Below are 144,179 nucleotides of genomic sequence, written 5' to 3' on the forward strand. Positions count from 1 at the left end.
ACTGAGAGGGCAAGTTGCCCTTAATTCAGTAATTGCAGGTAGCCAAGTACAATACAGCGCAGTGCTTTGGAATTGTACCATTTGGTTGAATTTGTAAAAAGAACTGTTTTCTGTATCCATTTTGGTTGCTCAGCTGTTGCTGATCATGTGGAGCTGGCATTTTCGGGAACCAATAGAAAGACAGACAAGGACCAAAACAAGGAGGGCCACGGAGAGAATTTCAATGGTCATCTCAGTGACAAATCATTTGATTACAGTAATCTTTACTGTGGGCGTGCCCTGCTTTAAAGAATACAAATTAACAACACAGATAAATGAAAGGGTGATTATCCACTTGAAAAGGCATAATGAATTTACAGAAGGATTCACTATAAGAGTCCCTTGAACATCAATGAAATGCATTTAAAAGGCAATTCATTATATATAATACTCAATGTTTTTTCAAGAGTATAACCATTGGGCTAAGGGCTATTTGCATACATATGTTTTGCAGAAATACATTCAGATAGCTTCAGCAAAATCAAATTTCAACACATTTTTATGTATCCATACATTCAAGAAATATTCATTAAGGTCCTACTCTGTGCAAGGCACCATACTATACTTTAATACTCGGTAAGTCTGGGGGGAGGTTCAGATTCTGCTTTCCCAGCATGTTTCTAGACTACATTTTGAGTAGCAAGGGCTTCTAGAAAATCAGGTTGGGACAGCAGGCAAAAACTAGGAGAGATGTGAGGCCTGGGGACTCCCAGCCCCACACCACTGAAGGGTGAGCCTGGGGAGGCCACTGCCAGCCCGCGGGCAGGTCTCTGGTAGCATGGCGGCCACCAGCACGAGCAGCTGCATGCCCTCCTCTCCTCCTGTTGCTGCTGGACACTGGCTGTCGTCGTCCCTGCAGCTGGAGCGAATTCCTATTTGCAGAAATTGCGTGAGGCTCCATGATCTGACTGGGAGCACCTGGTCGGCCAAGCCTGGGTTGCACCTTCACTCTATTCCTGGAAGGGGAAAAGCTGCTATCTGCTCCTTCTGCTCCTGCAGCGGAAGGCAGGCCCTGCTTCCCGCCATGACTCATAGTAAAAGAAATTCCCCAAACCTGGGAAAGAGGTTCAGATGCTGGGCAGCCAAAAAAATGATGAATATCCCCTATGAACTATATGAGTTTATACGTAAAAAAAACTAAGTCAGTTATGCAGCTCACCTTTACATGATTCAGGGCGCAGAGCTGAAATTCCCAGGAGCCACGTGGTGTAGCCTTGGGCCCGCCTCTCTTCTCCCCAGCCTTGAATGGAAGCAACGGGCCCTCCTGTGTTCTGTGCCATGTTCGTATGGCCCCTTTTCTTATTGGGAGTACAGAACGTTCCACGTTCCAATTCTCGTTTGCTTTATTCCACTTCTCATTTAACTGCAAATTTGTCTTGTGTCAGGAATTTTTTTTCTGGATTAGGTTTGTGACGGTTGATGAACTCCCAAGATATCTAGTTTATCTTCCTGATGGGATTTGCAGGGTAATTTCTCCAATATTAAAAAACAAAGGTAAATCTTATGCTGTGGCTAAGAAGAATGAGAAATGTCAAAGCGTGCGCCTGTTTGCACCCCTTTTAGGTTCACTATCCCCATCCACACCATACGCTGGTTTTCATTAAAATGTGACATTTATCTTCCCAAAGTGAATTTGTCTTGCTATGATAGGAACAGAAAAATGTCACAATTTACTGCAACAAAAGTAAATACAGGAAAAGATAAATGATAATTTTTAATGAAAACCATAATTTTAAAGTAATGTATTTCTTAAGTATACAAAACTCTAATGGGGCAAAAAAATTGTCTTGAGAATTCGAATAAAATAAATTCTAATGTCTGGTGAGGGGAATATATTGGACAAAGATGCTTGTTGTCAAAACACTGCAAGGGAGATTTTTATTGCCACATGTGTTCTCTTATTACTAGTCATGAAGGGCAAGAATCACAAATCTTTCTTGTCTTGGAAGCGAAGATGGTAGCTTTAGACTTTTGGGTGAGACAGGGAAAAGGGTGCTCAGGACAATCAGCCACCTGATTGAATTCCCCCACTTTTTAATCAGATGTGGACACAGCCGTCAATAAAAGGGTCCAGGTGCTGGAGAGGCACCACTCCCTGAGGCTGGACAGACCACGGGAGACATAGTGGAGCTCTTCGCTCTTTTCTTCCCTGGAGAAAAGAAGAATATTGAGCTCACCTAATTTAAAAACTGACTAGGGGTAACTTAAACAGTTACTTAGTAGCTGTAGCAAATTTAAAAAGTGTTCTGGAAGGGCGCCTGGGTGGCTCAGTGGGTCAAATGTCTGCCTTCGGGTCAGGTCATGATCCCAAGGTCCTAGGATCAAGGCCAGCCCGCCCCTGCTCCCTGCTCAGTGGGGAGTCTGCTTCTCCCTCTGCGCCTCCCTCACCGTTTGTGTGTGTGTGTATGTGTGTGTGTGCGTGTGCGCGCGCTTGCTCTCAAATAAATAAAATCTTAAAAAGAAAAGTGTTCTGGAGGTCCCAGGACCTGCTTTTCATTCTTATTCTGACACTCTCTCCTCATCTGAAGAACGAGAGGACCGGAGTAAAAGATCACAAAGATTCACAAAGATTTTTTCCCCCTTTAAGACTGTGTGGTTCTACAGATGAGAAGAATTTATCTCTATAACATGTTCTGTTGGAACGAGAGGGGCTATGTTAGGAAAGGACTTCATCCACAAATGGGGGAGACATAAATAAACTTAAATAGTCAGAAAGAACTGGAGAAACAGGGAAATTAAGGCGAGGTCTTTGGTGGGTGGATAATAAGAGGACTCCCGGTCAACTGCTGTTGCTTTTCCCATTCCCTGAGGCTGTGGAATGGGACCCAGTGACACTGGCTGGGTCACTAGCTGACTGTCCTCGGCAGCTTTAATATCTGCTTCTGACTGAGATAGTCATACCAACTCACCACTAGGTGAACCGATTTTCTGATTATGTGTGGGGACAAGATAAAATCATGTTTCATGTTACAGTTTCTCTTCCATTGATCTTTAAGGTGCTCCTTTTGAACAAAGGACCAGCAATTAGTATACTTAGAGCTTGAAACCCAATTCAGAACCCGGGTAGAGATAAGAATCAGGAACCAAACCGTAGCCACCACCTTAAGTATTTAAGTAAAGGCGACTGGCTTTTGTTTTCAAGATTTTTTTTTTTTCAATATGCTTAATCTGTTGAGAAAAAGAAAAAAAGGAGCCTGGCTTTTAACTAAAAAAGTAACTTTTAATTCTTTGTTAGTTTACACAGATTAGGATAGATTTACATACTGGTTTTGGTTTTTCTTATTTTGACTTGAGTCATGAAGGGGACCAAATAGAAAAAAAATTTTTTCTACTTTGACACTGAATATTGTAGCTCGAAATAGTGCTTTTTAAAGGCTTACGGTATGCCAGAGTCTTTCATATGATTTGGCATTTGCAAAAACTGAGATTGGCCCAATATTCCCTCATGTTGGATGTGAAGGTGACAACTCTGAGGTGTACATGAGCCTCAGGTTTACACAGGGGTCCGACTCTGGTGTCCTCACTTCAAGTTAGGTGTGCATAGAGCTGCCACTCAGCTTCTGGACTTAGCTGGAAGGAGCTTGGCGGTAAAAGGGGAATACACTTGGCTCAACTGTAGGTTGAGACACCAGCAAAGGCCTAGAAACATACTTGCCCAGCCCTGAGCCATCAATGTGTTGGGACCGCGTGCATGCAATAATGCACATCATAGCTTAGTGGTTGAATAAATGATTGTGCATACATAGTATTTTCCAAAAGAATGAATCTTCCTAAACATAAGATGTTAAAATGCTAATATTCTGAATTGGTCTTTTTGTCTTACTTTCTGGAAATGAATTTTGATCTGACTAGTCAGCTCTGTCCCATAACTTAGGTAAACTTCTTAACCTTTTCCAGTTTACTGGAGCCCACTGACTTATGAAAAGCAGATTTCCTACGGGGATGAAACTGCATATTCTTGCGTAATTTGTCAGAACTACCATAAGCAAAAACTGACACATGAACCAGCAATTTTCTGTTAGCAAGTAAATCTCGAATTGTTTGCTATGCAGGAAAGCCAGTTAAAAACAATTCTTCATATTCTAATAAAGCTTTTCTTTTACATAGGTTACTTTACATGTTATCGAGAAAGAGGAGACTGACTTTAAAAAAATAAATCACAGGCATCCAACAAAGCATTCAGAATTGAACAGAACTAATATTGTCATAATTTTTCTCAACTATAAGATATTTCAGACAAGAGTCAGGCTTAACATAAAGCGGTATCTACAAATAGGTTTTAAAAAAATAAAGTTGTGGGGGTTAGGAGCTCAATAAATTTATAATTGTGAAATAGTGGAAGCAAACATCAATCACGAAGGGATAAGGTGAAAAGCTATAGTCTGTCAGTACAGTGGATACTATGTCATCATCAACTATGATGATGGAGACTAATGTCTCTCCCTCCACCCTTTACCTGTTTCTACACCATCCCACTTATGCACCATACTCTTATCTGGAAGGGAAAGGAGGACATAATGAGAAACACAAATGCAGAGCTATATTTATGGCCATGGGAAAATGTCCAAACATATTGCTGACTGGAAAAGCCAGGTTCTAGGACATTATGGAGAATTCCATCTTCATGTACATATTCATAGAGAAATACCGCTAAGGATATTCAGCAAAATGTAAATGGTGGCTATCTTCAGAGAGTGGAGTTTCAAGTGATCTCTACTATCACATTTGTACATTTCTATACTGTTTGAATTCTTATAATGAGCATATATCATATTCACACTGAAGAAAGAAAGAAAGCAGGGAAACATTTTTTTTTCAAAAGAGTTATAATCATTAAGGAGCAGTAATCTGCAACTGGTTTTATAAACATTTTTTTCTCAGTAGAATATAAAATTTGACAGAATGTAACACATTTTTAAAGGCCCCACAACTTGGTAGTCGTGTGTTTAATCAATCAGTTTTCTACCATTTGAGTGGTATATATAAATACATGCTCTAAACAGAATTCACCAAGATAGATTAAAAAAAAAAAAGTGAGATCTGAAGATGTGATTTGGGCCCAACATCTGAAACTTTAGTCTGAAATAACACCAAATGGCTAGCTGTTTTCTATCATTGACTAGAGGTATGTAAATAATGCAGTTTTCATTTGGCATGCAGACATCGTTAGAATTATTGAGATGCAGCCTCGAAAGCAGGGGAGGAAGCAAGGGCTTTTGGTTTTACACCTGCCTTCTAGGGGATATTTGTATGCGAGAGAAACAACAGCATCAGTAACATCTCAAACACAAAGGACATCTAGATGTACGGGACACACCAGATGTATGTTTCAGACATAGCGACAGATTTCAAATAGCACTCCACTGTTAGATTATGCCATGTTCCCCTAGTTTGGTAATCAAGAGCTAAGATTTATTAAATCATTATCATTCACTATCTGTATTCAGAAATGTGGCGTGGCAGAGTTTAGTATTAGAGAGTGCAGCAGGCGACTGAGATAAGAGAGGACTAGATTGTGGGTGGAGCAGGAACGACTCCCCTCCCTGCAGACTTGACGGAGTGTGGGCATTAGAAAGCCAGACCACATCACATACAGAGAAGAATTAGCATTCGGTAAACAGTCACCACTGCGGTCGCCCAGCGCTGACAGTCTGCAGTGTGAGTGGGCCCAGCCTCCTTTAAAAGTCGTGCAAGTTGTTACCCTAATGGATGAGAATCGAGGGTAATATCGAGGAAGAGAAGCTGTTCGGTTTGATTAGTTCTAGGGGATGTCATCTTCAAAATGGACTAATTTGATAATAGCGGAGCATTTCTGAGGGAAGGATGAAAATAAGGTTAATGTTATGTAAATAGAGACATTATTATTTTCACCTCTTGTGACATAAACTATTCTAGAAGCAGAATGAGGGAAATGAGGAGGCAAGAAAGGAGGGAAGCGGCCTCTTCCATCTGTGGATAATCGCTTGGGGCGGCGGGGGGCGGGGGCTGACAGCTGTGGGCCAGAGCACTGAGAGGGAGCCGCGAACAGGCCGCCTTCTCCCTGATTGTGACAGTCGCTCACACTCATGCGTCGCAGACCTTTTGCTAGCCGCTTCACGTGGAATAGATGGTTGAATCTTCGCCACCACCCTGCAGAGTAAGGCAGGACTATTATCACTGTCATTTTGCAGATGTGAAAATTGAAGCCTAGGAAAAGTTAGGTAACTTCTGAAGGTCACACAATACGGCAGTGGAGCTGCGTCTGGACTGAGAGGCTGATGCCCCCCCGCCCTTCACCATTCGCTTGCTTCCCAGTGCCTGTGAGCGAAGTAACCAGCCAGGGCCCTTGTCCTCAGTCCCAAATCAACTTTCTCCTTCGGAAATTGGGAATTTAAAAAGATTTTATGGGGCACCTGGGTGCTCAGTCGATTGAGCGTCTGACTCTTGGTTTCAGCTCAGGTCATGATCTCAGGGTGGTGAGATTGAGCCCTGGGGTTGGGCTCCCCACTCAGGGAGGGGAGTCTGCTTGAGATTCTCTGCCTCTCCCTCTGCCCCTCCCCCTGCTCTTGCATGCAACATGCATGTTCTCTTTCTATAAAATAAATAAATCTTAAAAAAAATTATGCCTTGGAAATGCCTTCCGTCCAGCCGCATCAAGACCATTTTTATGCTATTATCTTTGAAATGCCCTCTCTCTGCCTGCCTCCTCCCCACCATCTCCAGCCCATCAATAGTTCTTTAATGGGTCTATCGAAGAGTTAAATACATACGTAATTAGAAAGCAAGAGGTAAAAGATGGGCCTGGAAGTGCACAGAACTAAAATGTGGGTGTTGAACTGTCTAGTAATGTTCTTTCTTACTCTGTCTAGTGACTTGAATAATGGTCAGCAGACGTTAAATGTTCCTGGAGATTTGAATCACTATTAGAGTTCAACTTCTCCTTAGTTCTTTTTAAAAATTAGACCAAAGCTTACTCAAGGTGGTAAATTAATGGTAATGCATTTTTAGCATTCAGGTCAGGCAGGCTTTGTTATCCCTAGTAACCTAGAGGAAGGTTGCTGGGAGTGTGTGTATCCAATTTGCTTGCTCCCATTTCCCCCTTAGAGGGAAAATCAGGTGTTTTGTCTACAGACATTTTACTCTCAACTCTTTCTATTTTTAAATAAAGGATTTAATTATTCACTGTCATTCTTTGAAAGATGAATTCACCTTGAAATGCAATATTGACCGCTTTTATTACTATTGGTTATGTACTGGGACCAGGACATTACATTATTCATTACCAGTAACAATAATAACCATCAGAAATACTAGAATTCACTTGTAGAGAACATTTCAGATGTCATCAAGACATCTTCAAAGTGGTCACAATCCTCTTAATGAATTAATAATCAAAATCCATGCTAGATCACTGAGATTTTAGATAAGAAATCCTTCTAAAAAATGTGGTTACTGAACATGGTACAATCATTTTCAAAGATAATAGAGACTTAATGACATAGTGCTGAGCAATGGAACTCTTGAAACTTGCATGTATGATTACCAGATTAGACCTAGAATGCGCTGAAAAACTTACAGTTTGAATGGTTAAACACAATTGTGATTTTTGTTATTAAAACGGAAAAAGTGACCAAAACATCTTTGCACAACTGAAGAGATCTTCCTTCCTTTATCTTTCTCAGCTTCCATAATGAAACTTATATTATCACTTTAGTGTTTATATCTTATCTAGATTCTTACTCAAAATATTAGCCTAGTCATGCATTATCAGTGCTTCTCTCTATTTAATTAGATTCAAAATCTAACCATTGTATTCAGTACAGACAAATTCAAAGGCTGAGAATCATCAGTACGTCTGCATAAAAGACTCCTGGGAGATAATGAGCAAGGGGAGATTTCTATTAGGAAGAAGGAAGGATTGAATTTGTGAGCTGGATCTATATCTCTATTGCTAAGTTTAAAGGCTGCCTGGTTCTCCATGTTTATATTAGAAGTCACTCAAATAAATGACAGATTTTTGTGAGCATAAAATATTCTGGGCAAGGCGATATACTAAGTATATTGCAATGTACACGTACTCTAAGAATTCAGGAGATTAGAAATATGTATGTAAATGTTATTAAAACTCTATGGTAAGTGTGAAATGTCAGTGTGAGTCACAAGTTCTGAAGAATTCAGAGAGAGAGTTTGCTTCTGGTTAGAGTAATAGGGGAGGGGAGGCTTCATGGAGGAAGTAAGATCCAGTTTGCACTTGAAATGATGCTGTGGTGGGCAACATTGGTTGCCTAACCAGCGTCCATTCACCCATATCATATTTTTCAGAAACCCTCCCCGCCATAGCGCATATAAATCAGGGGAAGCAAATTCCATCTTTAGCTCCAAGGGAGAATTCTGATTCGTCTAATGCTAAACCATTATGGTAATCTCACCCTCTCTTCCTTCCCCTCCCCCAGGGTTTGTTCAGGGAATTAGGCTTAAGCCAACCAGTGGATGGCATTTCCACAGCAATTAATATTGGTCTAGGGGTAAGCATGTGAGCTAAATGGGTCCAATCAGTCTAAAAGGAAGGACTTCTGTTTCATCATTGGGAATAAGATTTTTATTAGGTTCCTTTCCTAGGATTTATTTTTATCTCCCACTGCACAGAAAAAGGATTTGGTTGCCCTGGTTGCTTCTGGCAGTCATTTTAAGATCATGAGAGACCCTGGCATGAAGACAAAGCTGGCACATGGAGGAAGGGGAAGGCTAGAGAATAAGGGAGATCCAGAGCGGGAGCCCTATTGGTACTATGCCCACAGCTTGATCTGCCTCTAGATCTCTTATTATGTGAGAGAATACATTTCTTCAATGTTTAAGCCAGTTAGAGGCAGGTTTTCTGTAACTTCTAGCCAAAACCATCTAAATTGCTACCAAATAGTAGAGTTGGTTCCTTTCCTAGGATTTACTTCTCTCTTTTCATGACAAAGGAAGTAAGTGCTGTTTTTTTCCGAGGGGTCAGGGAGGGGACAGGAATCTCTTGTCCCCCATTTTGCCTTGTGGTTTAGATGGGAGAGACAATCTCTTAGTTCCAAGTAGAACTGGATGCAGTGATTGACTCAGACATGGGCACAGGAAACATGAGGAAAAGTTGCTGAGGCTTCTGAAGAGAAGTTTCTCTTTCCCACAGGAACTACCAGGTATATCTTTCTCTACTCTCCCTACATGGCAGGGAAGGAGAGGGGGCCTGTGTTAATTTCCCAGGGCTGCTAACAGAAATCACAAGCTGTGTGGCTTGAAACAACAGAAATTTATTCTCTCACAATTCAATAGGCCAGAAGTCCAAAATCAAGGTGTTGACAGGGCCATGCTCCTTCTGAAGGTTCTAGAGAAGCACCCTTCCTCGCACGTTCCTAGCTTCCAGGGGTTGGCGGCCGTCTCTGGCTTTCCCTGGCTTGTGGCCCCATCCATCCAATCTCTGCTGCCGTCTTGTCTTCATGTCTTCACAGAGAGCCTTCTTCCACTTCTCTCTGTGTCCAAATTTCTTCCTTCTTCTAAGGACACCAGTCACTGGATTAGGGCCCACCTGAAACCCAGTACAACCTCACTGTAACTTGATTATATCTGCAAAGACTGTATTTCCAAATAAGGCCACATTCACAGGTTCCAGGTGGACATATGTGACTTTTGGGGAAACACTATTCAACCCTGCGCAGGCCCTAGAACTTCTGGAGCCGGTTTTGCCATCCTGAAGGAAGCCAGCCTGAGAAGGAAGCCAGCACGTGGAGCCATGCAGAGTCAAGATAATCTCAAAGTAAACAACATTGGCCTCTGGATAAAAGTCTGCCTAAAGTTTGTTTTACTTTCGACATTTAATTTACTTGAGCTAGAAAGTTCCTCTTTTTATGTAAGCCACTTTGTACTGGGTTTTCTTTTGCTAGTTATAAAAAGACTTCTGACTGATAGAAATTGATAGAACTTTGTTGAGAGGAGGGAGTGGGTCATGCTGGATGATAGGGAATAGCAGGAGAAAAAAATTGAGGTTAAAATAAAAGGAGTGTTGGAGTACAGGTCTGGCTAAAGGAGAGTATTTATGAGAGGAGTAGAGGGACATGAAGTTGTAGAGACTGATTAGTGCCAGTTTTTGGAGGTCTGTAAATGTCAAGCTAAATAATTTCAACTTTTTTTTCTGTAGGCAGATGATATATAAGATGATTTTTGGACATGAAAGTTCAATTAACATACTATTTTAGGTTCATTAACAGTGAAGTGCAGTTACTATTGGAAGGGGACAGAACTCAGATCAGAATTTACTGCCTTGATGTTTACCAATTAAATCAAGGGTACAGCAATAGCTGCTAATTTCTGGACGGGGATTATTCCATGTCTACTCTGAACTCATTCCCACCCATTTACCTGGTCTGGCCTTCTTCCTGTACCTAGAACAGACCACACACATTCTGCTTTAAGACCTTTGCATTGGCTCTTCCCTCTGCCCCAAATGCTTTTCCTTCCTGATTTTTGCATCACTGGTTTCTTCTTGTCACTCGATACTCAGCTCTACTCTTACCTCTTCAGAGAGGACTTCCTTGACCAGTCGATCTAGAATAGCCACTTGTCCCTCTCTATCAGAATGCCCTATTTTGATTCTCAGGAAACATAACATCTGCTATATATATTTTTTGTTTATTCATTTATTCCCTTTTGGAAACCTCTCCACCTCTCCCAACTTCAAAGTAAGCTTCCTAAGAGTAGGGAGCTTGTTGGTCTTTTCATGGTTGTATCTCCAGTGCCCAGTAGGGGCTCAATAAATACATGTGGTATAAAAAATGATTAATAAATAAATTTGGCTATGAAGTTTTAAAATCCCTGAAATCTTGAATCATTAAATAGTTTTGAGATTAACAACATTAAATAATTTAGCTAATCTGGAGATAAAATATTTCAAAAATAAATTTTGTTTGAAGAGCAGGCAGGAGTGGAAGAACTGAAATACCGAAGTATTTTTCTCAATGTTCCAAAGAGACAAGATTAATTTTCAAAACAACACTCTCATCTCATAAGGCCGTTTCCACCAGAAATGCCTTGGGCATGAAGAAAAGCTCTGGGGAACTTCGAGGGAATATGTTTCAGCTTTTCTGTTTCCATTTTCCCTAGTGGCACTTTCATTTTGAGACCAGCGTTCCGTAACTACCTCTAGGTTTCTAGAGCAATTTATGTTTCTGAGATGATCCGGAATGAGACTCGTTCTCTACTTTAACTAGAGCCAAGCCCTCTGATTCTATAGTAAGTAGAAACCTCTGTGTTGTTTGCCTCCACCAAAATGCCTTTGACTTCAGCATGAAGCTCTCCCACTGTTAACAGTTATCATCTTTTCCTGAAACATGCCTCAGTGCATGATGAGAAATCTTTGTCCTGTGGAATGAAGACCAAACATGCCTCAGCCAAGTAATGAAGGAGCACATTCCATGTTGCTGAGAACTTTCTAAGCCAGCCCTTCTCCATTAATCTCCCAGGGTGCTATTAGTTATATCATACCCTCGTGACTTTTTCTCAGATTACAGTGAATGAGTCTGTGGACATTACCGATCTGCTTCTTCTGACTGAATTAGCTGGTAAATTATTTGAAGTTGTCTATGAAGCCACGTGAGAAAAAGAGTAGTGTTCACTTGAAGGAGCTGGCCAGTCTGGGTAAATGGGCTGCTAACTTCAAACTGCAAATATAATAACAGCTCAAAAGACAGGCACATCTTAACTTACTGTCAATTGAGGCTGGGAATGAAACTCTAAGGGCGCGATAAATACTAACATTTTTGTAGTAAATGTTAATTAATTGAAATTACTGGGGTATTTGCTGGAATTTGGAAATCTTTGTCACTCAGAAATGTTTGTTTTTTTTCCCTTTCCTCTTCCTCCTCCTTCCTTTCTTCTCCGTTCCGCCTCCTTCTTGATAATGGTTTTATTACTTATGGCATTTAATCAGGAATGTCTTTTGAGTAAGTACCCTTTTAAGGAGGGCCTCTCTGTAAAGTAGGAACCTCAATGAAATTAATGGAGTAAGAGAATAGTAAAGTGATTTTTATAACTATTTGCATAGTTTAAAATGTGTCACCAGCACCATGCATTTTCAAATTAGGTAATCTTTTTTTTTCTTGGAGAATATATGGTTCTCTCATAAACAATTTCTAAAAACTGTAGCGAAACATTTTTTGATTAACCAAGATGCATACTGGAAAACTTAATATAAACTGAGTATGTATACATTTGTTTTTTAAAAAGATTTTATTTATTCATTTATTTTAGAGAGAGAGAGAGAGAGAGCCCTCGCAAGCGCAGGGTTTGGGGGCAGGGTGCGGGGAGGGACAGAGGCAGAGTGAGAAGGAGAGAGAATCTCAAGAAGACTCCCCACTGAGTGTGGAGCTGGACGCAGGGCTCCATCTCACGCCCCTAAGATGGTGACCTGAGCCGAAATCAAGACTCAGCCGCTCAACCAACTGAGCCACCCAGGCACCCCAATATGTATAAATTTATTATAAGGTATGCCTGAATTTATAATTATCTCAGCAAAATTTGTGCACTTAATTGAGTGGTCACATTGGGAAGCTATTCATTTATTTCAGTGATGATGCCTTTTCTAAAACATTTTTGGACTGTCTCTTTGGAATTAATTTAAGGACTTACAGCACATTCTTTTGAATATATATCGTTAGCAGTGGCAGCCTTTCTTCTATTAAAGACTGATGCAAATTTTGGAAATAGTCAAAAGTCTTTTCTTTTTAAATCAGTTTCATAAGGTACATGATCAACTCATGTTATACTCTCTGTGACTATGAAACAAAGCAATACAAGAAGATAGGATTCTAAAGCAATTTGATTGATTTTCTTGTGTGGTTCGGTGCATCTGAAGTCACATTATGTACTGCAATAAATATTCCTGTTTCTAATTTGGTTTCTGTCTAATTTACTTCTATTCTTCAGAGGGAAATGTTTCAGATTCTTAGTAATTGTTTGACTTGATTGCTCTCTTGGAGCTGAGGAAGCCCCCCCCTCACCACTGCAGGACAGAGAAGAGGACATCTGTAAGCATTCTGGGGTTCATCATAAAGGCATCTCACCTCCCATCCCTGAAGAACCCAGATTTATATAACTGCAAGTAGATGAAGAATACAAAATGAGATGGAAACATAGCTGTTAACTCCATGTCCCCGAGATAAAAATCTGTGCTTTAAATATGTATCGCTGAGTGTTCAACAATGAACATAGACCAATTTATAGGGCACCAAGATGGTTGGTTCATTGGTGAAACAAAGAAATAGTGGGACATTTGTGGATTGCAGACACAATCGAAAAGAGAGAAGATCATACTTGAATGAGGATAGGGACACCTGGTTTCATCAGCACCCTTGATTCATTTATTCAGCAAACATATTGAACATCTACTAGGTGTCAGGCGCTGTTCTGGGGGCTGTGACTCTGGTAATGGACATACTAGAACATACATTTCCCTTTCCTAACAGAGCTAACATTCTGGTGACAAAGACAGATGTGTGTGTGTGTGTGCACGCGCGTCTCTGTAATAAGTCTAAATAGTTATAAAAACTAAGAGGAAAAGTTCAGTGAAGAAGAAGACAGAAATTGATGAGGGCATTATTCTGAGAGGTATGAGAAGTGAAGCCGGTATGACATTAGGGACCATAGCTGGCAGACAAGCGTTCCACGCAGAAGCAATAAACACAAAGAGGCTCTGAGTTGGGGGGCATGCTTGGGGCACTTGGGGACAACAAGGAGACCAGTGTAGATAGAGTGGGAGGAACAGGCAGGGGCTGGTCTCCGGTGGGAGACAAGGTCGGAGATCACAGGGGACTCAGATCCTATGAGATTTGTGGACCTCATAAAGACTTGCAATTTCTCAGAGTTTGAAGATGGGGGGGCATTGGAAGGATTTCAGCCAGTTCAGTGACATAATCAAATTCCATTTTTTATAACCCCATTCTGTTAACTTTTTGCATTTTTAAGAAATTCTCTGCATAATAATATTTGCTACCATTCATTGTTTGCCATGTGCCAAGCATTTCACATCGGTGCTTAAAAATAATATCTAAACTTTCTGTGTCCTACTGTTATGGGTTGAATTGTGTATCCCCCAAAAGATCTGTTGGAGTCCTAAACCCGCCATACCTCAGACTGGGATCTTATTTGGAAATAGAGTCTCTACAGAGGTAATCAAGTTAAAATGAGGTCATGAGGTAAGTCCTAATCCAGTAAGATTGGTGTCCTCATAACAAGGGGATAAAGAGACCCAGGGACAGTGCCATGTGAGGGTAGAGGACTGGGTGATAAACCTATAAGCCAAGGAGTGCCCAAGACTGTCAGCAAACCATCAGAAGTCAAGAGAGGGGACAGATTCCCCTTCACAGCCCTCAGAAGAAATCAACCCTGATGACACCTTGAGTTTGGACTTCTAGCCTCCAAGACCTGTGAAAAAATAAGTCTGCTATTTTAAGTCAGTTTGTGATATTTTGTTGTGGCAAAGCTCTAGGAAATCAATGCAGCATCTTACTCCCTGGTCTATTATAGTCAGTCTCACCTCTCTTTGCTTTTCTGCTTGTAGCCTTGTTCTTGCCAAACTCTGCTTGGAGTGAATGCCCCAGGATTTACACACAGCTGACTCCTTCCTGCTCCTCAGGTCCTGGTTGAATAGTCCCTCCTTATGAAGCCCTCCCTGATCTGCTGAACTAAATTAGCTTTCATTCCTCCCCTCACCTCTGTCTTGAAGGACTCATAACACATATCCTTTGAAAACTGTTTTTCCACAATCCTTTCTCTATCTGAAAAAATCTTATTCATTTCTTTCTTTGCTTGTTTATTGTCTGTCTCCCTAGTCTGCTTTTGCTCTGTGCCCCCGAAAGAAGGTAGGGGCAAGGGGCGCCTGGTTGGCTCAGCCGGTAGAGTACATGGCTCTGGATCTTGGAATCGTGAGTTCGAGTCCTATGCTGGGCATAGAGATTACTTGAAAAAAGAGAAGAGAGAGAGAGAGGGAGAGAGAAAGAGAAAAAGAAAAAGAGAGAGAGAGAGAAAGAAAGGAAGAAAGAAAGAAAGGGAGGGAGAGAAGGAGGGAGGGAAGAAGGACAAACTAGAAAGTAAGGTCAAGAGCAGGAAACCTCCCTTATTCAACACTGTATCCCCAGTGCTGTTAAAATATCCTGGTACATAGTAGGTGCTTAATAAATGTTAACTGAATAATCGAGATACTAGTTACTCTTTGACAAGCACCGGAATAAACCTAATCAAAGAGGTAAAGGATCTATACTCTAGGAACTACAGAACACTCATGAAATAAATTGAAGAAGACACAAAAAGATGGAAAAACATTCCATGCTCATGGATTGGAAGAATAAACATTGTTAAAATGTCTATTCTACCCAGAGCAAGCTATACCTTCAATGCCATCCCAATCAAAATTCCAATGACATTTTTCAAAGTGCTGGAACAAACAATCCTAAAATTTGTATGGAACCAGAAAAGACCCCGAATAGCCAGAGGAATGTTGAAAAAGAAAAGCAAAGCTGGGGGCATCACGTTGCCCGATTTCAAGCTATATTACAAAGCTGTGATCACCAAGACAGCTTGGTACTGGCACAAAAACAGACATATAGACCATTGGAACAGACTAGAGAACCCAGATATGGACCCTCAACTCTATGGTCAAATAATCTTTGACAAAGCAGGAAAAAACATGCAATGGAAAAAAGACAGTCTCTTCAATAAATGGTGCTGGGAAAATTGGACAGCCACATGCAGAAGAATGAAACTCAACCATTCTCTAACACCATTCACAAAGATAAACTCAAAGTGGATGAAAGACCTCAATGTGAGACAGGAATCCATCAAAATCCTAGAGAAGAACATAGGCAGTAACCTTTTTGACATCGACCACAGCATCTTCTTTCAAGATACATCTCCAAAGGCTAGTGAAACAAAAGCAAAAATGAACTTTTGGGACTTCATCAAGATAAAAAGCTTCTGCACGGCAAAGGAAACAGTCAACAAAACAAAGAGGCAACTCACAGAATGGGAGAAGATATTTGCAAATGACACTACAGATAAAGGGCTGGTATCCAAAATCTATAAAGAACTCAAACTCAACACCCAAAAAACAAATAATCAAGTCAAAAAATGGGTAGAAGACATGAACAGACACTTCTCCAAAGAAGACATACAAATGGCTAACAGACACATGAAAACATGTTCATCATCATTAGCCATCAGGGAAATTCAAATCAAAACCACACTGAGATATTCTTTTTCTAGGTGGTTCTGTCTCTTAGTAGAACTCTGGTGTCAGCTGTTACAAGTATTCTTTATTTTCTCTTGCTTTAGAAGATGATCTCATTTTAATTGTCACAGAATCAACCCTATGGAATATTCTTATTATTATCTCCATCACAGTTGAAGAAAATGAGAATGGTTAGAAATGTTAAGTAATTTATTAAGGACAAGCATCAGATGACAGTGTTAATACGTGAACCCAAGTCCTGGGCTTATAATGTGATAATGCATGTCCTATACACATAAATACATATGTGTTATATATAACTGTCCAAATATGTGCACAATTCATCTCAAAATATATGTTCAGTTTGTCTCACTAGTTATTTCTTCTGTCTTATGAAGTCTTAAGTTAAAAGAACACCTCCAGGGGTGCCTGGGTGGCTCAGTCGGTTAAACGTCTGCCTTCGGCTTAGGTCATGATCCCAGAGTCCTGGGATTGAGCCCCACATCGGGCTCCCTGCTCAGCAGGGAGTCTGCTTCTCCCTCTATCTTTCCACACTGCTCATGCTCTCTCTCTTTCTCACGCTCTCTCTCTCAAATAAATAAAATCTTAAAATAATAAAAAAAGAGAACACCTTCAGGTATTTAGGAACCTGGAGAATCTAATGACACACACAGTTATTACCCTCGTGGTGAGACTGAGGGGACCCTGATGGCTGTAAAGAACATAGGCTCTGAAGTGGATATTGCTGGGCTCAAATATACCTCTGGCCCTGGCATGACAGGTATGTGAACTTGGGCAAATCTCTTAACCCTTCTCAACCTCTGTTTCTGCATCTGGAAAATGCAAGTAATTGCAGTACCTATCCCATGGTGTTGCTGAGGGGATTAAATAAGAGGGCATGTGAAGTGCTATAAAGTATTCCGTAACATTGATGAAATGGCGCCTTGCACATATAACATGGACGACCTTCCCTGGACACTCTGAAATACAAAATTAAAAAACCTTATTCGGTGTCAATATATCTTTAAGAGAAGCAAGCCAAAATCAGATTACTGGAAGCATATTCTGCAGATGGGGCGAATGGGGTGGAAGATCAACTTTCCTCTCCCCAAGCCATTCACTCTTCCTATGGGCTCCGGCGTCGCCATGTTGCTCAGCAACATCATCCCACCTCATGACCCTCGGTCACAGGCCATGTGTCACTTGGGAATACAAGTCTTACTGAAAAGCTGGTATGTTTTTGTAGTTAGGGACTGAAGTCATCCTCGGTGGAAGATGCTGAATAAACTATGGGCTGTTTCAGGAGCAAATCCTTGCTTATTGTTTGTATCTACAAACAAACTGTGATGGAGAACTGCTTCCATATTCCAATTCAGATTTCAGTTACTTACGAAGGGATGGGCGTGAAATTTGTATACAGTCAATCCTTCCTGCATAAAAAACTCTTCATAAATATCTCCATTATAGGATTATTATAAATTTTACTTCTAAGTATGATATCCTAGACTAGAAACAACTATTTTAAAATTTGTGCTTCCTGGGAAACATAAGAGATACTCGGGAAACGATTTGATAAAAGAGAAGTGACATCTGAGAATTAGTTAACAAATTCAGACATATCCAGAATACAATTGGATTTAAGCCCAATTACCAAAAAGCTGCAGTTTTTTATGTTAATGGGTATGAACGTAGATATTCCCTAGATTATCTACAAACCTAAACTTAACCATCACTTAAAATCAGGATTTACTAAAATGACTGATGAATGTCCCCTTTTGTTTCTCCTGTGCCTACCTTGGAGGAAGCACCAATGAGCAGGAAAGAGAAGGACAATGAGAGACTGGAGACCCACCCCTGACGACCGCTGGGGAGGTTACATTGTTAATTCAGTCAGTGGGAAAGCCAGGAACAAGTCCTTTATCAATCAGAAGGATTCAGCTGTTACTGTTACAGTGATGGTGTCCTATTATGTCCAGTGGCTCTCTATTTCTGAGAGCAGACTGAAAAGAATCAGGCTTAAACTCTAGTGGTGTAAGTTAGGAGAAAACTGAGCAGGGATTTTTGTAAAAATATGAGGTTGTTTAAATTAATGGCAGCCTCAGAAATGTAGTCAAAGTCTGGGTCTTGCGGGGATGGCTGAGCTGCAGGCCGGACTGAAGGAGGGAGGCCAGCTTTTCAGGGTGTGATCACCTTGGTATGCTTAAAATCATCCATTGAATTCAGAATCAAGATACACGCCTAGCATGTTCCAATATTAAAACGAAGCATCATTTTACATGTTTTATAGAAGAATAAACAATTTTGAAGGACTCTTATAAAACGTGAATCACTGGACTGATGCCGCCACCCAGGAGACCCTCTGGGGCTGTCACTTGCGCCCCGCACCAAGGGAGGTGAGGGAGGACCTCCGGTACGGAGAAGCACACATACTGTCCACATATACCCGGACACTACTGTAAAGCAGTGTTGTGTGTCATCCCTTAGGACTGCGCATTTTCTCCAAAACTTACTGTTCCGTTAAGTCAACAAATATTTATTTAGCACTGACCATATGCCAGACTGAGTTAGGAACTGTAGGAAACACAAAGGAATGGGTGATGAAGCCCTTTCTACAAGAACTCAGAACTAGCCCAGGGTTTCCCAACCTCACACTATTGGCATTTCTTTGTTGGGGGTGGGGGTTGTTCTGTGTGATGTGCGACGCTTGGCAGCGTCTCTGGCCTCTACCCAGGGCATGCCGGCCGTATCCTTCCCCATCCCCCAACTGTGACGGTCAAAACCATTTCCCGACACTGCCTCCCAGCACATGTCACCTGGGGGGCAGAGTCACCTCTGTTTGAGAATCACTGGTCTAGTAAAATAAACACGTATATGAATAACACAAAGAGAGTGATGACTGACAAGAAAGAAGTACAGAGAAATGCTATCAGACATTCACAGGAAGTAAAGATGACTTTAAGTTGAAGGCTTCCTGGAGAAGGAAACATTGATAAGAAAGCTTTGATGAATTCGGCATCCCAGGAGGAGGGAAAAGTGGACACCAAGGAACGGAGGCACAGATGGAGTGGTTAGCTTTATAGGAAATCACATCAAGACAGGCTATCAGGACAGATGCTGGAAGGTCACTCAGCTCTTATCGAGGAGGGTTTGTTCTGTAGTGTTGGGCACACGTCACGAGGTTTCAGTTCTGCCTGGTGCAGTCCTCTGTGGATAAACTGGGCGGCTGGATTGGAGGGGGGACTGGGATATTGAAAGCTGGATGGGGGGCTGGCATGGGCCGTGGGCTGTCAAGAGCCTAGAAAAGTGTGTCAGCAATATGGACCTTAGGAAATTATGAAAGGTAAACCAACAAGACTTACGAATAAAAAAAAGTGAGAGGACTTGGAGCACCTGGATGGCACAGTCGGTGGCTGAGCGTCCAACTCTTGGCTCTGGTCTGATCTCGGGGTCATGGGATTGAGCCCCGCATCGGGCTCTGCACTCAGTGAGGAGTCTGCTTGGGTTTCTCTCTCCCTCTCCATCTGCTCCTCTCCTCTGTTTGCTCTCTCTCTTACTGAAATAAATAAATAACTCTTAAAAAAAAAAGTGAGAGGAATCAGATCTGATCTAGATGTTTGGAGCTTGGTGATGTTATTAATAGAAATGGAAAATGTTGGAGCAAAGCAGAGTTAAGCTTAGAGGAAGAGAGGGGCACCTCGGTGGCTCAGTTGGTTAAGGACCTGACTTGATTTCGGCTCAGGTCATGATCTCAGGGTCATGAGATCGAGCCCCCTGACCAGCTGAGCCTGGAGTCAGCTTAAGAGTCTGTCCCTTTGCCCCTCCCCCACCACTTGCACCTACGTGCATGCGTGCTCTCTCTTTAATGAAAAAAAAAAGTACTTTATTTGTATTCCTTCTCACTTAATCCTTACCTCACCATGCAAGAGCAAAATTATTACTCCCACTTTCAGGTAAGAAAATAGAGGCCGGAAGAAACTAAATTAGTAGTTACGGCTCCCAGCTGGTAAGTGACATGGACAATGTTCATAGACTGATCCTACACTGAGATGATTGTCTGCTACAATAGGAGTGAACAAATGACTGTCTGCAGGCCAAATCCAGCCCCCCCTGTTTTGCTATAGCCTGTGAGCTCACAATGGTTTTTACATTTTTAAGTGGTTGGATAAAGAATCAAAGAATAATATTTTATGGCATGGGAAACTTATACGAAATTCAAATCTCGGTGTCCATGAATATAGTTTTCCTGTGACTCAGTCATGCTCATGTGTTCTCTGAATTGTCTATGGCTGCTTTTGTCCTACTGTGGGGCATGTGACCGCTCGCGACAGAGACCATATAGCCTGCGAAGCCAAGAATATTTACTATCTGGTCTTTACAGAAACAGTTTGCCATCCTGTGTACCGCACACTGCTCTGGCCACGTCATCTGATCTATGCACCCAGCTCTCTGTGCACCAGCTCTCATGCTGGAATGAGAAAGACAGAAGGGGTAAGGGCACCCATCTCCACTCCCTGTTACAACAGTCCCACAACCCAGGTCGGAAACACATTGCTCCTGTCAAAAAAGTGACAGAACATCAAACATGAGAGTAAGTGAAATCAGCTATAGTGTTAAACATGGTTCACCAGGGTGTCTGCATTTTTCCGGAGAAAACATCAGAGAAGTCTTCTCAAGATGCAAAATAAAAACCTACAGGGGCGCCTGGGTGGCTCAGTCGTTAAGCGTCTGCCTTCAGCTCAGGTCATGGTCCCAGGGTCCTGGGATTGAGCCCCACATCGGGCTCCCTGCTCAGCGGGAAGCCTGCTTCTCTCTCTCCCACTCCCCCTGATTGTGTTCCCTCTCTCGCTGTGTCTCTATCAAATAAATAAATAAAATCTTAAAAAGAAAAAAATAAAATAAAAAAAAGAAATAAATAAAAACCTACAAAATCTGTGATTACTGGGAAGGGAAGAGAACTCTCATTTCAACAAAGTTTGAAGGGGGAGCAGATCCTTTGAGTGCCCCACACCTACACAGCCCTACACACCTACACGGGTCTGGAGTAGGAACTCGATCAATATTTGGTAAAGAATGAGTAAAGGAATGAATGAGTGCGCACATGCAAAAAGGAGGGGCTAACCCAAGACAAAACCCGGCATAAGGGAGGAGAGCATTTAGGAGGTGAATCTCTATGTCTGGGACCTTCGTTTTCTAAGGGCTGAGGGAGGCCGGCAGGCTGGAGACAATATGGCAGGACAGATAGGTGGGGAGGAGGCAGGACAGGCAGGAGGCAGTAATGAGCTCCAATATTCCAAGAACGACATTAATATTTCAGAGTTTCTGAAACTTGCCTCCCAGATGCCGAGCTTGCCTCTGAATGAAGCTTTTAATTTTCCCCTTTTGTTTTCCCATCTTCCTTCACTGAAGACAATTTGTTGACAATTTTTTTGCAAATGAAATGACAGAATGGGATGCATATTCTAAAGGCACACTTGAAAAACTGCCTCCTCTCTAGTTTTAGGTTTATTCTTCTGCTCTTTCAGAGCCTAGTCCTTCATATTTGCTGTAGAGATGCTCCATAAATATTCATTGATACCGTTGCATTTCATTATTGCCCTTAGCTAATTTGTTGCCTACTTTAAAGACTGAATTTTTCTAATATATGTATTCATTGTTCATTTTCTCCCCTAAACAAAATTTTAATCTTTTGGCAGAATTCACTTAAAAAAAGACGTAATTAATTATTTTGCTGGGCATCGCCGTGTACTTAAAGATAGGTTACTTAGGCAGCTTGTGTGAAGCAGGAAAGACTGGAATCTGCCACCTGGAAATCTTAACAAGGTTTTTCTCAAACATGTCTTCTTTCCCTTTCTAATCTATTTTATTTCTTTTCTTACTTTTTCTGTTTCCTCTGTTTTCCTTTATTTCTTTAACAAGGGACAACATTATTCATATTTGCTTCACATGATATTCTCATTTTTCTCCTAGTAGTTGTTCAGTAAATGCTCGAACTAGTGATAAGTGGCTTTCCTCTTCCTTTTTGCTGCCTTTCATTCTTCTGCTTCCATATATTTCTCCCTCTCTGCCCAGAGGGAATAATAAACACCTATCATGTCACAACTCTAGACCCTTCTAGAACTTTGCAGAAGAATTTTGCCCCAGTATCCCTTCTGGTTTGTGTCATCGTTTTGGTCACACCAACCTTCTTCTTGGTGCTCCCCAGTTTTCCTAGCTTCTGTCCCTAAACCAAAATTTCCCAATGCATGTTCTATAGAGCACAAAAGTGAGATGTTAATTTGTCTAATGTAAAAAAGAATCCATAGTCTAATTGATTTGAGAAATACCTGGTAAAACAATTAAATAAGTTCTTTGGGATGAGATTTTTCAAAGCCTTTAATATGCCAACAAACAACGGGGATCTTCAAGAGCAGGTAAAGAATAGAGTGCTTTTCAGATGTTTCACCAAAGAATTTCTTTCCCTCTTCCCTCAACCCAGAACTACTCAAGTGACATCTTTGCAAAATGTTTCCCACCCAGTTTGGAAAATATTCAGGAGAGAGTACTCTTGACTTAGAATTTAGGCATCTTCTGGACTGGGTTCATCCCCTGCAGAGAAACTGGAGACAGGTTGATATAGAAATTTGAGAAGAAAATTAATATTTATTGAGGATCTTCTCTGTTGCAGACACCATGCTAAGGACTTTGATAGTATTAATAATAAGAATAATTATAACAACAAAAATAAACATTGACATGTTTGATCCTGTTTAATACATATCATTCCATTAATACCATGAGGTCGATACTATCCATTTCATCTTATAGATGGTGAAACAGTGGTTCAGTTGGTTGACTTGGCCACGGCCAACTAGCTAGTCAGTAGCAGACCCGAAATTCCAGCCCACATTTTGTTTGAAACCAAAACCAGAACATTTTGCCTTACGCTGGCTACTTGAGCAACTATGGCAAAATCCGCTGATCTATCTCATATATAATAGTGAAAACAGGCACAGACACAATTAAGAAAATGTCTTAGACAAATAGTGGACAATGAGTTAGAGAACCAGGCAGGACACTGGGGTATGGTTGTTCAGGCTGTGCACTGTACCATTTGAAAGGAGCCCTGTAAATGGCACTCCCTAAAACAGTGTAGTATTCAAGGTCAGAAGACATATATGCCAGCTCTGGAACAGGTAGAGATTGGGAAAGGTAGCCAGGTACCCCTGTACTTTGAGTTTTCAGATGCAAACTTCTGAGCAAGCACTTAGGATAGAACAGTTACCAGTTTTAGAAAAATAATATGTTATACATGAAAATACACTACAAACAGATATTAGAAACTTGCATATAGTGCAGCATTGACCAGAGAGAGCAGATACATCCCGATAAACCAACAATCTGGCAGGGAGTCACTTTGTCACTTACATAATGACCATGTTCCTAATATCTATGGATTCCCTCCCCTTCCCTTTTTCTTTCTTTCTTTTTTTTTTTTAACACTTGAGGTGCCATGCCTCCATTGGGGGTTGAGCCAGTCCTGACTAGGGCAGGAAGGGTTATCAGTAGCCTCACACACACCATCTGGTAGAGTCTAAAAGTGATGCTTTGGTCTTCCACCCAGCATTCAGTGTGTCAGGGATTAGCCTCTTTACATTCATTACAGCCCCTCCCTTCTCCTGCCACACTGGCCCAGCCATACAAGGGGCTCCCCACGCCAGCACACAAGTTCCTTGCTGACTGGCATTCTGCAGTGAAAAATTTCTTGTTAGGCTTCATCCTCGGCACGTCCTTCCTAACTTCTGTACGGGACTGGAATATGATTGCATACCTTTCATTATTGACCAAGATTTTCATCGTGCTTATTGGAAAGCACATTTTGGTGTCAGACCCTCCTAGGTACATATTCCAGCCTTGTCACTTACTAGCTAAGAGGTCCAACATGGTCACTTAACCATGTTGGACTTCACCCTTCTCATGTATGAACAGAGCACATTATGGATGCCTTCACATGAGTAAGATCATCCATGAGTGGACACTTCCCTTTCTTCTCTGAGAAAGACTCATGGGGTAGGTATTAGGATGTTTTCAGTTGTAGAGAATGGTTACTCAACTCAAAGTTATTTAAACAGTAAGGACATTTATTGGCTCATAAAATGAAATCCAGAGGTAGGGAAGCCTCAATATTTGTTGATCCCTGCCATTTAATTATGTCATCAACAACCCGGATTCCTTCTATTTGTCCATACAGCCATCTACGAAGAAGACCTCATCCTAAGGTGAATTCTCTACCTGGTAGTGTGGTGGCTTCATGTAACAGTTGGTGCCATATGCTTTTCTATTCTCTTTGGGAGAGAGGGAAAAGGGAAGGGGGAGAAAGAGAGAGCGAGAGCAAGAGCATTTCTCCTCATTCCTTGGAATCCAAGTCCTTCTCATTCATTTGCTTAGACTGATTTCAGTCGTATGCTTTTTTTGGATCAATAATTATTCATGGGAAATGTTAGAGGCTGACTGGTCCAAGTCTGAGGTCCTGAACCATCACTGGTCAATGAATTACCATGATCAATTAACCAATAAGGGCCATTCCTACTCTAGTGGAGGTATCCAGGGAGGAAAGTGTCAGGTGAATATTGGAGAATCAGACGCCACAGGATGGAACACCCTGTGTGGTTCAGATCCCTACTCTGGCAATTACCAGTGGGGTTACCATTCCTGAACTTCAATTTCTCCCTCTAAAAATAGGAGATAAAAGTAGTACTTGTCTTACTGGCTTGTTTTAAGGATTCAGTGAAATAAAACATGTGAAACTCTTAGCACAGAGACTGGCAGGTGTGTTACTGTTAACAGGAATGCCTACAACTTCTAGATGTTATTGTAACTCTGTGTGCATAGAAATGTGGTACCACTTCCTGCAAGATTTGATTGTTATCTGATTCCTGAATCCCCACCACAGACCCCTCTGCACTGGGTTGCGTGATCACATCTGAATGCGTCATATTCTCTCTACAGTGTACATCTGACTGTTCAGCTGCTCATGAGGTTGGCAGGATTAGTCTCTTCCTTCTCTCTCCCATCACTGTCTCATCCAATCTAGATTTAGATCTCCTCCCCGGTGACATAGAATATTGAGATCCCAGCTTGCTTTGTTTTCCAGAGCCCGCTCATATTTTGATAATTTTCTTGGTAACCAAGAAATGATGACTAACAGGTATGGGCAACTGACTGGGCCAGCATGGGCTTCTACCTTATGCCAGCACTGGATAAGAAATGTCTCATATAGTTCCGATTGCTAAGACTACTACCAGAACTGAGTGTTTGATACCTGCTTTTTTTTTTTTTTAAGATTTTATTTATTTATTTGAGAGAGAGAGAGAGAGAGAGAGAACAAGCTGGAAGGGGCAGAGGGAGAGGGAGAAGCAGACTCCCTGCTGAGCAGGGAGCCCGATGCGGGACTCCATCCCAGGACCCTGGGATTATGATCTGAGCTAAAGGCAGACGCTTGACCGGCTGAGCCACCCAGGTGCCCTAACACCTGCTTTTAAGCTAAACTGCTTTATTAATATCCTGACCCATATAATTACTATGTTTCTTAGCATCTCATTTCTCCTTAGAGCTACAGCATTGTTAAATATTACACATCCTCAGATGTTTTAAAATTCCCATGGGTTTTACCCCTTTTTAAGTAGGATTCTTCCTCTTCTGGCATGCTATCATTATCCAAAAATATTTTTAAAATCCTGTTGTATTTTTTCATTTGTTTTCTTTCATAACATGAACAATTTCTTTTTCAATCTACCCAGTTGCTTTCTGAAAGGTATAATGAACTCTGTGGGTTTGCACAATTTTCATATTTTAATTTCTGATCCTTACCTTCTCTTTCATGGTCCTCACCATGGGGGCCTGGAAGTGACACACGACGTGCAGCCCTTTAAAAAAGCAGACTATGCTTGGAGTGACAAACAGCTCATGAGACTAGCTCTTGGTTATTCAAAAAATTCCAAGAGGAAGTGGGAGGTTAGTCTGTCGGGAAAGTCCAAGAGAGACCCGAGGGCTGTAGTGGTGGTTTCAGGCTGGCATATGGGTAGGAGTAAAGGTTACAAACAGACGGTGACTGCAGTTAGAAGCAAATATTTTCATTTTTAATACAGCAGACACAGCGCCAGGCCCCTAATGGCAGCATATCCCATTACAGTGGGAGAAACTGGAGCTCCGTGGCAGGCTTTGGCCTCACCGGAGGAGAGGAACAGGGAGCTCCGGGAAGGGAGCACTTGGGAGGGCGGCCCTCCCCTCCCCTCCCCTCCCCCTCCCGCCTGCCTTCCCTTCCCTCCGCGTTCCCCTCCCTTCCCCTCCCAGGCCCGGGAGCTCAGATGTGCGCTGCCAGCCGAGCCCTTGCTGGCTGAGACGCACGTCTGGGAGGGAACCGGCCTGCGAAGGCTGGGCTCTGCCTTTGCCCACAGACGACAGCCAAAAATGGTGCCAGACCAAGGTTGAAAAGGAAGTCCTTCCCATCCCCAGAAAGATGTCTTTAAGGAGGGTACCTCCTACTGGAACAAAATCCAGGTGACAGCTAGGACCAGAGGGAGAGGGGGATTTTAGTCACTTTAACATATTGGTGTTACTTTCCTCACTGTTTCCTGCCTCGCGAGCCGCTGCCCTCAGGAAGGGAGATGATGGCCTGGCGTCCAGCACTGTCTAGGCGCATCGCAGCTGTGCACCTGGATAAAGCAAACAAAGGGGGGCGCTGTACAGTGAGGGTAGCTGCGTGTGTTTGTGCACGCGCATGCGCACGCCTGGGGGGCACGCTGCTCGTAAGGGGACAGTGTAGACAATGCAGGCCTCTCGGGAGGAAAGCAGCGTGGCCCCTTAACTTGGCTTTCTGTTGGGCTGTGATGTCAGAATGCGTCTCTCTCCTTGCAGATCGGAATCTAGAAACATTCCGGTACCTGGGTCCCCGGCGTGTCTACCCCCAGGGTCTTGGCTTAAAGGATTTCGCTGCTTATCTTGCTGACTCCCGAGTGTTCGGCTCCTGTGTGCACCAGGGCTGAGCTTCTGTGACTCCTGCCCTCCGGCCACTGCAGGCTCTCTAAGCCCTCAGGAGAGAGCGAGAGGATTAGAGGAGGCGTCTCTGAAGTCGTGAGAATCTGGGGCTTATGGGAGCCAAGCTTGATTTACATCGGAGCTTTGTTGGAATCCTTGCCCACCGACACATCCAGGATGCTGTCGGAGGCTTCCCCTGCCTTCTTCAGTCCTAATGTAGTGATTTCAGAAAGTTAATTAACCTGACTCTGATATTCCCCTCCTTTGGAACTCAAGATAGACTTGGAATTTGCCTTTTAAAAAAAATGACCCACATCCTGGGAAATGCGGAAGACAAATCCTCATCCATTTTTTATTTTAGTAGGCTTGTTTTTTTTTTCTTCAACTCACTTGATAATTAGTAATTTAACTCTCGCCTTTTCGATTTATTAATGTGCATATTTTTTAATTGCCTGTTTTGTGCAAATTGCTATAGTAGGCACTTTGAAGAACACCAAGAAGTAGAAAATCCAGTCATTGACCTCAAGGAATTTGCAGTCCTGGTGGGATTATAAAAGCCGGCATGAAAATTGGTGCAACCTTTTAGATTATGTTAAATCCCAAATGACTGGAATGAGTGGTAAAAGCTGTGAAAAATTCAGAAGCACATAGTTCCCTCTCTGTCATCTTCGTGTTTGGAGTTAGGGTGCTCCTGAATCCTGCATTCACCAACACTCCCCATGTGACCTTGGACGAATCCCCTGTCCTTTCTAAGCCTCAGCTGCTTCTTTTGCAAAAAGGGGACAAATAATATAAACCTGTCAGCAGTGGAGCAGATAAAATATTGTCCCGTGTAAGAAGCTTTTAACACCATGGCTGGCACGTAATGAGTGCGCCACGAAAGCTGTTTTAACTGTTAAACACCTGCCAATTGTATTTGCTCCTTACTGCTATGGGCTTTTCAGTGCTACCTGGTGCAATGGATCGGAGGTAACATTTAAAGTCTGAGTATCCTTGCTTCCTACCCCCTCCACCAAAATAAATGTAGGGTTAAGGATCTTATGTACAGCTGACCCAACACTTCACCCCATGAAGTGCCCCAGCCCCTGGACAGCTGCTGGTAAGGACAGAGTGTGTGGGGGGGGGGGGAGAGGGGGGGCTGCATTCAAACTCTAGGAAGGATGTTTCAGGAAAACCAGAACCATCCCTCCTCCCAAGGAGGAGGTGATGCAAGAGAAAGGACCGTACAGGGATTTCCTCTGTCTTCTTTATAGCTGTTGCCCTGTACATTTCCTTTCCTTAATTTAGTAGGGAGCCTTTGATCACAACTTTAGTGCTGATGCCTCAGAACAGGGCCTGAGGACAGAAATTTCAAATACAGATATGCAAATATGTAAAAACTCCCCATTCCCGTGTTTTAAAACTTCCCTAAAACTCACCTCTGGTGTCTTGTTCAGAGCTGGGCTTGGTGAGTAATTGTTCCATGGGAAGATTTCATTTTGCCCTTAACAAGGGTGCCTCCAGTGGGGTCAGGAAGCTCCGGGTTTACCACAGGGCAGCAGGTGGGAAGATAGATGGCTTTGGAAAGCTGATCCTGTTTGAGCTTTCCATATCGCTCCCCTGAAGGCTACTGTGGGAAACAGAGCCCAAAGTTGGAGGCTCCAGCAACCCTGCAGTTAGTTTCAAAAATGTATCGGCCTGTGAAATTGTTTCCAGGCCCCAGGGTTCTCTTCCCACACTGTGAGCGCCAAAGCCAGGCGGGAGGAGGAGCAAGCCTGCGCAGTGCTCCCACCCGCAACTGTGTGGACTCGCTTTCTTCGCTGTGGCTCAGGACCTGTTTACTTGGGCCCTGGGCTAATTTTCAAGGCTGCTTTATTAGCATTCACCCTATGGCCCGTCCCTGGAAGGCCACAAGTACATTTAGTGTTGTAGGGCACCAGAAGAGGCCACCCCCAAACATGCCTCTTGGCATACGGATTATTTTGAGCTGTTTATTTTAAGAAATAGCAGACATAAGAAAAGCTCTGAAAACAGAATAAAAGTTGCCCTTTCTTAAGGAAAATGTATATTTATAAAGGAAATGTCCATCTGTAAGGGTGTCTCCTCTTCTGTACTGGGAAGAGAAGGATGACTCTAAATCACCAAAGGGCTTATCAGTGGCAAAGTCACCAGCTTACACCTGCACCATGACCCTTACCCATGCGTTCCCTGTTCATGTACCTGGTCACCTCTCCACATTTCACCTCCCCAACACAGTCCTTTCTTTGGTCGAGCTGAAGATTGTATTATACTAAATTCTACGCCACTGCCTTAAGTGACTCAATTTCTTGGGTTTCTCCCGTGGACATATGAGATATACTTGTTAATAAACTCCTGTTCATTTTTTCCTCTTAGGAATCTGTCTTTTGTTATATGGGTCCCAGTCAACACTTAGAAGAATGGAGGAAACATTGTTTTTCCCTCTCCTGTGGTATCAACATCATGAAGCACCTTCCACTGAGGTGTTTACCATCATCTCCAAATGAACGTCTAGCCAGAGATACGGGGCTTCAAGGACAAGAGTGGTACCCACACCATACGTAGGGTGTGTGTGCACAGAATTATATTAATTTCTTATGAATAGTACAATTATATTATATTGTACTGGGGGAAGCTAAAAGTATTAAATTGTTAAATACCTGTATTTAAATCAAACTACAAATTTTATAGCCCTGATTCAGCTTTTTAAAAAAATATAATATACATGCAGCCTCAAAATTTGAGAGTGACCCACGACCTCTTTTTATGTCTGAGAGGCCTGGATGTGCACCAAAGTTTGCAGTGAGCTTTGATTATGCCGATTATAAACCAAAAATACATGGTACCCAGTATGACAAGTATGAGGATATTTATGGCAAGAAGAGAGCAAATTAATAGAAACTGGAACTGTCTCGGAAAATCTGGAAGGAATGTTGTCATAGTATAGATGTTTGGAAATTTCTTCTGCAAAGTGCAGCTTACTCTATGACACCCAGGGAGAGTTCTTTTTTTTTTTTTTTTTTTTTTTTTTTTTTAAAGATTTATTTATTTATTTGAGAGAACGAGAATGAGAGAGAGAAAGAGTACATGAGAGGGGGGAGGGTTAGAGGGAGAAGCAGACTCCCTGCCGAGCAGGGAGCCCGATGCGGGACTCGATCCAGGGACTCCAGGATCATGACCTGAGCCGAAGGCAGTTGCTTAACCAACTGAGCCACCCAGGCGCCCCCCAGGGAGAGTTCTAATCAACCTTTTCTTCAGCATTGACAGACCATTTTAATCTCTTGAAAATCATGGAATTTTACATTTATCCATTCTTCATGTAACATCAGACACCATGGTCAAAAAAGCTAGTTGTGCATTGTTTGGTTCTATTAAATATTCATTACCATTAGTACCAACTACACCCAATGACGTACGGCATCGAGTGTTAACCTTTAACTAGGCATAGCCAGTGGGGCGCCTGGGTGGCTCAGCCGTTAAGCGTCTGCCTTCGGCTCAGGTCATGATCCCTGGGTCCTGGGATCAAGCCCCACATCGGGCTCCCTGCTCAGCAGGAGGCCTGCTTCTCCCTCTCCCACTCCCCCTGCTTGTGTTCCAGCTCTCGGTAACTCTCTGTCAAATAAATAAATAAAAGCTTAAAAAACAAAACGAAACAAAACTATGCATAGCCAAAAACCTCATAGACTAGACCTAGAAGTAACTAGGAATCTGTGAAGTGTTGATCTTCTTAGGTAAACCTAACCAAAACATTAATGGGGAGGGCTGTTTAAAAACAGCTCTTTGAGAGGAGGACTGAAGTGTTTGCCCCTCCAGTGCATGGAGCTGAGCATTTGGCTCTGAGAGGTGTTTTGGAAATATTTGAATTGGCCTGAATTCCCGTGTTCGAGGCAGAAGTGCGCACCCTGGATGTGGACTGTTTGTTGTGGTTGCAGTTGCCAACACTGCTTCTCAAACTTTAAGAGACATGTCAGTAGATGATACTATTCTCATCTTCTGTGCATGCTAAAGAAAAAGGACATCCCCGGCGGGGAACGGGCTTGAAAGCAAGAGTACATGTGTCTGGAGTGAGGGGAGAATGAAAGGGAGGATGACACCACCACTGTGAGGAGAGCTCTGGTACTTTCCAGAGAGCAGATAAAATGCCCCCTCAGAAAACAAACAGATCAACCTCAACCATTAGCACTGCAGAGATGCGTTTCTCCAAAGGAGGAACTTCTCTTTGTTTGAGGGAGATTAACATCTAAAAAAGGCCCCGACTCCACTTGTGGCTCAAGTCAGTCCCTGCTCAGGAGCTCCGGTGAGCAGACCTCTGCTGGTCTCCTCAAGTGGTCAGTGAGCTGAAGCCAAACTTTGAGGATGATTAGAGATCTTAAAGGATGGCCCATTAGGTGAACCGTAAGCTTACATGTTCTGGAAAAAGATCTATTGAGCCTGTGGATAAGAAATAATTATACAACTGAAGAACCAAAAGGAAAAGAAAAGGAAATGGGTCGATGTATCCCATAGATTTAGTGCCTTCTAGCTACCTGAATTCACTTTCTTCCCTCCCTTGGTGTGCCCTGCCCTGTGCAGGGTGATTCACCAAAGAGTGAATTGTGACAAGCAAGGGGGTCTCATGAAAATTGGAGATAGGACACAAGCATCTGGAAGCTTCTCAGGAGAGGCAGAGAGCAGTAGTTTGGAGATGAGGGCGGTGTCACATCCCTTCTCCCTCCCACTCTCTCATTCTCAAATTTCTTTTTTTTTTTTTTTTTTATTAAATTTTTTTATTGTTATGTTAATCCCCATACATTACATCAGTAGTTTTAGATAGAGTGTTCCATGATTCATTGTTTGTGCATAACACCCAGTGCTCCATGCAGAACGTGCCCTCCTCAATACCCATCACCAGGCTAACCCATCCTCCCACCCCCCTCCCCTCTAGAACCCTCAGTTTGTTTTTCAGAGTCCATCGTCTCTCATGGTTCTTCTCCCCCTCCAATTTCCCCCCCTTCATTCTTCCCCTCCTGCTACATTCTTCTTCTTCTTTTTTTCTTTCTTAACATATATTGCATTATTTGTTTCAGAGGTACAGATCTGAGATTCAACAGTCTTGCACAATTCACAGCGCTTACCAGAACACATACCCTCCCCAGTGTCCATCACCCAGTCACCCCATCCCTCCCACCCCCCACCACTCCAGCAACCCTCAGTTTGTTTCCTGAGATTAAGAATTCCTCATATCAGTGAGGTCATATGATACATGTCTTTCTCTGTTTGACTTATTTCGCTCAGCATAATACCCTCCAGTTCCATCCACGTCGTTGCAAATGGCAAGATCTCATTCCTTTTGATGGCTGCATAATATTCCATTGTATATATATACCACATCTTCTTTATCCATTCATCTGTTGATGGACATCTTGGCTCTTTCCACAGTTTGGCTATTGTGGACATTGCTGCTATAAACATCGGGGTGCACGTAGCCCTTCGGGTCCCTACTTTTGTATCTTTGGGGTAAATACCCAGTAGTGCAATTGCTGGATCGTATGGTAGCTCTATTTTCAACTTTTTGAGGAACCTCCACACTGTTTTCCAGAGTGGCTGCACCAGCTTGCATTCCCACCAACAGTGTAGGAGGGTTCCCCTTTCTCCGCATCCCCGCCAACATCTGTCATTTCCTGACTTGTTAATTTTAGCCATTCTGACTGGTGTGAGGTGGTATCTCATTGAGGTTTTGATTTGGATTTCCCTGATGCCGAGCGATATTGAACACTTTTTCATGTGTCTGTTGGCCATTTGGATGTCTTCTTTGGAAAAATGTCTGTTCATGTCTTCTGCCCATTTCTTGATTGGATTCTTTGTTCTTTTGGTGTTGAGTTTGATGAGTTCTTTATAGATTTTGGATACTAGCCCTTTATCTGATATGTCATTTGCAAATATCTTCTCCCATTCTGTCAGTTGTCTTTTGGTTTTGTTGACTGTTTCCTTTGCTTTGCAAAAGCTTTTTATCTTGATGAAGTCCCAATAGTTCATTTTTGCCCTTGCTTCCCTTGCCTTTGGTGATGTTTCTAGGAAGAAGTTGCTGCGGCTGAGGTCGAAGAGGTTGCTGCCTGTGTTCTCCTTTAGGATTTTGATGGACTCCTGTCTCACATTGAGGTCTTTCAACCATTTGGAGTCTATTTTTGTGTGTGGTGTAAGGAAATGGTCCAGTTTCATTCTTCTGCATGTGGCTGTCCAATTTTCCCAACACCATTTGTTGAAGAGACTGTCTTTTTTCCATTGGACATTCTTTCCTGCTTTGTCAAAGATGAGTTGACCATAGAGTTGAGGGTCCATTTCTGGGCTCTCTATTCTGTTCCATTGATCTATGTGTCTGTTTTTGTGCCAGTACCATACTGTCTTGATGATGACAGCTTTGTAGTAGAGCTGGAAGTCTGGAATTGTGATGCCGCCAGCTTTGCTTTTCTTTTTCAACATTCCTCTGGCTATGCGGGGTCTTTTCTGGTTCCATACAAATTTGAGGATTATTTGTTCCATTTCTTTGAAGAAAGTGGATGGTATTTTGATGGGGATTGCATTGAATGTGTAGATTGCTCTAGGTAGGATTGACATCTTCACAATATTTGTTCTTCCAATCCATGAGCATGGAATGTTTTTCCATTTCTTTGTGTCTTCCTCAATTTCTTTCATGAGTATTTTATAGTTTTCTGAGTACAGATCCTTTGCCTCTTTGGTTAGATTTATTCCTAGGTATCTTATGGTTTTGGGTGCAATTGTAAATGGGATCGACTCCTTAATTTCTCTTTCTTCTGTCTTGTTGTTGGTGTATAGGAATGCCACTGACTTCTGTGCATTGATTTTATATCCTGCCACTTGACTGAATTCCTGTATGAGTTCTAGCAGTTTTGGGGTGGAGTCTTTGGGATTTTCCACATAAAGTATCATATCATCTGCAAAGAGTGAGAGTTTGACTTCTTCTTTGCCAATTTGGATGCCTTTGATTTCTTTTTGTTGTCTGATTGCTGTGGCTAGGACTTCCAATACTATGTTGAATAGCAGTGGCGATAGTGGACATCCCTGCCGCGTTCCTGACCTTAAGGGGAAAGCTCTCAGTTTTTCCCCATTGAGAATGATATTCGCTGTAGGTTTTTCATAGATGGCTTTTATGATATTGAGGTATGTACCCTCTATGCCTATACTCTGAAGAGTTTTGATCAAGAAAGGATGCTGTACTTTGTCAAATGCTTTTTCTGCATCTATTGAGAGGATCATATGATTCTTGTTCTTTCTTTTGTTAATGTATTGTATCACGTTGATTGATTTGCGGATGTTGAACCAACCTTGCAGCCCAGGGATAAATCCGACTTGGTCGTGGTGAATAATCCTTTTAATGTACTGTTGGATCCTATTGGCTAGTATTTTGGTGAGAATTTTTGCATCCATGTTCATCAGGGATATTGGTCTGTAATTCTCCTTTTTGATGGGGTCTTTGTCTGGTTTGGGGATCAAGGTAATGCTGGCCTCATAAAATGAGTTTGGAAGTTTTCCTTCCATTTCTATTTTTTGGAACAGTTTCAGAAGGATAGGTATTAATTCTTCTTGAAATGTTTGGTAGAATTCCCCTGGGAAGCCATCTGGCCCTGGGCTTTTGTGTTTTGGGAGATTTTTGATGACTGCTTCTATTTCCTTAGTGGTTATAGGTCTGTTCAGGTTTTCTATTTCTTCCTGGTTCAGTTTTGGTAGTTGATACATCTCTAGGAATGCATCCATTACTTCCAGGTTATCTAATTTGCTGGCATAGAGTTGCTCATAATATGTTCTTATAATTGTTTGTATTTCTTTGGTGTTGGTTGTGATTTCTCCTCTTTCATTCATGATTTTGTTGATTTGGGTCATTTCTCTTTTCTTTTTGATAAGTCTGGCCAGGGGCTTATCAATCTTGTTAATTCTTTCAAAGAACCAGCTCCTAGTTTCGTTGATCTGTTCTACTGTTCTTTTGGTTTCTATTTCATTGATTTCTGCTCTGATCTTTATTATTTCTCTTCTCCTGCTGGGTTTAGGCTTTATTTGCTGTTCTTTCTCCAGCTCCTTTAGGTGTAGGGTTAGGTTGTGTACTTGAGACCTTTCTTGTTTCTTGAGAAAGGCTTGTATTGCTATATACTTTCCTCTTAGGACTGCCTTTGCTGTATCCCAAAGATTTTGAATAGTTGTGTTTTCATTTTCATTGGTTTCCATGAATTTTTTTAATTCTTCTTTAATTTCCTGGTTGACCCATTCATTCTTCAGTAGGATGCTCTTTAGCCTCCATGTATTTGAGTTCTTTCCGACTTTCCTCTTGTGATTGAGTTCTAGTTTCAAAGCATTGTGGTCTGAAAATATGCAGGGGATGATCCCAATCTTCTGGTACCGGTTGAGACCTGATTTATGACCTAGGATGTGATCTATTCTGGAGAATGTTCCATGGGCACTAGAGAAGAATGTGTATTCCGTTGCTTTGGGATGGAATGTTCTGAATATGTCTGTGAAGTCCATTTGGTCCAGTGTGTCATTTAAAGTCTTTATTTCCTTGTTGATCTTTTGCTTAGACGATCTGTCCATTTCAGTGAGGGGGGTGTTAAAGTCCCCCACTATTATTGTATTGTTGTCAATGTGTTTCTTTGCTTTTGTTATTAATTGCTTTATATAATTGGCTGCTCCCATGTTAGGGGCATAGATATTTACAATTGTTAGATCTTCTTGTTGGATAGACCCTTTAAGTATGATATAGTGTCCTTCCTCATCTCTTATTACAGTCTTTGGTTTAAAATCTAATTTGTCTGATATAAGGATTGCCACCCCAGCTTTTTTTTGGTGTCCATTAGCATGGTAAATGGTTTTCCACCCCCTCACTTTCAATCTGGGGGTGTCTTTGGGTCTAAAATGAGTCTCTTGCAGACAGCATATTGATGGGTCTTGTTTTTTAATCCAATCTGATAGCCTGTGTCTTTTGATTGGGGCATTTAGCCCATTTACATTCAGGGTAACTATTGAAAGATAGGAATTCAGTGCCATTGTATTGCCTGTAAAGTGACTGTTACTGTATATTGTTTGTGTTCCTTTCTGGTCTATGTTGCTTTTAGGCTCTCTCTTTGCTTAGAGGACCCCTTTCAATATTTGTTGTAGGGCTGGTTTCGTGTTTGCAAATTCCTTTAGTTTTTGTTTGTCCTGGAAGCTTTTTATCTCTCCTTCAATTTTCAATGACAGCCTAGCTGGATATAGTATTCTTGGCTGCATATTTTTCTCATTTAGTGCTCTGAATATGTCCTGCCAGTCCTTTCTGGCCTGCCAGGTCTCTGTGGATAAGTCTGTTGCCAATCTAATGTTTCTACCATTGTAGGTTACATATCTCTTCTCCCGAGCTGCTTTCAGGATTTTCTCTTTGTCTCTGAGACTCGTAAGTTTTACTATTAGATGTCGGGGTGTTGACCTATTTTTATTGATTTTGAGAGGGGTTCTCTGTGCTTCCTGGATTTTGATGCCTGTTTCCTTCCCCAAATTAGGGAAGTTCTCTGCTATAATTTGCTCCATTATACCTTCTGCCCCTCTCTCTCTTTCTTCTTCTTCTGGGATCCCAATTATTCTAATGTTGTTTCGTCTTATGGTATTGTTTATCTCTCGAATTCTGCCCTCGTGATCCAGTAGTTGTTTATCTCTCTTTTTCTCAGCTTCTTGATTTTCCATCATTTGGTCTTCTATCTCACTGATTCTTTCTTCTGCCTCATTTATCCTAGCAGTTAGCGCCCCCATATTTGATTGCACCTCATTGATAGCCTTTTTGATTTCTACTTGGTTAGATTTTAGTTCTTTTACTTCTCCAGAAAGGGTTTCTCTAATAACTTCCATGTTTTTTTCAAGCCCAGCTAGTATCTTTAAAGTGATGATTCTGAACTCTAGATCTGACATCGTACTAATGTCCGTATTGAGTAGGTCCCTGGCAGTCGGTACTACCTCTTGTTCTTTTTGTTGAGGTGATTTTTTCCGTCTTGTCATTTTGTGCAGAGGAGAATAGATTAATGAGAGAACAAAATGCTAGCAGGGTAACAACGTCCCCAGAAAATATACTCTAAACAAATCAGAAAAGACCTGAAGCAGTGGGAAAAGAAAGGGAAAGAGAGAAAAAAGAAAAAGAAAGAAAAAAAGAAAAAAGAAAAAGATAAAGATAAAAACAAACAAAAGCAGGACAAAACAAAACAAAACAAAAACAGAATGTGATCAAATATGATCAGGCTGGATTATAGATCAGTGCCACACACTAGATTTTGGGTGTATTTTGGTCTGTTAAAAGAAAGTCCCTCCCAAAATTTTAAAGAAAGAAAAACTTATATATGTACAAAAATAAGGGTTGATATGATGAAGGGATGGAATATGACTGTAAAGATGGAAATTATAAAAAATTTTTAAAAAGGATTTGATAAGTTGTTTGAAAAAAGAAAGAATAGGATTAAAAAAAAAGAAAGAAAGAAAGAAAAAAAGAGAGAGAATGTGATCAGGCAGGGGAGTAGAAAAAACCCATACACTAGAGATTTAGAGTATATTTTGATCTGTTAGAAGAAACTATCTCAAGATTTTAAAGAGAGAACAACTTATATATATATGCCAAAAATACGGGTAACTACTATGAAGGGATAGAATATGACTTTAAAAATGAAAAATAAAAATGTTTTTTATTAAAAAAGGGATTGATAAGATGTTGGTTGAAAAAGGGAAAAAGAAAAATTCAAAAAAAAAAGAAAAAAGGAAAAAAGAAAAAAAGACAGTTAAAAAAAATAATTAACTTTGAAAGACTAAAGAATCATGGTAAAAAAGCCATGAATTCTATGTGCAGTATTCCCCTAGCACTGGAGTTCTGCCGTTCTCATTGATCGGTAAACCTGGTCTTGGCTGGCTGTTCTCGCTGATCTTCTGGGGGAGGGGCCTGTTGCCGTGGTTCCCAAATGTCTTTGCCGGAGGCAAAATTGCCCCGCCCTTGCCGGTCCGGGCTAAGTAATCTGCTCGGGTTTGCTCTCGGGAGCTTTTGTTCCCTGCAAGCTTTCCGTACAGCTTTGGAGGCGGAGAGTGAAAATGGCGGCCTCCCAGTCTCCGCCCCGGCGGAGCCGAGAACTCGGGGTCCCGCTCCTCAGCGAGCCCCCAGAGAAAAGCCGTCAGTCACTCCCGTCTCCCCGGTCTCCGGCCACACTCCACGCTCACCCGGCCTGTGACCGCGCCTTTCTATCTGGCACCCGACCCCGGGTGGAGTCTCCAAACCCAGCAGATCCCCACGGTGCGCTCCCGCACCTCTCCTCCCGGGGGAAGAAGGTGAGTCTCCCCGGATCTGCCGCTTGTTGGGTCCCTGCTGGAGGAGCAGTGGCCCGACTGAGCCGCGGATCACGGTTTATGACAACCCCGAGCTGAGAGCCCGCGCCTGGGCTCCGTCTCTGCAGCTGGCTTCCCTGCTCCGATACCTGGGAGCTCTGCCGCACTCAGGCACCCCCGGTCTTTCTGTGACCCCGAGGGTCCTGAGACCACACTGTCCCGCGAGGGTTCCACCCCCCACTTCGCCACCAGAGTGACGTCCCTCAGCGGAGCAGACTTTTAAAAGTTCCGACTTTGTGCTCCGTGGCTCTATCACTTGCCAGAAGCGGCCGTCGGAGGCCCCTCCCCCGCCGTCTATCCTCCCGAATATCGCCTCGGATTCACTTCTCCGTTCGTCCTACCTTCCAGAAAGTGGTCGCTTTTCTGTTCAGAGAGTTGTTGCTATTCTTTTCTTCGATCTCCTGTTGAGTTTGTAGGTGTTCAGAATGGTTTGATCCCTATCCAGCTGAATTCCTGAGAGGAGACGAAATCCAGGTCTCCTACTCCTCCGCCATCTTGCTCCGCCCCCCTCATTCTCAAATTTCTGAAGCAACAGTCTTTTAACAATGGTCACCTAGTAATAATAACGATGGTAATGTAACAGAAGAAGAGAGAAACAATTAATAATGACTTGGGGCTAAAGAAGCCTTAGTACTAAAAAAAAATGTTACCCTGCACAACAACTTCAGCTTTGCCTCCTGCCAGATCCTATCTTGTAGCAGGACTTTTTTTCCCAAGATGCACAGTTACTAATTATGTAACTGGAGAATTAGACACTAGGACATGTATCCAGTCTCTATTACCATCCTGCAGAGAAACAGAACACTGAATTCCAGTACTGAATGTATCATTTGGAGTGCTACATCAGCTCTTCAAGGGAAAGCATAATTTCTAGGGCCAAAGAAGCAGCTACTAAAATCACAGTTTACATGGAACCGTGTGATCACTGTCTAGGTTAAAACAGGTCATTCTCTTGGTTTCGGTGTTACTGCTATTTTCCTTTCTTTGCCATGCTGGTGGCTTACTGACCGTGTGTGTGTGTGTGTTCAGTCATTTGCACTTTCGTGTCTATGGCATGCTTGTCTAGTCATGGCTTCCTCAGGGTCATCATCGACAGCTGTACAGGTAGTGCACTGCACAACTCCACTGAATGAGGCAGTGATGCTGTGAGTAAAAATCATGACCATTGCCAAGTCTAATACAGGCCCTAACATATAAGGAAGAAGAGCCACCCTCTTTTCTCCCATGAGGAGGAGCAAGAAGTTAAGTAGGGACAAAGTTCATAGATAGACAAGATGGAAGGGTTTTGGGAGGGGGAGGGAGGAATCTTTTTATCTTTGCTTTTGGGTATGGACTTACCAAAGAATCAAAGACCGATGCCTGGGGCCTTAGGTAAGTGAGGTGGTTTCCCCAGCCCGGTTGCTGACCAGGAGTTTCCCAAGTTCCCAAGGCAGCTGTGGAATCAAGCCCCAGTCTGCCCTTGAGCAAATGAGAGTCCTAGGGCCTGAGCAGTGGGGGGCGCCTACCTCTCCTATGCCACCCTGGCCCTACCTCTTTGACTCGGAACCCCCTCCAAGAGTGACAGTGTGACCAGGGGAACCCAAAAGACTCATCTTCGGCATTAGCTTTGCATTTTCTGGTTTTTTGAAGGTTTTCCCCAGTTTTTTATAAACATACACCTTCCACTGGCCCTTTTAGGTGATGGCGGAGGTTCCAATTTGTTTTTATAATGATTCTGGGAGCTGTGCCCAGGTATCTGCATTTTTCAAAGACTCTCAGTTGACCCCCACGTTTACCCCAGTTTGAGCGAGGCTGTGATGGGGCTGGTGAGTGAGCTGGGGTTGGAATCCGGACGCCCGGTCAGCGCTCTCTACTTCCCGGGTCCCACATCTTTCTTCATCCCAAACCTTCGCAGAACCCCGCTGGGCAACTCAGCAGGGCCGCTCTCCGGGCTCGAGACCTCTCTAGGCAACCAGAAAAATACATATGGAGAAGACAGCTTGTCTGGTGTGCGACGGCCTTCACGTGACCCAGCGCTCCTTCCTAGGGAACACACAAGCCAGTCTTTCCTTTTCCGTTTTAGTCGGTGCCATCAGGCCGATCTCTGCCTTTTCAGGCTGTTGGGAGGGCTGCACCTAGACTCAGAGGGGTCTGACGTCGTCTGGATGATGATCCAAATGACAGTCCCTCCTCTTTATAGACGATCGGACTCACGCGACGCATCAAAGCCGTCGAGGAACTGCTGATAGTCCGTAGCTCGATCTGGACTTATCGAGAAAATTACCAGAGAATGGGGTTTTCTCCCCGGAGGACCAAGAGCAGAAGGTGCGCGAAGGGGGCAAGTTAAAGGTTGGGGAGCCGTGGGTGTTTGTCTTCTGACTAGAACGCCAGTGGTTTAATGACAGAGACGGATACACTAGGTTAACAGTGAGCATCACGGTGATGTGAGCGATCCCAGCAGACTAGAACATGCGTGGTCAGTACCGGGGGGCTGCACCCCAGCCCCGTGGACGGCCATCTTCAGCCTTCTGTGGCGCTGCTCCATCTGCGGGCTGTGTCAGAGACAACGAGATCAGACAGGCCCCCGGAGACCTCTTCTCCCTCCTCACAAATTTTTAATAAAACCCTTTGAACAGCAGAGCTGGGCATCTCCGAAGCCTGAAATTAAAACGATAAGATGGGAGATTACTCCCTTGTCAGTCTGCACCGAACTGCATCACTGACACAAATTCCAGGGGAGTTTTTCTAACTCTGCCGACAATGTGAGGCTCTCCATCTGGAGGTTTTTCTTTCTTATTTTCATAGGAAGAGACAGCACCAAGGAAGGGAAGAGAGACACTTCATTCTCTGCCACTAACAGCACGTGAATCAAGCCCTGAATCGGGTTTGCACAAAAAGCAATTTTGGGAGAGGCTCGCCTTGGAATAAGTAAGTGTCCTCGATTCAGACTTGCTGAGACAAAATGTAATCATAGTCGTTCCGTCCCCGCCATTCATCTGTCTTCCTTCCAGGAGGAATGGCCACCCTGGTCTCCGGACATGCTGGGTTCCCACGTTCACGCTGGCCTTGATGCACACTCTCTACCTGGCCCCGACGTCTGGCACGCCCGGCCTCGTGGAGCTCACGGGCCAGAGGGGAAGGGCGACAGCAGACCGACACAGAAGTCCTATAATGGGATGTCAGGTACCGCTGAGGGCCAGGTCATGGGCTGTGGGGTATGGGAGAATGGGGATATCTCAGACAGGGTGTTTGGAAAGGGCCTCTGAGCTCCAGGTTGTAAATTAAGTATCTTGTAGGCTGGCCCCTTTTTCAAAGCAAAAATCTTGGCATTAATTCTGCAAGTAAAATTGTTCCGTTTTCTTAAAAAGAAACTTTATTTAGCCCTGGCTGAAATTTAAGAAAGAATTAATAGCTCTCTCTTTTCTTCTTCCCTCCCTTCCTTCCACTGATCGCCCCCCTCCCTCCCCTCCCCTCTCTCCCCCCCTCGCTTTTCTGTCCTCTCTTACCTCTCTCTTTCATCTTTCTCTTATCTTGACTATCTACATAGCAAAGAAAAATAAATGCAAAGGGTTCCTATTCCTTTATAAATTGGGGCTCTTTCTGAATCATAAGTTCTCTTAATACCTCTGCCTGCCCACACCTTCTGGCTGGGCTCCCCCATAATATAAATCTTACAGTGGATTTCCGGGGGCCCCTGGCCCAGACCTGCAATGTCTATATTAAAACGCACGGGCCTCGTGCTAAAAATGCCTGACGAAAACAATGAACTGCAGTCTAGGTTCTGTAGTAATGTCACATCATTTTCCACATTAAGGCATTGAACCTGAATGAGGGACGGATGGTGTCCCCTGACCCTTTGCCTTAGAATAGAGCTGTAGTCTTTTTTGAGAAAATGTATTCAGGACCTTATGGGTCTGTGTCCTGGCAGGAAATACAGTTCCACTCAAGTGGTTTAAGTGAAGAGAATATAATGAAGGGGCTCCTGGGAGAGGTGGGGGCGGGGGAGGGAGCAAACCGTGGATGGCAAGCATCCAGAGATTAGCCAGAGCAGAGAGCCATTATCCCTCCCAGGGCTGAAGGGCAAGGGAAGGGGAATTTGCTCCCAGAGCCCACTGAGAACAGGCCTGGGGCCAGCGACCTGACAGGATGCTGCCTGTCAGCAGTGGGGAGTGAAGCAGCGGGGAGCGGAGAGGCCACCACACCCGCAGCCTCCTCTCACCCTCTGGTCTCAAATCCCACCAGGAGCCGGCTGTCGGGGACCAGGGACACTTTGTCCCGGGGGTGCAGAACAGGACAGAGAAAGGCAGAGACGGGAGCCTGAGGAGAGCAGGTGCAAAACCTGGAGCACCATGCCCCTACCTCCCACTTACCTGCGTATTAGATGCTTGGTCTACATGCGTGTCTGCGGCGGCTGCTAAGGCGATCGATTCTCCCTTTCTTCCTTCATGTCACAGCCAAATATTCAGCAATGTCACACTTGGTAAATGGGCTCCCTGATCAAAGTATTAAGGTGGCCTAATTCAATCCCATCTTTTAATTTAATCCATTTCCAGCGGTTGGTCTGTGAAGACTTGATCTGGTCAAGCGTCCTGGCCGTGGTCTCTTCCCTCCCCGAGTCCCTCTTTTGTATTGTAAGATAAAAGAGCATTTCAAAAGAATTTAAATATGTCGTTTCTAAATAAACTCATAAGAATTTCCCCTTTGATTCAATTTTTAGGGCCTGCCTGCAATTTTCTTATTCCTTCCTAATACTTTCTTTCATAAAGAAATTTAGGACTTGAAAGTCATCTCAAGGCCATTTTCCTGTCACAGAAGCCGTAGAGATGAGAGCAGGGCTATCAGGGGCCTCTTGTCACAGCCGGGTTCTCGCTAAAGCCTTTCCACTGGCTGCATTTGCCGGCTCCGGCTACAATTACCTCATGGCTTACATCACAGGCCATAGCAGTTCCTTTCTTAGCTGAAATAGTTTCCTTGGCCTTGGCTGAGAGGGTTTTTTTTTTTTTCCCCCATGAAGAAAGACAACCCTTGAGAACTTGGCCAAAGGCATACATTCACACAAACCTATCCAATAAATCTGTGTTTAAAAAATGTAATGGTTCAGCTCATGTTTATTGTGGAAAATGGTCATTGTCTACAACTTCACCCACTTTGAAGAAACAGATCTCCCCACTGCTCCCTGGGAAGAACCCTTTCCTTTGTTGTGTTCCATGTGTGAACCGAGAAAAAACATCTTTAAACTGACATTGACCCACAGGCTTTACCAACCCAAAGCCCTACAAAGGGCATATCAGCTCATCTGAAAACTGAATAGCATTACTAATTAGACCTGGGATTTATGCTTCTGTTTACTGGGGAGTACTTCCCAAGCACTACCAACTATCCCTTTTTGTAGCCTGAGAGTAAGGAAGGCAGTGTGGAAACAAACAAACAAATAAACAAACAAAAACCTCGTCAATAGTATGTTTTATTGAGCCCCTCAAGGCCTTACTATAGCATGGAAATCATGTCAACTTATTTGTAGCTCTGGAAAGTGTAGGTGGCCAAACTTGAAGAGAGGATCTCTACTCACAAAAATATATCTTCAGTCCCTTCCATATTAAAGATCATTGGCCTCCTGTCCCTTCACCTGCCACATCATTAGAAGTCAAGTTGGACGGGGGCAGGTGACAATCCAGCATAGATATTTTTACTGAAGTGCCAATGAGCTGTGGTGTCAGAAACTATTAAAAAAGCCCCCACCCAAAGCAGAGGGAAGAAAGTCCATACAAAGCACAGCTGTTGAGATCATTCTATTGCTTATGTGCTGTTTTATTACCAGTCTGTTCCCAGGCCTGTTGTCTGAAACAGGAAATGTTCTCGTCTGCCCTGGTCTAGCTTTCTTTGTGCAGACCTAGAACAAGAATCTGGTACCAAGGTCAGGGTAATAGTTCTTCTCTAGAACTTGGTGGGTAGTCCCTCTAGCTAGGTTGGTGGCAGGAGCTATTTACACTCTTGAATATAATCAGAGAGGAAGATCCTGCTGGTTCCTGACCCAGAGGGAAAAGAAAAGAGCATTCCTGCCTGGCGTGTTCTGGGACGTGAATCAACTCCTGCAATGACTCAGTTCCTGGGGATGCAGAATTTTCAAACTTCAAGAGACCGAGACTATGGAGCCTCTTGAGTTGCTAGGCTGATGTGCAGGCACGCACCAGGCGTCTGGTATCTGCACTGTCATCGCTTTGATGAGAAAGCTGCAGTTATTAATTGTGAGCACAGAAATTAGAAATTTGCCATTGAACCTAGAAATCAGATCACATTCTTTCCCTGCTAAAATCCCTTCCATGCTTTTTCACCGAAATGAGAGTAAAAATCTCAGCCTCTCCACGGCTTTTTCTGAGTCCTCCCTACTGGCCAATCTCCTTTCTCTTCTCTTTCTCCCTGTTTTACTGGGCTCACGCCACACGCTGGCTTTGTTTCTGTCCCTCAGACATCCTAAACTGGTTCTTCTATCGGCACCTTTACACTCCAGGCCTGTCTTAACCCAACACGTCTCCTTGTCAGAGAGGTCTCTCTCTTTGAACCATGCTTTCTAAATAGTGCTCCTACGGCAGACACTCTCATACCATATCACTCTGTTTATTTCCTTCGGAATAATGATGACAATCAGGTTTTGCTTTGTTTTCTTCTTTTGGTCTCTTTCCTCCACTAAAAGTTCCAAAGGTAGGAACTGGGCCTTGCTCACTGCAGTATCTCCATTAGTAAGAACAGAGAATGACATGTAGCACAACTCAAAATATAATCATTGAATGAAGTAAGTGAAGCCTATTGGCTAATATTAATGTCCGATATAAATCCTTGTGAATGTGAGCATGTTAGGTTCATAGTCCACATTTTCTTAGGACCTAAGACTACTGAGATGCAAAGCACAAAGCAGGATCAACCCATTCTGGGTGGGGTGGGGGGCGGGGGCTAGAGTTAAGGTGGAGCTTCAAGTTTATGAATTAGTGAAATTAACTGCAAGAAGAATTCTAGAGAAGTGTTCACCTTCCTCTCTCTTTCTCCCTCTCTCTCTCTTTTTTTAATTTGGGTTGCAAATATGGGCAGTGATACAAATTCTGACAAAGACTTTTAATCTAAGTTTTATTGAAAATGAAGTAATGCTTTTTTAGCTTTCTCTCAAGTGTTCCTTTTCTGCCAAATGGATATCATTTATTTCTTTTGTAATAAAGGCTATAGATATTTCAATTGGTATGAGGTAAGATCTCATATATTAATTTCCATGCTTTCTTCCTTCTCCGTAATTCCTGACACTTTTCCTCGTAGCTAGAGGGTCCACACCGATACAAGGAAAATGAGGATTATTGTGTCCAAAACTGTAAAGGAAAGAAATACTTAAGTGTAGGTTTGCTTGTTTCTGCCCCTCAAACATCCTAAACTGGTTCTTGCATTGGGAACCATTAAAACAACGGGGTTTAATCTGGATGAAAAGCAAAGGTTCTGAGGGGAACTGAGCACCCCACTTACGAGTTTGTGCAAAAATAAAGCTTGAAAAGACCAGGGTGGGGGCTGCTGAGGGCGGTGGGGACAGCAGAAGATCTTGCCCACCCTATCCCTCCTCGGAGCACAGACAGACTTATGTGGGATGTGACCTGAAAGGGCCAGACTGGGGTCCCAGGGGGAGAGGATAAAGTGAGAGGTGGCAAAGGACAGCCAGGGGCCAGAGAGCCATGTGGAAGGCAAGCGAAAGCTACAGGTGGCCATCTCTCCTTATTCATCACCGGGGCAAAAAGCCAGTGAGGTGGGTCTCACCTGTGTTAGGAGAGGTGTTGCCTATGTCCGGAGGGGGACTCACCTCCACGGCTGCCTGGAGCTCAGCCCTCAGCAGAAGGACCCCGTCGGTCTGCGACCTGAGACTTTGCAGAGCTCCCATCTAACAAGCCCATTTGGAAGCTACCCTTGGGCACTGAGGGTGGGTCCTTGGCCCCCTTGGCCCCCTCAGAGAGGGAGTGATAGGCGGAACAACACATACGTGGGTAGTGCAGGAGAGCCAGGAAATGCATACCTGCACACAGACCGATTTCACTAGGAAATGATGATATCTGGCAGAATATTGGTCCATGCCTTGTGTCACAAATACGCCCAACCATGGTCTCATTTCTAATTTAGGGACCTCCTATAATGTGCTTCTTGGAGGACTCCGGTCTTGAGAAAGTAAAATGTGCAAAGCAGTTTTTAGAACGTAGGCATCCAAAAGGTAAATAAGCGGGCACTGTTGGCCAGCTCCTGACGTCATCGCTGCAGACCCCTGAGCAGCAGGGCCAGCCCGTATCTGAGAGGGCCCGCACCTGACCCTTCAGGGGAGAAATACTTTATACTGCTTAAAAGAGTCCTTACCCTCCTCAGCCTATTAAGAGACTCCTAATCCTACCAAATTATGGAAGTCAGCAGAACACTGAGAAGCAGAGCGATCCTTAGCATGATGAAGACGTCTTGAAACTTAACTTTGTTTTATTATACATCATCCCCTCTTGAAAAGAGACTTGCCAGCCCTAATAGCCCTCTCAGTGGGAAGCTGCTACAGCGGTTTTCCCTTTTTTCCCCCAAGGAAAAAACACCAACACTCTAACCCTTTAGCAAGTTATTAGGAGCATTTATTGTCTAACCACTCGTTGCCTCTTCCTTATTATTCCTGCAAGGGCCACAGTCCTTTGGCTCTTGGTAAACACTCTGAAACACTGAACGGCCCAGTCCTTGGGGTGGTTGAGTCTGCAGCAGGCTGGGAAGAACATCAGGGGGCCTGGGGACGCGTTCCCTGCGTTCTCTGCTCACTTCTGGGTCTGGTATAAACAGCCAGCCTGGACACCTGTTGGCCTCTCTGCCTGGGGCGGCAGGGGCTGTGTCAGAGCAGACTCACAGCCTGAGGGGGGCGTGGGGGGCATACTTGTCAGTTCCTCTGCTGCCCTATTCGCTACTGCCTTTCCCACCCTCCTGAAAATAGGTTTTCTTGTTCCTTTATTTTTCTTTTCCCCGTTTCATTTCCGTGGCCCATGGAGTTCAGGCAGTTCATTTCGCCCTGCTTCCTGGATCTGAAGGCTTACTGTCCACAAACACTGCTCTTTGGAAGGGCGACTGGATCCTGGTTTCCAGGTCACGTGCGCTTGGCTTGTGACTATTAGTACCCGGAGAATCTGCCGCGACCCGTGGTCAGTCCATCTTCTGTGAAAGGGTTAAGCAGTAGGGAGCATGCCAGCCCCAGAGCGGGTCTCTCTCCAGCGCTCCCGGGCTGATAGGCTGCAGGGCTTACCATATTAGGAGTGTGTGAAGTGAAGATTCAGCTCCTGGTGTACACAGCAGGAACTCTCCTGTCAGTCTGAAATGCAGGCGCTATATTTAGCAACAGGCACTTGGGAAGAGCAGCTTCACGTGGGAGTGGGTTGCTGGAGTACACATGTGGGGTGAATCTCCGCTCCAGTCCCCGTGGAGGCTGGACACGGCAGCCCTAGGAGAGAGCTGGCCTCTCCCCCTCTCCACCTCATCCAGAGCCTCTGGCTGGCATCTTTTGCAAGTCTGGAAAGAATGATTCAGTCTCTTTCATCTCTGCTGCTTTTTGCACATGGAGGGAAGAAATCCTGATCCAAAGAGCCATCACTCAAAATGTTGTAAACAGGGACGGTTCTCCCTCCAACCCTCTCCTCCTCTCTGGCATCACATTAACTAACCACTTATAAGACGAGTGGAATCATTTTATTGCCTGATGACTTCTCGACTTAGGAAACAAAAGGAAGCCCCTCCCTTTGGTTTTGCAGGAAACGTATCTTTGGTTACATTACAGAAGCCCTTGGGTCTCAACATATGGCTTCTTTTATAAAATATAACTGTATACATAGAACATAACCATTACGTAAGAATTGATTTCTTGTAAGTCCATACAAATTTACGCAATATAGTAACATTCTAGGAGAGTAAATATTCATGAAAAACAGTCTTGTAGATGAAGTTGTTAGCTAATTTGGTGATATGGAAGTCAGTGCCTTGTTTAACCAATGGATGGTAGCTCTGTTTTAAGGGTGATTTGTTTATCCAGGAATAATCAGTTCCAGGGGCATCTTTTGCTCTCTTTCTCTCTCTCTTCTCAATCTCTCTCTCTCTCTCTGCAAAATTTGCCATTTCAACTGACCGAGACTCTAGGTAAAACAGATTGGCCAAGGTCGTTTCTAACTGTGAGCCTCGGGAAACATTTAGAAATAGGATTCTCCTTATTTCCACATACTGACATCTGCTGCAAATCCACTAATCTCTTCAGATTATTTGGTAGTTAGCTAGAGAGTTTTAATCAAAATATTGCCTCGGCCTGAGGTTTCTCTTCGGGAAATTCATTTGAATCAAAATCAAAGCTGTAGTGTCTTTAACCACCATCCGATACAGTCGGGGGCTTCTGAGCTCCAGGTAGGATGCAGTGATCGGGCCACTTAGATGGCTTTGGTTGAAACTAACAAACTGTAATATAATCAAGTATGTGTGATCTGGTTAGAACTGCCAACAATCTGACAAATCAGAGACCTTTTGGATGCTGCAGGAGGGTATCTGGGGATCCTTATAGCAAAAGAATTTAACTAGGTCAGCACCCTCTTTCGCGTGCAGTCATAGGACTGACCATTACTATTCAACACAAGTGTGCACAGAGGATATAAAATGTACGTTATGACCAGATATGGAGAAAAGAAAAGGTTAACCAGGGCACTTCAATGCAGACCGAGAGGCGGCTGGAAAAGCTGAGGTGGGGCAGATACTGGGGACGGAGACAGGGTCCAGGGAGGAAGCAAAAGGCTGAGCCTTTGTCTCTACTGACAGCTAGAGACCAAAGCCCAGGAAGAAGCTGGAGTGGAGAACCCCGCCGGGGATGGCTGGTCTGCAGAGGCACACAGCTGGGGTGTGGTCACGGGGACCTTCAGGAAGGCAGTGTGTAGAGATTGGCTACCTGGTGCCAGGGACCTGCCCCTAGAAGACCAGACACCTTGGAGTCGGGTAGTAGTTTGGAAGGAGTGGTGGGAGAGGCAGAGGGGGATGCAAAGCAGACACGAATTCAATGAGGAATTAAAATACTTATGATTTCAAGACGAGCGCTCAGGCATAGACAAATCAGCAAGAATCTAGCTTCCAGATAATTACAGTGCATAATAATGATTATGGTAACTATTGCTTATTGCCCATTATGTGCCAAGCACTGGAAACATGGAGCTAAGCACATTACATGCACTGTCTCGTCTATTTTTATAGCAACCCTATGACGTTGATTCTCTTGTTTTCATCAGATAATAGATGAGGAACCTGAGGCCCAAAGAGGTACTTGGGTAGTAAGTGGTAGAGCTGACATTCGAATCCAGCTCTCTCTGCCCGGAGCGCCAAAATTTAACGACTTCATCATACTGACTACCCAAATGCTACAGATCTTGAAACAAGTTTAGGGCTTGATCTGAGGGAAAAAAGTAGAAGCTCTATTTCTAGAGCTGTTATTTTTCTCTCTACGAGTTGGATCTGATGCTGTTTATTAAACAAAGTGCTTATTATATGTAAGGCATTGGGCTAAGTGCTAGGCCTACGGAGATAAATTTGACACAGTCCCTCAAGGAATATTGTGGTAGACAAATACATAAATCAAGCACAACGTGGTAAGTGCTTAAAGGGCTAGATATTAAGTGCTGATGGGAAAGCTAAGGGAAATGGAGAAAGTTTGAGGAAGTGCTACTGAGGAGCCTCGAAGGAATAAGAACAGTTTTGCAGGTGGACAAGGCAATGAAGTATATTCTAGGCGGAGAGGGGAAATTACTCAGAGTATGAATCATCAGGGATCTACAAGTAGCCTGGTACAGGTGGGTGAAGTGGTGGGAAATGAATCTAGGAAAGTAGATGGAAAGCCATATTATAAAAGGCCTAACATGCCAGAGTAAGGAGGTTAGAGTCCATTGAGTTCTGAAATAGAGCTCCTAAAATCTCCTTGTACTAAGGTCAGGACTGATCTCAGGGATGATTCTGCAGGCCAGTGCTAGAAATGATAGCTTGGGGGTAAAGGAGAGATCCTGAGATAAGCAACTGGCATATCCTGATAAGACCCAGATAAACAATGTCCAATAATATGCCCTGCAGGGTCATAACTGTCTTTTGGAATAAATAAATAAGCCACCCACATTTGCTCTAACACCCTTAGCCCATTAGTCTGAGTTTCTAATGAAAACTTGTTTCAGTACTCACAAAGATTTCCAATTTCCTTTTAACCTTCAAGAAGCTGATTAAATTAAGCACTATTGACAGCCAGGCTCTTAAAATAGAAACTCATTTAAAGGGATCAGCAGTCAGAGTAACACATCTAGTGTCACCCTCTCGTTTCCCTTTCTGGCACTGTCCCTGGGTTTTAGGGATAGGATATTTTTCACGGATGAAGCTCTGTCAACTGTAGGTTTCCCTGGTGAACCCCACTCTCTACCCTCTAAGTAGCTGCTTGCTGAAGAAAATCCCAGAACCAGACTGATTCCTTTCACTTTGATTTTAAGTTGGTTGCTTTAACTTTGAGCTCTGGATTAAAAAAAAAAAAAACCTCAAATGGGCACTTGACAATGGCCGGTAATCCTACTGTGCTTCCATAGGAAGTACACTCACCTAGTCTTCCAGATACTTCCTTCTCCTGGCTCCTCCAACTTCCCATGTGTGCCCTCTTCCTAACGAGTGACCTCATCTTATCATTTGGAAAACGGAGACCCTCAGAGGGGAAAACCTGATCTTCCTCCAATCTTCCCTCCGAATCTGTTCTGCCTGTGCCTATCAGAGGTCAGTTCCCACACCTGTTCAGGACTTTACCCCTCCCGTGACCCCCTCTCTCTTCTGCACCAATGTTTTCTTCTCTCCCTGGTCGGTCCGTTAGTGTGGAATTATATGCTAGTATCACCCACCTTTCAAGAAAGATCTTACGTTTCCCCGTCCCACCATTCCTCCACACATTGCATCACTTCTGAACCGTGTTTCACAGTAAGACTTCTGGAACAAGTTGTTTAAGACTGGGCTCTGGACTCCTCATCTGTTCAAGTCATCCTGATGTATGACTCCCCTGAAACTGCTCTTAGGTCTATTCTGCACCTTCACTGGTAGAGCCGAAAGGGTTTGGAGAAGAACATGCAATCCTGCTGCTTGACTTCACTTTAAATTTGAGATCCCTGACTACTAGTGGGTCCTTAGTGCTGCCCTACGTTTCACTAGTTTAGCTACACTCCTAATCCCCTGAGTATTTTATACTTCCTCTGCTCTCCTCAGACCTCCAGTACCTTCCCATTTGCACTCAGGTAAATTACCTTGTTTCCTCCTACCTTCTGGTTTTACAGAAAACTGAAACAGCTCGAAGAGACCTTCCACAGATGCACGCAGCTGAGTACACCCATCACTCGTACCTACGTCCCATCTTCTGCCCTGTTAACTCAGGTCCTGAATGTTGACCTGCTCCTCCCGAAGGTCGAGCCCTCCTTTTGTGCACCGGATCCCTCCTCTCTCACCTGCGCACTCACTGTTCCCGAAGTTCTGCCGTCTCCTCTCACATCGTCAATGCTTCCCTCTCTGCTAGATTTGTCCCAGAAGCCTACACATATGTGTCACTTCTTCTGTCAAAAGCAAAATCAGCAACAGAAACTTCTCTTGGCCACCCCCTCCAGCTACTACTCCATTTCTCTCCCCCCGCCCCCCATATAGCCCATTTTTTCCAAAGAGTGGGCTACGCTTGTTGATATCTCCTGTTTCTCTCTTCCCACTCTCGAGTCCTCTCCAGTCCCGCTCTTACCCCACCAAGGTATCTCTACTCCAAGAAAACTCTTCCTGATGAGATCAACCAATGGCCTCTCCCTCACTAACTCCAAAGGTCAGAGCCCTTGTTTGACCACCAGTTTTGCTCACAGTTCTCTTGTGAACACTGGCTTCACCTCACAACTGGGACCTCCCATGTGTCTGTTTTCCAGTTACCTCTCTGGCAGCCCCTGTCAGACTCCTCTTTGCATTCTTCCTTGTTGCCTTAATGTTGGAGAGGAGCAGGGACCCGTGTGTAAGCCTTGTCTCTTTCCTTTCTACACTCTCCCTCTTGCTGGTCTCATCCTTCTCACGGTTTTAAATCCCATATATGTGCTCTGATTTTGTATCTCCCCCCGTCCTCTTTCCTGAACTCCAGATTCATGTATGTGTCCAAATGCCTCTTCAGTTTCTCTGTGGGGAGAGTTAATAAGCACTTCAAACTGAACAAGCCCCACACCAAATTCTTCATTTTCTCCCCCCCAAAACCTGTTTCTTCTGCAGTCTTCCCCGTCTCAATAAATGACAACCTCGTTCTTTAAACTTTCTCAGACCAAAAAACGTTAAGTCACCCTTGATTTCCTGTATCTCTCGCATCCCACATCCAATTCACCAGCAAAACCTTGTGGCTCTGTCTTCCAAATATCTCCAGAGCCGAACCACCTCCACTGTTAATAATCTGGCCAAGCGCCATCATTTATTGACCAGATTATTGCAGCAGCTTGCAGAATAGTCTATTGTTAACACAGCAACCAGAGTGATCCATTTAAAAACCCAAGTCAGGTCATAGAAATCCTCTGCTCAACCTCTCTCCATCTCACTCCGCAATAAAAGTCCGAGTTCCTGCTACATCTATGAGACCTGCCTGTTGTGACCCCATTCCATTTCTGCTTCCCCCACTCGGACCACTCTGGCCTTCTTGCCATTCTTTCACAGGCCAGGCACATTCTTGCCTCAGGGCCTTTTCAATCATCCTTCCCTCTGCCTGGAGAGCTTTCCCCCAGATATCTGCCCGGTTCATCCCTCACTTAAGGGCCCTACTGAGATGGCACCTTTCTGTTTAGGGCGTCCCTGACCAGTCTGTCTAAAATACCCCCTCCCCCCCAACACGTCCTTTCTCCGTGCCCAGCTTCACCTCTCACCTCAGCACTTCCTACTCTCTTCCATACTATGTATTTTATCTTAGGATCTGCCTCTCCCACTGGAAGGGAAGCTCCCAAAGGCAGGGATTTTTCAAATATTTCATTCCCCACAGTTATCTTCAGTGCCTAGTTTTCTCAACTGTTAACAGGCTGAGGAACGTAAGGACAGAGAAGGTCTAAAACCTTTTTTGCTGCCTAGGCACAGACTGAAAAGGCAGAGCTGGATTTAATCAGAGTTAAGTTTAACTCTGCAACCACTTTATTCTCCCAGCTTCCCACTTCATTATCTGTAAGACTTTGGAAAAAGGAACATCTTCATGTCTCACTGTTTCTAACTGCGAGTAGGGAATCATAAAGTATCTACCCCCAATTTTAAGGCTAAAGGTTAATACATGTCTAGTACTTAGAACTATGCCTAGAACAAGAGACAATGCTCAATAAATGCCATCAGTCATTACTCTCATTGTACTATTGTTATGGAAACACTTTCCCCTCTGCTTCCATAATACTACAGGTTTCTGGTTTCCCTTACATTTTCTATGGAAATCCAGGGTGTGTGTGTGTGTGTGTGTGTGTGTGTGTGTGTTTCTTAAAACGGATAACACATCTTCACTCAACTCTAGAACAAGCCCCAGCAGGAGCACTGGAATAACTATAACTTTAATTCAGAGGAATGAGTCCCCACTTAGAAGAAAACCCACTAATTTTATATAACCAGCTCTTATCAAGCAACCTCCGAACTTCTTGCTTAGGAAACCAGATTTCAAACACGTGATCTTATTTCCTAGTTCCTCGTGCACATACATATAGGTTGGTTATTTGTATGCAGGTAGGGAATGCTAGGCACACTGTAGGCTGTCAAAATGCACTTAAAATTTGATTTTTTTAATGACATCAAAGTAGCCGCTTAACCCAGAATCCCAGGACTTACTCAACAGGAAAAACAGAGACTGGCCTTTGGTAATTCTTTGGCTCAGACATGAATCAATGATGCCTGGGAAAAGGAGTCTTTTTTTCTTTTTCTTTTTTTTCTAAAATATTAATCAACTGTCCTTCACTAAAATTATATTGATTTTAATGGAAAAGAAATAGAAATTGATCCTGATCCCAACTTTGTTGTGCGTGAGTCTTTTGACAACCATGAAAATAAAATTAAAAAAAAAAAATCAATTTATGTGTAAGTAAAAAGAATGATGAAAAATTAACATTAATGAGAACTGAAAAATAGGATCCTACCAACCAAGTTTCATTTGGGGACATTTCTTTGTAGTCTTTGGTTTAGCAGAGTTTTAAAGCTCCTCTGCTCAGAGGTAAAAGAAGAAGTTTGCAGCTTCCTGTCTATATTATACAAAAGGATGTCCTAGATCCTCTGATCTTCCCCAGGACACGACCCCACCCAAGTCTCTAGGGAAAGGGCTTTTGTCTTAGATTCCAGGCCTTCTCTCCTGTGTTTTCCCTCTGACTTCACCTTAAGACAACTCCTTCCTCTCCCTCGGGGCCTTCTGTGTGCTCTTCCTTCCTTCCACTCCCTTCCCTGATCCCCTTCCCAGTCAGACCTGCCCTTGAATAAACATATGCATCCTGAAATATTATTGATTGATTATACTTCTTATGTTGTTTCTAGGTACTTAGCATTTTATCAGAGGATAAGTCCCCTTTGTGGTTAAAGTCAATGAAAGAAAATCGGACTTGTGAAACTTTATCCATCAGCCCTCTCAGGGGGCAAGTGCTGCTGACAGGAGAGTCTTCCAAAATGTATGTATGACGTAGGAAGTACATCAGCTTTGGAGCAAGCAAACTGGGGTTGATCTTCCATTCTGCCAGCTAAGTGGCCCTATGTAGATTACTGAACTTCACTGAAACTCAGCTTCTTCATCCATAAAATGGAAACTGAAATGTCTATTTCAGGGGTTGCTGAGAGGATTAGGTCAGACACATGGAGCCCTTCTAGCACAGATCCTGACACACAGTTGGAATTCAGAAGATGAATGTCTTTCTCCCCCACTTTTCCTAATGCCATTCCTTTTCCTTATTTCCATGGCATTTCTTAGGACCCCTGCCAAGCCTTCCGTAATTACTTAGAGCTCACTAGGGAGAAGCTGAATTGAAATTAGACTGATTTCTGTAGTAGGCAAGGGTCTGGGTGAACTTCTGAGGCTGTGGTTGCTGAAGGACTTATTTTGAGAGGCAAAGGTGACCCAATCAGCAACTGAGAATAAAATATAGAGTGGGAAAAGGTCTCACTGGGTGCCTACAATGCAGTAATGAGTAACTAGATAGGAAGAAGGTTCAGGGACCTCATCAACAATATTCATTGCAAATCTTCTGTGTGCTAGGCACTGGGCAAACAAAAAAGAATCAAATATACTTATGAAGGCAACAATTACAGCACTATACAGCTATAACCTGGGATAAATTGTGGAAGGTATAGAAAACTATTCTAGCATTGGATATCCCAGATAACGAAATGATATCATAATTCGGTATTTCAGGTATCTGTTGCTGTGTAACAAACTACCCAAAACTTAGTGATGTAAAATGACAATCCTCCTATTATGCTCATTGATTCTGTGGGTCAGAAATTCAGATAAGGCATAGCAGGGATGGTACATCTCTGCCTCATGATGTCTGGGGCCTCAGCTGGGATGCTGGGGTGATTTAGCCAGCTGGGGTCAGAATCACATGGAAGGTTCTTCATTAACATATTTGACACCTGGGCTGGACTCAGCTGGTACTGCACATCATTAGGTGGTCTCTCCATGTGACTTGAGCTTCTCACGACATGGGTTTCAAGAGGGAACAAACTGAGAGTCAGCATTCCAGAAGAACCAGGCAGAGCTGAATGACATTTTATGACCTCCATGGAAGGATAATAGGGAGTAACCTATTAAGAAAAAGACAAACTGTTTAGAGGGCTGGTCTTCCATATATGACTGATGAAGTGTTGGAATAAGGGTCTAGGGAGTGTGGCTAGGAGAGATCGAGAGTGACTTCATATGCCTTACTAAAGAATTTGTACTTTGTCTTGTAGATAATAGTCATTGGAGAATTTTGAATTTGAGAATATTTCATAAGTATTACGATGGCAGCATGAAAGAAGGTTATTTGAAGGAGGTGGGACTGGATGAAGAAAAACCACTTAAGATATCACTGCAATAACTAAAGAAAGAAAGGAGTGAAACCATCAGGCATTGGCAGTGAGATTTGATACAAAGGGACAGCTTCAAGAATTAGTGGGAGGTAGAATAAATAGAGCATAGTGAATTAAAATGTGGTGCCAGGGAGTGGAAGGACCTAGAATGGTCTCCCAAGTTTCTGTTTCAGGTGCTAGGGTGAATAGTAATGTTATTTGAAGAAAATGAGAATATCAGAAATGGATTAGTTTTCTGGAAAAGATTAATTCAATTTTGGATGCTTTTAGTTGATGCACTTAATGGGCCACTCAGTAGAAAATGTCCAACAGACAGTTGGACTTATGAATCAGGAGTTCAAGAAAGACAGTCTGGCAAAATAGAATTGAGAGTCATCTCAATTGATGGCAGTCGATAGCATGAGATTCAACTAAACTTTCTAGGAAGAATAGGGAAGAAGAGGGAATAGATGGCTCCTCCCAAGATCTCTAACATTTCCATAATGGACAAAATAGAGATGGTTTCAGAAAACACTGAGAAGTGTTTAGAATAGTGGGGCAAGAATGGGAAGAAATCCATGTCATAGAAGTCAAAAGAACAGGCAAAGTTAAGAAAGAGTACACAGTCAGCAGTGTTAATGCGTCAGAGAGGGCAAGTACAATAAGGACTAATAAGCATCCTTTGCAGATAACAGGGCTACATCCATAGCTAAGGGATTAATCCCTAGGGAAGGAAGTGGACAAAGTCGGCAGGCACCCTAACTTGGGAGAGATTGTGCTAGGTACAAGTTCCCAGAATGGAGACTCAGGAACAGGGACCAAGAAAGACACCCAATGACATCAGTTAGTGGCAAAGATGAGAAGGGTCTCAAGCCAGGTGGGTGAAAGCCCATTTGTCAAATATATGCTCGAAGTTGGGGTTGGGTGAAGAGAAATGGAGAATTGATGTTAAGCCTCAGAATTGCTTAAATAGCTTCTGTCCTGGAAACTGTAACAAAGCCAAACCTACAGATGAGAGTCAAATGACAAGCTTCATGGGAGCCATCTTTTTCACTTAAATTATTTCTTTGCCTCTTGGATTAGTCAGTGCAATTTGGATTGAAAGTACTATAAACCCGACTCAAACTAGCTAAAGCGGAAAGGGAAAAATATTAGAAGAGTATCAGTAGATCTCTCATAAAGAAAAGTTTGAACAAGCAGGTCACAGGCAGCACTGGTATGCAGTAGAGAGAGAGCATCAGGAAAACTGAAACTGAGGAGTCAGGGACTGCTGGCATTCTTTTTTTATTGCTCCTCTGAGGTGACTTCATTCTCTCTACATAGACCACTCCCTCACCAATAACACTGAAGTTTTATATCTTGTAGTTGTCACCATTCAAGAGGGCCAGTTCTAAAAATATCTCAGGGACAGACTCTGATTGGGTCTGGTGCCCACTTGTGGATGAATCAAGAGTGACTAAGAATCACATTTTTGGAATGGACAAAGTGGGGAGGAGCTGGGTTGACAAACCAATTGATGCCCAGTCTGCATTTTCAGCTTCAAAGATGACTTATTCTTCTCGGAAGGCCTGGGCTTCCCTCTGCCCTAGAGGCTTATTATTAGGGTGACCAGATGTCCTAGTTAGTCTGGACAGTCCTTTTTATACCTGTTGTCTTGATGCAATTATTAATAGCACCCTTTTCACTTTCAAAAATGTCCCAATTTGGAAAATAGATTATATGATCATCCTATATATTGGTGTTGTGACTCTGAACTGGCCGAAGTACTGGAGGAAACGGGCTTTACAGGGTGGTTAAAATTACAGATTGTAACCTCCTTTCAGATAGGTTATTCCTTATAGGGCACCTCAGTACCTAGCACATAACTGGCATTCAGTAAATGTTGAATCAAGGATCAAATGCTATAAAAAGCTTTTCTCTCCCAAAGTATTTATAAAGTCACATTTGACACATTTTCTCATTTGTGGGTAATACTATGTATAATAGAGCATATTAGCCTAATAGTATCATAGACTGTCAGGACTAAAAGAAAATTTAAGGAGTTTTTAGTCCAACCCTCCTCCAATACAATGATCAACTCTGAGTACAGTACGTGTATCAGTCCTATTTTGTGAAGGCTGGATGCCCAGGAACTGGCAAGTAGTAGGCATTAAACAAACATTTGATTCTCTGTTTCCAAAGCTTGCTTTCTTCAACCACACTTCCATCATAAGTACATCTGACAGTGTTTGAGCACTGCCGATATAGGGCGACTCCTCTTGCTTGATGAAACAGCACTCCAGTCTCTGAGTAGCTTCTGCCTCGAAAGTTCTTTCTTTCAGTGAGCTGAAATCTGACTGCCTGCAGTTTTTGTCTGTGCCCCTGATTCTCTGCTCTTGAGGCCAACTCTTCCTCCACAATACGATCCTTAGTCTTCCTTCTCTAGGTTAAACGACCACAGTTCTCTTCGCATATCTGATAGGTTTTCCAGATCCTTTACCATCCTGATTGCTCCCTTCCAGATATAGTTTATCCAAAAGACCCATAAGGCAGAGTTCAAGGATGCATTTTGACTATGATTAAAAAAAAAAGCGGGTAATAATCTTACTTCCCTCCTTCAAGAAAATAACGTTTCTATTAATATCAGGCTAAGATTGTTCAGACTTTTTGGCCACGGCCCACTACTGACTCACATGCGGTTTCTCATTAATTATTTTTAATTAGGTGCAGCCTTCGCATTTGAAGTCTGAATGGAAAAAAGAAGTTTTTTTATACTTTTCTGCTAAGTCAAGTCTCTTCTACAGTTTTTAATGTCATTGGTTTAATGAATTGTGTTACAGCCTTGTATTTATCCCTGTTGAAGATCACAGTGTTAGAAGTAACATGCCTACGAAGGTTTTCAAATATATTTGGATGAACTTCGATACCCAGGATGTTCTTTGACTCTTCCATCCTGCTCTGGTCCTCATCTAATGGATGGACCACACTTGAAAGTGGCAGTCACTAGAATTGAGCCTGGGCCCCTTAAAAAACAGTGTTACCGATCTAGTAGCCTGGTAGGCAACCAAGAAGTTACAAGAATGCACATCGCCCCCCAAAAGAAAGAATTCTGAGGAAAGAGAGGCGCCCTGAGTGTAAGAGCTATTCTGCTAAGGTCTTTCCTGGTTGCTAGCAGGTTTAGACAGACAGGAGAAACAGCTGTCCAGGATTTTTGGGGTTGGTTGGTTGTGTTTCTTTTTCACCTTTATTTTTAATTTTTTCCAGTTTTATTGAGAAATCATTGACATACATCACTGCATACGTTTAAGGTATACAGCATGATGGTTTGATTTACACGTATTTTGAAATAATTGCCACAGTAGGTCTGGCTATCTTGTCATATAGATACAATAAAAGGAAGAGAAAGAAAAAGAAAGAGAAAAGGAAAAAAATGTTCTCCTTGGGATGAGAGCTCATAGGATTTATTCTCTTGACACTTTTCCTAGCTGTCGTACAGGAGCGCTAGCCGTCATCATCGTGTTGCACATGACATGCCAGTACTTATTTTTCTTCTAAGTGGAAGTTTGTGCCTTTTGACTACATTCCTCCAATTTCCCCTCTTCCTACCCCTCTGCCTCTGGTAGCCACAAGTCTGATCTCTTTTTCTATGAGTTTTGTTTTTCCTTTAGATTCCATATGTAAGTGAGATCATGGGGTGTTTAAATTTGTCTTTCTCTATCTGATTTATTTCATTTAGCATAATATCTTCAAGGTCCATCCATGTTGTCACAAATGGTAGGATTTCCTTGTTTTTTATGGCTGAATCATATTTCATTGTGCAGATACACCACACTTCTTTATCCAGTCATTGTTTGATGGAGGCTTAGGCTGTTTCCATGTCTTGCCTATTGTAAATAACGCTGTTTTGAACATGGGGGTGCAGATATCTCTTTAAGTTAGTGTTTTTGTTTCCTCTGGATATATTCTCAGAAGTGCAATTGCTGGATCATATGGTAGTTCTATTTTTAATTTTTTGAGGAATCTCCATACTGTTTTCCATAGCGGCTGCACTAATTTACATTCCCACTGACAGTGCATCAGGGTTCCCTTTTCTCCACATCCCCACCAACATTTGTCACCTATTTTTTTTTATGATGTCCATTCTACTATGCATGAGAGGTTATATCTTTGTGGTTTTAATTTGCATTTCCCCAATGACTCGTGATACCGAGCAACCTTTTATTTATGTGTCGGCCTGTTGTATACCTTCTTAGGAGAAATGCCTATTCAAGTCCTTTACCCATTTTTTAATTGCCCCTCCTCTTTCTCCGTCACAGATTCCCAGTGGTTGCGCCCCGCAGATTCCCCTGCAATCCCCATGGTATGATATCCGAGTAGGGGCTCCTACAAAATGATCCACAATACTAGAGGAGGCTGGTGGCCCCCTAGGTTCTCCTTTTCCACCCGAGGCACAGGAGGTCCAGGGGAGACCTCTGCACATGGAGCTGTGCTGGCCTGGGCTATTTCTCCTACCCTTCAAATACAGTCTGTCTTGTTCTCTGTGGCGTGGGAGGTACTTCAGCCTCACCCTTTTTTCTAGGATTTTCTCTGTTGGTGGTGTCTTATTTTGAATAGTTGTTAGCTGTTCTTTTTGGGGCAGGGGTGGGGGGAGAAGTCAGGAAAAACCTTATGTCACCATCTTGCTGACACCACTCTCCTGTCCAGGATGTTCTACTGGGAATTTCTCCCTTGGGTGGGACTTTAGACTAGATTATCTCTAAAGGTATTTCCAACTCATAAATTCCATGGACAGTACACATTTACTATTAATAGCCAGCACTGGATTTTTTTCTCATGCCATAGCTGAAGGACATTACATTTTCATTCACTAAAGATAGAATAATAAAAAAGATATGGACTAGTTATAATAAACTCATCCATACCATAGTATTTGAGGGATATATTTCTGGAAAATTTAAACCACTCTATGTAGTTTACTCACTCATTTAAAGTGGGGATTGAGGGGCGCCTGGGTGGCTCAGTCATTAAGTGTCTGCCTTCGGCTCAGGTCATGGTCACAGGGTCCTGGGATTGAGCCCCGCATCGGGCTCCCTGCTCTGCGGGAAGCCTGCTTCTCCCTCTCCCACTGCCCCTGCTTGTGTTCCCTCTCTCACTGTGTCTCTCTCTGTCAAATAAATAAATAAAATCTTAAAAAAAATAACATTCACTTATAAAAAAATAAAGTGAGGACTGAATTTTATCTGAATAAGAAAATGAAGGCTGAGTGTTTACTTGTGGCTGAATACACATTAAAAATTGCTATCATTGGCATGTACACATTGAGTTTACAGGTGTTCATTTTTTGTGAAGTGCCATGCTTCTCATGACATTTATTCATCTATCTCTATGCTCAACTCTCAGTTCATCTATCAATTCACGGATGTAATGTAAATTACATCTGCAGTGTAAATTACGACAATGTTATATATTGAATCGAATACTGTAACCTTCTCAAATAGCTGATAATTGCACAACTAGCTTAGATAATTGCAGCCCCAAACAAAGATCAGCATCCTGGAGTCTAAGAAACTGCTTTGAGGCTAGAATAAAAAAGGAAAGTTGAGTATCAAAGCCCCACTAAGGAAAGTGCCAAACTCTAGACTGTCTCTTATTATGTGCTCTAATAAGAACTTAGAACTTTTCCAGATGAGATTACATTTGATTAAATGTAACTTTTAAGTCCCCTAGTAGGTTATTAGGGTGGTCCAGCTGTCTTTGAGACACATTAATGGATTCCTATGTTATCACTTAGAGAAAGGCATTCAAGAAATTTCAGACCGGTGATAAATGAAGCAAAAGTAATATTTGAATTGAGAGAAAACATAAATGGCTCTTTCTAACTCTCATCACTGGGAGCAATATAGCAAAAGCATTTATTTTTTAAATTTTTTTAAAACTTAAATATATACCTTTTCTGTCCAGAGAATGCTAGTGAGTTAAACTTGAAAGATGATGGATCATTTTTTTTTTTTAATTTTGGGTTAAATAATCCTCCGTGGTGTAATTTTTTGTTCTAGTTGTTGGACTCCATTATATAGAAACAATTTGAAGCATCTCTAATCCACCTTTGAATTCTATTTGTGCTCTTTTCCATCTCCCCCAGTGTCGTATTACTAGTTCATTCCTTTTGACATTGAGGAAGGGAGTTGCTCTGTTGGGGCCACTTCTATTCTTACAGGAACCTCTAGTGACTTTCAGAGTGCTCTCCATTGTGATGTGTGATAGAGAAGAATCTTAGTAGAATTCTTTTACTTCCCTGTGGAAAAGTTTCACCTATGTTGTGATGATGACCAAGGATTTATTAACATTTTATTTTTCTTAGGGAATAGTTTCTTTTCATGGTAGGCTGTGAAAATTCAAGGATTCTAGAAGAATTCGGAGTTTCTTCTCTGTTAACTTTTTGCTCACCGTGGCCACAGATACTTACCAGCTGAAAACTCTAAGAAGAGGAATTTCTTTTCCTTAGTAACAGCCAAAAGAATTTCATAGTAGGGTAGCAGGTGAAAACAACTTTCTCCTTGATGATAATCTGTATTCTAATTGTACTTACGAGGTTTGTAAGTTCTGGTTGGAATGAAATGTTAATGAATATAATGCATTTAATACATCAGCAGCCATGCAAACCAGCAGCCGCAAGTGACAGTGGTTTCTTTCTGTGTCTTAACACCCAATAATGTATCAGTACAGCATAATTACTTTTAAAAAATTTTTTATTGTTATGTTAATCACCATATATTACATCATTAGTTTTTGATGTAGTGTTCCATGATTCATTGTTTGTGCATAACACCCAGTGCTCCATGCAGAACGTGCCCTCTTTAATACCCATCACCAGGCTAACCCATCCTCCCACCACCCTCCCCTCTAGAACCCTCAGTTTGTTTTTCAGAGTCCTTCATCTCTCATGGTTCGTCTCTCCCTCCGATTCCCCCCTTCATTCTTCCCCTCCTGCTATCTTCTTCTTTTTTTCTTCTTAACATATATTGCATTATTTGTTTCAGAGGTACAGATCTGTGATTCAACAGTCTTGCACAATTCACAGCACTCACCATAGCACATACCCTCCCCAGTGTCTATCACCCAGCCACCCCATCCCTCCCACCCTAACCCCCACTCCAGCAACCCTCAGTTTGTTTCCTGAGATTAAGAATTCCTCATATCAGTGAGGTCATATGATACATGTCTTTCTCTGATTGACTTATTTCGCTCAGCATAACACCCTCCAGTTCCAACCACGTCGTTGCAAATGGCAAGATCTCATTCCTTTTGATGGCTGCATAATATTCCATTGTATATATATACCACATCCTCTTTATCCAGTCATCTGTCGATGGACATCTTGGCTCTTTCCACAGTTTGGCTGTTGTGGACATGTCAGTACAGCATAATTACTTTAACAGTGTGGTGCTCTGCCGGGCACTGGCATCTCAAACTCTAGGCTCTGCTTCTGTCTCCAGGGCTCACCGCTAGCACTTCCTCTCATATCCCGTGCTAACAGAATAAAGGTGCACAGCGGTGTTTCCTCTGAGCTTGCATGCAGTATTATGTAAATTGATTTTCATCCACATACACATTAGGGCTAATCCACAGCTATGGGGGAATGTCAAATTCCACTAGAGAGTATTCCTAACTCAAGTATAAGGAATGGCGATTGATGTGTCTATAGTCTTTGCTCTGGAAAATCAAGGGGACATTAGTAGACAGCACGGATGATTTCACCTTGGAAGTGTCTTCTGTTCAGAGCATGGCTAATTGGGAAGGAACAGGCTAGAGGAGTTCAGCCCTATGTAGTTTCTTAAAGGAAGTCTTCTCTCTCGAATAGAACATACTAGCTCGTGGATATAAGCTTCCAAAGGGTATGAACCATGAATGTTTAACTTACTTTAAAGAGTGAGACTTCTATACCTGGTTTAGAATCAGCAAACTTGCAAAAAGCAGACAACCTTGGTCGTATAGACTAACTCTTCTTTAGCTAGAATTTCTGTAGTCTTTGAATGACACATTACTCTTCTGCAGATGAGAATTTGCCCTTGCATAGTCGATTTTAGCCCCCACAGCCCATCTATAACATCTATCTGCTCTTCTGAGAACAAGCTACTTATGACTTCCATATGTTGTCCCAAATCTGCCCCCTCTAGCCTAACTTCTAATGTAGTTCCTTCCCTTCATCCCCACCCCCTCCTCCTGTCCCATGTGGATATTGTCCAGCCTCAAGGGTTTAGATTCCCATGGGATTTGTTTGCACTTCCAGTGTGACAAGTACACCACCACAGCAGGACTCCACTAGTTTCTGATCTTGCACTATTATCAGCAAATATTTTTAAGCACTCATCCTTAATATATGCATAGCTATTTATAAATTATGTAAACACACTACCATAGTAGTACATTTTTATATGTCTAGAATATATGTAAATTAAAATGATTAAGTTAAGAATAAACATAATTAGAAAATCTGTTGTTTTCCTCTGTATCCCAACAGATCATCTTGCACATTTCCTGGAGGGTTTGTACCTCACTTCAGAGATCACTGCATTATAATAGTGCTATTTGTTGTCCTCAAACTAGACTGGGTACTCTATGAAGGTGCAGTGTGTGGTTAATTCAGTTTTGTATCTATGGAAGTTAGCATAGCATCTTGGATATAAAAATGACATTAATGATGCTTATTTTGAATGCATCAAAGAATTTCCACCTCTGTATCTTTTCTCTCATTAGTGCTCTTTTCAAAAATGTTTTCCTTCCCTTCCTTTTCACTTGACCAGTCTACCTGTCACTCAAGGCCAAGTCCCTTATCCCCCACGAAGCCTTTCTTGTCACTCTGTATCTCATGATCATCTTTCCTCTCACCTATAGAAATTATTGACTTTGTTGCTGACTTGACATATCCCATTCCTTGTCTGATGACATATCTCAGATGACATATTTTCATGCACGTATGTTCCCAGATAGGTTCCAAGCTCTTTACTTCTTTGTCTCTAACACAACACCTTACTTTTGCTCTATTTACATAAAAGTCATTCTATAAATATTCATTGAGCAGATGACAAAGTTATCAATTCACGCTTTTGACTCAAAATTATCTTAAGTGTGTTTGGCATTTTATTTTCTCTAGACATTTTAAAACATCTATTCTTCCTCCAGAGTTTCCCAACTGGCTCATGTTCTCACAGGGGCCCAATTTGTAAAACCCTGTGGCCATAAATTTGGAAAAAAATTGGAAAACCCAACATGTCTCTTAAGCATGTGCATAAAATCACAGTTCTGTAGTTATAAGATCAAGTGGGCAGTAGGTTCCTTGAGACACAATCATGCATGTTTTAGACCATCCTCACAGCAAATCAACACTTTGGAGCCTGACCAGAGTCAACGTATGTAGTTTATTTTAAAACAATTTCTCATGCCTTTCAACGTTGTTATGTTCTGTTTGAGATTTAAATTCTTAAGTTCTGAGAACTCCCTTCATTCAGTAGATTCTGATGTTTTCTTTGGTCAGTTCCTTGGAATTGATCTCAACACATTATGATCTATAGATTAAGAATTCAAGAGCTTTGGATATTGGTAGCCAAACCAAAAGAGGCAAAGTTCACATAAATATGACCAGCAAAACCTTCAACATATGGTTGTCTGATTATATGGGCATGGTAAGAAGTTCTGGGTTTAACTCAGCCACCCTCTGCAGCCCTGCTTCATGCCCATATAGAGAAATAAAAAAAGCATTTACCAGCTTAACAAAAATATTTCTAGTTGCCTGGAGCCCAGAAATGATTTCAATTTTACCTTCGTGTTATAAAATCGCATGATTTCTTTCTGTCAAAAAAACTAGTAGCATTTTTTATTCTATATAAATAGTGCTTAATTAATACTTATTGGACAACTTGGAATAGAAAGGAAATGTGTCTATTGGTGAGGGAGTGAGTTTCATGTTCTACTAAATATCCCATTTCCCCCTCAGTATGTATCTTGGCAGCGCTTCTTAATATATTCCATCTGCTTCTAAAAGCATTTAAGGATTTATTCTTTTATATTACCCTCACAATAATGCTGAAAGGTAGGTGGGGCAGGTCTTATCCTTCAGTAAATAGATGACAAAACCAGGCTTGCAGATTTCTCGTTTTAATCTTGGAGACTCCCTCAACGCTATGTATGTGTGTGTTTGGGCAGGGATAGAAGAGGAGAAAAATGAGTGTGGTGTAATGATGACTTTTAGAGGGACATCCACAGCAAAAGCAGGGCTTCTCAACCTTGACACTATTGACATTTGGGGCTGGGTAACTTCGTTGGGGGAGTCTGTGCTCTGCGTTGTAGGATGGTCAGCATTGTGCCTGGTCCTCTAGCCACTGGATGCCAGTAACATCTCCCCTGCCCCCAGGCAGAACATTCAGAAAAGTCTTCACATATGGCCAGATGTCTCCTGGGGAGCAAAATCGTCCCTCCCTTGAGAAATTCTGAGCTAAAGGGAGACAGAAATGGCCTAGAATTGGCTAGTAAACATAAAAGAAGCCAGAGTCAGGCCTCATAATTTGGTCATTCATTTTGTTCACCAATATTTATTGAGCTCTTACTATTTGCAGAAGTTATCATAAGGCACTAAAGGAGGTGCAGAGATAAGCAGGGCCTGACCCATCCCACAAGATATTTACAGTCTGGTAAAAAAGGAAAAGGTCATGTAGACAGCCCTGACAGGTGTTTATCGAATGCTGATGACGTGCAGGGTACTGGGCTGGTTATGGTCCATACTGTGGTGAGACCCAAGTCGAGAGATAAGGCCCACAGAAAAAACAAAACTATAAGGATATTTAAAGGGTCTCCAAACCAGCTGGAGAATAAGAGGGGAAAAAGGAACCCCTCTTTCGGTTTATGCTCATCATTAAACTGCCTTGTAACCTGTCATTTCTCACTTAGTAATACATTATGAACATTTTTTCCATTTCGATAAATTCGCATCTGCAGCATCCTTTAATGAGCGCTTGGTGCTTGCACTGTACATATGTGTCGTCATTTATTAACAGCTCTTCTGTTACTGGTCTTTCATGTGGCTTTAAATTTCTCTTCTCACAGGCAGGGCTGGGATAAATTGTTTTGTAGCTACATTTTTCTCAATTACTTCCTTAGAATAACTTCTAAGTAGTTTCCCATATTGTCACCCTCAAGGATTCCTTTTGTTATTGTCATCTCTTAGGTCCCGTGTTTGGAAAGATACAATGTACCAAACCACATTTGGTATGAAAAAAAATGTTTTTTATATGTATATATATTTTAAAAAATATGTATATATAAATTTAAAAAAAAATTTTTTTTAAATATATATTTTTTTTACTAATCACAGATTTAGATAACTGCTAATCAAAACTTTGGATCAGCATAAGATTTTAAAAAGAATATTTACTCCATGACGGTGATATAATTCCGGCCTAAAATAAAGGCCCTGGATGTGCTGGTTAGCTTCTGCAGTCTTATCTTGGAGAACCGTGCTGTTTCTGTGAGCTTTTCCGAAACCTTGGAATTCACTTCTAAGTGCTCTTTTTGCCCATTTGCAGCTGCCCGATGTTGGCACTGAAGGGGATAAATATTGGGAGTCCATGAGTTGCTTTAGGCGAACAAAACAGAAATACGGGTGTGATTGTTTAAATATATTAAATGTTTACTCTGTTTTCTGTGGCCTGATGGTAGATTTCACATAACTGCCTTTTACTTGGAAATACCTTGTGCTGGGAACAAATTGTTGGAAAAAAAGGTTTTAATCTGATGTGGTTGGAAGGAAAAAAAAAAAAAGGTTGCCAAAGTAGACCATTTCTGATGGTCTGTGACCAAGAGCAGCCAAACGTGGGGAGTCCTGAAGTCATCCCTCAAATGTGTGTTGATTGACACAGCCCGGCTCTGTCGCTTGCCAGTGAATGACAGCTGCAGGGCAGATCTATAGAGAAGCTAAGAGCCTAGCTCATTTCCAAAACTGAATTCACGTTGGCCATTGCTGCTTGTCAGTTACGTTACTCTGTTTAACGGTGTGATGTCCAGAATAGCTCTTTGCACCCAAATAGCAAGGAAAGAACTTCAGTGCTTACTTGGGCATTCTAAATTTAGTTCATTTTCTGAACTGTTTGATGCCAGGGGGTTAAATGGTTTGGCTCCCGGACTGAGGTTTGGTTACAGAACTCTCAGGCGGGCTTTTGCAACACTCTGGATTCGGATTAGACCTCGCAGAGGCTGTACATATGCATGGCGACGGTGGTGGAATGGTGCCCAGGATTGTTCCGGCAATCATTTCAGGCCGGAGTTTTCAGTGTGGGTCTTTCACGTGGTGGTGAGTCAGGCTGTGCTGGGGCAGAGAGTCGCTGTGCAGCAGTCTGAACCTGAGCTGAGATGTCTGCCTTGCCGTTATGTCTGATGACACAGAGTGGCTCCTGGGCTGGGGGCGCTGTTCCTCTGGGACAGAGATAGTAATTTCTGAAAGTTTTTGGAAACATTCGAAACGGCACTGTGATCTTTCTGTTTCTTGGAGAGTGAAAGTCCGTATAGCGTGGCCTGATTCCTGTTGAAGGGATGTCCGTCCTTGGGGCTCCAGGAGGACTTCACTCAGGCAGCAGTCACCAGACAGCAGGCTTCCTGCACGGGCTCTGTGAGAGGCTTCGCAGCCAGACTGCCTGCTACTGGAGTTGGGGAGGGAGCGTAATGGGCGTGGCAGGGTCAAGTGGGAGAGGGCTTAGGCCCTGGCATCCAGATTTCTGCCAGTGTTCTCCGGGTGCCCAGGACCAGTAGCTGCCTAACACAGTGAGCTCTGCATCCCCGCGGGTTCTGCCTTTGTCTGAATTCCATGTTGGGTCTCTATAGCCTTTTGTTGAGTCAAAAGAACTTCATTGAAAAAAAAGGAAAAAAAAAAAAGGAACAAGAGAAGGACTACAAAAACAGCAACAACATAGCTTTCAAAACCACTGATAGACACTAGCCCCTAAGTATGCAGAGAAAGAAACCCAGGCCCCCAAAGTGTCAAACATTCACACTTAAGTTCAAAGACTGTAAGTTCCAGGGTGACGATTGAACCTAGAGCTCAGAGCCCACCTGATTCTTGTCCCTGGCTCCTTGTGCCACCCCTCGCCCAGCCGCCTCCTCCTCCTTTTCTTACTCTCTTTCCACTCCATCCTTCTCCTTCTCCTTCCCCTCCTCCTCCTCCAGCTGCTCTTCCTCACCCCTCTCCCCCTGCCATTTCTCCCTGGTCTCCTCCAGCTTCATCTTCTCTATATTTGTAATTGTTGGTAAAGGTAGAAACAATGAGCTCAATTGTTGTGTGATGTCTATGGAAACAAAGATTCAGCCATTTTCCCAAGTCAACTCGTTTATCTTAGCTTTGGCCACAGTTTGAATAGAAGAATCTTTTGAGGTCAGAGTTTTCATCACGGCTCTCAAACTGACTCATTTTAGGTGCGGTGACTAAGATGAGGATCTTATCATAAAACGTGACCGATTTTCAAGACCTGTTACTTGCTGTTCCTTGTACACACACACTCACACACCCTTCCCTAGTTGTGTCGGCGGGGTGGTGGGGGGGCGGTTTGTTAGCTCAGCGTCATCACCTCCTTCCCACTGTAATTTCATCTACAGAGTTTAGCAAATGAAATCCCCGCCCCCCCAAAATGTCTTTGCTGCTGATGAGCGATCAAGAGAAAATGACAAGGCGGTGAGGGGCTGTTTGAGAATGTACTGGACACTTTACTGATCCCGAAGCAAGAAGCGCCATTAAGCAGCGGCCGTGGCGTTTCCGGCCTGACTAGGAACACTTCCCTGAGGCATGAGAAAATGCCTGTTCTCGTGCGGCGCCCCAGCCTCGTTCACATTACCTGAAGCTGGGACTCAAACGGAGCATAGCCAGGGATTTTCCAATATAGACTCTACTATAGTGTCCACAGCAGCCCTGCTTCCCCGGGGACAGTGCGTCCTGGTGGAGGAAGGCCTCCCCCAGGCGACTCCCCTCCCCTAGCTCCTCCCCCTTCCATGCTGGAAAAATCTCATTCTCTGGTTGTTTGCTTTTTTAATTTTTATCTCTCTGCCCGACAGTTCCTGTGCTCCCTTCTTCCAACGCTACCGTTAGGGACTGAATTGGGTCCCCCTCCCCCAGATTCCTGTGTTGACCTTCTGAAACCCTAAAGTAACTGTATTTGGACACAGGGCCTTGAAGGGGGTAATTCAAGTTCAAGGAGGTCATAAGGTTCCCTAGAACCAGTGTCCTTATAAGAAAAGAAAGAGGCTCCAGAGGTTTGTCTTTCTCTATGCACAGAGGGAAGAGGCCGTGTGGCGACACAGAGAGAAGGCAACCGTCTACCAGGCAAGAAAAGGTCTCCCCAGAGGGGGAATTTGCTGGCACCTTGATCTTGGACCTCTAAACTCCACAATGATGGGAAAATAAATTTCTGTTGTTTAAGCTGTCCAGTCTGTGATACTCCCTAAAGGACGGCTCAGTAGACTACTATATCTAGCTAGCAAAAATTTCATGTGAACTTTCGGAGGGCATTAGGATGTTATGAAAACACCATTTCCTTACACATTCCACCAGCTTTGGATCACTAGAGGGCTGTCAGTGTTTCTTCATGCCGTGTGTCCACATGCCACTGGGATGCATGCAAGCATTTGTGTGTGTGTGAGTCTAGAAACAGGCATGAACAAACTCAAGCATACTCGTTTTTACAATAGCTAACCTTACATTAGTAATTGAGCACTTACTGTACACGACAAACTCTGCCAAATATTTCACATGCATTACCTCATGTTCTTCACAATAAGCATTTGAGAGAGATGTCCTTCTCTCCTTTATTTACTTGATGAGTAAGCCAATGCATAAAGAGGTCAAGTAAGGTGCTCTTTCAGGTCCCCACTAGTAAGTGAAAGAGGCAGGAATTAAGCTAAACTCAAGCCATCTGACTCCAGAGCTCATGTTCTCAACCACCTTATTGCTTCACTTCCCATTTCTCTTTATACCCCTCGTTCCTTTATAGACTGCAATGTTTCAGAAAGAAAAGAATTCTGGGGTGGTTTTCAAAGATACATAAGATATGAAATAGCATGTAGATAGGGAGGAGGGAAAAATAAGGATAAGAAGATCTAGATCTAGAAGGAAGAGAATGCACCCTTGTGGTTAGCCTCAAAGTTTCTGGCAGCCAACAAGGATGTGGGAACCTGGTCATCCTCACAATGTACTTTGTCTTTAAACTTAAACATATACCCCTTACTCAGCAGAAACACAAATTCTCTTGTATGTAAGCCCAGGCAAAAATTCCTGTCTGATATAACAAAATCAACTTCCATAGAGCTGACAGAATGACAGGTGCCTTCGGACTGTGACAAAGACCCATGTGTATATGCGCACACGCACACACCTGCATCCTCCCATAGCTGCTTATGTCGCCAGTCATTCATCTCCTCCTTTCATTGTGAGAGTCCAAGGATGCATTAATGGTGAGGCAGAGAACCATAAAATTGATGGAGGAACTAGGATTTAGAGGACAATTTGCAACCTGGAGGCTTAACCCAAGAGTGAATTATGAGGTCAAGCTGGTGGGCCTTAATCAGCATTTTAAAAACCTGAGTAGGATAGAATAGAAAACCGTAGAGCAGATTGCAAATGGCAAAAGCAAGCATTGTTTGATGTGATGTTTCAGTACATGTACGTATCTGTATATAATGCATGTACCTTTATAACTAAAACAATGTCTTTTGTTGTGCCAAAGGTAGCCCTGTTTGTTTACATTGACAAAAATGGATATTTTTGTTCTACATGGTCAGCTAGAGCCATTTTAATTATAAGATGGATGAAGATGAGATCCCACAATATGATCATTTTCAGTAAATATTCTTAGAGACTACAGAATCTAGCAAAGTTTCTCGGGAAATTGCAGAAGAAAGGATTCTGGATCAAGAAGACGTTGTTTTGAATTGGGTATGGGTGACGCAGATAGGAACCTTGGTCATCCTGCTAGGACATGGCACAAATAATAGAGCAAATAGGATCGCAATCTTCTGCAGTTAGTTACCATGACAACTCAACTTAAATGTGTGCCATATGAACCACCAGCACTTCAGGGTAAAAAAAAAAAAGTTTTTTGAGAACATAAGTATATCACTTTGTTCACTTAGCATGCATCTTCTCATAAGGCATAAAAACATTTTGCATCAGACTTGGGAAATAAAACATGATCAAATATGTACTTAATAAAAAATAACCTTTTTATTATTTTAGATTTTTAATATTTGTATTTAAATGCATGCATCTGACCCGAGAAATAAAAAAACCAACTGGCAGTTTCACTTCACATATTTGTTCATTTGTCTTCATTCGTAGGGTCTCTTAACAGGTATCAGTAACATTTCTATCTGGAACATGGAGGCATTTCTCATTCCCAGGGGTCATAATTCACAGGGTTAATTAACAGCTATGTAGAGACAACTCTCAAATACAAATCTCGTCTAGACCCCTACTCTGAGTTATTAGACTTGTGCGTTTATTTGTCTACTGAGATATCATAAAGACAACTCAAAACGAACGGGTCCTAAATCAAACTCATGAGCATTATCCTAGAAAGCTGGCCTTCCAGTTACATTTCTTTTTTTTTTTTTTTTTTCCGTTTACGTTTCTTATCACATAGCATAATCAAAAGCTAAGCAAGGAGTTACTTTTTTTAAAAATTTTTTATTGTTATGTTAATCACCATACATTACATCATTAGTTTTTGATGTAGTGTTCCATGATTCATTGTTTGTGCATAACACCCAGTGCTCCATGCAGAACGTGCCCTCTTTAATACCCATCACCAGGCTAACCCATCCTCCCACAAGGAGTTACTTTTGACATCTCAATGTCTTACCTCCCTCCCTCTCTCCTTATCTAACCCATCGCTAGCTTCTGTTGATTTTACAATCAAACATCTCTTGAATCCTCCATCTTCACCTTTACCAACACCCCAGTCCAAGCCCCTCTCTCTTCACCTCTGGACCAGTATGATAATCTTCTAACTGACCTACCCATATGCACTCTCATCTTTTTCCAATCTATATCTCAAACCATAGCCAGAGTGAGATTTTTGAAATTCAAATTTAATTATGACTTTTTTTCCCACATTCTTCCCCCAATGCTTAAAACATTTCAATGGTTTCCTGATATACTTAGGATAAAAATGGAACTCTTTAACATGGTGTATCAGTCAGAAGGCACACTCATGTCTAACTGAAAATAATTTACTAAAGAAACTATTGCCTGGCTGGGGGGCAGGTTTAAGGGGATCAACAAGGAATGGTAGGTCAGCCCCAGACAACTCACTGTGGGATTCCACTACCACCCCTTGGCCAAAAGGAGGAAGGAAAGGGGGACTGGAGCTGTGGAAAGAGTTGCGGTCATAGCAGCCTGGGACCACTGCCAAAATCACAGCCACCCGCTGGGAGGGTCAGGAAGAAATGTATGACTGCTTCCCTCTCCTATGTTTTGATGTCCCGCTGGGGCCTCTCACGAGCTAAACAAAACTGCCAGTCAGAGGGCAGAGCAGCCCAGGTGATGCAGTCACAGGAGTGAGCCTTCCTGACCGCAGAACAGGGGAGAGAAGAGCAGAAAACTGATCTGGGTGCCATTACAGGACAGAATTGTTTCCTGGGCAGCACCAAGAAGATAAGAGCAGAGTCAGCCCCAGTCATTTGAAATTGATTTAAAATTTTCAAAAGAAACCAACTGGTGAGAGATCACTGTCTCCCATCTAGTTCTTTAGACAACGTAGTTACTAAGTGGCTTTGGAAGACCTAGAAATCATTACTCTTTATGTGCACCTGACAGAGAACCCTAGAATAGGGGTGGCTAAAAGAAGCAGGGAGCACAGCTAATCACTGTGCATGGAAACACAGAGCTTTCAGGCTGGTAGCTCAGTAAGCTGGTTTTTCAATCAGCTGAATGGCAAGACACTTCCGTCAGTGATCTCCACCTCCCTCCCGTGGCTTCCACCCCTTACTTGGTCCTGATAGTCCAACAGCACACTCACAAAGCTGGAAGCACTGACCTAACTCAGTCTTTGTTGACTGGGAGCCAGGACTAGTTCTCATTTAGACAGCCTTGCAAGGTTACTGGTTTATATCCTTGCTTTATGCATCTGTTGAAATCTTCTAATCTGACACATTTTACAGAGACTGATTTATCACACATTTGTGAGCACTTGCTATGTTCCATGCACTGGAACAGATGCTGGATGCTATGAAGCTGAATGACCCAAACTCCTTGTCTTCTCATTTTATATGAACTTGCAAGTAAATGTCACATTTTTCATTATTAAATCGGAAAGGATCACATGTTTATTTTTTGCTTGTGTCCTTAGGCTATTTTTTTTTTTCTAGAACAAAAAAGCCACCCTGTCTGTGGTTGGAATCTGGAAAGTAAAAACAAGCCGCTGGCATGACTGTGACAGGTTTCCAGGGCAAACGTGTGGTTTGGGAGGCATCTGTGTTTTAAGTGCGCTGGAGATGGGCTGTTTATTTCCCATTTGCAGAGGCAGGCAGCGGCAACAATGAAAATTATTGATTCTAGGCATTTGAGACCCATTAAGTCACTTTCAGAGTGTTGAATGCCTTTTAGTCAGGGGGGGTTTGGTCCAGACCAAACCACCTCCCGGTGGACGATATCTTTTCTTTCCTGTATGCCTTCCCACAGAAGGAGGTAAAACGCTCTTCACATAACTGATTCAGAGTCAATGTTTCTTTGCACATTCCTCATCATCTACCCCACTCCTCACGTCTGATACCATGGACATAAATTTCCATGTAACGTCCCCCAAAGAGACTCTTCCTTTATCACACTTACAGTGTCCTTTGCACCAGAATAGTGACGGAGGGTATGGAGTTGAAGGACCCCCCCAGGCCCCTGGTGATCACAGCCTAGTGGAGGATCCAGAAAATAAGCAGGAACAATAAACAAGGTGAGTGCTATGACAGAGGGGAGTCACAGATCCAGCTGGAGAGCACAAGGAGAGGGTGATGAATTCTCCCTGAGGGGACTTTTCAGAGGAAGTGAACCTGCATTAAGCGTTATAGGATGGGGTTATAGAAATTCTTGAAGCAATTGGAAGAGGGATGGGCCTTCTAGACACAGGAAGTATAAAAGTAAAGCACGGGAGGATGAGGGAGCCTAGGTTGCACAGGAAACTGTAAGGGGTCTTATGGAGCAGTGTTTCCCAAACTGTGTTCCGTGAGACCTGCGTTCATAGCTGTTCCTTGGAAAAAAAGTTTGAGAAGCCTGGACTGAACAAACTTTAGTTTCCTAAGCAGCTTTCCTTTTTAAATGTATGCTTGATCTGGTTTATTAATGACATGATTTTCTTAATATGCCAGTGTGCTTTGTGACTCTTAACCACAGAGATACAGTACTGTTAGAGGACTCAATCAAGGAGGCCGGTAGCCTGTGGTTCTGATGCCTTAGTAGCCTACCTATCCAAAACCTACGCCTCAGGCAATTCCTGTAAATGCCTCTAGGGTAAGAAGAGCAACCAACCACAAACAACCACCTAGGCTTTCCCAAATAATGTAAGCCAGAGCCAATCAAATCATTTCCTTGCTTTGCTTCCATATCTTCTTTATAAAAACCTTGCCCCTGGTTTCCGTTGGTAGAGCACTCCTAACTATTTCTGATTTGGCACTGTGCAATTCAAATTGATTTTTGCTCAAATAAACTTTAAAAAATTTAATATGCCGGGGCGCCTGGGTGGCTCAGATGGTTAAGCGTCTGCCTTCGCCTCAGGTCACGATCCCAGGGTCCTGGGATCAAGTCCCGCATCGGGCTCCCTGCTAGGCGGGGAGCCTGCTTCTCCCTCTGCCGCTGCCTCTCTCTATCTCTCTCTGACTCTCATGAATAAACAAATAAAACATTTAAAAAAAAATTTAATATGCCTCAGTTTATCTTTCAACAGTGTGATGAGCTGTCCGGATTTCACCTTCCATAGGACCATTTGTTCATGGCACATCTATTTGGGAAATGCTGGGTAGAGCACAGGATGCTTGTGGGAGTGGTCAGAAATAAGGCTGGTGAGGACGGCAAATGGTAGAATATAAAACCAGTACCAGGCTAAGTATTTGTGGGTATAGGAGGGATTTGAAGGATTTCTTTAAAATGATGACCCATATGATGAGATGTGCGCTTTAGAGTGCTACATTGGAAACAGAATGGCTGGGGCTGGGAGGACCTTTGATGGGAACAAGGAGATGGTTTGTTCATTATTTGCTCCTTCCTTCCTTCCTTTCCTCCCTCCCTCCTTCCTTCCCTTCTTTCTTCTAACATGTATCAAGTGACCACAATATGCCAAGCACTGTTCCAATCCTGAACAGAGCAGATAAAAGGCAATGCTCTGATAGAACTTACATTCTAGTGGAGAGGGACAGACACAGACAGAGAGAGTGTGGGAGGTGGGATGCTACTATTTTTATTAAAGAGGATGGTCAAGGAAGGCTGTGAGGGAAAGAGCTTGAGCTGTCTAGTAGAAGATCACTCTGGGCAGAGAAAGAGCTAGTGCAATGACCTGAGGTGGTGGTTGTGCTATATTCGAGGTGACCATGGGGCATCTAAGTAGAGATATCCTAAAGGCAGATTAGTATATACAAGAGGAATTCAGGGAAGAGGTATAACTCAAGACCTGGGCTTGGGAAACATTGGCATCCTGTTTCCATCTGAAAGGATGGGAATGGTCAGAGTGGGAAAAGAGGCAGACCAAGAATGGACTCCTGGGACAGAAGGTAAAACCAATAAGAGTTCAAAGAGGTGGGGACAAACAAGTCAGAGAAAGCATGTGTCTTAGTGGCTGTATACACTGACCTTGAGCATTCTCCACCAAAGAAGGATGGTCAAGAAGGGATTTAAAAACTTGAAACCAAGTCCACTGGAATGAAATGGGACAGTTGCCTCATGACACAGGAGCTTTCTTTTGTGCAGGGAGAAGTTTGACCTTCTTTAGTTGGTGAGGACAGAAGCTAAAAAACCAATATAACTGACAAGAGCAAGGATTCTGAGCAGAATAATTTACATTTCACAAAGAGGTGGAGACTTTATCTTTGGGGCAGATCATCCCTGTGGTTTTCTGTTAGTTGTGCAAGTGGAGAGTGAACACCCTGGAATGGAGAAATTTGAACTCCAATAAGACAAAAGTTTTGAAAAGATAATGCAGCATGTTATTTTAACAATGGATAAAGGTGCATCTTTGCAGATGATGTTTACTTCATTAGGAGGTAGAGGGGATATACAGTATCATGGTGAAGAGCCTAGCTTTTTCAACCAGATTTCCTGGACTCAAATCCCAGCTCTGCCTCTTACTAAATGTGACTTCAACAAAATATTTTTTAACCTTCTCTATGTCTCAGTTTGTTCATCTATAGATTTGTGTTAATAAGAGTCCACGACTCATAAAGTGGTAGCAAGAAGTAAGTTAAATCACATAGAGCTTGGCTCATAAGAAGCACTCTAAATATTGGCTCATTTGTTACTGTGTGTAGACATCTCTCTTCTCCATCTGGATTTGGATTGTCTTTAAATGTACTCCAAATTATTGATTATCCTTGGGAAGATCTTTGTTTTTGTTTTTGTCAAGCAATTGGTAATAGAATATTGGGAGGAGAGACCATGGAACCCACCAGCAGGAAGAGATGAGACCCTATAAAGAGAAAAGAGCTAGGTAGCCCAAAGTCAATGAATGGCAAATACAAACCAAGCTGAATTCTTAGAACACAGAAGCAGCCCCTGGAGATTGCCAGGATTCACTGGGAAGTTTGGACTTCCCATGACTAAGCAGGTAGGGAATGGGGCCTTTGTGATTTAGACCTTATCTGTCACTATGAAGGAAGTTAGGAGTCCTAGGAGAGTCAGGGCCAGCACGGCTACATGTAGATGAATCTGACACAACTCACCTTGCTCCTAATCCTCTATGGAGGACAACATGTCGCTGGGTCTCCAGGGGGAAGACAGGCTTTGATCTCTGCTTAGCGTACTCAAGAAGGAATGTTCCACAGCACAGTGCCGTCTTTCCTCTGCTTTCGAAAGAATTAAGACAGGAGTAAGTCAGGCCAGTCAGACCAATCTCTGTCATTGAAGATTAAGCAGATGATGACTAATTATCTCTTCCTCTCTGTTTCCAAACCAAATGAAAAGCTTTTGAGATTACTCAAAGAGCTTTGGGGCTCTAATGCATGTAATGATGTGTATATCTAGACTTTGCTGCTCAGACAGAAATGATCAGTTTGTCTGGGGTTTGAAGACATATCTGTGAACTCCTGAGGGAACTCTTGAGGCCAGATAGATTCTCAGCTTATTGTCTAATTGTTTTAATTGAAAATCTAGACCACATCCTTTTTTTTTTTAAAGATTTTATTTATTTATTTGAGAGAGAGAAAGAGAGAGAGAGAGTGCATGAGAGGGGGGAGCAGGAGAGGGAGAAGCAGACTCCCCGCCGAGCAGGGAGCCCGATGCGGGACTCGATCCCAGGACTCCAGGATCATGACCCGAGCCAAACGCAGTTGCCCAACCAACTGAGCCACCCAGGCACCCTAGACCACATCCTTTTATTTCACGTATCAGCGTCCATGTCTCTGAATGTATATTTTATGTATGACTTTTTTTTTACTTTTCCCCATTAATTATGGTCAGTGGACTGGTATTTGACAGGAGAAGGGAGGTAGGAAGGAAGGAAGGAAGGAAGGAAGGAAGGAAGGAAGGGAGGAAGGAAAGAAGGAAGGAAGGAAGGAAGGATTTCTGGAGCCTTTAAAAACAATCCTTAAAACTTCTGCCATCTATTTCTGAATCACTCAGAAAACCAAGTGAAGGAATGCAAACTTTTCTCATGAAACTGAAAACATCAAGCAGCTGTCCTTTCAGAGGTGGGGTGGCCTGTTTTATCCCACCGAGGTCTCCAAGAGTTTGTAGAAATCTGGGCTTCCGATCTCAGCTCTAATTTGGATTCCTAGGTTAACGATGAACAAGTGGTCTGATTTGGTGCCATTCTGTTACTTGCGGTCTGATGCGGTCCTCACAGGTGTGCCTCAGGGGTGTTAGAAGTATGCTGACCTTGCCACATGGAGAGCTGTGGGCAGGTGTAAAGTATTTTCAAAGAATGCAGTCTGTAGGCATCTTCTGTTTTTGCTTCATTTTGTGACTTCCTGCAGTGTTTTCCTCCCCATCATTTAAGATCTTTTCCATTTTAATAGCTATTCAACATTTGAAAGTAAAAATCTCTCTTAAGATCCAGATAGAAAATAACATGTTGCTTGAGGTAATCTTATTCTTTGACCTTCCCTCCTATGTGCCTAATATAGGACAAGATTCCTTTTTTTATAGTTTCTGAGCACCTTCTCACTATGTGTGAGATTTAGCAAATGATGCTTGACAAATCTTTTCCCGTAACTTCTAACTATTAAAATGTCCTTTTTGTGAGTCATATTTTGTTTTTTGGGTTTTTTTGTTTGTTTGTTTGTTTTAAACTTTACTTTGGGAGTTTTAGATTTATATTCAACATCCTGGAAAAATAAAGATTTTTACAATTTAAAAATAAAGCCAACTTCATGCAGAGGACAAAACTCAATACCACAGAGATGCCATCAGAGGTCGAATAACTAAATCGGTTAGGAAAGGATCTGGATAAAGTTTGCAGTACCATAAAAGACATGAAAAATCTGGTCTGTGCCTCACCATAGTCATTGCCTAGTTGCAAGTAACAGAAATCAACTGAGACAAGCAAAAGGAAAAAGAGGGAGTTCAGTGGAATGAAATTGGAAAATTATAAAAATGTAAAGGAGTAGTTAAAAACAAAAATATAGGAGAAGAAGGTATGAAGGCAGCTTCAGGATCTCAACATTTAAGCTCATGAGCTTCTTCTCCAAGGAGCTCTTCAATATGCCTGAGCCCCATGTACCCCATGCTTTGATATGTATGACACCCCAAATTCCAGGGACTGAGTCTCTCATGGCCCCAGTTTGGTCAGTTGTCTAGTTCCCGTGGCAATGATGGCAGGATCCTAGAACACAGCCTCAGTTCTTGGAAGCCCCCCATAGATGTGATCACAGAGAACTGGGAGGTCACCCCAAGAGATGTCCTCTGCATTAACCTTTTGAGACCAACTCTTGAGAATTGAGTGATGCCTTTATTTGGGCCTCTGCTGGTATTAAGCCATGAATCTAATCAGACCCAGTAATTCCTCAGTTCCTACAATATCCATTCAGCTTTGCATTACCCTGTTTTGTCACATTCTAAGATCCTACACAAGGAAAATAGAGTTGAATCGAATATCCTCTACAGTGTCACAGGAAAGCCAGCCCTTGGGTCATGATACCTGAACGGTCTTAGGCTGTTTTGCTTATATAAGTGCACTCACAGCTGGTTTGCTCTACTTTCTTACTTACCAGCAACCACATCTCTAGAGTTACAGTTTGGCTACTACAATAATCAGAGCATGACTTTAGTGGCAGAAACACCATCACTTGTAGGAGAGAAACAGAGTTGGGAGTAGGAAGAAGGGAAAGGGGCATGCGGATGGGAAGAAAGGCCCCCCTCTGGGTCCCCATCCCTTGCCATACATACTTTATCCTGACCCACAAAGATTCATTTAATTACAGTCTTACCTTCGTTTTTTCCCTAGCTTGTCACTAAGAGAGTCAGGCAGGCTGCATTTCTGCAGACTCTAGATATACAGGTCCTAAAGGTAAGGTACAGGGGCTAGCTCAAAACTAGTCTATAGGTATATTTCTGAGACCACACACACCATATCTCAGGTCCCCTCTGGGTATGCATCCTGTCTGCTCGATTCTGAAATGTTTTCCTCTGCAACTTCCAGTTTCTGTTTTGTGAACACATTGCAGTGAGAGATTTAATAAGTGCTACTTAATTAAATGAGTCCCCCTTAAGGCCTTAAAAGCTCCATTTTCAGATGTTTGTAGAATCTTGTCTAAGAGCAACATGGGTACAAATAGAATTCATATTTGACTTTACTCGTCATGATAAATGACAGAAGCTCCTATAATAGATGACTGCCAAATCTCAGTGATTTAACTTCCAGTGTGGCTGTTTCTAATTGAATGGCTCTGCACTAGCTCTCACCCAAGCAGTGACTCAGACCATTTCCATCTTGTGACTCCACTGTATTGAAGTTTCAAAGTCACCCCAGCACCATCCAACAGGAGATAGGAGGAAGACAATGAGAATGAAGGATTACACATGGGAAACTTTTGTCAGCCATGCTGAAAAGTGGCTTACATAATTTCTGCATAGATCCCACTTACCATAACGCATCCCGTGACCAACCAAATTGCAAGTAAGACTGGGAAATTTGGTGAATACTAACTGCAGTCCCTACCAGACTGACTAATAGAAACTTAGAGATAAACTACTGTATCTCCTAGAAAAACCGCCCCCCCCCATCCCCATGACAAATAGTTGACCTTTTCCTTCCTATCTCCTTTATACCCACATGTCATCTAGGAATAGAACTGACATTCATTCATTCAAAAAATAATTATTAAGCTCCTGCTGTATGCCAGACACTATCCTGGGTGATATAGTTATAAAATAAGATGTGATCTGTGTCTTCAAAGGCTTTCGGTCAGGTCGAAGAGAATGAAAGTTCAATCAACAATTAAAATGAAGAAGATGCTCTGATGAATCCAGGCTTCTACTCTGAGCAAGAACAAGGAAACTTTAGGTTCCAGAGATCAGAGAAGAGTTGCAAAAAGAGGTAACACTTTAAATTAATGTTAAAGAATAAAGAAGAGTAATGGACAGTTTAGAGAGAAAGAATACTGTATAAGAGGAGAGAGAAGGGGCGCCTGGGTGGCTCAGTTGATTAAGCGTCTGTCTTCGGCTCAGGTCATGATCTCAGGGTCCTGAAATTAAGTCCCACAATGGGCTCCTTGCTCAGCAGGGAGTCTGCTTCTCCCTCTTCCTCTGCTGCTCCCCCTGCTTGTGCTCTCTCGCTCTCTCTGTCAAGTAAATAAATAGAATCTTAAAAAAAAAAGGGAGAGAGAGAAGAGGTAAAATTACATGTTATATGAATGCTTTAAGTGACTTGATATGACTGAGGTGAGGCTAGTCAGATGAGCGAAAGTAGAGATGAGGCTAAAGATAAAGATATTGATCAGATCATGAAGAACATTTAGGGCTCAGCTGTGGTCTTTGATATGCATGACAGCCCAATTAAGAATTTTAAGCACAAAGTAATATGGTTAAAATTTCATTTGATGACAATTTCTGCCATGAAAAAATTATAGATTAATTATCATGTGGATTTTAATATTGTTGTCTTATTTTTACTGAAAATGATACTACTGTTAGTCACTTGAAGACATGTTTATCAGGCCACAATCCTCTGTGCACCATAGTCATGATAACATTTTATGTTCAAATATGGCTTCCAGTTAAAAAATTCTGTTATTCTGATTCAGACTTGCCCTCAGCTTCACAGCTGTCTAAAAAAATAACCTCCTTATTTTAGGCTGCTATGTGCCAAGTTGACATGTTATCCATTTATTAAGTCCATAAAAATGTTTACCAAGAACCTATTTTATGCAAAGCACTTGCCAGGAACTGAGTAGGTAGGAGGTAGTGTTATAAAGAGAATCATAGTGGTATGGTGGGAAAAGTTCAGGCGTTGAAGCCTAATTCCATCACTGACAACAGGGTAGGAGGGACTCTGAGTAACTTATGCAACCTCTCAGAAACTCAGTTTTCTCATCCACAAAATGGAAAAAATAATATCTACTTCAGAGTGTTATTGTGAGGGTTCAGTGAGACAATATCTGTAAAATGCTTACGAGGGCTCGAAAAGGGGGATGTGGAGTATACATGACATGGTCTACTTGCCTATGGCAGACGTCGTTAATTGATCATGGCACAATATCCTGTTAACCCCAACACAACTTGAGGTGATACTTACATGAAAGTAATTTTATTATAAGATAGTATCAGAGTCATGCTGCATGAAAGATCAGAAATCGCAAGGATTTGGGGCACCTGGGTGTCTCAGTTGGTTAAGTGTCTGACTCAATTTCGGCTCAGGTCATGATCTCTGGATCGTGAGATTGAGCCCCACATCCAGCTCTGTGCTCAGCAAGGAGTCTGCTTGAGAATCTCTCCCTCACCCTCTCCCTCAGCCCCTCCCCCAGCTCTCTCGCTCTCAAATATATAAATCTTAAAAAAAAAGAAATAGCAAGGATTTCAGAGGTGATGTATTAGCCTGTATGCAGCAATCAGAAAAGTAAGACTTTATGCAGGAGGAAGAACATGAGGAGCCCATGAGATGTAGGATTTATTTGAATTCCACATTTAGGTCACATTTCCAAAGCTTGGTTTCAAGGTCAACTTAGAGCATTTCTTTCATCTTCCTTGCACTTGGTTTGCTCTACAATAGTTTGTCATATGGAAATGGCTAGTCATTCTCTATCTTGAGCTAACCTACTAGAACTATCTAGCACTACAATAAGTATCAATAGATATTGTTCATTTTGTTTTAGCCAGAAAGTTTCTTGGTTTGTACTGGAACTGAAAACTCAGAGTAGCAGTTCTAAATCCAGTTTATACCTTCTGGCTTGGCAGAGCTGTTTTGCGTCTGTTCTGCACATGAATAGTTCAAGAGTGACTGAGAGTAATAGCAGACAGAATTTGGTGGGCCCTCTCTGACCATTTTCCTTACACAGCTTCCCCTGTTTCTTTGGTGACAAGTTTCCTCATATGTAGTCTTTTGAGTCCCCAGGACAAGACTACAGTTTTCCACCAGTGCCCCCACGGTCACTGAATCCCTACTGACTATACCCGGTCCCAGGCTGAGGACAATCATGGAAACGCACTCTATTTACTTCATTCCTACAAGCATGGAGTTCCTGTAAGAATCTGGCTGCCTTGGGGCACCTGAATGGCTCAGTCGGTTAAGCATCTGACTCTGATTTTGGCTCAGGTCATGATTTCAAGGTCGTGAGATCGAGCCCCACATCAAGCCCCCACATCGGGCTCCTCACTCAGTGGGGAGTCTGCTGGAGATTCTCTCTCTCCCTCTCCCTCTGCTCCTCCCCCCAGCTCTCGTTCTCGCTCTAAAATAAATAAATCTTAAAAGAAAAAAAGAATCTGTTTGCCTCACTGCAGTCTCTAGTGATTTCAGCTAGGTAATTTTTTTTTTTACCTATGTCCAGAGTTTATAGCTATCTACAGGAGGATCTGTACCTTACTCAGCAGTTACCCTATATTTTCTTTATAACCAGCTTTTAACTGGTAAATTGGGATTTTGCCTGTGTGGGTGAGATCCCATGGTTGCCACAGGAATCTCAACTTCACAGATATTGATTACTCTTAGCTAAATGACAATGAGGATTTCCGTTTCAATTCTTATTAAATTCAGTGCAAACTGATGCAGATTGCATGCCCACAGACAAGATAATGGTATACTAGCTATGACTTCCATTTAGAATGTAACTAAAATTAATTTATAGCTTTTGAAATGAAATAAATTGAGCCTAAAGATTAATTCCATTTGGTGTTGATATCTATTTAATTTTTAAGAGAATAATATTTATGTATAAAAGTACCTGAAAATTACTTCGCTTTCATTAGGATTCCAAGAGTGTTATATTATCACTAGGTACATCAGTGCCTTGGGCCTATCTTGCCTTATTATTTTTAACAAGAGCGGGATAGGAACTGCATGATGATTATCTGCCGTAGTCATTAGCTAAGCTGTTTTGGAGAGGAATTCTAATGATACAGAAAATCTGGTTAATGCAGACACCAACTCCAACACTTATCTGTATGTTTCATCACTTATAAATAAATCTCATCTGACTGTGGCCAAGTTACTCAAGAAGAATTATTTTCCCCAGTTTCCTCAACTGTGATAGCTAGACTTGTGGGGTTTGGGGTGAAAATAGATGAAATAAGGAAAGTAAAGCAGTCAGCACAGTGCTGAGCACATATCTGTTCAGTAAATATCCACGGCAATAACAATTGGGTGGTTTTGTGATGTGTCAGCAATTGGCAGGGCTGAAATATATTTCCCAGAATTCCCTTTCCTGTGTGCTTCCCTTTGGGGTGGACTACAAAAGAGATTTTATTGGGACATTTAGAGGGCAAACTGAAGCAACTATCATTCTGTAGTTTTCACACATTATTGTCTATTTGCTAGCTCACCTTGTTGGTGTGAGGTAGTGGATGGGCCTACAACTGCCTTCCTTCTTCCAGAGCTTTCTTTAGCTTCTCTGACTCCTGGACCATTTGTGTATTTAGTTCCCCGACTAAGGGTCCCCATTTCTGCAGGACAGCCAAATAATTAAGGTCAGAGATAACAAGAACTCGGTCTCAATCCATCCTTATGGGCTCCAGTTCCTATTATGGGTTCCAGTCTGTCCTTGTTCTCCCTGATTCTACGTCTGTCTTCTCTTTCTGATGGCCTGCTCCTTGGCTTCAAGCTCCCGTGTCAGACAGGAAGACAACGGACTTACAGAGACTGCTGAACCAGATCCCACAGTTGTATAAAGTCTAATCTCTATGACAAACTGTGTTCGCTCTCGCTCTCGCTCTCTCTCTCTCCCCAACACCCCCCCCCCACACACAGAGTACTTCTGCTTCTCCGAATGCTGCCAGATACAAACAGTAGTTAAGAGTAATTCAATTAGTAATACTCAAATTAAGTTTCAAAATCCTCCTTTAATGGCTGTGACCATGACTTACTATTAATATGGTGCATTGGTGCTCTTGCAAATACCATGGCATATTATGTTGCTAAAAGCATTTAAAGAGCACCAACCTTTCTAATGATAATAAAAATAAGATTAATGAATGCTTCTTGAGTATTTACTATTCTACGGGCCACGTACTATATTGAGTGTTTCATAAGAACTCTATGAAGTAGGTTTTATCATCATCCCCATTTCTCAGATGAGGAAACTGAGACCACAGATTAGTGACTTCCTAAAGTCCTGCATTTAACACAGAGCCTGAACTCACCCTGTGCTTATTCAAATCCACAGCCTGGGCTCTTAGATAGGACTTTCCAAGGCTTCCCGGCGCCGAGGCACTGTGAAATTGTACAGCCAGTGGAAACCAACTAACACCCTCACTACAGAGGAACTGGGTAATTGCTTAATTAGGAAAGATGCAGGCAGGAGTGGGTGGCAGTTCATTGAGATTAAGATCAATCAGAACGTGTTGATAAGTTTCCAGCCTTCTCACTTAAAAGATTGTGTTCTTTCTGACACAGTTTTTGGGTGTGGTCTGCCCTTCACCTTTCATTATTCCGTTTCTTTTCCCACTCTTGCCCTCCACTCCCAGCTTTCTTCTTTTTTGATTTTTTTTTTCTTGCCAGCACTCCAGACTGGAAATATTTTAGGAGCAGCTTGCTACATGATATTTCACTAAAAATAATACAAGTCAAGTTATTGGCAAAAGAGTCAGCCTTGGAGGAACACCAATTGAGCAGAGCCGGGAAAGTGGCGTGGTAGCTCTGTCCTAGGTTTTCAAGGAGGATAAATCCCTGAGACTTTGTATCCGGTGGTGAGGGTGTCCAGGCTAATGGAGATGAATGTCATCTGGGCTCTGCTGACTTCAATGTGTGAGGCCCTGCTGGGAGAGCATGTTGGGACAAATGGGTCTAATGGATTTGTACAAGTCACCTGTCTCCTTTGCCAATTCACTTTCCTCTCCTGACCTTAACAATGTGAGCTCCTCGGGGCTCCCTTGTCTCCTCTTAGTGCTCTACCATCTCACCCGCCCATCTGATTCCTGGGCTCAGCCTTGCAGCCTCGTGGTTAGAAGTGTGGACTCCGGGGCCGGACGGTCTGGGTTGGAATCCTGACTCTATATCCCCTAGCTGGGCAACTTTAACAATCCTGGTAAAAGAGGTTTAACAGTTGCACTTGCCTTAGAGGGTTTAAGGAAGATGAAAACAGTTTAGTGTTTATGAAGTGCTTAGAAAGGGACTGGTAACTAGGAAGCATCTGAAAGTGTTAAGTACAAAAACTTGCAAAGAGATCTAGTTTCGACTTTTCCGCTCTATTCCAGGCCCAAGTAACTGACTGTCAACTCCTTGTCTCTGCTTGGATATGACACAAACCTTTCCAGAACTGACATTAGTCTCTCCTCAAACATCCTCTGCCGTGGGAGGTCCCAACGCCGGGGACTGCCCTCCCTGCCCTCCATCCAGTCTAGAAACATGGGAGTCATGTTCACTCACTTTACCCATTCTATTATTGATTCTGGCTCCTAAATACTTTTCAAATCCTTCTATTTCTCTCCCCCAGCTTTGCCATCCCTGGTGGGCAGAGTCACTATCACCTGCTTTCTCGACCACCATAACAGACACAAGAAGTCTCCCTATCTCTGTGCTTATACCTCTCCGGTTGATTCCCTAAACTGTGGAAAAGGGGATCTTTCAAAATAAAACAAAAATAAGACAATGACATGCATTAAAAAAAACAACAACCCTCTCCCATGAATTTCCATTGTTTATGAAGCTTCAGATTCTTATGCCTTCAAGACTCTATGTGCTCTGCCTCTTTCCTCTCCTGTTTCAACCCTCGTTCACACCTGCCTTCTTCCTGTGGATCTCCTTTTAGCTCACTGAACACCTCATGCTCCTTTCCACCTCAGAAACTTCAGAGATATAGTGTCCTCTGCCTCTTCTTGCCACTCATCCTGTCCCTGACTACCTCCACCTACCTACCTCTTGGCTTCCTCATTGGACACTCCCATCATGCTTTCCTTTTGTGTCACTTACTACACTCACAATTTAAATATCTTTATTTACTTTCTGTGTTCCCAGGAGACTTCCCACCAGGCTAAGTCTTTGTCCTATTCAGTGTTCTATTTCTGACACATAGAATGAGTCCCATAAATAGTTGTTCAGTGAGTGAGCAAATAGGTATATGACTTTACTCATACGGTCACACCTTTGATCAAGTCAATGGGCATAGCTAAGGAATAAATTAAGCAACTGCCCACTCTGAGCCCCAAACCCATTTTTAAAAAAAGTATCTTGGGTTCATAGATCCCAAACTTCTAGAAATGTAATGTTCACATTTTTTTAAAGATTTTATTTCAAATGATTTTGGCATAATTTGGAACCAAGTATGATATCTCTAAAAACATTTATTTTCTGTAAAGCACAGTATCTATGGTTTTGCATAATGTACAGCAAGAAGTTCTGTTTCTACACAGCTTCTTTCCCAAGGCATGCCTTTATTCCTGTCTGTGACAGAACATGAAGAACAATCAAATCTCATTGTGACCTTTTATTTCAACTTTGTCCCCAGTGCCTACAATAAGCCACAAGTCATTGAAACAGATAATTCTTTTCATCATTCCTCAGTGGCTAAATCACCAGGAAAGCACAATGATACCCCAGGAAAAAAAGAAAAGGGAATAAAAGGCTGCCCGAAGGACACATTTACATTCTTAAGAATTTCTACTTTTTTTGATGAAACAGGCTCCAATGTAAGAATCAGGAACTTATCAGACCTTTGTTTCAGGAGGCAGGAGGAAAAGAGCAAAAATGTCCTTGCTCATCGAGTACTCAATGATTAACTATGAGGCTATGTATGATGATATATAATATTCTATATGATATGTAATCATATAATTAATAATATATTTATTTTATATGTGAGTTATAATTTAGAAATCAAAAACAAAAAATTTGAAGATAAATGTTTAGCTCGAATGTACAATCATTTGTTTACTTGGTTTGTTTTTGGTCTCAAGCAAAATTTCTTTGAATTTTAAAACATGGTTTTTTTTTCTTACTCTCTTGATTCACTTATGCAGATTACAGCTGCGTCTTCTCTCTGTTAGATCTACAAATGAAGCAGGGGAATGCATGTTCTTTTTCTTTAGAGCCTGGTTGCAGCTTTCTGCTTTGCTTCCTCCTTAGACTTTTTTAGGGACTTAAGAGCTTATGCAGTTGAACTGGCCTGTTAAGGTTGGGGGACTATCCAGTCCTCAAGAGAATACACAGATTGCTCCAGAGGATCATTTAGCTCAGTTTTCAAAAGGAGTTACAGAAATTTGGGGTGTCTTATCCATTTCTACATTACTAATTTAGGCTTTCCCCCCTCCACCGAATTTTTTGAATTAATGATATTTTTCAGAAGTGCAGCCCCTTGATGATAAAGAATCCCATGAAGATATTGCCTACTACATAAAGTAGCATCTCTCACTACTAAAATAACTTTCAAAATTTCAAAAGTGGTATTCTTATTACAATAATTAAGGATTTGGTGTTCATTTGTATAGAATGTTTATAGTTTTAAGAAGTTCCATTAGGTTCCATCTTTCCTAACTAAAGGGTCCCAGTCTTATTATCCTATTATTCCATGGCTCGGAGACTTTCCCCCGAATAGCAGACATTTATTAGATCAGAAGCCACTCCATCTCCAGTGGTTACTTGGGGATTCATCACTTGCCACTCTCACTATATATGGTCCTGGTGGGGTTGCCTTCAACCTCACCCCAGGGATGGTGTCTGAGCCAAGCTTGGCCACACATTCTTCTGTCCATAGTGATTGGTTTAGACATAGACATGTGACCAAACCAATGCCATTGAGAAGCCTTTGAAATATTTCTCACAAGTTCTGGAAAAAAGACTGAAGTGCTTTTTTTGGTCTGCGTTTTAAGAGGGAATGCATGTTCTGAGACTGTTGCAGCCATCTATCTATTACAAAGTGGAAATCTCTCTGAGAATGGAATGATTGTAATTAAACAGTGGCCTTTCACAAGCTTAGGATAAAGTGGAGCCTGGGACCTTAAAATGTCATTAATGTCCTATATTAATCAGTTCTTAATCTCTGAGGAGTAATGTGAATGATTTCATAAAATATATGGGCACTCTAGAGATAAAATATATGATGGGAAAACCTTAAGAGCTTTTGAGAGCTGTGGAGCCAAGCCTTATCACTGGTCATACAAAAGAGTTACAGTTGAAGGAAGAAAAGTAGATGCATGTTCTAGGGCAAGTGTCATGGGGTTACAAGGAAACACTGGTTCATTCAATAATTAATTACATTAATTTTCTTCACATTAAATTGACAAAATCAATGCATAGCTATGACATATTATACACCAAAGATGAATCATACCAAGCAGAACATGATAGGATTTTCATGCACTGAAGAACTCAGTCGTGGACTACAGTGAAATACTTCCATTTCTCTGGCTCATGGAGACTCAGGCTTGGCTAATCAGCACCTTGACTTAACTTTTGTCGAGCTGTAACAGAGTGGTCTGCAGAGTAATCACGAAACCTAGCCTGAGCCCCACGCATACTCCCCTAGATGACCCCAGGCAAGTCTTCATCTCAGTGCCCTCATCTTCAAAATGATGCGGTAAATACATATCCTCTAAAATCTTTTCTATTTTCTGCTTTTGTCTATTTTAATTAACATTTTAAACAACTTTGCCAACTTTTTGTATCTAGTTAAAATTCTTAAAAATAAAAAATTAAAATAAATAAAATTCTTAAAAATAAATTATAATTAGTATTCTTACAAATAAGTGATCTTTAAAATGAAAAGGAGAGCATATCTTAACCAAAAGCAGGTATTTTTTAAGTTCTTACGTTTATTTCCACCACCTCTCTAAGATGTATCAAGGTATTGGGAAAAAGAAGGATCTCTATCCTAAGAAAGCTCCAACTGATCACCAATATACAAACCCCTCTCTCCATTTGTAATTACTATATTTAGTTATTTCTTTGGTTTCAAGACTTGAGATTCATTTTCTAGATATTTAATTTACTTACCATTTTCCCTTAAAGTACAGACAAAATTAATTAGTGAATTATTATTGATAATAATGATGGTAATAAGAATAATAGACATTTGTTGAACACATACCGAGAAACATACATTGTCCCAAATTCTTTAAGTGGATTATCAAGTTCAATTGTCTCAAAAGTGGTTTGAGATAGATGCCGTAAGTGTCCAAATTTTGTAAATGGAAAAGCTGAGGCTCAGAGAGATTTAACAACTTGCCCCAAATTTACATAGCTGTAAAATGGCTGAGCTGGGATTTGAACTCAGGCCTGCCTGATAGATGGATCTATTCTGTTTACTACTATTGTTCCTATAACCACTAATAACATTAATTTGGTGCCTACTCTCATGGCCCCGGCATATATTGAGTGACACCTTCATTATTTTACTTACTCTGTACCACAACCCCACGTGGTAGTTATTAGCCTTCCTACCGAATTGCAAGACAGAAGACTTTTATGTATTCCGATTATTGTATGCCTGAAATAAGTTTCCTTCACACATTTAGGACACCTGTGTATTGCTACATGTGTAGGGATGAATGTCAGCCATGAAAGGAAATGGCAGCCCAGAAGTAAATGCGGTGGAATGGCCCTGTCTACTGAAGGCAGAAGTGGGTGGCAATGAATCTATACCACATAGACAAATCAGTTTTCATGTGAATCTCCTTACTGAGTATTTTTTTAAAAGATTTTATTTATTTATTTTAGAGAGAGGGTGTGTGCATGTGCACGAGCGGGGGGGGGGGGCTGGGTAGAGGGGGAGGGAGAGAGAGGAAGGGAGAGAATCTCCAGCAGACCCCATGCTGAGTGTGGACCCCCCCCCCAGGTGGGGCTCGATCTCACCACCCTGAGATACGACCTGAGTGGAAACCAAGAGTGACACTCAACCGACTGAGCCACCGAGGTGCTCCCTTACTGAGTACTTTTAATTGGATCCAGAGAAAAGATAGTAGTTTATGACCCAGAACTAATGGCCTTTGAAATATTTTTTCAAAAGCATAAAAAAAAAATAAAGTATTATTCTTTGCTTTAAAGGGCAACATGCATCTTAAGGAAATAGTAGGACCACTTTTAAAATAGTATAATATTAATATTATTAGGTTTTAATTTTTATATTTTCTGTTTTTCTATTTAAAGTACTCCTGTTACAGTTTTTATGGAGGTGACAACTGTTACTTCAATTCAGCTTAAGATTTCTAACCATTACTTGGTGCCAGACGTGCCCCTGATGCCTGAGAATCATGAAGGATTAAGACTCAGTCCCTGGCCTAGAAAAGTTTGCTCCAGAACCTTCTTTCCATTTTTAAACACTTCTTATTAGAGGTCAAGTTTCCTCTGTCTCCAGTCACCTTGCAAGTCAATTGGCTGTATAACAACTATTTTAAACTTAAAGGTCTTTGAAGAGAGCTTAACCTTCATTTAGTAGAAGGAGGTAATATATGTTTTCTTTTCTTCTAGCTTTGATCTATATCTTCCATAGTTAGAATTGTTATTAATGTTTTAGCTTCTGCCTTGCTGGAGTGAAAACAAGGTCCTGTCTTAAAGCAGGTTAAGACCTAGTCATATACTAAGTGTTTAAAAGAATTCTTTTCTTTAAAAACCCTTGACAAATGAGGCAATGTAAGGGTTGGGTTTTATAACAGGCTCACAAAGGACTCAACAATGATCTTTAAGTTTATGAAGGGTTACTGTACAAATGGGGATTTGGCAGTAGTGATGTTATTCAACTGATATTCCAACCAACAGTAAGTTCAACATTTTTTTTAAGTAAGTAAAAGGCCTTGCATGTCAGCACAATTACAAAATCTGTAGACTTATGAGGCTAGAACATCTGTAAGATGTTGATATACTAAAGGAAATTGAGACGTATCTCTTTTATTTATTTATTTATTTTTAAAGATTTTATTTATTTGACAGAGAGAGACACAGTGAGAGAGGGAACACAAGCAGGGGGAGTGGGAGAGGGAGAAGCAGGCTTCCCGCGGAGCAGGGAGCCCAATTCGGGGCTCGATCCCAGGACCCTGGGATCATGACCTGAGCCGAAGGTAGATGCTTAACGACTGAGCCACCCAGGCGCCCTGAGACGTATCTCTTTTAAAAAAGATTTTATTTATTTATTTGAGAGAGAGAGCATGAGTGGGAAGGGGCAGAGGGAGAGGGAGAAGCAGGCTCCCCGTTAAGCACAGAGCCCGACTTGAGGCTCGATCCCAGGACTCCAGGATCATGACCTGAGCTGAAGGCAGATGCTTAACCAACTGAGCCACCCAGGTGCCCCAAAATGTATCTTTTAAAAAATAATTATGTGCATATAGCTTTCTGAGGAGAAAGGGAACTAACATATTTTTGAGGTCCTTCTATGTGTCAGTTTGTGCAAGGTGCAAAACCCTCAAATATTTTCTTATGGTATGTATTTTATAAAAGAGGAACCAGGCTCAAAGATGTTACGTCGTCCAAGGTCATGCAGTCTGTGAGCAGCTGAACAGGAATTCAAACCCAGCTCTGTTTGACTCCAAAGCCTGCACACTTTCCATTATGTCACCGTACGTCCTTTTATGGGATGATTTAGTTGCCAACTGGGGATAAAATAAATAGCCTTTTGAAATTCTTTCCATTGCCTTGATTCTGTTCTCCCTTCCTTGATCTCAATATTGGCCATACCAATGTAACGACTTGTAAATACAGAGAAGATGGGATAGGAAACAATGCAACATCATGAGTTTACATAGTTTTTCAAATTTATGTTCTCACTGTTATTGGGTCCTAAAATCTCAGTAAGAAGGGATCTCAGAGTTCATCTAGTAGAAGCCAAGTCCAATGTTTATCTCAATCTCTCCCCTCCCTCCCCTTTCAGCAAATATTTATCTAGTACCACTGCGTGTTAGGTGGTAGAAATGGAGCAGTGAGCAACACAGCCAAGTCCCCGCTATCGTACAGTTTTCCCTTATTGCTGTTGCTCTCTTTTGCATTTTTCAGCTGCTCCTTCCAGCAGAGTAGGATAGATGCCGGGTTATAAAGGAAGGAGGAAAGGCCAAACCATTTCAAAGACTCTCTCCCTTACGTAACTCATTAAGAACCCCCTGGTGCACAGTTGACATCTAAGGTGGTAATTGGGTACATAAAAGTCGATCTTAGTGCTTTGCCCTTAGCCTGTGGTCTTATTAACTAGTTTAAATGCATTTCCCCCATGTGGCTTAAAGATTGTTAAAGATCTAGAAATACTTTTGGACTCTTCTGAGCAGACAAGAAGACAGATGGACTAAAGAGTAATGGTTGGCAAGAACATGTCGTTAGTAGCTTGATGTGAAGGTGGTTCTGAGTAGGAGCTCAGTAATTTCAGTGGGTGTCTGGGAAGGGCTTTGGAAGGGGAGAGAGGAAGAGACTGTAGAGAGAGCCCAAGAAGGATGAATAAGTGAGGGAACAGAGTGGGAAAGCCAGGAAGAATAATGTGAAATAGCATCTACCCAAAACATACATTTACCTAAACGGGATTGACAGAGAAAATGGGCAAAGCCCCCACCCTCATAAGAATGGTACTCAATGCCTAAAGCCTCCTATACTTTTGCTACTTTGTCTCCACTTAGTTCTGTTTTCTTTGGTTGTGTGTGTGATTAGTTACATACCTGTCTGTCTCTCTGCAGGAGAGGGGAATTGACTAAGAGCAAGGATTCCCAGCTTAGTCATTTCCGGGTCCCCAGTCCCTTGTGCTGTGCCTCTTGTGAAGAGTAGATGTTCCAAATATGACAAAGATGGGGCGCCTGGATGGCTCAGTCGTTAAGTGTCTGCCTTCTGCTCAGGTCATGCTCCCAGGGTCCTGGGATCGAGCCCCACATCAGGCTCCCTGCTCGGCAGGAAGCCTGCTTCTCCCTCTCCCGCTCCCCTTGCTTGTGTTCCTGTTCTCGCTATCTCTCTCTCTCTGTCAAATAAATAAATAAAATCTTTAAAAAAAAATATGACAAAGATGATTGGTGATCAAGCACTTTTTCATTTGGTAAAGGGCCTGTGCTTGGCAATACTTTTTGAATAATAATTGAGGTTGGGGAGGAAAGAGGCAGAAGTTGTCCTCTTCCTAAACAAGCTCAGAGGGAAGAAAACAGCACTCCAGAGTTGTTTTCACTCACCCAGAATTCACAAACCAGAATGTAAGGGCATCCAAAGATAAAAACCAGAGGCCATGTTCCTCGTTTCATTACCAGCCAAATCCTGATTTGGGAGGTTCTTTGCATAACCCATTTCCCTAGTCCTAACCAAGGACCTAAAATTCCTAACCTTTTAATCTAAGGTTAAAAATAGGGTCATCAAACAGTAACAAAACAGAATCCATTTTATTTTGTCACCAGTTCACTCTTCCAGAACTCCAATTGCCTTTGAATCTCCCCCTAATTATTCTGGGAAACCCAGGAGTTATTTCACGTGTGTTCCCAAAAGCGGTCATTGAGGCTAACGTCTGCCAGGAGCTGCTTTCCTCCTCTTACTCAGCAGCTAAGAGATTGTCAAGAAGCCAACAAGAAGCTTCTGATAGGAGTAGGAAGGAATCAGATACCCACACTGAGTGTGCATTAATGCCCAGTAGTCTCCCACCTTCCATGGCACATATAGGCTGGCCTGAACGACCTCTCGGCCCACAGCTTCTATCCCATGCTCCAGTGTACTCCTGTTGGACTTGGTGGAAGATGTTATTGGCAATGTGGTCCAGACAGTAGATTTTAAGATTAGAGAGATCTGAGTTAGAATCTTGGATCTGCCACTTTTTAGCTGCATGGCCACAGGCCAAGTTAGGTATGCCCTCCAAGCCTCAGCTTCCTCATCTCTGAAATGGAGAGAATAAAGGCCTTATCCAAGGGCCACCTGATGATTATGATAATGCATGAGTAAGACGATGTGTGTTCCATGTTTAGTAATTAGGAAGAGCTCAATAAATGCTAATTATTATTATTACCATCTGTTACCTAGGTTACCAAAAGTGCTTCTTTGTGCTCCCAATGTCTAAAGATATTTTTGGTAAAACAGTTCTTAAAGTTTGTATTCATAGTCCCCACTCCCAGGGGGACTCCATGGAGAATGAGTGATCTAAATGATCACATTTTGCCCATATGACCCTCTCCTCCGACCCTTTCTCATTGTCTTGAAACAAACATATGTCCCTCAACTCTCTCCTCTCTGGTAATGAGCTATTTCCTAGGGAAATCTTCAATCCGTCATGAAACAGGGCTCCAAGGGCCCACCAGAGTGAGCCTCTGGGCAGGGCCAGGCACATCTGAATGCTCGTTTATGAGCACAGCTAACATCTCTAACATACAAGGAAGGATTTGGCAATGTTTAGCTGTTAGATGAGCATGTAAAGGAGACAATGTAAAAAGAGAAAAAAGGAAGAGAGAATTTAAGTCCCCCCTACCCCAAAAGAAAGAAAGTTAAATATTCAACAGAGACAGTATTTTCTGGGAGTCGAAGGTTATATTTTAATTTACATTTTCCTGCAGCAAATTACTACATATAAGCCATAAAACATGTTTTTATTGCATTCTGAGTAATATTCTTCAAAAAAGATTGTGTGTTGGGAAAACACTGGCAGAAAAGCTGGGACCTGGTGTGTGCCTAGGTTTGAAATGTGCATCATGATTCACCAGACACAATGCAATTCGAAATTATCCCCCTTTTTTATGCCATTCAACAGAAGAAAAAATTAATCTACTTAGTAATGAATGCATAGTCCATTATAGTTATTGTGTTCTTTTTGAAAAAAAAAAATAACATGACAGCTTTATTCACTCCATGTGGCAAACCAAATTGCTTCAAGTAAAGCACAAATAAGACAGACACTAAAATTGAATCTTTCCTTCCTCTTGTACCCAGAGGCATATGCTGTGGCTATAATGCATAAGTTAAGATGGCAATAATAATAATAATAACAGTGGGGGCGCCTGGGTGGCTCAGATGGTTAAGCGTCTGCCTTCAGCTCAGGTCATGATCCCAGGGTCCTGGGATCGAGCCCCACATCGGGCTCCTGGCTCGGCGAGGAGCCTGCTTCTCCCTCTCCCTCTGCCTCTCTCCCTGCTCATGCTTTCTCTCTCTCTCTCTCTCTGTATCTCTGTGTCTCAAATGAATAAATAAAATCTTTAAAAAAAAAAAAATAATAACAGTGGAAAAGCAATGAAAATATTAAACTCAGTTAGACAACTGATTCCAAGGGGCACCAATTTTCATGCTCTATCTACTTGGAGAAGTTTTCTTGTTAATCAGGTCTATGAAAGGATGTGGGTGTTGGATTCTGTTCTCTGTCAAACCCATAAAAGCTTCTGAACAGTGATGTGTCACTTATCTGTTGACTCTGGTTTGTTTGTTATTTTTTAATTTCCAAAGGACGCCCCACCTCCAGGAAGTTTGCTAACTGCAGTCCCAAGGGAATTGGCTAAGTGAATTACAGCAAACACCAATGGAGAAATAAATCGGCACCTAATATTCAAATTAGAAAATTGAACTTTTTAACTTAGATGTACCCAGGGACAGTCCCTTTTGACTACACTGGAGAGGCCCCATGAATATACTCATGGAAGATTTAAATAAAACCAACTCACAAGATTTTAACAATTGGCCTTCAATGTCCTCCAAAAGATTTTGCACATATTTAGATAATAGGAAATTCTCATGGGGCTTTCTTTTCCTTGGTCTTATTAACAGTTCTACAAAGACAAATTCTATTTTATTGCCATTGCCTCTATATTACAAGGCTTAATGGAACATGTGACTTAGATTAATATACAATTTGTTGGAAAGCAAAAAGAGTATAGAAGCTCAGTTTCTCATTATGTTCCATTGTTAATCCTATTATTATTTTAAAATAGTGGTGGAGAGCATGGGCTTTGGATTCAGATGGAGACAACACTGTTTAGAGTCCAGCTCTGCCATGTGCTAGCTCTGTGACCTTGGACAAGTTACTTAACCTCTCCAAACCTCAATGATCTGTTCTATAAAATGGGTACAAGAATCCCTTTCTCACAAGACTGTAAAGATTAAATCAATTTTAGCATAGTACTTGGCACCTAGTGAGTAATTTACAAATGGTAGCTATTAACATTAGTATTGAGCACTTTAAGATTATGTGTTTAGTTCCTTCAGGAAAAAAATTAATTGACTTAACCCTGGTTATAATCCAAGAGATACAGAGCAGTCATTTGCTGAGGAAAAAACCTTTGCTAAGAGTGAATCTTTCAGTACACTGATTGTGATACAGATAATCAGGTGATGGTTTCGACCCTAGGATAAAGGACCTCAAGCAGAGAGTTTCACACAGAGCAACTGAAGTAGGTTTATGCCCTCACAGGCTAGAATGGATAAAGAAGATGTGGTATATTAACTCTCCATATATATAATGGAATATTACTCAACCATAAAAAAGAATGCAATCTTGCCATTTGCAACAACATGGATGGATTGAGGGAGTATAATGCAAAGTGAAAAAAGTCAGAGAAAGACAAATACCATATGATTTCACTCATATGTAAAATTTAAGAAACAAAGCAAGGGGAAAAAAGAGAGGCAACCAAGAAACAGATTCTTAATTACAGAAAACAAACTGATGGTTATCCCCTCAGGGAAGGGGGTGGGAGATGGGTTAATAGGGGATGGAAATTAAGGAGGGCACTTGTGATGAGCACCAGGTGTTGTATGGAAGTGTTGAATCACTATATTGTACCCCTGAAACTAGTATTGCACTGTATGTAAACTAACTGAATTTAAATAAAAACTTAAAAAAAAAAAGAACACATCTACATGCTCATTGCAAACTCAGATTACAGAAGCAGCCACATAAATATCTACTTTGTGCCTTCTACGTGCTAGGCATTGTGTTAAACACTTCACATATTTAATGACCCTACCATGTACGTATTATCTCCATTTTAGACATGAAATCATTAAGGCTCAGAGACAATGAAGAACTTTATCGAAGTCTCACAGCTGTAATAGTGAAGTGGTGGTTTAAGCTGAGCTTGTATTTTCCCTTAGGCCCTGTTTTGCTTTTCTTTTTTTTTTTTCCCCTAGGCAAAGAACTTTATTAACCTTGTTTCAAACTTTATTCCCAGGCTTCTTCAGCTTAATTAGCTGCAAAGAATGAATTGTGTATAAGCAAAAACTGAAAAGAGCTACAGTATCCAAGGGGCTTGGGCTTAAAAATATTAGAGATCTAGGAGCAAGATGGCGGAGGAGTAGGAGACCTGGATTTCGTCTCCTCTCAGGAATTCAGCAAGATAGGGATCAAACCATTCTGAACACCTATGAACTCCACAGGAGATCGAAGAAAAGAATAGCAACAACTCTCTGAACAGAAAAGCGACCACTTTCTGGAAGGTAGGATGTGCGGAGAAGTGAATCTGAGGCGATGTTCAGGTGGATAGACGGTGGGGGAGGGGGTCTCCCTTGGCCGCTACTGGCAAGTGATAGAGCCGCGCAGCACAAAATCGGAACTTTAGAAGTCAGCTCCGCTGAGGGACGTCGCTCCAGTGGCTAAGTGGGGGATGGAACCCTCGTGGGACAGTGTGGTCTCAGGACCCTCGGGGTCACAGGAAGACCGGGGGTGCCTGAGTGCGGCAGAGCTCCCAGGTATCGGAGCAGGGAAGCCGGCCGCAGAGACGGAGCCCAGGCGCGGGCTCTCAGCTCGGGGTTATCATAAACCATGATCCGCGGCACAATCGGGCCACTGCTCCTCCAGCAGGGACCCAACAAGTGGCAGATCCGGGGAGACTCCCCTTTCTGCCCCGGGAGGAGCAGCATGGGAGCGCACCACAGGGATCTGCTGGGTTTGGAGACTCCACACGGAGTCAGGTGCCAGAGATAGAAACGCTCGGTCACAGGCCGGGTGAGCACGGAGTGCGGCCGAAGACCAGGGAGACGGGAGTGACTGACAGCTTTTCTCTGTGGGTGCACTGAGGAGCGGGGCCCCGAGTTCTCGGCTCCTCTGGGGCGGAGATTGGGAGGCCGCCATTTTCACTCTTGTCCTCCAAAGCCAAACGGAAAGCTTGCAGGCAACAAGAGCTCCCGAGAGCAAACCCAAGCAGATTACTTAGCCCAGACCGGGCAAGGGCGGGGCAGTTCCGCCTCCAGCAAAGACATTTGGGAACCATGGCAACAGGCCCCTCCCCTCCCCCCAGAAGATCAGCAAGAACAGCCAGCCAAGACCAAGTTTACCAATCAATGAGAATGGCAGAACTCCAGAGCTAGGGGAATACTGCACATAGAATCCATGGCTTTTTTACTTTAGTCTTTCAAAGTTAATTTTTTTAACTGTCTTTTTTTTTTTAATTTTTCTTTTTCCCTTTTTCAACCATCTTATCAATCCCTTTTTTAAAAAACATTTTTATTTTTCATTTATAGAGTCATATTCTATCCCTTCATAGTAGTTACCCTTATTTTTGTCATATATATATGTTGTTCTCTCTTTAAAATTTTGCTATACAGTTTCTTCTAACAGATCAAAATATATCCTAAATCTCTAGTGTATGGCTTTGTTCTAGTCTCCTGCCTGATCACATTCTCTCCCTTTTTTTTCCTTTTTTTCTTTTTTAAATCCTCTTCTTTCTTTTTTCAAACAACTTCTTATCTTATCAATTCCTTTTATAAAATTTTTTATAATTTTCATCTTTACAGTCATATTCCATTCCTTCATTGTATCAACCCTTATTTTTGTACATATATAAGTTTTTCTTTCTTTAAAATTTTGGGAGGCACTTTCTTCTAACAGATCAAAATACACCCCAAATCTAGTGTGTGGCACTGATCTATTCGCCAGCCTGATCATATTTGATCATATTCTGTTTTTTTTGTTTTGTTCTGTTTTTGTTTGTTGTTATCTTTTTCTTTTTCTTTTTTTTCTTTTTCTTTTTTCTTTCTTTCCCTTTCTTTTCCCCCGGTTTCAGGTCTTTTCTGATTTGTTTAGAGTATATTTTCTGGGGACGTTGTTACCCTGTTAGCATTTTGTTCTCTCATTCATCTATTCTCCTCTGGACAAAATGACAAGATGGAAAAAATCACCTCAACAAAAAGAACAAGAAGTAGTACTGAATGCCAGGGACCTACTCAATACGGACATTAGTATGATGTCGGACCTAGAGTTCAAAATCATGATTTTAAAGATACTAGCTGGCCTTGAAAAAAGCATGGAAGTTATTAGAGAAACCCTTTCTGGAGAAATAAAAGAACTAAAATCTAACCAAGTTGAAATCAAAAAGGCTATTAATGAGGTGCAATAAAAAATGGGGGTGCTAACTGCTAGGATAAATGAGGCAGAAGAGAGAATCAGTGATACAGAAGACCAAATGATTGAAAATAAAGAAGCTGAGAAAAAGAGAGATAAACAACTACTGGATCACGAGGGCAGAATTCGAGAGATAAGTGATACCATAAGATGAAACAACATTTGAATAATTGGGATCCCAGAAGAAGAAGAAAGAGAGAGAGGGGCAGAAGGTATATTGGAGCAAATTATAGCAGAGAACTTCCCTAATTTGGGGAAGAAAACAGGCATCAAAATCCAGGAGGCACAGAGAACCACTCTCAAAATCAATAAAAATAGGTCAACACCCCAACATCTAATAGTAAAACTTACAAGTCTCAGAGACAAAAAGAAAATCCTGAAAGCAGCTCAGGAGAAGAGATCTGTAACCTACAATGGTAGAAACATTAGATTGGCAACAGACCTATCCACAGAGACCTGGCAGGCCAGAAAGGACTGGCATGATATATTCAGAGCACTAAATGAGAAAAATATGCAGGCAAGAATACTATATCCAGCTAGGCTGATATTGAAAATAGAAGGAGAGATAAAAAGCTTCCAGGACAAACAAAAACTAAAGGAATTTGCAAACACGAAACCAGACCTACAAGAAATATTAAAAGGGGTCCTCTAAGCAAAGAGAGAGCCTAAAAGCAACATAGACCAGAAAGGAACACAGACAATACACAGTAACAGTCACCTTACAGGCAATACAATGGCACTAAATTCATATCTTTCAATAGTTACCCTGAATGTAAATGGGCTAAATGCCCCAATCAAAAGACACAGGGTATCAGATTGGATAAAAAAACAAGACCCATCGATGTGCTGTGTGCAAGAGACTCATTTTAGACCCAAAGACACCCCCAGATTGAAAGTGAGGGGGTGGAAAACCATTTACCATGATAATGCACACCAAAAGAAAGCTGGGGTGGCAATCCTTATATCAGACAAATTAGATTTTAAACCAAAGACTGTAATAAGAGATGAGGAAGGACACTATATCCTACTTAAAGGGTCTATCCAACAAGAAGATCTAACAATTGTAAATATCTATGCCCCTAACATGGGAGCAGCCAATTATATAAGCCAATTAATAACAAAAGCAAAGAAACACATTGACAACAATACAATAATAGTGGGGGACTTTAACACTCCTCTCAGTGAAATGGACAAATCATCTAAGCAAAAGATCAACAAGGAAATAAAGATTTTAAATGACACACTGGACCAAATGGACTTCACAGACATATTCAGAACATTCCATCCCAAAGCAATAGAATACACATTCTTCTCTACTGCCCATGGAACATTCTCCAGAATCACATTCTGGGTCACAAATCAGGTCTCAACCGGTACCAAAAGATTGGGATCATTCCCTAAATATTTTCAGACCACAATGCTTTGAAACTAGAACTCAATCACAAGAGGAAAGTCAGAAAGAACTCAAATACATGGAGGCTAAAGAGCATTCTACTAAAGAATGAGTGGGTCAACCAGGAAATTAAAGAAGAATTAAAAAAATTCATGGAAACCAATGAAAATGAAACAACTGTTCAAAATCTTTGGGATGCAGCAAAGGCAGTCCTAAGAGGAAAGTATATAGCAATACAAGCCTTTCTCAAGAAACAAGAAAGGTCTCAATACACAACCTAACCCTACACCTAAAGGAGCTAGAGAAAAAACAGCAAATAAAGCCTAAACCCAGCAGGAGAAGAGAAATAATAAAGATCAGAGCAGAAATCAATGAAATAGAAACCAAAAGAACAGTAGAACAGATCCACGAAACTAGGAGCTGGTTCTTTGCAAGAATTAATAAGACTGATAAACCCCTGGCCAGACTTATCAAAAAGAAAAGAAAAATGACCCAAATCAACAAAATCATGAATGAGAGAGGAGAGATCACAACCAACACCAAAGAAATACAAACAATTATAAGAACATATTATGAGCAACTCTATGCCAGCAAATTAGATAATCTGGAAGAAATGGATGCATTCCTAGAGATGTATCAACTACCAAAACTGGACCAGGAAGAAATAGAAAACCTGAACAGACCTATAACCACTAAGGAAACTGAAGCAGTCATCAGAAATCTCCCAAAAAACAAAAGCCCAGGGCCAGATGGCTTCCCAGGGGAATTCTACCAAACATTTAAAGAAGAATTAATACCTATTCTTCTGAAACTGTTCCAAAAAATAGAAATGGAAGGAAAACTTCCAAACTCGTTTTATGAGGCCAGCATTACCTTGATCCCCAAACCAGACAAAGACCCCATCAAAAAGGAGAATTACAGACCAATATCCTTGATGAACATGGATGCAAAAATTCTCACCAAAATACTAGCCAATAGGATCCAACAGTACATTAAAAGGATTATTCACCATGACCCAGTGGGATTTATCCCTGGGCTGCAAGTTTGGTTCAACATCCACAAATCAATCAACGTGATACAATACATTAACAAAAGAAAGAACAAGAATCATATGATCCTCTCAATAGATGCAGAGAAAGCATTTGACAAAGTACAGCATCCTTTCTTGATCAAAACTCTTCAGAGTATAGGGATAGAGGGTACATACCTCAATATCATAAAAGCCATCTATGAAAAACCCACAGCAAATATCATTCTCAATGGGGAAAAACTGAGAGCCTTCCCCCTAAGGTCAGGAACACGGCAGGGATGTCCACTATCACCCCTGCTATTCAACATAGTACTAGAAGTCCTAGCCACAGCAATCAGACAACAAAAAGAAATAAAAGGCATCCGAATCGGCAAAGAAGAAGTCAAACTCTCACTGTTTGCAGATGATATGATACTTTATGTGGAAAACCCAAAAGACTCCACCCCAGAACTGCTAGAACTCATACAGGAATTCAGTAAAGTGGCAGGATATAAAATCAATGCACAGAAATCAGTGGCATTCCTATACACCAACAACAAGACAGAAGAAAGAGGAATTAAGGAGTCAATCCCATTTACAATTGCACCCAAAACCATAAGATACCTAGGAATAAATCTAACCAAAGAGGCAAAGGATCTGTACTCAGAAAACTGTAGAATACTCATGAAAGAAATTGAGGAAGACACAAAGAAATGGAAAAACGTTCCATGCTCATGGACTGGAAGAACAAATATGGTGAAGATGTCAATGCTACCTAAAGCAATCTACACATTCAATGCAATCCCCATCAAAATACCATCCACTTTTTTCAAAGAAATGGAACAAATAATCCTAAAATTTGTATGGAACCAGAAAAGACCCCGAATAGCCAGAGGAATGTTGAAAAAGAAAAGCAAAGCTGGTGGCATCACCATTCCGGACTTCCAGCTCTATTACAAAGCTGTCATCATCAAGACAGTATGGTACTGGCACAAAAACAGACACATAGATCAATGGAACAGAATAGAGAGCCCAGAAATGGACCCTCAACTCTATGGTCAACTCATCTTTGACAAAGCAGGAAAGAATGTCCAATGGAAAAAAGACAGTCTCTTCAACAAATGGTGTTGGGAAAATTGGACAGCCACATGCAGAAGAATGAAACTGGACCATTTCCTTACACCACACACAAAAACAGACTCCAAATGGTTGAAAGACCTAAATGTGAGACAGGAGTCCATCAAAATCCTTGAGGAGAACATAGGCAGCAACCTCTTCGACCTCAGCCACAGCAACTTCTTCCTAGAAACATCACCAAAGGCAAGGGAAGCAAGGGTAAAAATGAACTATTGGGATTTCATCAAGATAAAAAGCTTTTGCACAGCAAAAGAAACAGTCAACAAAACCAAAAGACAACCAACAGAATGGGAGAAGATATTTGCAAATGACATATCAGTTAAAGGGCTAGTATCCAAAATCTATAAAGAACTTATCAAACTCAACACCCAAAGAACAAAGAATCCAATCAAGAAATGGGCAGAAGACATGAACAGACATTTTTCCAAATAAGACATCCAAATGGCCAACAGACACATGAAAAAGTGCTCAACATCGCTCGGCATCAGGGAAATCCAAATCAAAACCTCAATGTGATACCACCTCACACCAGTCAGAATGGCTAAAATTAACAAGTCAGGAAACGACAGATGTTGGCGGGGATGCGGAGAAAGGGGAACCCTCCTACATTGTTGGTGGGAATGCAAGCTGGTGCAGCCACTCTGGAAAACATAATGGAGGTTCCTCAAAAAGTTGAAAATAGAGCTACCATATGATCCAGCAATTGCACTACTGGGTATTTACCCCAAAGACACAAATGTAGGGATCCGAAGGCGTATGTGCACCCCGATGTTTATAGCAGCAATGTCCACAATAGCCAAACTGTGGAAAGAGCCAAGATGTCCATCGACAGATGAATGGATAAAGAAGAAGTGGTATATATATATATATATATACAATGGAATATTATGCAGCCATCAAAAGGAATGAGATCTTGCCATTTGCAATGACGTGGATGGAACTGGAGGGTGTTATGCTGAGCGAAATAAGTCAATCAGAGAAAGACATGTATCATATGACCTCATTGATAGGAGGAATTCTTAATCTCAGGAAACAAACAGGGTTGCTGGAGTGGGGGGTGGTGGGAGGGATGGGGTGGCTGGGTGATAGTCATTGGGGAGGGTATGTGCTATGGTGAGTGCTGTGAATTGTGCAAGCCTGTTGAATCACAGATCTGCACCTCTGAAACAATGCAATTTATGTTAAGAAAAAAAAAAGAAGAAGAAGAAGATAGCAGGAGGGGAAGAATGAAGGGGGGGATATTGGAAGGGGAGAGGAACCATGAGAGACGATGGACTCTGAAAAACAAACTGAGGGTTCTAGAGGGGAGGGGGGTGGGAGGATGGGTTAGCCTGGTGATGGGTATTAAAGAGGGCACGTTCTGCATGGAGCACTGGGTGTTATGCACAATCAATGAATCATGGAACACTACATCAAAAACTAATGATGTAATATATGGTGATTAACATAACAATAAAAAATTTTTTAAAAAGGAAAAAATATTAGAGATCTAGATTTTATCAGATCCATGAACAAAATTTTAAAAAGCAGTCATCATATAAAATAGCAGCTCCCAGTAACTTCTTCAAGTTTTATCTTCTTCAGAAATTGACTCAATTCAGTTTGCTTCATTCTTGGAAGCTTCATCAAAATTCTCCACAAGATCTGGAACTTCATCATCATCATCCTCTCCGGTAGCAAGTGGTGCTTTTCCATCCACAGATTGGTTGGGCAGAGCTTCAGCCAGTCTTAAACTAGTCAGACTGTCTGCTCCAAGTTGGTTTAAGATACTGGGTAGCATTTCTGTCCGCCGCTTTGTCTCAGCGTGGCCTGGAATGGTGAAAGTGTTCGCTGCTAGTGATGCCTGAACTTCGGGGTTGTTAAAGTAGAGCACTGTTCCTTGGTCTGTGAACATATTCACTTCTTCAATACCAGAGATATTGTTTACCCCTAACTTCTTTAAGGAGAACTGAAGTTTTTTTATCATCTGCTGTAGCCGTTCTACGAACCACCTTCTTCTTTCGGCAAGCAGTTCCTTTCCCACCAATGCGCACTTGTGCTTGCAGTTTGGCGAGTTTCTCCTGGTTCATGACAGTTTCTTTCATCTTGTTGGAGCGGAAATGGGACCGCGCGGGGGAATATGGTTGGCGCTCAGGGGGTCTCGGGTGGACCAGCTGAGATTAGGTGCACCTGTTTTGCTTTTCTAAATAGACATCATGACCTGGCCTGATGAAGAAGTCTAGAGGACTGGGGTGGCCCACAGGGGAACAGTGGCTTGACATTTAAGAGGGATTCAGGTAGTAACTCCATCCCAAGAGAGAGAGAGGTGCAGGAGGCACGGTGGCTTCACGGCCAGTGGGCGTGCATGGGGGGCGGTGCCGCTCCACCTGCTACCCCCGCCGACCTCTGGCCCAGAGGCAGGGCTGCAGGCCCCATGCTGCAGTAAGAGACAGAGAAAAACGCAGGGGCTGGCTGGGTCACGGTCCGGGAGAAGTAGATGGAAGTGGTGGAGGCTGTGGCCCTGAAGCCACCATATTTGGGGTTGGAATTCCACTTTTTTTATGGGCATCCTCACCGACCTTGGGAAAATTATTTAACTTGCCCAATCCTCCATTTCTTCATCTGGAAAGTGGGGATAAAATCCTACTTGCCTCATAGGTTGTTATGAGGATTAAATGAGTTAATACACACAAAGTGCTTAGAGAAAGACTGGCATCTGGCAGGTTCTCGATATATGTTCCCTGGGACTATTCTATGAGTTATCAAGATTGTGGCAGATGACAATCTGGCTTTCCTAAATATCTTTTTGTATCTTTGCATTTCCTTGCCCTTCTCTGCTTTGTCATCAGGGAGGTCATGCTGAAGAGCCGAAAGCAACAGGCCCTTGAGGGCCTCTGGGCAAAGAGTGCATAATGTATGACCTCGGCTTTTCCTGTCTCCTCCTTCCCCACAGTGAGATGACATTCCTCCCAGCATAGGATAAGAATAACCAGAAGGAAGCAGTGGAAGCAGATGCTGTTTGTTACTCGAAGGGGACTGCATCTTTCTCCTCTTAACTCCCAGAGTCCTCAAAGGAGGAGAAAGTGGACAGAACGATCCAGACAAGTCCAGGGAATCTGGAGCCAAGTCGAGTGCCTCTGTGCCCCTTCTCAGAACTTGAGTGAAGAGATCTGCCTGGGTGGCCAGGTCATCCATAGAATGATTTCCCCTGAACTCACTATGAGGCCAGTGATGGTGAAGGGCCAGAGAGAGTCCCAGAAGATTCTCTGAGGCTCTAGCGTGGCATGCAAGTAGCCGTCAGAGAGCTCTGTCTGAAAGGCCTTTAGGATCAGACTCAGGGGACACAAAGCAGCTAACTTCACTGATGTCCAGGAGGACCCCGAGGAGCCAAAGTACATCACAGGGGAGGAACCAAGGACTAGGAGCTGCCTCCTCCCTCCCCAGACAACACAGAGGAGCTGTAATCCCCTGGAAACGTACATGCCACCTGGGTGGTAAGAGAGGGGCTCTGAATTCACTGAATTTCTACTGCCCCTCAGAATGGGTGCTTAAAGTAGAAAGTGAGTGAAGTCATAAATCAAGGGAATTATGTTGACTGCTCCCCTGAGTGAAATGTTACCCAAGGCAACAGCAGCTTCTGTTCAGCCAGGAGATGGTGCCATGCGCAGGCAGCCGGCATTTGGGGTATGTACACTGGCAGGCATCAGTGGCATCACGTGTGAGATCGCTTTTGTTTTTGCTATATACTAAGACTTTATCAAATGCTCACTATGTGTTAGGCACTGTGCTAAGTTCTAAAATGGGATTGTCTCACTGCATCATTCAAAGCACTGTGGGATAAATACTATTATTATTCCCAATTTACAGATGTTAAATTGGAGGCCTAGAGAGGTCAAGGTTACACTTTTAGTATGTGATGGGCCTGGGATTCAAGTCCAGGAAGACGGTTGATATGGCCTGTGCAGCCAAGTGCCATGATAGCCCGCCTTGCTTAGACAATGATCAATGGCAGACCCTGGGCAGACACTGGTGTTGTCAGGAATGGGACACCTCCCCAAAGGGGCATGTGCAGGACAGGTGGAATGCATGGCTGCCTCTTGGAGCCAACAGGACTGATTGGCAGGTCACACTGAAAAAATCCTAACATAGTTAAGAGGGATTTGAAGGCTAGCTAGGGTCCTTACTTAAGAGGGCCAAACTAGAAAAAATTATAATTGTATCATTACCATTATGATCTTATTTTTGTGTCTGGGCTGGTGAGGCTGGGAAACAAAGGCCATACAATCAGCATCCCTACCTATTACAGAGAAAGTGAATGGATGGTACCTGGGGACATTGTCTTTTAGCATCCAGTGTTGCTGATTCCGATGTGACCTCATTACTACTTTGTTGTTAACATAATTATTCTCAATGGGTTTTTATTTTAGGATCTTCTCTTAGGCCTTAGTCTCCTGAAATTCCCTAATGATGGGAGCAGTGTGGACTTCATTCCCCCTGTTTGGCATTCACGCATCGTTTCAATCTGAATCATTAAGTCCTTCCTCAGCCATGGAACACATTGTCCAATATAATAATCCTTGGTAACACATGTACCATCCATTTTGACTTCTTTTTTTCTAGAATCCATTAGTTTTATGTGGAACCCTCATGAATTAGCGCTCTAAGGCTTTTGTTTGTTTCTCTTTTAGTCTTCCATCTTGTTGTCATGATGCTTTAAATCCTGGGAAATCTTGATTTTACCTTAGCACTTTTCTTTTGAAATTATTTTAATTTTCAGAAATTATGTTTTTTGTTTTTATTTATTTTTTAAAGATTTTATTTATGTATTTGATAGAGAGAGAGAGAGCACAAGTAGGCAGAGTGACAGGCAGAGGAAGAGGAGAAGCAGGCTCCCCGCTGAGCAGGGAGCCGAATGCGGGGCTTGATCCCAGGACCCTGGGATCATGACCTGAGCCGAAGGCAGATGCTTTACCATCTGAGCCACTCAGGCGCCCCTGTTTTGTTTTGTTTTTGTTTTTGTTTTTTTTAGAAATTATGTTTTTAATACCAAAGAGCTCTTTTTTTATTGTTGCTCTGGTTTCTTTTTTTAATGGCATATATATATATACACACACACATACTATATATATGCACTATATATATATGTGCATATATAGTGCATATATATAGTAGGTGCAAAATTGTCTCAAGTCTCTCTGAGAACTCTAATGGGAGTATGTTATTGTTGTTTTTAACTTCTCTTCTGCTCCCTGAATTATCTCTAATTCCTCTGGGATAAATTTCTGCTATTTGTACCTACGTGAGGTGATGAATGTGTTAACTAACCTAATTGTGATAATGATTTCATAATATATATGTATACCAAGTCACCATGTTGTACATCTTAAACTTACATGATGTCATATGTCAGTTATATGTCAATAGAGCTGGAAAAAATAAAAATAAAATAAATTATTTTGACTCCTATAAATAAATAAATGGACAAACAAATGAATTTAAAAAATGAATGGATGAATGAATGAATAAATAAATAAAAATAAAGATGCTGGTATATTCTGCCTAGTGATCCTTGGTTTTTCTACTTATATTTAAAACAAAGGACTGGGTTGTTGGAGTAGGTTTGCTTTATTCTTTATTATATTAGTAGGTCTGTTTCCTGCTATACTTTCCCTCTCCTTTAGTGGGAAGTCGGACTCAAAGCCCTGTGAAGCTGGGGTGGAGGGATGCACTGACAGCACTATTTTGGGATAAGTGGCTAAGGAGCCAGCAGCCAGTCCTAGTCCACCAAATTCCAGATTAAGGAAGGCTTTACTTTAGGATTCCAATTCCCAAACCCTAAGCCACAGATGTTTTCCTGGTTTATTCAAGAGATTTGTTCTGAGGTGATGATGATGATGATGATAAAGATGATGGCTAATTGATCACACGCCAGCACTGTCTTAAGAACATCACACACAGAAATTCCTTTACTACTTACAACACTCCTTTAAGTTAGGTACTCTAACTGTCCCTGGTTCATACACAAGGAAATGGAGGCACAGAGAGCTTAAATAACCTGCCTCAAGTCACCCAGTCAGTCAGGGGCAGAAGCAGACTTTGAACCGAGGTGACCTTCCTTCACAGTCCATTTTTTTAAATCTCTAGGTTCTATTTCTGGGATGATTGCCCTCTCTGGGAGTAGAGGTGGAGATTGAGGGGTAGGTAAGACAGTTTTTCCTCTATAGATCTTAGCTTCCACAGACCCAAAGAACATGTTATCAGCTCCCTATTTGCCTCATCCCTACCATCTCCAAGCTTGAGCTTATCCCAACTTTGCTGCTGGTGGAAGAGCTCCTGCCTCACCTCACTGCCACTGCTTATGTAGGGAACTCTGTGCTGTCTCATATTCTTAGAGGCTTCCATCTGCTTCGTGTCAGCCAGACATTTGTTTAGATTTCTCATTCACTAATGACCACCGTTCTCCACATCCCCATCTAAAGTACTTTGCTGTTACGCTTTATCCTTTTTAGTGTGTCTGTATTTCTATTTCAGCGGACTCTCAGAGGCCTGGGTTGTAAATCTGTGCTCAGGCTGCCATCTTGAAATGACTTCAAAAGTATGTTTCTATGGGTATTTTTGCCATTTTGCTATATTGAAATGACACTGTGTGAAAAAGTAGAGTTTCAAGCTGTACTATTAATTTCCACATCTATATATAATTTATATTTACATTTATTGAAGAAAGAGATACATTATCACTTGGATATAGAATTTAACAAGTGTGGATTCCAAACATGTTATTCTATATAATTTTCCCTAGGACTCAAGTAGATAATTCAATAGGTTGGAGGAAGGGTTTATTCAAGCTAAAATCGGTTTGAATGCTCTGGGTGTTTCAGGGAAGCAACTCTTTAGAGGAAGATGAAGGATGATAGTTTGTACTTCAGAATTGAGTGGGTTCCTGAGAAATCATCTGAAGTGGTTTATGAGATGCTTATCCTACGTTCGCAAGACATTTACTAGCAAAGCAAAAGAGGGTTTTTTTCTCATTTCTCACAAAATATTCAATACTTTTCTCCTATGGTTATTGTAAGGATAAATCACCTAATAAATATATATAAAAGCACAAAGACTGGTATGTTGTAGGTGCTTGATAAGTATTAGTTTTCTCTAGAGTTGTGGAATCTCAGACTAAAATGAACCATTAACGTTCGAAACTGAAAACTTGACTTGATATGCAAAAGAGAAGACAGGCTAGAACAGGAGTGAAGTGCCCAGACTATGGAGGCATACAAACAGGTTCAAGTCAGAGTTGTACCTCCGAACTGTGTACCTCCCTGACTCAGTTTCCTCATCTGTAAAATGGAGATCATGATAATATTTATTTCGTGTAGTTATTAATAGGATTAAATGGGATAATACGTGCGAACCACTCAGAGCATTAGCAAATAGATACAAAGTACTTAGCACAATATCCAGTACATAGTAAATGCTCAATAAATGTCACTGACTATGATCATAATTATTGTAACAACCATGCTTCAGGGATCTATTTTACACTCATAAATATTTTTCCAAATCATGGAACATAAATGCACTGGGTAGTCATATATATGATCTTCAGAGTACATGATTCTTTAAAAATCATTTTCCCAGAGAGTGTTTGGTGGAACTTTAGTCCCTGGGGTGGTTTTAAGTCAAAAAGTTCCATGTTCAAATACGTTAAGGAAACAAAACACATTCAATCCCACTTTGCACATTAAGGGTCTAACAAATTTTGGCTTAAAAAAAAAAAATCTCCTTGACTTTATTGAACCAAAGCATTTCCTCCAAACTCCTTGCCCACACAATAACATTGATAACCCACAGCACCAAAATGTTATGAAATATTCTTTGGGAAACCGCTTTACACTTTAGGTTTAAGTGTGTAGTTTGTGAAGTGGGGAGTGCAGAACTGGAGGAAGGTGGTCAAAAAGTACAAACTTCCACTTGTAAGATAAAAGAGTATTGGGGATGTCATGTACAGTGTGGTGATATAGCTAACCCTGCCGTGTGATTACATAGGAAAGTTGTTAACAGAATCAATCCTATGAATTCTTGTAACAAGATGTTTTTCCTTTCCTCTTTTCTTCTTTCTTTCTTTTTTACAATTGTATCTATATGAGAAGATGGATGTTAGCTGAATTGATTGTGGTAATCATTTCATAATATACATAAATCAAACCATCATACTGTACCCCTTAAATTTATACAGTGATGTATGTCAATGATTTCTCAATAAAACTGGGGGGAAAAACCCACTTCCCTTGACACAGAAAAAGTGTAGAATCCTATTTCATCAGGGCCATCACTCTTAGTGATTATTAGTTAGTAAGCTTTAATTTCAGACCTCTAAATCATCTAAGATATTGAATATTAGTGTTTCTATAAAAAAGTATACAAAGTTTTAATTATTTCAGGAAAAAAAATGTGTGCAATAACTCCAAAGCAATATTGCTGGATACTTTGGGGAAATTTTCAACTGGAAGAAAGATCAGGTTAAACTGGTGATAGAGACAGAAGAAAATGCTAGCTGTTAAAAGAGACATTAAAATTTCCAGCAAATTGTTGTGCGTGTTGGAAGTAGCTAGGCTCCAAAGATGGTTCCTGATGAATCACGTCTTCTAGTTTTCACTCCCTTCCATGTTAAGTCTGGGCTGGCCCTGTTTATTGACTGCTTTAATCAATAGAATGTGGAAGTTCCATGCCTAAGTCTGAAGAAGGCCTGGAAGTTTCTACTTTTGTGCTTTTGGGAGCTCTGAGTCTTCATGGAAGTTCTGCTGCAGAAGCCACATGGAGAGCATGAGAGACCCTGAGATGAAGTAGAGAGAGAGAGAGAGGCCCAGCTACCTGAGAATCCCAACTCAGAGAAAAGATAGATGGAAAACATCAGTCTTTGAGGCAGGCCAGTTGAGGCATCAGACGTGCGTGTGAGCCGGCTTGGACACTGCAGACCAGTTGAGGCCCCAGATGACAGTAGCCACAACCTAAATCACCTGGAGCAAAAGAACTGCCAAGCAGAGCCCAGTCAACCCACAAAATCATGAGAGGTAATAAAATGGTTGCTATTTTAAACCAATAAATTTTGCAGTGGTATTTTACACAGTAATAGATGATCATAGCAAATGAATGGATGATGTGAAGGGGTATGCAAAAAGGTATCCAGATGGAATGCTCCTCATTTCATTTTGGTTTTCTAAACACTAGCTGAATGTAGTGTTTGAAATTTGTTCTTAGTTTCCCTCTGATAATTCAATGCTGCTTAAATTCACAAGAGCTTAATAAGGCAAAAATACCACAAAAATAACTTGTCAGAATACTGCAGAAAAATATTTTCGGGCTACTCATATTTTGTGTCAGAACTTTTCTTCTTTAGACAAAATTGCTAACAACATCTAAAAATAGATTTTTCAGTACCAACTTTGCTTTTAAGTTTTAAAAATAATAAACAGGTAAAAACAAGGAAGCTATATGTTTAACATGGAAAAATTACTACTATATCATTAGCATAGACTTATTTCCAAGTCAGCTCTTGCACTATCCTCCCCCTCCCGCACCAGGTTGATGATTCTCATTTAAAAAGTGACAAAAGTGAGAAATTTGAATTTGAATTATACTTCAACTATATATCCACAGTGAAAGACTGGAGAAATAGTTGCAGAGTATCACAAGTTGGGAGTGTGGCACCCAAGGGATAGATGGGAAAAGAAATACATAAAGAGAGTAGAAGAGGTTTTGTTTGTTTGTTCGGTTTTTATAATTGTTGTGGTCGTGTAACTGTGATGAGAAGGAAGATAAGACTCCTGGGAAATTTCTGGGCAGTGAATGCATGATACAAAATTCTAACATTTTACCAATAGTGAAGATATAAATTTTTTGTGAGTTATGCAGACTGACTTGTGTTTTCTTTGAATGTGACTTTGTGAATGTGACTGTCCTATCCCTTGGGATTTACTAGAACTATACGTGAAAGGTCATTATCAATGCAATTAAATAATGATATGTAAGACACTATTTTAGGTAATGTGTGGGGAAAGAGTATAAAGTCGACAAGTTCTTAAGCTATTGATAATTTAGTGGGGAACCTAAGAAATATATTTAAGTATGTTAACAGAATATCATAGCAGAATGTCATAGCTAAAACAAGAGGCTTGAGAGCTCAGCTATTCATGAAACTGGTGGGTTTATGACTTCTCTGACAGCATGAGTGAATGCACATTGACTTGCAATTTCTAGGGAAAGAGTAAGAAAAATGTTTGTTTTTCCTTATTACTCAGCTTAGAAGAGCTCCTGATAGAGAAGAAAGGGATAAGACCAGTTGAGTAGAATGCTTTTCTCTTCTGCCTTTGCTACTGGACTGGTTTTGAATCTCTGCTCAATGAGTGGTAAGTTAAAATTAAAGGAACTTTTGTAAAGACCTTTTCAAAATTCTTGGCCCATGCAGTGTCACTTAGGGGCCTGAGTGGCAGTGTATGGCCCAGATATGTGGAGGGTGCCATAGTGCCTGGAACTAGTGCCACAGGGTCTGGAAAACAGTGGGCTCTCAGGAAATACCTGATGAGCAAACCAACCCTGGAATATTTGGATTGTTGGCTTCAGGACCTGCAGGAACTCGTGCCCTTGACCTGGATGTTGCTGGTCACAATAGGCACCATTAACATTGGTAAAAAAATGAAAAGTTCTTAAATGGCTTTATGGGAAGAGGACAAGAGGGATGGGAGCGGGGAGAAGAAGGAAAACCATCCCACATAGGGATCAGAGGTGCCAACTTGTTCAGGGAGCATATGAGAAACCTGGGAACTCAAAGAATGTGTGGGGATGGGTGGGAGGGAAAATGGCAGAGAGGAAGTTGATTAGCATATACCAGCAGCTTTGGAGGACACTTATTTCATAAATACTAAAATGATCTCATTTGTATCCACTTTCTGGCAGAGCCTGAAAATGTTTGGGGTACACAAGGTACAAGGTCTTAGTGAACCTAAAGGTTTTCTGTGCTATGGAAGCAAAGAACAAAGGTAGACTAATTCAAACAGGAAGAAACATTACATCTGGTTGTGGTACGGTTGTGTTTTATAATGTTATACAGGTTGAGATGTGGAAAAGTTAATGCCAAAGGGAATGGGTCAGTTTTCATATTACCGACTTCCAGTTTCAATAAGTGACCTCTTTTAACAGTGAGCACCATGTGTTTGGAAAAACGCTCACTCTGGGGTGGGGAAGGAGGGGCTATTTTCCTTGTGCTGGATAGCTCCTCCAGTGATCCAAGGTTCTGATTTATTGTCTAGCCTTAAACACTTGTCAGTGCACCCCATGAAAATCTAAGCCAATTTAGTTTGAAGCAGAGCCCAGAAAAGTTCTTGCACAATACCCATTTAAGAGGATTTCTTTGGGCAAAGATAGTTACATGGTGAATTCTATTCTCAAAGACATCCTTTCCTTCCCAGGTTGTGTGGTGGTGATTCCACTTGGCAGTTCCTCTACACTCCGGAACAAACTCTAAAGTGATACAAAAGCCCAGGCAAAGAAGTCATATCACTTTCTTAGAAAAAGAAGAAGAAGATAGCAGGAGGGGAAGAATGAAGGGGGGGAATCGGAGGGGGAGATGAACCATGAGAGACGATGGACTCTGAAAACCAAACTGAGGGTTCTAGAGGGGAGGGGGGTGGGGGGATGGGTTAGCCTGGTGATGGGTATTAAAGAGGGCACGTTCTGCATGGAGCACTGGGTGTTATACACAAACAATGAATCATGGAACACTACATCAAAAACTAATGATGTAATGTATGGTGATTAACATAACATAATAATAATTAAAAAAAAGAAAAATGAGATACACAAATATCCTTAGGGCATCATTTAGAGAGAAGCTACACTCTCAAAACAAGAAACATCCAAACCAAAGTTCCTGCGGCAATGTAAACTTATTTGTGCTGTTATATTAATTATATAATAAAGTGTATTAAAATGGCCACACAATAAAAGCATGTGATATACTAATAACGCTTCAAGTGCTTTACTATGTGGATATGTGGGTGAGAACCTTTTTTGGCTTGTTTCTCCTTTTTCAGATCTGTTGGTCTCCTTTGCCTTTCTTCACTTTATTTCCCTCTTCATGTTCTCCCTGGATCCATCTGAGTTACCTGACATGTGGTTCTCTGTCTTGCAGAGCCACAGAGCTGAAAAGCCACTGTCAATGCCTTCTGTGTTGGGACACCCAGGTTACATCTTCAGCTGTTGGCCAACTCAGCATGTCCTATTCCCTCAGAAATCTCTCTTCCTGCTACTTTTGCTTCTGCACCCTCATCCTTTTTGATATGGCTTTAAAAACTGCCTTCAGGGGCGCCTGGGTGGCTTAGTCAGTTAAGCATCTGCCTTTGGCTCAGGTCATGATCTCAGGGACCCAGGATTGAGCCCTGCGTCCGGGCTGCCCGTTCAGCAGGGAACCTTCTTCTCCCTCTTCCTCTGCCACTCTCCCTGCTTGTGTTCTCTCTCTCTCTCTTAAATAAATAAATAAAATCTTTAAAAAAAATAAGTAAAAACTGCCTTCATTTTCCCATTTTTCGTTGTTGTGAAAGTTCCCAGCCTGATGAAGGTAACTTTACCTTTAGAGTCCTTAGGATTTGGCATGCTTTATTCATTGCTGCAACCTAGATGGTAGATGGTTCGTTCTTGATTCTTATGCTCAGCAAGTGTTTAAATGGCTGTCTTGAAATAGGATTAGTGGGAAAAAGAACTGGGATATACCTTATTGTATCACATCTGTGCCTTTATACACATGTATTTTACCCTCAGCTCTATTTTCTTTCCCTGTTACATCCTCCTGGCTGAGAGCAAAAGAATATCATGGATTAAAATGTTATATCTGGAAATTTATTTCTGACTGGCATTAAGCAAGCCAAGAACATGGCATCTTGAAAGACTGTTAATGAGTAATAGACACAGTCTTTATGTTGCCAGTAATACAGCAGTTGGTCTACATTAATCGACAATCAGCAAATTAGTGGATCATGTTGCTGAATTGTTTGGAGGGAGGCTTCCTGAATCTCAACAATCATTTTATTTTGTTTTATTTATCTATATTTTTATTTAAGTATAACTGATATACATTATCCTATTAGTCCACTTGATGCCCAAAATTGTTTCTACAAATAATTTTTCAAATACATGGGAAGAAATAGTGGTAGAAAAAATAGCACAAACAAGAGCCAGTCAAAAAAACAGAAAACAGAAACAGACTCAGGAACCCCAGATATTAGAATTATCAGACATAGATTATAAAACAATGCTTGGTATATTCAAGGAGATAAAGGATGGACATACAACTCGGGGGAACAGAAACCATAAATTTTGGTAAAACAGGAAAAGAAATTCTAAAATTAAAAAATAAAACAATAAAAATTTTAAACTTAGTGAACAGGTTTAGAAGCAAATTAAACAGCTGAAGAGAAGATAGGTAAGAAGAAATTATCCATGAAGTGCCAAAAAAAAAAAAAAAAGGAAAATGTAGAATAGAAAGTGAGAGACAAAGGACATGTGAGAAAGTGTTTTTAACATATTTTTAATTGGAAGAGAGAAGACAGAAACATGGCAGAGGCAATTTAGGGATAATGACTTAGACTTGTCCAGAACTGAAGAAAGACATCAATTCACAATAAGAAATCTAATGAATGCCAAGTAGGATAAGTAAAAAGAAACCCAAATCTAGAATAGTGAAATTGCAGAAAGCCAAAGCTAAACAACAGCCAGCGAAAGAAAAACAGATTCTCTTCAGAGGAGCAACAACTGGACTAACAGCTGGTGTCTAAACAGCAACCATGGAAGCTGGAAAAAGTAAAATAACTTTAGTATTGTGCAAGAACATAGTCACCTACTCAGAACGTCTGTCCCTTGAAAATATCCTACAGAAAGAAGGTGAAGTTATTTTCAGACAAGCAGAAACTCAGAGAATGTGCCACAAACCAATCTAAACTAAAGCACATTTTAAAGTTATTTGGGGGGTGGGGGCAGAAGAAAAATGATAAAGTTGATAAAATTAACAATTGCATAATTTAAAGTCCAATAACTGCATTAAACATAAATAGACTAAATATTCCAGTCAAAAGAAAAGGATTCTCAGAATGAATTACAAATAACAGCGTACACAAATATAGGCAGCATATAAGAAACATAGAAACATACCTAAAACACGAGGATATCGAAAAGCTGAAAGTAACAGAAGGAAAAAGATCTATCATGCAAGCATTAGCTAAAAGAAAGCTGGTACAGCCGTATTAAAAATGAACAGATTACTAAATAAAAGGTAGTCACTTCCAAATGATTAAAAGTTCAATTCGCTGGCAAGATATGAGGATTTCTATTTGTACACATATATAACATGTCTAAAATGAACACAACTATAGAAAAAAATAGACCAATTCACAACCACAGTGAGAATTTTTTTAAACACAGTCTCTCTATAATACCTAGAACAAACAGACAAAATTGGTGAAATACTGAAATTTCTAAAATGCGATTGGCAAAAACTTAACTTATTGGACATATTTAGAACACTGGTCTCAAAACTGTGTAGGACACTTTCTTTTTAAGAACACATAGAGCATCACACAAAACTGACTATATACTTGGCACTGGAAGACTGAAATTATAGTTAGTGCTATGACCTCAATACAGTTATGCTGAAAAATCAGTAACCAAGAGATAAACATAAAATCCTCATATATTTGGAGATTTAAAAATGTATTTATAAGTAGCCTCTGAGTCAAAGAAGAAATTATAATAAAATAAAAAAACATTTTGAACCAAGTGATAACAAAATAGTACCCACTAAACCTTGTGCAATGCAGTTAAAGCAGTAACGCACAAAAGTAAACGGCCTAAAATGCATTTATTGGGAGTAAAAAACAAAGCCCAACAAGGAAGGGGCTAGCCATCCTTCTCAAGTAGTCAGAAAAAAGAACAGCAAAATAAATCCAAAGCAAGTAAGACAAGGGTATATTAAATAAATAGAAAATATATAATAGAAACAACAAGAAGGCAATAAGCTGGTTCTTTGGCAAGATTAATCCAAGGAAAAGGGTAAAAGTACAAGTAATTGATACCAAGAATGACACATCAAATATTGCTATAGAACCTGCAGTTGTTGAAAAGGTAAGAAGGATACTGGTGAAAAGGTAATAAGGATATTGTTGAAAATTTAGATCAGATGGACATTTCTTTAAAAGTACAACTTACCAAAACTAACACAAAAATAATTAGAAAACCCAAATACTCCCATTACTATTAAAATAATCAGTAATTCTAAAACTTCCCACAGAGATAACTCCAGTTCTTAGTTGACTTTACCAATTAAAAACAAACAAACCAATGAACAGAAGTACTATTGTCAAGACCATCTCCTAGACAGCTTCAAGGAATGTAAGCGGTGTTCTAAAAGATTAAAAAAACTGTCAAAGGGACAAGATAGTAAAGATAAGTGACTCTAGCCACCAGGTAGCCCCTCTAAGTTTATTCCTTTAAAAGATGTCATCAGCTACATTTCCTCATCTGCCTGTTGACAATTGAGTCTCTCAGAATATGTGATGGTGGGGAGTGAGGGGGCATAGAGGAAAATTGCTGCTTTGGACTTAACTCTATCAGAGGAACACCTTTGTGAAATGGAAATGAAAGAACCCTTGTCTTTGAGGGCAGAGCCTGGCCTGGAGGTGGCGAGATCGCCAGGGGGTAGGCAGAGAGCCATTGGCTGGGGTCTCCCAGTCGTGAATGACCTCAGGTTTAGACTTTGGATGTTCTGTCCAAATGAGGTTATCCACAGGCGTGGTAAAGTGTGTGCTGAAAGTGCTAATTTGTGAAATGTTAACATATAAAAAGTACTAAAATTTTCATGGCCCTATTTTGGCAATAATTCATTTTTTTTTAATAGACTTCAAAAAAATAATAATAAAGGAGAAAACCAGGGCCTAACGGATGAGGGAGGTGGGTCTTCAGGTATTATACTCACCTAAGTGAGCCACAATCAAAAGGACTTGGAAACCCCTGATTATCCTAGGGAATTTTTCCTGTGTTGCTGTCTTCGTGATGGCTGTCATCCACCAGCTGCCCAGGAGAGAAGTCTGGGAATCGAGCAGACTCCTTTCTGATTCCTGGGCTTCAGCTCATTCCCTAATATACACACTGCTTCCTTGTCCCGGAAGAGACCACTTCTTCACCTTTACCCGCAACACTTCCCACCCAGACCCTGGATGGTGATATCACCTCCGGCTTAGCTCAGAAATCACCCCCTACAAAGCCACGCCGCAGCCCACATCACCCCCTCAGGCTGATACCACAGGCCACACTCTTAGCCTCTAGTTTTCCTTGTACTGACTCAAAAAAGCTACGCATTCATTTAGGATTTGGATACATCATGCCACAAAGCCCTCCAGGAAAATAAAACCAATATTCACTTTCTCCAAGAGTCTGTGAGAGGGCCCAGTTTCCCAAATTGTTGACAACACTGGTCATTATCATTAAAAACAGTAACAACAACAGCAACTTGAAGAAAGTCATTAATAAATTGTGTTTTGTTTTAATCTCTGGATCTTAGACAACTAGCGATACGGAACCTGTTTTTTTCTCTCCACTTTTTATTGAAAACAGTTTTTCTGAAAGGTTCAGCTTTTTCTTACTGACTTGTACGCAGCTCCTCATAGAGTAAGGTCATTAAAATGATGTTTGTAGTATAGATTGCAAACACTTTTTTCCAGTGTGACGCATTATCATCTCTATCTGTGTGATGGTATCTTACTCATTTATCGATTTGCTTGTTTATTGTCTGTCTTCTCCCACTGGTATGCTGTTCCATGATATTGAAAACCTTCATTGATCGTGGTCACTGCTCTATTCCTAGCACCTGCTACAGGGAATGGCACATAGTAGATGACCAATAAGTAACTGTCAAGTGAATGCCCATTCTGGGCCAGGCCTGTGGTGGTAAAAGAAACAGTCGCTGATTTCACAACACTTAGTCCAGGGGCTGACTCAAAGCGTATTCTTAGAATCATGAAATTACAGGCTTCCAGAGCTTGTAGGACGCTACACAAAGGGGATTGAGACAGAGGGAAGCAACTTCTAAGATGGTCCCCCATGATCCCTGCCCCTGCTATTCATGCTCTTGTGAAATTCCCTGCTGTTGAGTATAAGCTAGACCTAGTGACTGGCTTCTAACAATAGAATACAATAGAAACAATGGGGTGCCACTTCCAAGATTAAGTTACAGAAAGACTGTGACTTCTCTCTTGCTCACTCTCTTTCACTCGCTGTCTTTCCCAGAGCCTTTGCTCTGAGGAGAAGCAAGCTGCCATGTTGTGAACTGCCCTATGGAGAGGGCCACCAGGCAAGGACCTGAGGGAGTGAAGCTGGGGAGGGGGTGGGGGCACTGGGATCCTCAGTCCACCAGCCCAAGGAACTGAATCCGGCCATCAACCACATGAGTGAGTTTGGAAGCAGATCACTCCCCAGTCAAGCCTTCAGTGACAGCAATAACCGGATGTACCCTCACTACAGATCTTGAGCCAGGGCTACCCAGTTAGGCTTCACCCTCATTCTTGAGCCACTGAGACTGCAAGACAATAAATATTTGTTGTGTTAAGCCTCTAAGTTTGAGGTTAATTTTGTTAATCAGCAATAGCTAACCAATACAGAGACCTAGAGAGTTCACGTGGAACTTTCCCGACCTCATACCCATAGTAAGGTAGTGGCGAGCTGTATCTAGAATTCACATTCCTTACTTCCACAATTTCCCACGCAGTTATCTCCCTTGTGAAAGGAATGGAAAAAGAAGCAAAGCAGCAAACGTAGGAAAGACCCTTAGGACTGGATGCTCTCTTACCCTCTCTCCCTTTTTCAAGCACATTAAAGAGAAAGCATCAGTTCCATTAAACGGTGGTGGCCATCTTGCTACAACTTCAGGATAGAGAAAAATCCCCAATATTTTTAGGGATTTTCAGTGATGATTGAAGAAGAGAGCACACACTTTACCCACTGCTCCCCCCTTACCTTTCCCTGTGTCACACCTCTGACATTCTCCCAGAGGTTGTCATCCATGCAGAAACAGCTGCAGAAGCAGAAGTGGAGGGAGAGCATAGGGGCACCGGGAGTGGTGAGGCGAGGGCAGAAGAAGAGGGTGGCAGAAGTGCCGTCTTTTATTTCTTTTTACACATCAATATAGTTTTTAGCACAGCACCAACAAGCTAGGCACCTTGTAAATGATGAAGAGTTAATTACTCGGGCTTATAGAAGCACTCACTCAGAGTGAGAAGGACTCACTCAGAGTATACTTTTAGAATTATCAGGGAGACAAAAGGAAAATTGCCTCTCTGTGAGTTCTCCCAACCATATGGGAACACACATTGCTAAAAGGGGCCTGACCAATGATACAACCAAAAATGTATATGCCAACAAGAATGTCTCATCAGGACGGAGTGAGAGGATGCTGGCGGAGGCACTCAGCAAAGTTCAGACATCTCACCAGTACAATGAGCACCCGAGAGTTACTGTGATTATCGGAGAAAGGTCTGAATCATCACAATCTTCTGTCATACCAGAATGGGACTCTCTATTGAGTACCAATATTTTTTGGTGGCAGCCACGTTTCCAGCTGGAAAAACAAAACAAAACAAAACCTTGATTTTATTTATTTTTTTAGGTCACTCTCTAGACATTGGTGGCTATATAACAAAGTGTTGACCAATGAGATGAAAGATGAAATCTACGGTAGGGCTTTTAAGAAAAACATAATTAAAAAAGGAATAGGGGTGCCTGGGTGGCTCGGTTATTGGACATCTGCCTTCAGCTCAGGTCATGATCCCAGGGTCCTGGGATCGAGTCCCACATCAGGCTCCCTGCTCAGCGGGAAGCCTGCTTCTCCCTCTCCTACTCCCCCTGCTTGTGTTTCTTCTCTCACTTTGTCTCTGTCAAATAAACGAATAAAATCTTTAAAAAAAAAAAAAAAGCAATAAACTTAAATGGCATTTGCTTTGTTCTTCATCCTCTCCCCTTTTCCTTTTTGCTCACCTGGAATACAGTTACAATGACTGCAAATGCAGCAGCCATTGCGTGACCATAGGGAAAATCTACTTGCAAAGGGTAGTGGAGACAGTCAAGAGAAGAAACCAGATTCCCTGATAAAATCCTTATGTTACTGCATTGGCACTGGGCTCCTGCCTCTAGACTTCTTGTTACATAAGCAAAAGTAATTATTTTATTTAATCCATGATTATAAAGGTTTTCTGCTGCTCACAATTGAATGCAATCATAGCTGATTTATCTACCCCTATAAAATACATAATCAAATATATGTAATGTTAATAACAGTAAAAAGTATGTGTTGAGTTGCAGGTGTCTGGTGGTTATGGGGCTCACCCTCCAGTTAAGTCATATGCTCATACCTACAGCCTCACAGCACATGAGGTTCAAATTGTGTTACAGCAAAATGGTAAATTTCTTCATGCAGCTGATGCCTCTTTCTTATATAATGCTCACTTTTATAAATCATTTTGAAATGCTGGCTTCAAATACCATTGGAATCACAGTTTTCACAATTCAAATTATCTTCTTTGAGTTTTTTTAAAGATTTTTTTGGCCCTAAGTTGTTTTGCTCACCATCAGGAGAGCTTACAGACAACATCAGAGCAGCACTGACCGCTTTGCAAATTCAGGTACATCAAATCACTTCATTTCCTCTTCCTTAATTGAGACTGTTAATTGAGAATTTCAAAACTCCCTCCACTGTAGAAAATCCTGTGACTCTCTTCTGAGTAGAGGTGTTTTGTCTATTTAATGATATCTTTTTGAGTGCTATCTTCCAATTAGTTGGACAAACATTACTCTTGCCCATCTCTATCCCAAAGGGGGAATGCGCTGGAGTAACATCTGCATCTCTGCAGAAGTATCTGACTCTCCTTTTATCCAGAGTTGATGAGGGTTACAATTAACACATTTGAACTCTATTAGCATGGTCTATAGGACTCTGAAAAATGTCTGGGGACATGGGGCAGGGCGAAGGGTGGAGATCAGCTTATTCTCAACTCCTACTATAAACAAATCAAGCAGAAAAGGACGCAGACTCCTCCACAAATAATGTAAATATTACTACCCAGAGTCAGCCTATAGAGACAGTTGTTAACATGGCAGATCAGAGTTAGAAAGGTCTTAAAGCTTTTGAAATTGCAAGAGTACCTGTTTCATAGAGTGGGCAGGGTATGTAGGAGAGCCTTTTTAACTAAATTTGTTGGGTTGGTCTTTCACTTACACCACATTTTTAGGCAGACTGCTTTTATTGTATTAATTTTGCAAACATTTACTGAGCACCCACCTTTTGCAAAGCACCATGTCAAAAATTCTGATAGTGTGGGAGATGTGTTTTCCAACTTGACCACAAAATTAACTTCCATCCCACATGCCCTTCTTAAAATGACTTTAACACTCCTGTTGGGAAATGTGGTCTCTATTCCCTCCTCCACAAAATTGCGTGGGCTTTTGTGACCAACAGAGAATGGTGGAAGTAACACAATCAAGCTTCCAAAACTAGGTCATAGTAGGTGAGACAACTTCTACCTTTCTCACTGGAATTCTCTCTCGTAAAACTTCTAACTGCCATGGAATCAGTTTCTGGCCTGACGTTGTCATTCTGGGAGGAAGCCCAAACTAGCTCGTGTGGAGAAGACCACAGTGAGAAACCTTGAGATGACATGAAGTTGATAGCTGCCCAGCCGGCCCCCCAAGCTGTTCCAGTCCCTACTTTTCACAATCTCGGCTCTGGCCATCATCTGACTACAGCTGCATGCCACACCCTAAGCCAGAGCTGCTCCAACGAGCCCTCCCCAAATTCTTGACTCACAGAGAGCATGAAGCATAATGAAATGATTGTCTTAAGCCACTAAGTGTGGGGATGAAATTGTTACACCGGAACAGAGAGGTACAAAGAGAGTAGTTCATGGTCTTTGGGCTTCCAGGAACTTGAAATCCAGGTGGGAAGACCAAATACACATATAAGGAGAACAAAAGAGTAGAAGGTCAGAGGCAGACCAAAAAGGCTAGCAAGGGGCTAAATATGGGAATAGACTGACTGAGGTTTTCAAACTGGTATGGAGAAGTCACTTTCAAATATCAGACCCATTGCTTGTTGTTGCTGAGAGTGCCAACAGGGCCTGAAGACCAAAGAGCTGTCAAAGAATGGGGCAATTTTTAAATACAACTTCTGATTTATAGTTGGTGGTAGAAATTCTTACAACTTTGAAGTAACATGAATTCACATTCCCATTTTTATGGGAATAATAATAATAAGCATTTGCATGCATTATCTTATTTGATCATGAGAAAACCCCAATAGATTATCAATTGATCCAGCTTTATAATTTTACTGGATCATTTATTTTGTTTTTTTTAATATTTTATTTATTTATTTGACAGAGAGAAACACAGAGAGAGAGGGAATACAAGCAGAAGGAGTAGGAGAGGGAGAAGCAGGCTCCCGGCTGAGCAGGGAGCCCGATGCAGGGCTCGATCCCAGGACCCTGGGATCATGACCTGAGCCAAAGGCAAACACTTAACGACTGAGCCACCCAGGTGCCCCTGGATCATTTATTTTAAAAATTTAAGAAATGTCTGGCTCAAATTAAGCAATTAAACATAACACATACTAATTCTGGGCAGAGAAGCAATATAGTAAACGAAATGGCAAAGGAAAAACAGGACATAATTCATGCCATGAAGTAGTTTAAAACCTCATTGGGCATTTGTAACATAGAGTCACACACACATATACACACAAATAGTTAACAACAGTAAAGAAGAAATGTTAGGTGTGCAACGTTAGGTACAAATGAAATACAGAGTCTGCCTTAAAGTAGTCTTTCACCTCAGGCGACCCTTGCACTAAATGCTATTTATGATTCTGACCCAGTCCTAATAATAAAAATCCAAGCTCAAGTAGATTGAATCTTCCATTCTGTATGCCCTGGCCTTTGCCCTAAAGATGATAATGAAACAGAAGCATTTCCTGGATCACATATTTTGCCTAGAAGGTCTTCAAATCACTAGGGTAGCGTTTCTCAAAATGTACTTCATAGAACTTTGTTCCCATAAGATGTCTTACTACACACACACACACACACACACACACACACACACAGAATTTTAGAGTGACCTAAGTTCTTCATAGTATATCCTTTCAATGCACACTAATGTATTAAAGGTTCTGAGAAGTCTGGCAGGTAAGAAGCCTACATAACTTTGATTAATCAAAGGTTTCCCAAAGTTTTTTGAACATAGAAACTTCCCTCTCTTCCTCCTTCCTTCCTTTTCTTTTCTTTTTTTTTTTGTTATTGTTTCATGCAATACTTATTAAAACATTTTAGGCACTGCTACTTTAGGGACAAAAAGTGATAAAGTGAAGTGAGCTTTACCCCCTCTTTTGTGTCTTCCTAACTACATGGCCCTTAGGTAACTTACTAGTTTTTCTGAGTTATTCATCTGTAAAAGATAATTCTATAATAAATTCTACCTCATATAGTTACTGTGAGGTGATAGATAGATAATGGCTTTTGTTTCCCTTTCCCTGGAGAATTAATTTTCTTCTTAAAGGTGAGACCAGAACAGACCTCTCAGGCTTGCTGCAGTACAGATCCTTGCCCTAATGTTGGACCAATCACACTCTGCTCCTACACACATACACTGGACCCAAAAGGAAGTAAAACTTGGCCAAAATATTCTCCTTGCTAGAGTCTCTGGCTTTGACCCTGGCAGTCATGGACTGGGTTAGATTTGCAGAAGCACAGAGTGATTAAACCTTTAGCATCTTCATCAGAGTGCCTGGGTCCCAATTCCGTTCCCACCATATATTAGCTGCATAGCCTGGGGCAGTTACTTAACTCTGCACCCCAGTTTTTCCATCTGTAGCATGGGGCAATAGTAGTAGCTACCTCCTAGGATTGTTATGAATTTAAATAATTAATATTTTGAACAGTGTCTGGAATATGACATGTCAGCTATTATTATAGCTTTATAAATATAGAGGTAGGTATAAAATTGAATACCTGGTCCCACTTTAGATCTAAAATAGCCAAATAGTTGGGGTAAAATTTTTTTTGGTACTGTACTGTGCTTTGTTTTTGGAATTATGACAGTTTTCCACTTTGCTAGCTTGAACCTGGCCTCAGAAATGACACTACCACTATGATCTTCATGAATCACTGTAACTTCTTTGTCATGCTCTTTAGGCTCTCAAGCCTTGGGAGGTTCAAAGAAATCAGATAAATGTTTCTATATTACTCAGACAGACTCTATTAACCCTAATGGAACAAGGTGATGTCTTTTTAATGCATAATGATTGGGTTTAATAAGAGGAAATTTGGCTCAGTGTGGTTATCAGCATGGATATGCGGCATAAAAAGTTGGTGGGCACCATGAAAATTTCACAAGGTTGAAATGAGGGCAAAGCTCAGCATGTGGGGTGAGCTGCAAGAATGCTCTTAGCACAGTGGTTATTAATATCTGCTAAAGAACCTGACCTTTGTTGCTGTAAATAAGACCAGATAATGACACGTTCATTCTAAGAGCAACTTTGAGATGAAAATTGAGGCATTTGTCAAAAGGAAAAGGAAAGTAATTTGTACTAATATGAAATATGGAGCTTTAGCATTAATATCTGACAGCTTTGGCCATTGTCATGAAAGATTTGTGACTTTAGGTAATGATTATAATTAGCATTCTTGTCCATGAGGGCTCGTATTCTCTCATTTTCTGGAAGAGAAGGCTGGAAGGAACGTGATATGTACAAATAGTCTTTGGGAAGGACATATTTTCCCCCCTCTTTTTCCGGATGAGTTTGCTGTTGTTCTCCTTACCTCAATAATTTATTCAAGATGAAAAGAACTTTGGGGTCATAGATTCACAGGCAAATAAGGTGGCCACCCTTGAGCACTGGAGTCGCTTTTTCCACCGCTGACTCACAAGCAGGTGAACAAACAAACAAAGCTTCAAGGAAGCGTCAAGCCCAATTTGTTTATAGTTACAGTGTCCCCATGGCGCCCGGTTGCCCCTGTCTGCTCCTGAAGGTAAGATGTGTTTTCAGGGAGGCAGTTCATCAGAATGACCAAAGTTTAAAGGAATTCTTTTAATCCAAAGTTTGATCTTTCCCCCCATCCTTTGAGGTGCACACCCAAACACACAGAGACTGTGCGGTAATGTGCTGTAAATCATCAAAATGTGCGAAAATGAGGACTTGTTTCCAAGTCAAATTTCATTTTCATTCTTCAGGGTTAAATCCTGTCTCGTTTCATCTTTCGCTCCGTTCTCACCCTTTCAGGTTAAATGAAAGTTGGCGCCATATCAAGGACCGAACTGTGACTTTCATCCAGGTCACGCGGTCAGCAGGCGGTTATCTTTGCTAATAGCACTGACATTATTATAGAAACATGCCTGAGCGGCTGGAGCTCGGATGCATTGCTGTTACAGAGCCTGTGCCCGAGACCCTCCATGACTGCTGTCTGCCAGGCAACACATTTTGTGCTGCACAGGTGAGATGAAGGGGCGTAGGACGGAATTCCTCTCTAGTTGGGATGAAATAAAAAAGTTAAAAAGCATGCTAAGTTTTAAGTAGTGTATCAAGGCCCTGAAGTAGATAGGCCTCTAAGTCATGCACCTTAATTGGCAAATGAACTATCCCGAAAATAATTACTATTAGAGTATATGGTTGAGAGTCAGTACTTCAGTATGAATTTTCCAGATGATTTGGGAAGTGAAATTTGAGCTGGGTTCAATAGGAAGGTAAGTGGCAGCTTTTAGGCTAGGCAGAACTGGGCCGAACTCAGGCAGTGGGCAAGCACCTGGTGTTTCGTAAAGAAAGTAAAACAGAAGTTTAGTGAGAAGGTGGTCAGGGATAAAATGGAAATGGGGGCTGTCAGATTGTGGAGGCCTTCACATTTGCAACAGAAACATTTGGATTTCTAATTTCTGGGTAATGCGGAGCCACTGAAAGCTTATTAACATGCAACAGTGAGGGCCAGAGAGTTTGCAATCAAACCTAGTATAAGAATGAAACAGAGAATTTTCAATTATACAATTTAATCACGGATGGGAATTTGATTGGTCCCAAGCATGGACGCTCAAGGCCAATTTGCCAGGCTTCCTTCCAACCTGGCAGGCACAGGAGAGGAACAGCTGCGACACAGTGGCTGGTCTGTGGTCTGCGTGCCCACAGACCTGACTTCTAGTTAGTTCTCAGCTACATGCTTGCTGCTTGGCTTTGGGCGGTTAACTCCTCAGAGCCTCAGTTTTCTCATCTGCAAAATGGAGATATAGTATCTCCAATGGTGGTCACAGTAATGAGAAATGATACGAGTTCCTGGATCATAGCTTATACTCAATGAAACGTAGCTGGTTTTAGTTTTATTGTCATTATTACCATCATCAAGCCATCTCACATACAAGCTTGAAGATTGCAGCTGAATTAATTCTGATTTATTAACCCTGTTATTTGACCAAAAATGCTTATTAAAAATGTTTGATTGGGGCGCCTGGGTGGCACAGTCAGTTAAGCATCGGACTCTTGTTTTCGGCTCAGGTCGTGATCTCAGGGTCATGAGATCCAGCCCCACGTCGTCGGGGATGGGTGCTTAAAGGAGAGTCTGCTAAAGTTTCTCTCTCTCCCTCTCCCTCTGCCCCACCCCCTCCCACCAAAATAAATAAATAAATCTTTTTTAAAAAAAATGTCTGATTGGCAGGGGGCAGCAAAGTCATCTTCACATCTGAACGTCAACACCTTCCAGCTAGCAGAGTGTGCCCTGTTTGCAAGTGCTCTGCCTCCCCAGAGGAAAGTAGCAGGTGGGAGTCCAGAGTTTCACTGAATCTGGCTCCTAGTTTGTCGATTCCCCCTTAATGACTGAGACTCTGGGGGAGGAGAGCACAGGTGAGGGCGCTTCAGGAGCCAATTCACTCTCACTCTCATCATGGGGGACCCAGCATGGAATGGTGGAAAGCAACTGAGTGTTGAGTCACACAGACCTGGTTTCAAATTCAGACCCTGCAACTTATGAGCTGGGTGTCTCCGTACAAGTTGCTTAGACTCTCGAGCCTCACAAGTTCCATCTGTAAAATAAAAATGATTGTCCTTGGCAGGGTTGTTGTGGAATCAAATGAGCAAATCGTTCCTTCCCGCCCCCCGCCTGCCGGTCTTTCTTTTGGAAAAGACCACGATTCAGTGTAGCCCATGAGAGTTGCAAATGAAGGGAGAAATTCTTGCTTCCTTCTTGCCCCCTACTAGGGCCTCAGCTGTAATCTGCTGACTAAAACAGTTTCTCTCCTTCCATCCAAAGGGGGACAGTCAAACCAGGCACTGTGCTTGTCACCCTGGATAAAGCCTTTCAGTGACAACCCAACTGATACAGGACTAAGCAGAGTAAAATACTTGATAATGAGGTAAGTCTCCTTTGGTACCAGAAGAGACGTAAGGAGAAATGAGTGGGTGTTAGTGAGAGGTTAAGAGAAGAAAAAGTCTCAAAAATGGGAGGAGAAAGTAAAAGAGAACAAATGTAGGGCAATGTTTTAATTAAGTGTTTATTCATTTAATAACTAGAGAACAGATTTTTTTTCCAGCCAGTTGCTCTTAGAAAGTCACCATATTATGAGTAATAAACCAGCCATATTCCTTATTCAGATATCACCATGAAAGGGAAAATTTGAAAGCTAGCTATTTATTTTGGGGGCCTTGCAAGAAAAACTCATTTTCTTACCCAGAATCAGTTGCTGGGAAAAATTATATAAAATTACATTATAATTATATAACTATATATAAAAATTATATATATACACATACATATATATAGTATATATATATTAGCATATATGTAGTATATAGTATATATATATATATGCTACTGTATACTACTATATATATATATATATATATATATATAGTAGCAGGACCTTTCCCTTCTCTTGTTATTCAAATATAGTCCTGTTCTCTGGGCTGACTGAGGAAGAAGTTATAAGCAGGCAGTGAGCACAGATTAATGCCTTAATTGGTTATTAATACATGGTCACTGCTATTCTTAGAGATTACTCGTGTTTGGATAGCTACCTCAAAAATAGAGTCCGGATTTCATGGCTGTGTTTTATCACACATAAAACCAGGGACAGTTGATGGGTAAAAAGTTGGACCACGGTGCCATTTCTGGAAAGCCCTGTTATTGCTTTTAAAAGTCATGCTGGAAAGTCTCCTGGTAACCCAGTTCATCTTGAATATTCATAATTCATCCATTAAGAAACTGCCTTGACTGTAACTCAGTGTCAGGATTGACCACCTCTTCATGCGGTTCACAAAGTAACGGTGGTAGGGTGGGAAATAAATTAGTTAAATGTGGTTAGACAAAGAACAACTAATCCAATCAAGAAATGGGCAGAAGATATGAACAGACATTTCTGCAAAGGAGACATCCAAATGGCCAACAGACACATGAAAAAGTGCTCAACATCAATTGGCATCAGGGAAATACAAATCAAAACCTCAATGAGATACCACCTCACACCAGTCAGAATGGCCAAAATTAACAAGTCAAACGATAGATGTTGGCGAGGATGTGGAAAAAGGGGAACCCTCCTACATTGTTGGTGGGAATGCAAGCTGGTGCAGCCACTCTGGAAAACAGTATGGAGGTTCCTCAAAAAGTTGAAAATAGAGCTACCCTACAACCCAGCAATTGCACTACTGGGTATTTAACCCAAAGATACAAATGTAGTGATCCAAAGGGGTATGTGCACCCCAATGTTTATAGCAGCAATGTCCACAATAGCCAAACTATGGAAAGAGCCTAGATGTCCATCAACAGATGAATAGATAAAGAAGATGTGGTATGTGTATATATACACACACACACACATATACACACAATGCAATATTATGCAGCCATCAAAAAAGGAAATCTTGCCATTTGCAACGACATGGATGGAACTAGAGGGTATTATGCTAAGCGAAATAAGTCAATCAGAGAAAGACAAGTATCATATGATCTCACTGATATGAGGAATTTGAGAAAAAAGACAGAGGGCCATAGGGGAAGGGAGGGAAAAATGAAACAAGATGAAACCAGAGAGGGAGACAAACCGTAAGAGACTCTTAATCTCAGGAAACAAACTGAGGGTTGCTGGAGTGGAGGGGCGTGGGAGGGATGGGGTGGCTGGATGATGGACACTGGGGAGGGTATGTGCTGTGGTGAGCACTGTGAATCGTGTAAGACTGATGAATCACAGACCTGTACCCCTGAAACAAATAATACATTATATGTTAATAAAAAACTGTGGTTAGAAAATAAATCTAAACATGTGTTTATCAAATTTGGGAGGACTTTAGGTATTGTTAAAGGATAGAAAGTATATAGTTTTAAAGAACTGAAATGGGCAATCCTTTCCTAATTCCACATAATATTTGTTAATTGATAAACTTTGATGAACCCTCAGACTGCAAGTTCACTGACCACATAATTAATAGGAGTATTTATTGTTCATTATGGATGAACTAAGACCCTGGGGAGCTATTCAGTCCCATTTACGGAAGAATAAAACAGTCACCATGCATGAGATCAATACGTGATGAGTTGTGAGTGTGGTATTTACAACCTGAGAACCAAGTGACTCTGCCATTGCACAGTCACCCACTCTGAACTAGGAGCCCCCTAGTTGCTTGTCGAGTGCCCACCTGCTGAGTGCTCATGTGGGAAAAGTTCTAAGCAATGGAAACCATTTGCTTCTGCGGAGTTTCCCTAGTGATACCTGGTTGAGCTTCCTCCTCTATGTGGATGGCATGGGATGTAACAGAGGTAATCAGGACCAAAGACCATGGAAGATTTGGGAGTTAAAAACAAACACCTGGGTTTGAATCTAGCCACCCTTTCCCAAACACAGCTGGGTCCAAAATAACATCTGAAAAGGGCTCCTTCCTCAATTTGGCCCCAATCCTGTCCAGACGGAGGACTCCTCTGTTTCCACTAGAAAGAGCCAAGAGTAAAAACTCCATCCATTTGAAAATGTTTGGAAGAATTTCAGGGTCAGGGGAGACAAAAAAAAAAAAAAAAAGAAACCTCATGGTTGGTCTCACTGATAAGGATTTAAGTGTAAGGATGGAAAATGGCATCCATCAGAGATCACCACCTCTATGCGTCCCACGGGGTACCAGATACTTGCTAAGAAACAATCCACACTCCACCCTGAACCCCCAAATGCCATGAATGTCAGAACATCTGCCCCCAGGGGAGAAGTTCTCTATGAAGCTAAAGAAAAGCCACTGCGCCTCAATTCCAATGATGAAGGCAATGGGGCTTTAAATGATATAATTGATCACATTTGCATTATTATTTAGAAGATAAACTGCTTCCTTGCTTGCTTGCTTATTTATTTATATATTTGCCACAACTGGCATAGCATTTAGTAATTTGGTTGAGGATATGAAGTAACCAGTGGTAATTTATTATCTATTTTATTAAGACATGGTGTTCAAGATGTGTGCTATATTTGTTCCCTTATCCAGAAGTGATCTCAGTGGTGAGGAGTAGAGCAAAGGAAACCAGAAAAGAAACCATCTAAGAGATATGTGAGCAACGGAAATACCTGTCACAAATCCCACGCCCTTCCACGCTCTGAGCTCCTGGGAGAGGGCCTGAGGGCACCCCTCAGTAGCTTTACTTCTACATTCGATGTAATTCTCCATAGCAAACTGGAAGCCAGTGATAGCAAAGAGAGAAAACGGATCCTGTTAGAGTCCTGCGGCTGGACGCGGCCAGGAGTGACAGAGAGCCAACGGTGATAAAGGAAACCGATAAATCAGAACGGCAGGGAAAATAACTCATCACCCTTTATCAGTATGGGGAAAAGAAAATAGTGGCGCAAAATGCAAGATTTGGTGTTTACATTAATAATGCTCTGATACTAAGGAAATGATATCTGCGCAAGGAAGACAAGCGATGTATTCTAGAAAGTGTTCCAGCAGCAAAGGATAAACTATTTTCAATTCAGTCATTTTGAACATTCACTCATGGGCAACGCTCATTTCTCAGACTGGTCTGCATAGATAACAAAGGAGCGGTGGAAAACCATAGTTAAAGGAGTGGATATGGTAGCCAGCCTGCCTGGGTTCAAATCCCAGCCATAACACCTACTTTCTGTGAAACGCTGGGCAACTCCACCTCTCTGAATCTCAGTTCCTAAACTGTAAAATGGGTGGCAGGAAGGATTTAATGAGCTCATGTGTGTAAAGCACTAGAAGAGGGCCTGTCACACAGTAAGCACTAGGTAAGTGTTCTCTGGAAAGAAGTTCACATTTACTGAGCACTTACCGTGTGCCAGGTACTGAGTATGAGCTGTCCTCTTTATCATTTTATCCTATAAGCTGTTACTATATGAAGTATAGTATAATATCAGAATTTAGTCTTAAATATTCCTCAAGCCCAAAGTAATTGATGACAAAGAATGATCAACTCTAAGACAAGTCAGCAAGGTCTATTACATCTAACATTCATTTAACTTGTTTTCTGCTATAGTAAACTTTTTTCTTAAATTTTCTTAAAATTTTACATCCATTTAGTTTAGCTACTATTCTCTCTGTGAAGTGGCCTCTTAATTTTGCATGTATATTCATCATCTTTTCTGCAATGATTTCAGCTTAGTTACCATTTTAGACCTCAAGGATCCAATTATCTGGGAATATGAGGATAGGCATTAAATTCATCTGTGGGTATGCACTGCAACGATTTGCAAGATAAAAACAGTGTTGAAACAAGTTCTGGGTCCCTAATAATGTCAAGAAGAAATATGCAATCATTGCCGAGCAAAAGCACTGGAAATTTGCCTTTTGAAATAGGCCTACAAAAATCAAATAGGTATAGAAATAAAGTACTGTAAGTAGAAATGTGACATTTTTGAGTATCAAAAAATTTATTTTCAACACCTACAAAATGCCTGACCAGTACTCTTTAAAACTATCAAGGAATGACTGAGAAACTGTCACTAATTAGAGGAGAAACAGGAAGCATGATGACTGAATGTAATGTAGTGTCCTGGACTGGATCCTGGAACAGAAAAAGTCATTAATAAAAAGCAGATGCAATTTGAATAAGGACTGGAGTTTCATTAATGGCAATGTACGAATGATAACTTCTTAGTTTTGATAATTGTATGATCACAATATAAAGATGTCAGTAATGGGAAAAATGGGTGAAGTGTACACAGGAACTCTCTGTATCATCTTTGCAATTTTTCTGTAAGTTGAAAATTATTCCAAAATAAAATCTTCACTTAAAAATTACTTTCGCAGGGCACTGGGTGGCTCAGTTGGTTAAGCCTCTGCCTTCAGCTTAAGTCATGATCCCAGGTTCCTGGGATCAAGCCCCGAATCTGGCTCCCAGCTAAGTGGGGAGTATGCTTCTCCCTCTACCCCTCCCCTTGCTCATGATCTCTCTCTCTCTCTCTCATGTTCTCTCTCTCAAATAAATAAAATCTTAGAAAAAATACTTTCACAATAGCAAAATATGGAAAGAGCCCAGATGTCCATCTACAGATGAATGGATAAAGATGTGGTGTGTACACACACACACAACACACACACACACACACACACACACACACACACACAATGGAATATTACTCAGCCATCAAAAAGAATGAAATCTTGCCATTTGTAACAACGTGGATAGAACTAGAGGATATTATGCTAAGCAAAATGAGTCAGTCAGAGAAAGACAAATACCATATGATTTCACTCATGTGGAATTTAAGAAACAAAACAGATAAACATAGTGGAAGGAAAGGAAAAATAAGATAAAAATGGAGAGGGAGGCAAATCATAAGAGACTCTTAACTCTAGGAAACAAACTGAGGGTCGCTGGAGGGGGTGGGGTGGGGGGATGGAGTAACTGGGTGATGGGCATTAAGGAGGGCACTTGATGTAATGAGCACTGGGTGTTGTATGCAACTGATGAATCATTAAATTCCTCCCCTGAAACTAATAATACAGAATATGTTAACTAAATTGAATTTAAATAAAAAATTTTTTAAAATATTTTCAGATCCTTGAGAACCTGGGCAGTGGGAACAGCTTGGATCTTAATATCAGAAGGTTGGATTTGAATCTTGCTTCCACCACCATCCCACAGGGTGACTTGAGGCAAGTTGGTTGAATATTTTGAGCCTCAGTATACACATTCATAAAATAGGAAAGAAAATTCCTACTTCACACAGTATTATTGAAAGAGCAAATGAGAACTCATAAACCCATATGAAAGGTGACCACAAATGCAAATATTTCACAAAGCCTCTTTGAATCGCAGCTTCAGTCCAACCTTAAAACTATTCAGTGAATCGACACATGCCTTTCTTCTTATTTTACTTTTAAAAAATGACCCATAAATGATCCATGACACTTTCAATACAAAAAAATTAAGAGTCAGATATTAATCTCATTAGAAAGTTCATATTTTCAGATTTTTCTTTTCAAAAATGGCATTTGGTCTGTTGGATTTGGGGAAAATCTGTTGCATTGATTCTGGTGTGAGTTTCCCTGAGTGTATATAGACTTGGACAAGAAATAGCTCAATAAAAATTAATGGATTTGATGTTATTTTGTGGTTATCTGATTCTGATGATGAGCCAGAATCAGGTACAAGGAAATCATCACTGCAGAAGCTTTGAGGAAGTCCTGGGCAGAGAAAGCAGGCAGTCAGGAGAACTCCACTGAAATTTCCCTTCCATTCTCAGGGAGACACGGCTGCAGGTGGTTAAGAGTTAAGGGGAGGGTATGTGCTATGGTGAGCGCTGTGAACTGTGTAAGACTGATGAATCACAGACCTGTACCTCTGAAACAAATAATACATTATATGTTAAAAAAAAAAAAGAAGATAGTAGGAAGGGTAAAATGAAGGGGGGAATCGGAGGGGGAGATGAACCATGAGAGACTACGGACTCTGAGAAACAAACTGAGGGTTCTGGCGGGGGATGGGTTAGCCTGGTGATAGGTATTAAAGAGGGCACGTATTGAATGGAGCACTGGGTGTTATATGCAAACAATGAATCATGGAACACTACATCAAAAACTAAAGATGTAATGTATGGTGATTAACATAACATAATAAAATATATAAAAAAAAAAAGAGTGAAGGTTTTTCATCCAGACTCCCTGGACTTGGAGTCAAGCTCTGACTCTTACCTTTTTGAATGTGGACAGGTGACTTAACCTCTCCGTGTCTTGTTTGGAGAGAATTGATAAGGATGTGATCTTATTTGTGTTTTGAAAACTCCTCTGGAAACAGCATAAAGAATCAATGAGAGCAGAGCCAGACCCAAGGCAGCAGTGGCAGTCAGGAAACCAGACCAATGTTGAGAAGAGATGACGAGGAGTCTGGCATGGGAAACATGAGGGAGGTAGACTGGAGGGGAGCCGGATACTGGGAGAAGGAGAGGGGATCAGGGAGAGAAAGAAATGTAGATGGACTCTTAGGTTTCTGGAAAGGGGGTCTGGTCCACTCACCGAGACTGGGAGTCACAGAAGAGGGAGGGATGTAATACATATCATTTGGGACATGGTACAGGTTTGCATTTTGGGACATTCACGAAGACATACCTAACTGGCATAGGGGCTTGTATTTTAGCTCGTGTACTACTCTGAGTGAACAGGGGCTTAGAGAGAGAAAGTACGAGATGGTGCCTAAGAATCCTATTTCTACTTCTTACTAGCTGTGTGACTAAAGCAGTGAATTGCTTCACTGCCTCCATTTCTTCATTTTTTACACCATCATCCTCATCCTCATCCTCATCATCACTATCTTACAGAGTTGTTATAAGAATTAATACATAGACATCTGAATTGGCAAAGAAGAAGTGAAACTCTCACTTCTTGCAGATGATATGATACTTTATGTGGAAAACCCAAAAGACTCCACCCCAAAACTACTAGAACTCATACAGGAATTCAGTAAATTGGCAGGATATAAAATCAATGCACAGAAATCAGTGGCATTTCTATACACCAACAACAAGACAGAAGAAAGAAAAATTAAGGAGTCGATCCCATTTACAATTGCACCCAAAACCATAAGATACCTAGGAATAAATCTAACCAAAGAGGCAAAGAATCTGTACTCAGAAAACTGTAGAATACTCATGAAAGAAATTGAGGAAGATACAAAGAAATGGAAAAATGTTCCATGCTCATGGATTGGAAGAATAAATACGGTGAAGATGTCAATGCTACCTAGAGCAATCTACACATGTAATGCAATCCCTATCAAAATAACATCAACTTTTTTCAAAGAAATGGAACAAATAATCCTAAAATTTGTATGGAACCAGAAAAGACACCCCGAATAGCCAGAGGAATGTTGAAAAAGAAAAGCAAAGCTGGTGGCATCACCATTCCGGACTTCAAGCTCTATTACAAAGCTGTCATCATCAAGACAGTATGGTACTGGCACAAAAACAGACACATAGATCAATGGAACAGAATAGAGAACCCAGAAATGGACCCTCAACTCTATGGTCAACTAATCTTTGACAAAGCAGGAAAGAATGTCCAATGGAAAAAAGAAGTCTCTTCAACAAATGGTGTTGGGAAAATTGGACAGCCACGTGCAGAAGAATGAAACTGGACCATTTCCTTACACCACACACAAAAATAGACTCCAAATGGTTGAAAGACCTAAATGTGAGACAGGAGTCCATCAAAATCCTTGAGGAGAACACAGGCAGCAACCTCTTCGACCTCAGCCGCAGCAACTTCTTCCTAGAAACATCACCAAAGGCAAGGGAAGCAAGGGCAAAAATGAACTATTGGGATTTCATCAAGATAAAAAGCTTTTTTTTTTTTTTAATAGTTAGAGCTGTTTATTAAGGATTACACAAAGAAAAGCCCAGAAACATTGGATCCCAAAAGCTGTGAGAAGCAATTTCCAAGTCAAATCTCAGAATGAGGCAATATTCAAGCCAGAAGCCAGGGAAGTGACTGACAACGAGTTGTTACGGGATACATTCCCACAAACGGTTTAGAAGTATGGCTGTGAATGTGAGAAGGTGCTAGAAGCACACTTTTACACGCCGTAGACTGTGTAACCCAAGCAGGCCCAACCATCCAAAGGGCCAGAAGAGAGTCAAGATAGTGTGGCCAGGGAGGGACAGGCAAGATAAAAAGCTTTTGCACAGCAAAGGAAACAGTCAACAAAACCAAAAGACAACCAACAGAATAGGAGAAGATATTTGCAAATGACATATCAGATAAAGGGCTAGTACCCAAAATCTATAAAGAACTTATCAAACTCAACACCCAAAGAACAAAGAATCCAATCAAGAAATGGGCAGAAGACATGAACAGACATTTCTGCAAAGAAGACATCCAAATGGCCAACAGACACATGAAAAAGTGCTCAACATCAATTGGCATCAGGGAAATCCAAATCAAAACCTCAATGTGATACCACCTCACACCAGTCAAAATGGCTAAAATTAACAAGTCAGGAAACAACAGATGTTGGCGGGGATGCGGAGAAAGGGGAATCCTCCTACACTGTTGGTGGGAATGCAACCTGGTGCAGCCACTCTGGAAGGCAGTATGGAGGTTCCTCAAAAAGTTGAAAATAGAGCTACCCTACGACCCAGCAATTGCACTACTGGGTATTTACCCCAAAGATACAGATGTAGTGATCCAAAGGGGCACCTGCACCCCAATGTTTATAGCAGCAATGTCCACAATAGCCAAACTATGGAAAGAGCCTAGATGTCCATCAACAGATGGGTGGATAAAGAAGATGTGGTGTATATATATATAATGGAATATTATGCAGCCATCAAAAAAATGAAATCTTGCCATTTTCAATGACGTGGATAGAACTAGACAGTATTATGCTAAGCAAAATAAGTCAATCAGAGAAAGACAAGTACCATATGATCTCACTGATATGAGGAATTTGAGAACCAAGACAGAGGATCATAGGGGAAGGGAGGGAAAAATGAAACAAGATGAAACCAGAGAGGGAGACAAACCGTAGAGGGGTTGCTGGAGTGGAGGGGCGTGGGAGGGATGGGGTGGCTGGGTGATGGACACTGGGGAGGGTATGTGCTGTGGTGAGCGCTGTGACTTGTGTAAGACTGATGAATCACAGACCTGTACCTCTGAAACAAGTAATACATTATATGTTAATAAAAAAAAAAGTCAAAGAAAAAGAATTAATACATAGAAAGAATTAGCCCTGCCCCTGACCGACCACTCATTGTGAATCAATCCTCAGTCCAGCTAATTACTATTAGCTGTAATAATTTGTAGCTAAAATAATAAGTAACTTCCCTAAAGGGATGTAGCCAAAGTAGTCTGAGGTGTTATTGGAACCTAGAACTGCCTCTTTGCATTTAGCACGGGGATTTGAAGAACAAGTTGATCTCAGTGGGCTGCAGTTTCCAAAGTTGCACAAGATCAAGGCAAGTGACAACCTTCTACCACTCCCCCTCCCTAATTCTTTCCATTTGAAAACTCCAATGTCAATGATGACCTTTAGTCAGAGGATCTCAGGAAAGCCAAAAACACAGTGAAGAGTTTCAAAAGTACTTGGGAGTTGAGGAAGTTTAAACATCAAGTGTAAGCCTTCGTTTTCTTCAATGAAGGAAGAAGGCACTAAAGGGGGCACAGGTGAGGGGTGGAAGTGTGAGTCAGGGAAGGGTAGAAACCAGAGGGAAGTAGCACTAACGAGAGAGATGAGAGACAGTAACAAATGGAGGCCCTAGGCCTGAAGGAAGCAGGCTGGGATGTGACCAGAGTCGAGAAAGGTCCCCTCTTCCACTGAGGGCTGGAAAGGAAGAGGGGACAAGGGCAGGCAAGAGGACGCCAGAATAGGGCTTTGAAGGGACTTTCAGCAAAGTCAAAGGTGAGGTTAAATGGTTCAGTGGAGAGGAGAAAGGGCAGAGTGGAGATTTTGAGTGCATTGCTGAAGGTCTGAAATAACCACTGGGAGGGAACCGAGAGGAAGTTGACTGGAAGCCGCACAGGATGTATAGATTCAAAAGATCACGTGTGTAGAGGCCTCAGTCTGCCTTGTGATGGGGTTTTCTCCCGTATTGCTGAGCACCTATTTAAGAAATCAGTAGACAAGGCTACGTTCTCATTGTATTTTGATATTTCTAAAATATATCCATGACTTAAAAAGCTTCAAGAACCTTAAACTAAAATCTATGCACTTGACGAGATGATCCCCCATGTGAACAGTGGAGCACTTTTCTGATGAAAGGGCAGCACTGGCACAAATTCTTTACAGGACTGAAATCTAGAAGATTCTCTATCATGTATCTTTGGGCTCTAACAATCCTCCTTCTCCATCCAAATTAAAATGCAGCTGATTCCATAATTATATCCCTGTCCAAAACGTGTGTTCCTTTATTAAGAGAATTAATTGAGTTATCTCAGAAGAGAATATTGATCACATTGAGATTTGACTAATAAAAAATTCTTGCCAGAACTTGTCTAAAGTGAGGTCCAGAACTAGGTCACTGTCACTCATGAGAAAGCCCTCAGAAACCAAAATGAGAAAGAGGAAAAAAAAGTGCGTTCAACATGAGGGTCAAGAAGCCAGGGCCAGGGGCATCCTTCATGGGAGGAGTCAGTGATTGACAGCGGCCTCTAGAGAAAGTGGAAAACGTGCAGGGCTCACATCATTGGGTAGATTAAGGGGAAACAACCTGTGCGGGGAAAAGAACTGTGAAAGAAAGTCTGTACAACTGACTGAGGCATTGAAACAGATGACTGATTGAAAGAAATTAGGGCGTGGGGGGGCAGAGTGTTGCTTGTAGCTTCCACTTATGCTCTGTGCCTCTAAGTGGTTCCCCGAGTGGACCTTGCGACCACTCACCAGCATGTTGAGTCTCTTTCTTTGATTCTCCATTCACGCCAGTTTCTCTCATTTCCACCGCATTTTAGCCAGAATAAATGACATCTCCATGCCTGCTCATTAATCCACACAGCTCCGTAGAGGCTGAAAGCATCTTTGAGGTGTTTGCATTTAAATGGGCTAGACGCAGGCAGGGTTTCCCTGCTTCTGATCCCAGAGGACTGAAGAAGAAGAGGCTGGATCATATTTTCCCCCTTCTTTTTTAATTTAGCAAACCTGCTTGGCGACCAGCAAGGAGCTGACAGATTGCATACTGTCAACATTTAATCTTAAGACTAAAATTCAATTTTCCTTTTTCAGGATCAGAATTGGGAACAGGGGGGAATAAACCACCCCGAAGACACAAGGTGACCAGTCTCAGTGGGGTGACCTAGTGCACAAGCCAGCTAATGATGCCCGTCTGTCAGCTGGGCCCCGGGAGCCAGAGCCCAAGGGAGAGGACACCAGCCCTGACAGATGGCGGTGGCTTTGCTGATTATAAAGCTCAGCTGGACCAAGGCTCTATTTCATTCCCAGCACCAAGGTCCCGTCTGAACATGGGCTGTTTACTTAAAACATATTCATTCCTGTTTCTGTTCATCAGATTCCGAGGATAAAAATGAACATGAGCAGCTGTTGGATTTTTGCTAACTATTCAAGTCTGCTTTGTATTAAGGAAACTCACAATCCATTTTACCCCATAATTATTCTTTATGAGCGAGAAATCAAATCGGAAGTGGCAAAAGAGAATGGACGCTAGGGGAAAAAAAATTCAAATAGGCACTGCCTTTGGTTGATGCTCTTTCCCTGCATGGGAAATTCAGACTTTTGTATTATCCCACTAAAAAAAGAAGCAGCACCAAATTTAGCAAGCTGATGTTTTCAAGCACAAAAGAATGTCGAGCCAGGAGCTCTGCTCTTACTCTGCCTTCTGCCTAAGAGATCTCGGCTTTCCTTCTAGGAGTAATGAAGAAGTGG

The 144,179-nt window shown here is 41.8% G+C and overlaps 1 long non-coding RNA gene and 1 pseudogene across 1 annotated transcript; one reads left to right on the plus strand and one right to left on the minus strand.

The window, feature by feature from the left end:
- The first annotated feature begins 40,751 nt into the window (after positions 1–40,751).
- Positions 40,752–116,835, plus strand: LOC118552303 (uncharacterized). Its single transcript, XR_013448575.1, has 4 exons — positions 40,752–41,560; positions 41,644–41,815; positions 115,557–115,664; positions 116,724–116,835. It is a non-coding gene; the product is annotated as an uncharacterized LOC118552303 (long non-coding RNA).
- On the minus strand, positions 106,826–107,380 carry LOC118552302 (transcription factor BTF3 pseudogene; annotated as a pseudogene).
- Positions 116,836–144,179: the final 27,344 nt, after the last annotated feature.

The sequence above is a fragment of the Halichoerus grypus genome, chromosome 6, assembly GCF_964656455.1.
Source record: "Halichoerus grypus chromosome 6, mHalGry1.hap1.1, whole genome shotgun sequence".
Lineage (NCBI taxonomy): Eukaryota > Metazoa > Chordata > Mammalia > Carnivora > Phocidae > Halichoerus > Halichoerus grypus.